The sequence below is a fragment of the Dipteris shenzhenensis genome, chromosome 11 (assembly GCF_047967505.1).
Source record: "Dipteris shenzhenensis isolate YYH24624 ecotype China chromosome 11, Dip_SZ_1.0, whole genome shotgun sequence".
Taxonomy (NCBI): Eukaryota; Viridiplantae; Streptophyta; class Polypodiopsida; order Gleicheniales; family Dipteridaceae; genus Dipteris; species Dipteris shenzhenensis.
Genome location: NC_141606.1, coordinates 51637544 through 51770165, shown reverse-complemented (window position 1 = coordinate 51770165; position 132622 = coordinate 51637544). Strand labels below are relative to the sequence as shown.

General features: G+C 44.7%; 1 protein-coding gene and 1 pseudogene across 1 annotated transcript; both read right to left on the bottom strand.

Annotated features, from left to right (window-relative positions):
- Positions 1 to 12372: 12372 nt before the first annotated feature.
- Positions 12373 to 125860, bottom strand: LOC147897146 (elongation factor G, mitochondrial-like). The gene is made up of 20 exons (XM_087381024.1): positions 125428 to 125860; positions 124990 to 125211; positions 118776 to 118897; positions 118445 to 118595; positions 118201 to 118272; positions 99175 to 99270; positions 85513 to 85601; positions 85357 to 85423; positions 84288 to 84326; positions 84063 to 84123; positions 83772 to 83881; positions 62848 to 62922; positions 62701 to 62769; positions 62490 to 62611; positions 46811 to 46936; positions 46594 to 46714; positions 46366 to 46466; positions 43899 to 43959; positions 23748 to 23801; positions 12373 to 12829 (listed from the first exon to the last, which is right to left on the bottom strand). The coding sequence occupies exons 1-20, from the start codon at positions 125803 to 125805 to the stop codon at positions 12731 to 12733; spliced, it is 2235 nt and encodes a 744-aa protein (XP_087237150.1). The 5' UTR covers positions 125806 to 125860; the 3' UTR covers positions 12373 to 12730.
- LOC147897147 (uncharacterized) lies at positions 79738 to 80609 on the bottom strand (annotated as a pseudogene).
- Positions 125861 to 132622: the final 6762 nt, after the last annotated feature.

Genomic DNA, 132622 nt, shown 5'->3' with positions numbered 1-132622 from the left:
TTCAATAAGTAATTGATTGTGCCTTGGCCCTTGTCCATTCTAATTTTATTATTGGTGTTAAGTTTTCTTACTTATTGATTGTGTCTTGTCCATTCTAATTTTATTATTTGTGTTAAGTTTTATTACTTATTCAACATGGCTTTTGGTAATTTCATGTCAAAAATAAATACTGCTCTCATACTTCATAGAAACATTAATTCTATTAAATATAACAAAAGGGAATACAATGAGATTGTCTTCTAGAAATCATAATCTATTCCAACCTCAGCTCCTAGATTGATGTCCTTTGTGGCTGTGATCCATAGTCATCTATGATTATATTGTGTTCATCCTCCACGATGGGGTTAACTCACGAACATGTGTTCATTCTATTTTATCATATTTTGAGTTATTTATGTAGCTACCACATTATCACTTCTCGGATGACCTACCATCATTCTTTACTCTATCTCTGATGCACATTGTGATCCTCACATAACGTATATAACTTCATTTTCTTAAATTGTGTTATAATTTTCTCCATGTATTATATCCATATCTTGGACCACAATATATCCATATCTTGGACCACAATAACGAAACAAAATTGCACCTTGTGGCACTTTAGACTATAGAAAGGAATTAATTGACTCCATTTTTCAAATTATATGTTTTTTATAGCTCTATTATGTTTCTTACCTTGCATCCTCTTAACTACAAATCATCAAGAAATATAATGACTAATATGAAAAACATATTTCAAACTCAATCCGATATAATACTATGATATACAAAAAAGATTACCAAGCTTATTAGTGCAGTGACATATCATATAATTTGTATTACTTCTAAAGAGAAGACCAAGCATGCACCACTACATTAATGAGGAAATTCAAAATTTTGTGCCACTACATTTATAAGGAAATAAAAGAATATAAAAATTTCACCACCAAATTCATATTCTAAATATCAAGATATAATTGATTTTCTTGTGTCAACTTTATGATGCATTAGACAAGGAAGTGCATAATGCTGTCTTTTCCACTCTTGCAAAGGTCAAAGATAGGCCTTTTTCCTCTCTACAATAATGGGAGGCAAGTTGCAATTTCAAAATTATTTCTATTCAAGTTGTTTTATCTATTAGCTGTATCTTTTGTATTTTCTATAATTATCTCTCATTCAACTTTATTGGGGGCCCCTCCTTTCTTCTCCTTGGTTGATGTTGGCCTTTGTGGCTGTGATCCATAGTCATCTATGATTATATTGTGTTCATCCTCCACCATGGGGTTAACTCACGAACATGTGTTCATTCTAGTTTATCATATTTTGAGCTATTTATGTAGCTACCACATTATCACTTTTCGGATGACCTGCCATCATTCTTTACTCTATCTTTGATGCACATTGTGATCCTCACATAATGTATATAACTTCATTTTCTTAAATTGTGTTATAATTTTCTCCATGTATCATATCCATATCTTGGACCACAATATTGCACATGCTCCAAAAAGGAAAAGTCATCGTCTTTTTGAGTTCTACGTGCTTATTAAATCAAAATCATTGTTAGCAATTAGACACTGCCAGATTTGAAAGTGTCTTCAACTGGTAAGACCTTTGCAATGGCAATACGCACCCCAACTGTTGAGAAGTTCACTGGGGAAGGATTCCACACGTGGTCTACACAAATGAGGTATCTCCTGATGCATCAAAAGCTTTGGAAGACTGTAAAAGAAGAAATACCCACTGCACAAAATGATGCCTGGAAGGAAAAAGATGAAGCAGCACTATCACTCATTGGATTGCACTTGGGTCCAAACATAATTCATCATATAGACTCCAAGGATCATGCCAAGGATGCATGGGATGAGTTGAACACAGTGTTTGGTGCAAAAGCCAAAAACCAAGAAATCCATCTTAAGATTGAATTCTATGGTATGCACATGGGCTTCAATGAATCCATGGCACAATTTGTCAACAAAATCAAAAGCATTATGACTCAACTAGAGGGCATAAATGCAAAAGTAGGAGAGAAAGATGCACTTGCAATTCTCCTTAAAAGCATGCCTGCAGAGTATAGTGCATTGACAACCACTTTGAAGAATTTGCCAGATCCAAAGTTTGAAGAATGTGTATCATCTCTTCTCGAAAAAGAAAGAGAGTTGAAGGCATCGACATCGACATCGACATCTACACACAACAGCTATAATGAAGAACAAGCATTATTCAGTAAAACATCAACAAAGTGCTACCATTGCGGAAGGATGGGTCACTATCAAAGTGACTGTAGACTGAAGAACAAACCAAAGTGTCACCATTGCAAGAAACTGGGACACAAGGAAGAAGATTGCAGATTGAAGAACCAACAAGTCAACTACGTGGAGTCATCATCAAGCCATGAGCCAAAAGGTGACATCAATGGAATGTATTGAGAAACCAAAACCTTGCCAACCTTGCCTATGTTTTGTAAATCAAGCCTGACCACCTGAGAGTAGCTATGAAAGCACCCAGGGGAGGTATTGACATATAAAAGCCACACTTTACCACCTTAAGTAGCAATGCATGCACTAAGGGGAGGTGATGGAATGTAACTCACATCTGACCACCTTGCAGTAGCCAAAGCATAATGGCACCAAGGGGAGGTGTTGAGATATGGTGCCATGAGCACATAGATTAAAGGGCTAAGGTATGGTATAGGAAAGAATTAAAGTAGCCACCCTAGGATGTGGACTACATGATGTGGAGATGTGGATTGAGGATATCCACAAGGAGAGATGTGGATGAGAGGATCCCACATGGTTTGACTATTCTAAAGGCTCTCTCTATATAAGAAGCCTATCATGTATTGTTGAGTACACGTTTTGCAATAGATTGAGTGTTTGCTATCCTATGTCTCTCTTGTGGTGCTTTGATCCCCCTTGATCCCTCACTTTGAGACATGGGTCCTTCCATCGTCAAATAAGACACTATGTTCTTTTTCGTGCAATAGTGCAGTCATATATAACAAAGAAGTACGAAAAATAAGATGCAATTTTACCTGAATAATACTTACCTAAAGGGGTGTAGTCGGCATCTTCAGTTTCATTGTCCTCATCCTCGCCCTCTTGCTTGAAAGATTTATCATGGGATCCATCATCAATGTAGTTGATCCATGTGGAGTTGTTGCGCTGACTATTACCGTTGGTACATTTATTGGTTCTCCCTCGATTGCCTCCATTGTTGTTGGTAGCATTCTCTGCTTGGGTACCTGTCTTGTGTGTAGCAAGTGGATTCTTTAGATATTCATAAGAGTAGTGTCCCTTCTCTTTGCATTCGTAACATGTGACAAGTTCTTTGGTTCTTCGATTAATACATGACTTAGCAGGTTTCCAATTAGACTTACCATCATATCTACCAACTTTACCTCTTACACCCTCTTGCTTGAAGTATGAAGTATGCTTCTTTGCTCGAGGGGTGCGAGTATCAAAGCTTCTTCCCTGCTTTCTTTCCAAGTCAGAGCATGAATAGTAGGATGCAATCTCTCAACAACGGTATGACATTGCTCCTTTCGGGACACTTTCTCAATAGTTTGCAATTGAAGTAGAGAAAAAAGATATTTCTTGGTGTATGCGTCCACACTCTCATTATCCAACTACCTCAATCTTCACCATTGCCTACAAGTATCCTCTTCAAACTGTGTAGGTAGGAAGTGCTTCTTGATTTTATCTTTGAATTCTTCCCATGTCTTTGGAACATGAGTGCTTTTGGCAACCACACTCCACCATAATTGTGCACTGCTTGTCATGTGACTCGCAACAAGTTTTTCCTTCTCAATCTCTTTGTACCGTTCTCCCAAAAAGTATTGATTGAAAGAACTAATCCATGCAAGTAAAGCTTGTCCATCTCTTTTACCATCATATTTTGGAAAAGAAGAAGTTTTGCCATTAATCTTACTAGACCTCTTCTTATCATGAAGCTTGAGTGCTTTCAAGATGGCCTTTCCCATGTTGTCTTTATCATTGGACTCATGTGAAGGAGTAGTGTAATGATGTCGTCGTAGTGAAGCCTTCACATGTCGCTTCTTCTTCCTTTGATGTCTCGTCTTGCTTCTTCCACGCTCACTATCACTGGTGTCTAATGATTTGCTACTTTCACTTTTTTCATCATCTCTGTCCTTCATACGCTTCTTTGTGACTTCAGTCATCTCTTTTAACTCTCGATTTGTGCATTCTTCGTTGGCTTTATGCATGTCGCACATGTTGCGCATGTCCTCAAGTTCCTGCTCAAGGTCCCATGCATGATGTTTCCATGCATCCAGGGAACCTGATGCATGCATAGGTTCCTCATCCTCAATCAATATAGGTGGCTTCCAGTTGTCATCACTTGGCATAGAGCATCTTCAATTTCTTGATGTTGTTGCTTCTCATGCTGATAGCATTCTCGCCATTCTTCCTCAGTAAGTTTCATCAGTATTGAACTTCTTCTTGATCGATGGTGATCGTTTTCCACATCCTCATCATGATGTAGATCTTTAGGATAACCTATCTCTGATGGAATACGGCTTCCAGACATAGTTAAGTATGTGCACGGTGCGAAGAAGAAATCACTATGAAAGGAAATACACACAAACAAAAGACTTATCTTGACTATTAGTGAGCGTAGTGGGTACGAAACCCCATGATGATTTGCCATCAATCTTCTATGCCATACACACTCAACTAATGTTATGAAGGCTACCCTATACTCAGCCTCACATGAAGAGTTATGATGGCTGATGGTGGATGTAGCTCAAAGTCTACTGGTGAACGTTAGGGTTCACGAAAGTCCATGGACACAAGCAACAATACATTCCAGAAGGGTCTCTTCACTTCGTTTGTTTTCATTTCTTTGCAATTTTGATGTTTTCGATTATTCTCACTATAGCAAATGCATCTACGTTCTGTACAATTGTTTTTGTTTGACGTATGGTGTTCTTTCTTGCTCTTCTTCCAACAATGGGGGAAATGTGACAAGTTCATTATCATACCTCACTCCCCTTTCGCTATAGTGGGTGCTTCTTGCTCAACCCAGATATGCTTGGGTTGTTAAGAAAAAAATAATTTCTACTAATGAACTATTTACCTTTATGTCACTAATATAGTTTGAATCATTGAATGCATGGAACTTAGAGTCACCCCCTAACATATAAGAGACATATAATAATTTGGGATGTTGATTGCCTTGCAAGTTTTGAAAATGCACTTTACTGCATTCCACGGATTGGCCTTTGGGTTGTGCACATATTTGCTCACCTATGAAAATCTATACTTAATTTCTAGATGTGTGTTGCATAGATAAATAAGGTAACCAATAGCCTAGCTATATCTATTAGAGATAGAGATAGAGTGGCATCATATGGTTCACTATTATCATACATGGATAGCTTGAGCCCAAGTTCAATTGGATTTGAAATTGTCTTATGATTTTTCATTCTAAACCTATGTCATAAAACATGTATGTACTACGTGGGTTGTTTCATCACAATGCTCTCTTTGATGCATGAATTGAATTTCCAAGTAGTAATATAATGACCCCAAATATGAGATCTCAAATGTGCTTGTGAGCAGCATATCATTCACATAGAGGATGAGTATACAACCAATCCCCTCTATCTTTCTTCATAGATAGGGTGCAGATAGGGTACTTTTAGTCTCCTTTCAATTGGACTTGGCTCATCGAGTAAGTGTGTATCTTCTCATACCATGCCCATGTAGCTTATTTCATCCCATATAGGGCCTTATGTAGTTTACAACACTATATTAGGGAATTTGGGACTTCCCAATATGGTTAAGATTTGGCCACATGGTCAAATCTGAACTCATTACCTAAAAGTATAACCCATCCTATACACCATATTAGGGAACCCTCCCAAGTCCCACTTTCAAATAAGGGTTCAAGTTTTGGCCACATGGTAAAATCTTAACTCTTTACTTGAAAGTGGGACTTGGGAGATTCCAAAATTTTCCAAGATTGTGTTTTACACATTTCACTTTCCTATCCAAGTATCACAAATCCAATGGGTCAACTTACATTCCCCCTATGAGTTCCCATTCAACAAGCTATTTTAATGTCCAACAAATATACTTTCTAGCCATAATGAGTAGCCAATGAGACAACACAACTAATACTAGGAATCCTAGAAGTGGGGAAAAGGTTTCACCATGGTAAGATATTCCCTTCTATTGAGAATAATCTTTGGTAACTAACCTTGCCTTGTACTTGTTGATGGTATACATTTTTTCTTCACCTTGTAAACCTACTTGGTTCGAATATAATTCTTGCCTATGGGAAACTCCACTTATTCCCATGTGTCATTCTTATAAATTGAATTCAATTCATCTTGCGTGGCTTTCATCTGATGCCCTCTCTCTTGAGCATTCTCAAAGCTGTCATCTATATCACTAAGTTTCATGAACCAAGCTATGTAAACACATTATGCTCTTCTAAACTCTTAAATTTCCTGAGGGGGATCCTATGTTAGAACTCCATATAGCACATGCAATCAAGGGGTATTAAAAATCTCCCCTACCTATGTATTTTTATAAACTATGTACACCCCTTCTGTGGATTTTGAGATGATTAAAGTATCCCTTATGTACGAAAACTTTTAGTTTTTGAATTAAGAAACCCATTATGTATGTTTATTTTTTGTAACTCCATAAAAATATCAAACCCTTCCATTGATCCCACGTGCTATCTTACGTATTTCTTACTAAACCCCTTATTCCCAAGGGCCATTACCACATAGTATCTCCTCAATGTATACATTTTAGGTCTTAGCTCTAATTGCCCATCAGCCCAAATCTTTTTTGGTTCTAACACCCTCTTTCAATTTAAGTGTGAGGGAGGTTCACAAGTTTTGTCAAGTGTCATTATCTAGCAATGAGACCAAATCCACCAGTTGACATCACTCCACGTGACGTGCATTAATTATGGATTGTGCAAGGTTGATTTGTGGGATCAGAGCCTCTATCACTTATCAGTGTTTGTTAGTAGCCATGTGCAAAAATGGTCCATGTCTATTAGTACCACAATAGCCATTGCAAATCATGCACATGATCGATTTGCCTACTCGAGGGTCTATGCCCTAGAGTGAGCTAGGAAGGGGTATGTGCCCCATTGTCATCCATATGTACACCAACCAATTCATCATATCCTAGTCGATGTGTATCTATTGGAGCCTTAGTGCCTTAATCTCTGCCTTTTTACTACCATGTGGAGGATGCATGGCCACATCACGCATGCACATGGGCAGTTATTGCACTACCTTTGATACCATCTTAAGTAATTTGTGTGGCCACCAATCAAGTGGTGCCATGTGGTAGGGTCATGTGCCAGAGGCTTAGCCACCCTTTTGCCTCAATTCAAAAGGTCCACCTTGGGAAATTTGGGAGAGAAGGGCTAACCAATATATACTTGTGCGCTATGTGCACACTATTACATGTGGGATTATTCCTAAGGGCCACTACCACATGGTAACTTCTCAAATGTGTACATTTTAGAACTGAGCTTGGATTTCCCATCAACCCATAGCTTTTTGGGTTCTAATAGATAGTTGAGTTTAATCACCTCTAAACATGTGCTAGTCTCAATTAGACTTCATGTCAATGCAAGAAACACAATTAAAGTTTCCTTTTCTTTGTTTATTTTAATTACTAGCCTAAAGAGCTTGCAATGGATTATAAATGGCTTTTATCATGAGGCTTAATGACTCTAATTAAGCCAGATCTCATATGTGAGGTGACAAATTATTGTCAATGTTTGCATGCTAGTGCTAAGGCTACTTTGGTGCTACTATCTTGCATTAGTCATTATTGTGTAAGTGCTTTGTGCATTATTTTTCTTGATACATCGCTTTTTGCTTATTGGTTGCATGAGTCATTGTTGTCACTATTGTGTTGCTCTTGTGTTTTGCTTCTGTTTATTTTTGCTACTACTGCCTTGCTTGTTATTTTCTATGTCGGTCTTTTGTTAGTGTCGTGTGTCTAGCAATTGCGTCGGTAATGTGTTCTATTATTGCCAGCTTTCATTTATTTTTTTTTGCTACTTGTGATGTTGTGTTATTGCTACTTGCATTGTTGTGCTACTCATACTTAGTTCTTGTTGTTGTGTAGTTATTGATATTGCACTCCTCGGTGGCCAATGATTGTGAAACATAAAGCAATGTGCTAGATCTAAAACAGATCTATGATTATAAAGAACGAAGCAAAAGGCATTTTAGTTATAGGAAATCAATACTTCGCAAAACGTACATGTTAGAGTTTTCTTCTATCATGGCTCCAAGAAAGTTTGAACTTTCCACTGGTGCATCGATTCAAACTTAACCATAAATCCATTGTATTAGGTGGTTGTGGGTAGCAAGTCAATATGAGAAGAGATAAAGCTATTTTCACAGATGTTATGGGTGGGAATTTGTGATTTTCACATTTGCAAGCATGTGTAGTAAGTCAATACGAGAAGAGATAAATCTTTTCTATGTGTTGTGGGTGAAAAATTTGTGACTTTCACATTTTCAATCACATTAACACATCTTAAACAAGGGAAGATAATTCAACTTAAGGCTCCAATCAGTAGGAGATATTTTTTTGTCTATTTCCTCAAAGAGAAATTTGAAGTTTTTGCTAGACTTCAAGAATTCAAAGTCATGGTGGAGAACAAATTAGGGAAGAAGATTAAAGTTGTTAGATCATATCAAGGAGCTGAATATATGTCTTCCAAATTCATGAGCATTTATAAGAGTTATGTAATTCAAAGATAGTTCACATGTAATATTCAATATAATTCAATACCTAAATGGAAGAACAAGACTTTATCACATACTACTGGAAAAATCCTTAGTGAGAAGTATCTTCCAAATTAATATTGGGTAGAAGTAACCAACATTTCCATTTACTTTATTTTCTTTTAATTGAGCCCATTCAATGTATGACACCATAAAAGGCATTCACTAGATACAAACCAAAAATTGGCCATCTCTTCCTTTTCGAATGTATTGCATATGCTCACATGCATGATGACCACTGTAGAAAATGGATGTGAAGTCACACACATACATCATGGTTGGATATATAGAAGAGAGAAAGGAATAAAAAGTTTATGATCTAATCAACCAAAATGTCATGATCTCTAGAGATGTAATGTTTGATTAAGAATAAGAATGGAACTCATTAAATACACAAGAGATAATCACACCAACAACTTAGTCACATCCAGAGAAGGTTCATGAATAATAGGTAGCATTATTACTATATTCTTAGTATGCGCATCATGCGTGACCGGAGGGGGAAACTCCTTTGGCTTTCACAGAACAAGTATGTTACAAAAGTGTTGCATCATTTCAATATGGAGGGGGGGAAGGCAATAAGTACTCCATTGCCTCCATATGTGAAATAGAGTCAGGCAGATAGTCCCAAATCAAATGAGGAGAGGGCCACGATAGCCAAGGTTCCTTATGCATCAGTAGTTGGGAGTCTTATCTATGCTATGATAGCCACTAGATCAAACATTGCATTTGGAGTGGGAGTTGCTAGCAAGTATATGGCTAATCTAGGAAAGAGGCATTATGAGGCAGTTAAGTGTATCATGAGGTACATGAAGGGTACCAAGGAGATGTCTGCGTTGGCAGAGGAGAGATTCCTATACTTTTGCACACAGATTTAAACTCTCCAGGGCATGTGGATAGTAAGAGATCCACTTCTGGTTATGTGTTTTTCCCTTTGCAGGTGGTGCAGTGTCGTGGATGTCTCCAAGACTCAAAACCAATAAACTTAGAACTTGAAATCAGGTGTGCTAAAGTTTGATAATCCATGAGGACTCCTACTTATAACTTATCATTATAATTCTTGCCAAAACCATTGTGGACAAAACCTACAGATTTCTACTCCAAATCACTTAAAATTTACAACTTATAGCAGCATTGCATATCATTATCTTAATTTGTCATCAACTTATAAGTGAACTCATATACATCATTCGAAAAATATCTACTCTAGGAAAATAATATCATTTTTTAGGGGGGTTTTCACAAATACCATGTAGACCTGCATAAGGAATCTTATATCAAATAAAAGTGAAAAAGGTCACGAGATAAAGCCAAGGCTATAAATTAGTAGACCCTTGTATAATCGTCCTTTTCAGTCATTATCAAGATATTGAAGTCACCTACCACCATCTAACAAGGAAGCTAAGCCTTTTGATGGTATCTTGGGTAAGACAAGCTTCAACGCATGTCCATAATTACTATCCATTTCATCGACATTTCAATGATTACTTCAATGTATTGACAAACTACTAAGAAAAATAGTAAGCTGCATCTTGTAAGTTCTACTAAATATCTTAGCAACTATAACATAAGTTATTCTCAAGTCATTTTTCAATTGGATCATGGACACAACATATACATATATAATTACTTATTAAACATATTTATATCAATATGACGGACTTCCTAGTATTTTACACTAAGTCTTAACTTAGGCTTATATATTACTCTCGCAAAATATATGTAATATTCAATACTATATACGCAAGATTTTTCAAAATATAACTTTCTAGAGATGCTCAAATAGTATTTTTCGACCATTTTGAGTAGCTGAATGACTATATTTGGACATTAGATGTGAAAGTTATGCCACTTTTAAAAGTGTTGAAAGGGTTTTCAATGTCACCCCCTATTAAGTAAAAGTTGTAAGAAGGATCATAAGTTTCATAGAGAAGTCTACTCTATATGTGTGTTTCTTCAAAAGCACTCACCATTCCCAAAGATTCATATAAAGATTTATATATAAAATAGGCATTGCTATATTACTTTGAATAATTCTAAGTGAAACTATGTTTTGTTCTGATTTATTTTTACATTGTTTTTACATAGTTGAAAGCTTCTTTTTTCCTTCGCTCGAACGCTCGAAAGATTTCACTCGAAAAATGCTCGTCCCCCACAACCTCATAGCTTAAGCTAATTGGATAATTACTTAGACCTAGATATGTGTTTGATTCATAGGACATCAAAGACTTAGAAACATGGTAAATATGATGGTGTAGATGTATTGTTCAAGATTTAATTTGCATCCAATTTCACAATGTGGCTTTGCATATGGACAATTCTTTGCTTTCCATGTGATGTCTAGAAAATGTTGGTACTTACATGAATGCGTTGTATAAGTGTGGCATGATTTTGATATCCATTGGACCAATTATCAACCATTAGGCATACATAAAAATGAATGCTCAGAGTTGTTTGCAAGTATGTGCCAAAACTCTAAAAATGTGCATGGAAAATACAATTTGTCATCAAGAACAAGTTGGCAAAGACAACATTGAAATTTGATAAATTTTTAGCAAGAATGGGCTCAAATTTCCTCAAGTGTGGATACATGGCACTTATACTGACCATAATAATGACCTCAAAACCATCAAAAGATCGTGAAAAATAAGCCCCAAAAAATTTCTTTTCATGTGCTTGATATCTAATCGAAATAGCACTCAAAAGGAAGGGCAGACGACCAAGATACAATAGCCTAAATTTGGGTGTTATCAAGCTTTGAAAGAAGACGCTAACTCTACAACTTTATATACCTAGATGAATGTGGAAAGATGCCCAAAACGATCACATTATAAAACAGCTTATAACCTCATAGTAGTCATCCAAGAGATTGTAAACCATCAACTCCATTACGCATAGTAGGGACTAACTACTATGACATCCCCAGTAGTGTCATCAACGTCCAATACTGGACGTAGACCTTTGTATCAATGTATGCTCTCACACCCACCACACTCAAGCATACATTTGCACAAAGTTCAACATAAGCTCGGGAGATGTAGGGAAAACTCAGCCATAATGAAGGCTAGCACTTAGGGAGAAGTCTAATCAAACCATAGTCCAAAGACTCTTTGTCCAAGCTGCAAACTCCTGACTGATGTATGCAAGAGCCCTTCATACATAAAGGGCTTTTCTTTTGAGAGAAAAAGTATCAAGCCAGCACACTGCAGACGAGTATAGTCTAGTAACGGCAATTCCCTGGAAGTACTTTCTTGTGATCTTGATAATTTTGTTGTGCCTTCAAGTATTTGACTCTTAAAAAAAAAGTCTACACAAATCATATGACTTAATTTGTTGAAGCCAGTGTAATATGATGTACTAGACAATAGAGCATTCCAAAGTTTTTAAATAAAAGGATGACATGATCTTTAGCTTTTTTATTTTATCAATGGTGGGTTCTATTAGATTTAAAGCAGGATACTAAGACATATTACAATGGTTGATTTTGAGAGCACAGACAAAAACTCGTTATTTTAGATGATCTTATAAGGTTCCACAATATCTAATTATTCAACATTTATAGAGAGAAACTCTTTCAATAAATTAAGCTATGAAAAATATATACATCCCCTGAATTTCTCAGATATTTATGGTCATGGTGATTGATCAACAGAAATGCACTACTTCAAGTGATCTGAAAGTAAAACTGATACAGTCAAGCAACCTCAGACATAAATCTGGTGAAAATGCTATACAGAATTGTAGGAATAATGCCAGACTACATGTCTTGAGTTGTCTTTGAATGCTCTAAGCCGCATGCCAATCTAAACTGGCATTCCTATAAGAATGCTTCCTTCTAAAAAATGGTAGACAAAACTGTTGCAACTCTCCTGACCTTAATATACAGGCAGAAAAGTTACTCGAAATTTCAAAGCCCCAGAAGCAACTGCTATCAAGCTTGATTTTCAGGCTCTAACTCTTTGTTTTCTTCAGTTCCAGTACTAGCTTCTGCTGTGTGTCTTTGGCCACGGGGGCATGCTGCAAGTATTCCATTGAGAACTCTCCTTTACCCTGAACACAGATTCATTAAAAAACCTGAATGTCTTTCTCATGCAATGATGAACAGACTTTTACTAGCTATAAGACTCACACAGGAGTTCAACCCATCTAGAACAAATTGTAACTTCTTCTCCAATACATTAAGGTAGATTACAGGAGTAATTATGTATCATAGAGCCAATGGACATACAAACAAAGGGTTGCGCCGCACTATCAAAGGCATGGAAAGTACCAATTTTTCTTTTAAAAAAAGTCGTGTAGAAAATTTGTTGAAGCTATTTAGATGAGCCATAAATACATGGCACATTGCTACAAATTTCCCACATGTCTAGGATTATTAACCAAGCACCATCATACACCATAAATATTACGCAGGCGTCATTACATATGACACAAACTCAGGGACACAAGCATACATCGTCCTCCAACATACATGGTCCATTCATAGATGGCTACGAATAAACTAAGAACCTCAAAGAATTAAAACAGGCATGTAACGCAACCTAATGGTGCCCAACCACCCAAGGTACAGCATAATTTGTGGGAAGGGATATCTCTATATGTCTCTGAAAAATAATAGAATTTGGTTCTCCCTTGGTGATCCTTGGCATTACATGAGTAGCATTGATAGCGCCCAAGAATTTCTTTGACTACTACTCCTATTACCTTTGCATTGTTGTGTGTACTATGAGAGTATGCTTGCGCTCCTATTTTATTATGGGCAACACCCTTTGTTGAGAGATCACACTCAATAGCATGTGATCATATGTGCATAGCACTAACACATATAGAGTGCTATAAAGGAAAGGATTAGATGCCCTAACCGTAACCCTAAATGGGTTTGTATATATTCTACATTTTCAACTAAATCTAGTGTATAGTTAGTCATTTGTGGTGTGCTCTCTAGCTGTGCCCTCTCTCCTCATCTCCACTCTTCTCCTCTCCCCTCTTCATATTTTTTCATGGTATCAGAGCATGGTTCTGCCTTCCGCTATGAGGCACCATCCTTCTTGTGAGAGCGAGTGAGAGATTGAGTGTTCTCTTCTCTGCATTGAAAGAAATTTCCATCATACAATTCCATCCATAGGATTTATGTTCATCTCTTTCGAGAGTTCGTGAGAGATCTATTGAAAGAAAGAGAAATTTCACACATTCCGTTCATTATTTGAGATCCTTGTGTGAGAGAGATTCATTGTTCTTTGATACCTCTCTCGTCATCCAACAATCAATGCTTCTAAGATACTCGGAACAGTCAAATACCATCTAGTCAACACATAACACATGACAAGAGCAGGAGATCACAGATATAATCCAAAGACAAGGAGAGGCCACTCCTCCCCACTTAGTCCAAAAATCTTATAATCTACGTTTGACCATGTGCATCATAAAGTTATCGACTCTCCTAGGTTGACTTGGTGAGGAGGTTCATTTGAAAGGGAACCTGTCTACATCAATGAAAGAATCCAAAGGAAGGCCTCAGGAAGGTAATGGAAGCCAGGGCCCATGGAAAGTGGGCTGTTCGCATAGATGATGAGTTAATCCAGAATTAGAAGCCCCCTTCTCCAAATTATAAGTTTGAGACCTGTGGAACCATCCTTGCTCTGACCAAGGCCTCTATTCTGCACAAGTAACCTACGACAACTTCCAGGGGACATACCTTTTGCAAATGCGGACACCATTCAGAGTCCACAGAGAGAATTACTCATTGTACATGGATAGAGGTGGATGTAAGTGCACACAACAGAGAAGCAATGATGGCAGGGTATGGGATCGACTGGAGTGGAAATCTTATCCTGCAGCCAACAGAACCGTTCTGGACAGATAAGCACACCTGCTACCTATGGATGTGCATCAGCAGGCATTTTGCCACAAACATTTATATCATAACATGCTATTTAACACCAGAGTCATCAGGCTATGCCAGAGCTTATAAAGAAACAGAGCACAAATATCATCTTTTTTGGCACTCTATGATGACATACAAAGGTATGGATAACAAGGAGAGATCATCGTAGACGCCTAGTGCTGGCAATGTAGGTTGAGTGTCACTATTTGTAGTCCTTTTTACGGTATTTGATTGCCATACAAAGGACACTCACAAAGGTGGGGACCCCGCCCGTAGGCTATTTTATTCAACATAATCTACCTTCACGTTTTGACTTGAACAAGACTGCACAAGGACTGACAATGTGAGTGCAAGGAACTTGTTGAGCGGGCTCAACATGGGTGAGCCATGAGAGCAAATCAACTGACCACTGTAAATGTCAATTTCCCATCTCGTTCTAAACAGAGGCGATCGGTGATAAGGGACAACCCTGTTTGACCCCTATGGTACTTAGAATCTCATCTGTCCAACCTCCGCCTATCCAAACTCGGCATGAGACTCTCTCATACAATGCCATGACTGCCCAGATGATCTCCTAATCAATCCCTGTGTCTGTAGGGTGTGATGAGACGAGCTCGAGGTATTGTGTCAAAGGCTTTGCGAAAATCAACAAAGAAACAAAATACCCTCTCCTTCCATGATCTAGCCTCCTCAATGACACTCCTGAGTGTGAGTATGTGATCCATAGTCCCATGGTCTCGCCTGAAATCGGCCTAACCCTCTCCTCTGAGCCCTCTCATCTCTGCGAACAGGCTCACCGATGAATCCAATACAGCTGCATAGATCTTGGACATCACATGTCCAATCATGATAGTCCTGTAGTTACTCGGATCCATGGGATCCCCTGCCTTGTGGATGGGGGTGATGGTGTTGAGTGTCCAGGTGCGAGGGAAGCCAAGGCAAACAGCGTCATTGAATAGCTTTGCTAGGATCGGGGCTAACGTGTCGCTCCCATATGCCATGAACTCAGTGCATAGCCCCTCGTGATCCTTCGCTCGACTATTGCACACTTTCAATGTCGCGTCCTTGACTCCCCCTCTCGTGAAACACGTGCAAGTGGTGGGACGAGGTGTGTGTATGAGATTTGGAGTGGGCTGGTGTGGGACATCATAAAGATGGTGTGCATACGTGTGCCAGACTCTCGTGTCAGTGAGGGGTGATGGGGACCTACGCTCAAGGAATCTCTGCCAAAAAATTTTACAGTTGCTACTGTACAAGATGTGCAGCAGCTCCTCCTTATTTCAACGAAGAAATGCCTGCTTCTTCCGACGTACGAGATGTCGGTACTTGCGCACCATGTCTAGTGTGTTCTAGAGGTGACATCTGGTTTCAAATCAGAGCTGTCGGCGATAAGCCTTGCACTCCGCATCATACCAATTGTTGCAAGGTACAAAACCAAGAGGTGGTGGTCTAGTGGACCGTGTGGTGTGGGGAAAGATTTGGAGGGCACCCTCGTGTAGTGTGCGACTAATCAGGGCAGCACGGTCCTCTATGAGTGGTATGTGATCGATGTAAGTTAGGAGTCTGTTTAGGCGTCCAAAGAAGGCCGGTGAGAGGCTGTGATCATAGTGTATGTCGTGGTAGGTGTCATACTTCCTATGTGGTGTGTGTGGTGTGGCTAAGCGTGGGGTGGCGATAGTGAAGAATAGGTATGTGTGATCAACTCCTAGAGGGAGTGGTGCTACGATGAAGTCGGTGATACATGAAGTGAAGGTAGGGGATCCCATGATGTAATCTACTACACTAGTGCCCCCCCCCCCCGTGTGGAAAGCAAGTAAAACCACCTGAGGAGGGCTATAGGTTGAGCCCGTTGTAGATGATGGGATCATGCACCCTGCCCAGATCAAGGAGCACGTGTCCATATAATGTAACAGGCCCGTGTCGGTCCGAAGAGGTCCTGGTCATACCTGCTCCATCTAGGTCCATGTCTAGTAGCATGATAGAGTCGTCTCGGAAGTCCAGGAGTGGTGCCTGGCGCGTGCTCGTCTTGGCGTTGAAGTCCCCAACGAGGAGAACTTCCCCACGAGCTGAAAGGTCTGGGATATCCTGATGTAAGGGTGCATATGGCGATGTCTCACCCTCCTCTTGTGCCACTCTGGTGAAGTGGGATGTGTCTGGCGGGAAGTAGCATATTGCTATGAAAAGGTCATGGGTGTCTGTGCGTCGAATCCGGATCCACATGAATCGGGAGTGTGCGTCCTTCCTCTCAATGGAGATGGCTCCAACGAGGAAAGACCTGTACAATACTGCGACCCCGCCTAATCCTCAGACTCCTCCTGTATCCCTCGTCTCATCCCTGAAGGCTGACTCCCATGTGTAGCCACTGACTATCAGTAGTGGACGCTCTGGGCTTTGGTGTGTCTCCGTGTAAAAGTGTCTCTCCGTGTAAAAGACTATGTCTCGTCCTGTATAAGACTCCGAGAAGTTCCATGGGTCTGATCATAAGGTACCATTACAATTCCAAATGGTGCAGTCTAGGGTCTCGGGAACCGAGTCTCATAGACAAGTGGGAGCCCGACGGGTGCCGGTCAGCAACCTACCATCTCGGACCACGGCCCATTTTTCCTCCTTGCGGGCAACATCCCGCTGCTGCAAAAGAACTCGTCGCTCCTCAATCTGTAGTGGTGTCAAATCCTTGTCCATGGACAAGGTGGGATGCTCTCGTAGAGAGGCTGAGCATCAGAGTCGAAGTGTCGCTAGTCGAGCATGTGAATCTTTGAAGCGAATGACTAGGGGCTGCTCTCGATTGGGATCTCTCCCAACATGCCATGCTCCCTCTATGCCATGGTCGGGGACTCCCATGGTGGTGGTCACAAAGGTGATCGCCTCCTCCCTGGGCGTCGTAGTGGTGCTGGTGTTGTCTTGCGTGATCCCTAGTACCCGGATGTTGAGGGCCTTCAAAGCCCTCTATTGTTGCTCGTGTATGGCGGCTGAAACGGTTGCCTTTGCGAGCTCCCGTTTCGCCACGTCCACCCATCTAGTCATCTCTGCTATAGCCGACTGTATCGTGGCTATCTGTGCCTCCATCTCTATGACTGGGGTCCCTCCAAGCGCTGCTCTGAGGGTCCCGAGCTCGTCTCGAAGCTGTGTGATGTCGTCTCTGAGTCCCTTGATAAGGGTGCCCTGCTCCTGTATAATGCAGGCCTGCTCCTGGGTGTATTGGGCCTGCTCCTGGGTGTAATGTGTCAGCTCTACCTAACGGGCCCGGATGCTGTGTATCTCAGCCAATAGGGAGTCCCAAGCATCTGGCAGGGGCCTAGATGTCTTGGTTCGAGGGGAACTGGATCTCGAGAGGGGTTGGAATGAAGGTGGGCTGCTGAGGTTGTACTCTGGGTTGGGGCAGCATGATCTGGGTAGGGGAGTGATATGTAGGAGTAGCAAGTGGCGTAGATGATGAGGCGGATGATGGTGGTGAAATAGTGGTCGTAACCATAGAGGTCGAGCATGTGGTGAGCGGCATGGGCTTTGGGTGGGCCCCTTTCTTTTGGGCCGCGGTGCTGTCCACTGTCAACCCGCTCCGGTTGCTGCGTTTGTTGAAGTCCTCCAAACTGAGTTGCTTTTGTGTTTTCGCCTTGTCACCGTTCCCCTCCCCATCTCCACGCGTATGCAGATTTGGATCGAAGGGTCTCCCGCCTAGTCTCCTGTCCTCATCCCCCTGTTCCCTTCATCATGGGAGAAACAGCAATGGGCAAAGAAGGGAGTGCGGGAGGTCGAAGCTGCTTCTCTTTTTTTCCTTTTTTTTTTCTTTTTTTTTTAAAAAATAAAGTCGAAGCTGAGAGCGGGGTTTTTTTTTTCTTTTTGGGCCCCCAAAAAAAAAAAAAATTTGGAGGGGGGGGGGGGGGGGGGGGTTAGCGGAGGGGGTAGCGGGGGGGTAGAAGAAGAAGAAGAAGAAGAAGAATATATTATCGTCCTCTGAAGACCCAAAATCGGCCTATGGGACCTGAGCAATACAAAATCCTCGTACACAAAGACTCCTCCCTTGGAGGGGAGGGTATTAAGAGAAACTACCTTTATGTCTTAGGTGAGTTCTTGTGCTTGAAAAGCTTATAGACAAACATTCCTAAAGCTGGGGGTGACCCGCTATGTAGCGTATCAGCCAGCCTGTTATGTCCCTCGAGAAGAGAGCTAAATGCTTTCCGGATGTGAGTATAGTAAGGGCATATCATTACCACATCCAGTAGAGGGGGGTAGCGGGGGGGTAGAGAGGGGTAGCGGGGGGGGTTAGCGAGGGGGTAGCAAAGGTAGCGGGGGTAGCAGAGGGGTAGCGGAGGGGGTAGCAGAGTTAGCGGGAGGGGGTAGCAGAGTTAGAGAGAGAGAGAGAGAGAGAGAGAGAGAGAGAGAGAGGTATGGGCTTGCACTAGATGCTGTAGAACAAGAGATTCATTGCAGAGAGACTGTCAGGTAATTACTTCTCAGCAGGGTTTCGTTGTAGAGGTTCTATCAACAGAGTTTCTGTAATAGAGGCTTTGTCGGGGGATAACCAACAGCAGAGACAAGGCTGGAGGACACCTCTGTGGGCAGCAGATAAGCAGAAAAGGGGAATGGCAGGAGCAGACAGGCGGGCAGCAGCGTAAGATTGCTGTAGGAGGGAAATATTATGCACGCACACTCTACAACATTCTATTATTGACAGTAGGAGGGAAGCAGAAAAGGGGGATGGCAAGACCAAACAGTGTAGGTGCACTCACTAGCAGAGGTAGATGCAAAGGAGCACTTCCTATGCATTTGCCCATAACAAATAAGATCTGAGGACGGTGCCACTGTCTCTATCAGGAGGTGTGTTGGCCTCTCCTTAATGGAGATGCGGTGACACAGACTGTATTGCAGCAGATCAGGCAGCAGGAGGTGGCATTGCCAAAGGAGGCTAACAATGTGCAACGATATGTTGCAGACTTTTATGCTTTCAAATAAGCCCTAGGATATAGTGGAGGAGAGGAGTAGTTACCCGACATGAGGACAGCATGGATCAACGAAAGAGACAACATGGAGCTAGGGACACTGAGGCCACACATGATGCAGAGGTTCACCAGGGCACGGACGATGGAGGTCCAGCCCATCCCAGCTCTACTCAGAGGGGAACATCCAAGCCGAAGGCATCACTCTTGCTATGGCCCACCAGATACAGAGATCCCGAAAACCACACCCTTACCCCGCAGCAAGAGACGACCAGACAAACAAAGATATGAGACATCTTCGCAGCCCACAAGAGAGCCACCATGGCAGCTGGCTATTTGTTCCAAGTACTAGTTTTGAGTACTAGCTCTGGGTACTAGTTTGAAGTTTTGAGTTTGCATAGCATAGCACTCAGCAAGGACCTTAGCAAGCCCTTTGCTTCAGCCCACAGTGGCTTGTATGACTCAGCCTCGTCTCATAGGCCCGCGAGGCCTCCCGAAGAGGGTAATACATCTCTCTTTCTCTCCATCTCTCTCTCTCTCTCTCTCTCTCTCTCTCACACACACACACACACAAGCAAGCCAGAGATACGAACAAGACAGTTAGTGATGAAACTCCTGACTGCAATGGACAGGTCTACCCTCATGAGCATGAGGGAAACTTTGAAAGGGACCAGATTATCTTTGGATAGCGCACTCACTCCTTTTGCTCCTGTGGTACCTGTAATGGCAGCAAGAGAAGTAGGAAAATGGGGGTGGGGGGATGGTAAAGTGATTACCTGGGAGAGAGTACACAAGTAGGAAAGAAAGATGGGAAATTATGACGGTGTTGGGCAAATGGGATGCGTGCACAAAGTGGACTGAAAATGGCAATGTGGAATTGCAATGGTACCCTTTGGTCCGATCCACACGGTTTCTTGGAGACATACAATGACAGAGACATGGCAACAACATTCTGTACCACTGAGTCAGGTGTCCGATGCACGGGTGAGATCTGCATCATTCCAAGTAGATCCAGGAGCCGATGAGCTCACGTAGACTAGGTCAAGAGCATGGTCAAAATGGATCTAGACACGGGTGGGTGTGGGAGGGGCTCTTGTGGCTAGTATGGTAGCTGAGATGCTAAAAGCCAGGTATGAGTGGTCATTGCCGAGGGGGGGGGTCGTGTATCCCAGGTACAAAGGCCGGGGGACCAATTAGATAATCCACTGTACTTGTCTCTCCACCATGTGGAAAACAAGTGAGCCCGCTAGATGACGGCCATCTTTGGAGGCCATTATATATAATCAAGTCATGGACAGCTCCCAGCTCAAGTAGATGTCGCCAATATCTTGTCACATGTGGTGCATCTGCTGAGTGTCTCACTATCTTGAGCTCTGTTGGATCCTTTTCGAGTACTATGAGGGAGTCAGATTTAAAGTCTAGCAAGCCCACGTGTCTATGTGCTGTGCGTGCATTGAAGTCACCAAGGAGAAGGATATCTCCCTATCTGTAGAGTGATGTCATCATATATCGTCTCATATGGGCTGTGTCCCTTTGCAGTGACCTCATGTGCATAGGATGATGTATCTCAGGGGAAGTAGCACAGCACAATGAAAGATCAGTTGTGCCTCCAGTAGCCAGACTCGCTCCCCAATTGGGACGATACCTCAAAATCCTTGGTATGATGACAAGTGCAGAGAGATGAGATGTCACCTTACGCACGAGCGAGCCTTGGGTGGGCCATCTGACAACACATGAGGCGCAACAGATTTCACGACGACTAAGACATCATAAGAGGCGTGCTTTCCCAACACATAGGATTGGCCACACTCATTGAGAGAGAGAGACCCTACCATTGGGCTTCCATCTGAGGGGAAGCCACCTATTCCATCATAGATCGAGGGGTCTGGCACACTTATGCGAGCTCACTCTATGACGTCCCGATGCAGACATCACCTGATACGTCCTCCATGCCCAGGCCCACCACATGTCATTTATTCACTGCACAGAATGTACAGGGAGCACTTGGCCGGCTCCATAACCGGAGAGATTAGGATCATGAGGGACTACAGACTGAGTATTTCGCACATGGACAAGAGGTCCTAGCTCTGACTTTGGCGCATATTTTCAATCACATTGTATGCCACGGCTTCTCATCTACTTGGAGCACTACCATCATTATGCCCATACACAAAGCAAGGGACTTTATGGACATTGGGAATTACCGCACTCTTAGGATTGGCCACACTCAGGCCAAGATTTATGGATCGGTACTAGAGAGGGAGATCAACAATCACACAGAGGCACAGGGGTAGCGGCCTGTAGGACAGGTAGGTTTTCGATGACAACACTCCAACCTTGACCACATCTTCGCCTTGAGGGCCATCATTGAGCAGGCAAGATCAAGGCGCCAAAAAGTCTATGCTTGCATTATAGACTTCCAGAAGTCCTTCGACACTATTCCATACTCCCGGATGATAAGGAGGTTTTAGGAGATGCAGATTCCAGATGTTTTGATTTCGGGGGTCCATCAGAGGGAGAGTTCGTGCCCTCGAAAGGCCTATCAGATTCAGTTGAGAGCACCATCGATGTGAAGCAGGGATGCCCTCTTTCACCGACTCTTTTCGGGCTCTACATTGATGATCACATCCTTTATTGATTGCCTAGGAGGCAAGGGATCACTGCTAGCCGATTGATGATACACATATTGCTATATGCGGATGACATAGTCCTTATATCGTCTTTGGCAGAGGGATTGTAGGGGCATTTGGAGGCCTTAGAGCTGTTTTGCAAGGGAGAGGGACCTAATAGTCAACCTTGTGAAGACCAAGGTCATGATCTTCACCACCTCGCGAGCTATGCTGCACTGACATAGTTTCACTTACCGCGGTGAGCCAGTGGAGATAGTGAAGTCTTACACATACTTGGGGGTAGTTTTCACAAGGTCAGTTTTCAAGATGGTTCATGCAGCCAAAGCACGACTCACACAGGGAGCTTTGGCCCGACAAGGCATTGGTTTTAGGAGCATTTTCAAGACCCACCAACGAAGGGCTGGCTTTTCCACACACTAGTGAGATTGATTGCCGTGTATGCAACACCTTTTTGGGGAGCGACCTCTCCACAACAAAGTGGAGAAGATTTGAGCTGTTATAGGTGCAGCCCTGAGTCCCCCATCAAATAGTACACGGAGCATTCACTCTCCAAGTCGATGCCATTTTCTAGATAGTGACATTCCCCCATAGAGGTTGGGCGTTACCTAGCTAGAGACTACCAAGGCTGGCACTAGAGTCATCTATACGAGTAGCAGAGAGTGGGGTTGACACAATATGGTACGCACCTGTATCCACATGGTTTGCAAGTCATGCTATCCAGATGTAACGGCTTCTACCCTTCCAGTACATGGATGCACTGCCCGAGTCAATCCCTCGAGATGAGATTACCATATAATATGGTCAGATCCCCTCCAACAACATACATCTCAAGCGTTTGGGGCATGGTGGGACCAAGAGTTTCCCACCAAGATCCAGTTCTACCAATTCTTGAGAGTATATGAGGATGGACTCTTCATCAGTCCCTAGTGAAACACGAGAAATATCTAGTGTGAAAAATCTAATGCCAAGTATTTCCACAATGAAGCAAACACGAGAAATATCTAGTGTGAAGGAGCAAATCATGATGAACATGATGCAGGCATTGCTAGCAAGGTCGCTGCTAAAGACATAGACGACATTGAGTTCTCATACACCATAGTGCTTACAACTGCTCTAACAACTGCTCTGACACATAAAGTAACTCGCCCTGGTGTAAGCCGAGCATGAGTTATGCTCTTTTGATAAGGACAATCAACATGACATTGGAAATTTCAACACCCAATGCCTAGTGTCATTGCATTTTTCCATAAACATACCCATTACTTCCTTCCTATGCTACACAGCAACTTGAAAACTCGCATTTTTATGAAAATCAACCACCATTCCCAACACCACTAACATATTCTTTAATACACAAGAATAAAACCTTATACTCCTTAATACTACTCAGCCGTTAACAAAGGCAAACAATTGCAAATGCTTGAAACCCGTCAAAAGGCATGCTCTCAAAAACACATGTAAAAATGTATCTTTTGCACATGACATGTCACATTATCAAAGCATAGGTTAATGGAAGAAACCTGTGTCATTGATCGCAGCCCTGTGGAATAACCAAACATATTGTTCAAAGGAACCTGCCATAAAAATAAAAGCTTGAACTCTCTCTCTCTCTCTCTCTCTCTCTCTCTCTCTCTCTCTCTCTCTCTCTCTCTCTCTCTGCACGCGCGCTTGACTTCACAGATGACAGATATCCCCACATAGCCCCGGAGCTAGACGCAGCTGAGCTAGGGATAATGAGACACTCTGCAGATGCTCCACAGGTGACAAGATATGGGCGACGTCTACTTGATTTGGGGGCAGTCCATGACGTGATCATCTATAATGGTCTTCAGAGATGGCCATTGTCTTGTGGACTCACCTGTTTTCCACATGGCGGTGGGGCAAGTACAATGGACTACCTACTAGGCCCACTAGCCCTTGTATCACGAATACACGATTTCATTGTCTGCCCCCACCACTCATACCTGGCCTTCCATGTCTGCCACTATGCCACCCACAGGGAGAACCCCCATCACGCCTACACATGTCCAGATCCACTTTGACCATGCCCTCGACCCAACGTACATAAGTCCCTTAGCCAAAGCACTCCCAGCCCTACTTGAAGATGACATAGACCTCGCACACGCCTCACACTCCCTTGTCCAAGTGGTAGAGGGCACTACCACCAAATCCTTTCCCACGACCTGATCCACGTGAGTCCGAGATGGGAAGACACCTCAAAACCCTTGGTTTGATACTAACTGCAGAGAGGCGAGAGCCTACCTCATACGAGAGCAGACTTTAGGGCATCTGACGTCATCTGAGGCACAGAGGAGTTTTCAACGACTGACACGCCGCAAGAGGTGGACCTTTCTCACACACAGGATGGATGAGATTGTCAAAACTTTCCGAGGAAGAGACCCGACCATTGGATGGGGTTTCCTAACGGAGGGGAAGTCACCTATCCCCATCACTAACCCAAATGTCTGGTACACGTATGCATTTTCCCTCTATGATGTCCAAATGCACACACCACCAGACATGTCCTCAATGCCTAGGCCCACCGCTTGTCACTTGTTTACCACACAGAATTTGCAGGCTGCAGTTCGTCGGCTACACAACCGGACACAGGATCACGAGGGTCTACTCACTGAGCACTTTGCACATGGGCAGGAGGTCCTAGCTCCGGTCCTAACACACATGTTCAACCAGGTTGTTTGTCATGGCGACCACCCACCTGGAGCAACCACTATTGTACCGATACACAAAGCCGGTGACCCTATGGAGACTGGGAATTACCTCACCCTCATGATTGGTCATACCCTGGCCACAATTTATGGATCGGTTCTATAGAGGGAGCTCAGTAGTCATACAGAGGCTCGAGGGCGGCAAGCACTAAGACAAGCAAGATTCCGGAGACACACATTCACTTTGAGAGCTCTCATTGAGGAGGCGAGATCCAAACACTAGAAAGTCTACACATGCTTTGTAGACTTTCGGAAGGCTTTTGACTATTTAGTGACCTCATGATACAAATATTGCTAAACGCTGATGACATAGTCCTCATATCATCCTCAGCGAAAGGGCTGTAGAGACATCTAGAGGCACTAGAGGTGTTTTGCAGAGAGAGAGACTTGACAGTCAACCTTGGTAAGACAAGGTTATGGTCTTCAACACCTCACATACAATGACTCATCGACTCAGCTTCACCTATCGTGATTGATGAGCTAATGGAGAAAGTGCAGTCTTACACATATCTGGGAGCAGTCGGATCCCTTTTCATGATGACCCACGCAGCCCAGGCTCGACTCACACGAGGACGGGGTGCTTTGGCCGGAATAGAGAGATAGTGCTTCCAAGCACACTTTTAGAATCCACCAATGAAGAGCTAGCTCTTTGAGACACTTGTGCGACCAACAGCCATGTATGCAGCACCCTTCTAGGAATGTCACTTACTAAAGACTGAGTGGAGGAAATTTGAGCGGCTACAGGTGACTATGTGGTCCAAGACAATGTCACAAGAAACGTTTCTTGAAACACGTTTCGAGAAATGTTTTTGATTTTGCCAAGCGTTTCATCTAGAAATAGGTTTAAAAATTGTATTGTATATTAACTATATATCAAACATAAATAATTATCTCCAGATTCTCTCTCTCTCTGTGAAAAAAGCTCTTAGATACACACATACACACTGAGCACACTCAAAAGAGTAAAAGATAGTAACACTCTGGCACCAGGGCGTTTCGCCTATTTCGGTGAAACATTTCGTCTAGAAACGTTTCTACATGTTTCGCCTGGGCGAAACGCGTTGTCTAGTTACAATGGGACTCCAAGATGATTCGGAGTAAGCCCTCAGTTCCACACGAGATAGTACAGGCTTGCCTCCCTCCCTCCACCGTATCCCTCCGCTCAACCTCTCCGCCTCAGCCTCCCCTCACCCGCTCCGCCCCCCCTCCACTCAGCCTCTCCGCCCCCCTCACCAAGGCCCTTCCTAAGTACTAAAATGCTATACTAGTATAAAATAGCAAAAAAAGTAGCAAAAAAGGCACGAGAGTGGCATGAAGATATTAAGTGCCTAGAGCTAGAGCCCTTTGCCCCAGCCCACAATGGTCTGTATGAGCTACTTGATTCCATACTTTGTCCCATAGGCCCGCGAGGCCTCCTGCGGACGTTAATATATCTTTCTTCTCTCCCTCCCTCCCTCCCCGGCCCTCCCCCCCCCCCTTCTCTCTCTCTCTCTCTCTCTCTCTCTCTCTCTCTCTCTCTCTTCCGTACTTCTCTGTCCGTACAGCACGTCGCCCGTCAACAACCCACCACCCGTCAGCCCTTTGCCTTAGCCAGCAGTTACCTCAACCAACAGCAAACACACTAACCCTAACCTTGAGTTGGGCTAAACCCCCAACCCAACCCGAGGGTTAGGTTCAGCTAGAAGGTTCAACAGACATCAAATTATGGACTGACCTATCCTCTCCTTCAAGGCCTCCTCAACTCCTTCAACCTCCATCAAGACCCGGTACTCTACAGTTGAAGCCATGACACCCTCTCCTTATGCACGGAATTACCAACAAGAAGGCTCAAAACGACCCATCCTTGGGCAACACGATCAGATTTTTTCTCTGTTGCAGGTAGGCAGTAATTGATGAGCCTGTGAATTCTTGCAAGGATTCCCCCCCTACCCCGCAGCTAGTCTCTACAGTCAAAGATCTTGTTCACATTGAAGTACAACTGCTAAGAAGGAAGTGATTGTGGAAGTGGACACCAAAGCAAGTCAATCTGATATTCAAGCAGAGATTAAAGAACACGAAGCTAGAAGTGATAATGCGCTGAAGATTAGAATAGGGGGACTCCCAGAAGAATGGTACAAAGAGGAGGACACATATAGTGAAATATTGGCAAAGATCAAAGCAAGCTTGCCCAACATTGAATCGGTGGATGATGATGAGCAGGATGATGACGACTCCATGCCAACTTCTATTATGCATTGTAAAGGTCATGCAATCCTTACACTGAAGTCAAAAGATATGCCGATTCAGCTCCTTCAGTAATCTTACAAGCTGAAGGGTACCAAAGTATGGATAGCAGAGAAGCTTACATAGGCTCAACTCAAGAATAAGGCAACTAAATTTAACTAAAGTCAAGGCAGCCAAAAAGGATGGAAAATGGGCAGTTTACTATGAAGGCGTACCTCTAATCAGAGAGTTTAAATCAAAACCAAAAGACTCTCAGACTTAAATTGATGTATGGCTGTTTACACTTTCAGAATATTATGTAGGTACTCTAAAATAATGTGGGTTGCTTTTACACTCCTTGGGAGATGCCATGTGCCCTTCCTAAAGCAGATGTACTAGAGGGTTTCTTGCTGCCCCATAGACCTTTTGGTCTCCAGTGGACGCTAATAAACTCTCTCTCTCTCTCTCTCTCTCTCTCTCTCTCTCTCTCTCACACACACACAATGAGATTAACCGCATCATACGGTTAGATCTACTCCAGCTCCACACATCTCACACTTGGAGGGGGGACCAAGAGTTCCCCACCAAGACCCAGCTCTACTATGACCATTTTCTGAGAGTAGCAGAGGATGGGCTCATCATCAGACCTCACTATCTCAAGGACAGAGGAGTCTCACACGCGCTGAGGATTGCCATTGGACAGATGCAAGTATCGTCCCATCAGCTGAGGATCGAGGCACGGAGAGCTACATGCATACCCAAAGAGCAGCGGACTTGCAGTTGTGCACGATGGGGGTGGTCGAGACAAAGGAGCAGTTCCTATGTGTCTGCCCAAATTACTATGAAATCCGATGGCGCTACCACTGCCTTTTTCAAGAGGGGCACGGCTTTGACCCACTCTCACGACTGATCCACTTCCAAGAACAAATCTGTATTGGGCTCTACCTGATGGAGATGCGACGATACAGAGAGACACTACTACCACATGTCAGAGAGCAGCAGGATGGGACCACCGCACCACAAGGTACTGAGGTAGACCGAGCACAGAGACAGGTCACGGATACCTATGCATTTGACTCAGCTCCAGGGCACTCTGGGGTAGAGGAGGAGGAGCTCGCCGACATGAGAGATATATGGATTGGTGGAGAGAGCCGAGACAGCACTGTTGGACGAGGACACAGAGACCGTACACGATGCGATAAGCGACCAGAGCACACACGATCGAGGTTCGACCTATTTCAACTTTCGTAAAAGGAGATCGACCAAGCAAGGCATCACCATTGACATAGCCCATCGGATCTAGAGATGAGGAGACCACACCTTCCACCACCACGGGAGACAGCCCGACAGATGCAGATACGTGAGCTCTTTGCATCTCATCAGAGAGCCACCATGGAGCCTGGATACGTGGAGCCGATTCATGCACTTGGGACTCTAGCTCTAAGCACTTGATATTTTCATGCCACCCTCATGCTATTTTGCTACTTTTTTGCTATTTTGTACTAGACTTTTAGTACTTAGCAAGGGCCTTAGTGAGCCCTTTGCCCCGGCCCACAATGGTTTGTATGAGTTACTTGATTCCGTACCTTGTCCCATAGGCCCGCGAGGCCTCCTGCACACGTTACTCTCTCTCTCTCTCTCTCTCTCTCTCTCTCGCGTTCAGATCCATTTTGACCGCGTTCTTGACCCAGTGTAAGTAAGCCACCTGGCTTCTGAGCTTCCAGTACTACTTGGAGAGGGAATCGACCTCGCACATGCATCAAACACCCTTTATCTCAGTGATACAGGATGTTGCCACCAGATCCTTTCCCACGACACGATCCAAAACCCCTGGTTCGATGATGAGTGCAGAGAGATAAGAGCCCACCTTACAAGTGAGCGAGCACTGGGACACTTGACTTCACCAAAGGCAAAACGGATCTCACGCCACATGACATGGTGTAAGAAGCGGGCTTTCCTTATCCACACAATGGAAAAGGTGATCAGCTCCTTTCGAGGAGTAGACCCTACTACGAGATGGGGGCTCTTGTCAGAGGGGAAGTCGCCCATCCCCGTTACAAATCCAGTAGTATGGCACACATATGCATGCTCCCTATATGATGTCCCAAGTCAGATACCACCTAATGTGTCATCCACGCCTAGACCCACTACATGTCATCTATTCACTGCACACAATGTACGAGCTGCCCTTGTCCAACTTCATAACCGAAGATCACTAGATCATGAGGGACTACGCACTGAGCATTTTGCACATGGGTTGGAGATCTTGACCCCGATCCTAGCACAATTGTTCAACCATGCCGTATGCCATGGCTTCCCATCTACCTGGAGCACCACCATCATAGTACCGATACACAAGGCAGGAGATCCCATGGACACTAGGAACTACCGCACTCTTATGATTAGCCACACTTTGGCTAAGATATACGGATCGGTACTAGAGAGGGAGATCGGCAGCCACACAAAGGATCACGAGTAGCGTGCACTTGGGCAAGCGGCTTTCGAAGACAACACTCCACCCTGGACCACATAGGGCGATTATTGAGGAGGCGAAGTCGAGGCATGAGAAAGTCTACACGTGTTTCGTAGACTTTTGTAAGGCATTTGATATTGTCCCACGCTCTCACCTAATCAGGAGGTTACAGGAGTTGCAGCTCCCAGAGATCATGATTTGGTGGGTCATGAGTTTGTTTGAGTCCGCCAGACGGAGAGTACGTAACCCAAGAGGCATGTCAAACTGGGTTGAGAGCACTATCGAAGTAAAATCAGGCTGCAACCTATCGCCTGTCCTTTTCGGGCTCTATATTGATGAGATCACTTCTTTTGCCGATCGCCTGGGTGGAGAGAGCTCGCTTCTGGCTAACGTGATGGTGCACACGCTGAGGACATAGTCCTCATAGCTTCCTCAGCAGAGGGACTGCAGAAACATCTAGAGGCTCTGAAGATGTTTTGCAGAGAGAGAGATTTGACTATTAACCTTGGGAAGACCAAGGTTATGATCTTCAACACCTCGGGAGCAGTGTCCCATCAACATAGCTTCACATACCATGATGAGCCAATGGAGATACTGCAATCTTACACATATTTGGGGGTAGTGTTCACCGGGCTAGGTTTCCCGATGATCCATGCAGGCACGGCACGACTCACACGAGGGCAGGGTGCTCTAGTCCGACTAGAGAGGTGATGTTTCCAAGCACACTTCCAGGACCCTTCGATGAAGGGTTGGCTTTTTGACACACTAGTGAGACCGACTGCCATGTATGCACAACCCTTCTGGGGGAGTGATATCTCAGCAACAGAGTAGAGGAGATTTGAGAGGCTACAGGTGACTATGGGATCCAAGATCATTCAGAGTAAACTCTCAATCCCCCACCAGATTGTACACGTAGAGTTCGCCATGAGCCCTCTCCAGGTTGATGCCATCTTTCAAACAGCGACGTTCCTCCACAGAGTCTAGGCCTTACCCCAGCGGAGATTACCGAGGCTAGTATTAGAGTCCTCTAGGCGACTAGCAGAGGCCATCTTGATACGGCATGGTATGCACGGATATCCACGTGGTTTGGTAGCCACAGCATTCGGATGGACAAACTCTTTCCTTTTCGATACAGTCTAGATGCACCACCTGAGATGATCCCACAAGATGAGATCAACCGTATCATACGGTTGGACCTACTCCAGCACCATACATCTAGGTCTTTGGGGGCAGAGGACTTTCCCACCAAGATCCAGTTCTACCATGACCACTTCCTGCGGGATGCACCACCTGAGATGATCCCACAAGATGAGATCAACCGTATCATACGGTTGGACCTACTCCAGCACCATACATCTAGGTCTTTGGGGGCAGAGGACTTTCCCACCAAGATCCAGTTCTACCATGACCACTTCCTGCGGGTCTCAGAGCACGGTCTTGTCATTAGACCTCAGTATCTCGAGGACAGGAGAGTCTCACATGCACTGAGGGTAGCCATCGGTCAGTTGCGAGTTTCATCACATCAGCTGCGGATTGAGGCAAGGAGAGCCACAGGCATACCCAGAGAGCAGAGGACTTGCACACTATGCCAGATGGAAGAGATCGAGACCGAGGAGCACTTTCTATGTGTCTACCCAGTCTATTATGAGATACAAGGACGATACCACTACCTCTTTCAGGAGGAGCATGGCTTTGGTCCACTTACACGGCCGATCAATTTTCACAATCAGGTCTGTGTTGGGCTCTACCTGATTGAGATGCGTCGATGGAGAGACACATTGATGCGACAAATCAGAGAGCAGCAGAGACTAATGCCACAGGTCATCGATATCGACACGTGACAGACTTTTGTTACAAGTTCGGTCTATCTTAGCCCTTCTTAGAGGCAAGGCATCACCCTTGATGTAGCCCACCGGCCACGCCCTCCCCCACGCCGTGAGACAGCTCGACAGACACAAATACGAGAACTCCTCACATCTCATCAGAAAGCCACTTGATATACGCAACCTAAGCATGTACTAGGAGTGCTAGCTCTGAGCACCTGACACCCCTTTGTTATTTGGCTTTCACTACTCTAGCGTTTCGACACTTGATTCATTAGTTTTAGCACTTCAGCTTTTTAGCTTTCAGCAAGGATCTTAGTGGACCCTTTGCTTCAGCCCTCATAGGCTTGTATGAGTTACATTTTGGCATGTACTTTGTCTCATAGCCCCGCGAGGCCTCTCGCAGACATTAATATATCTATCTTTCTTTCTTTTCTCGTAGACACCCTCCTTCTAGGGGATTTCAATGCAAGGACGAGGGATAGGCAAGTGGGCTTACTTCACTTCACATATGAGAGAGACCCCCACATGATGCCAAAGTTAAATGCAGCAAAGCTTGGGATTCAGAGACTTTCTACAAATACTTCACATGTGACAACATACAAGCGACACCTGCTTGAGCTGGGAGCTGTCCACAACCTCATCATCTACAATGGCCTTCAGAGATGGCCACATTATGGGGGATTCACATGCTTCCCACATGGAGGCGGGACTAGCACAGTGGACTACCTACTGGGTCCATTGGCTTTTGTCTCACGAATACATGACCTCACTATAGCCCCCCCCCCCCCCCTTCCCCCCCTCGGAGCCGACCACTCATATCTAGCCTTCGGTGTTCTTGCTACTACGCCAGTCACAGGGAGACTTCCTACCATAGCTCGTACCCAGATCCACTTTGATTGTGCCCTTGATCGAGTGTATGTGTGTCACTTAGCCAGAGAGCTTCCGTCCCTATTGGAGGGTGATTTAGACCTCGCCCACGCTTCAGCCACCCTTGTCATAGTGATACAGGAAGCTGCCACCAGATCCTTTCCTACGGCCTGATCTTCACGGGTACGAGATGGGAAGATGCCTCAAAACCCCTAGTTTGATGATGAGTGCAAAGAGATGCGAGTCCACCTCACATGAGAGCGAGCCTTGGGTCAGTTGCGTCACATGAGGCACACAGGATCTTTCACCGATTGACACGCCGCAAGAGACGAGCCTTCCTCACACACAGGATGGATAAGATCATTAGATCATTTCGTGGAGAAGACCCGACCACTAGATGGGGACTTCTTTCGAAGAGGAAGCCACCCATCCCCTTCACTAATCCGGGTGTGTGGACAGAAGCAGACACCGCCTCTATGCCCAGGCTCGCTACCTGTCATCTATTCACTACGCAGAATGTGTGGCTGCACTTCGCTGGCTCCACAACCTGAAAGCACATGATCATGAGGGCCTTCAGAGAGAGCATTGCACACATGGGCAGGAGGTTCTAGCACTGATTCTTGCACATTTGTTTAACCTTGCAATTTGTCACAGATTCCCACCACCATGGAGCACCACCACTATCGTACCGATACACAAAGCAAGAGACCTGATGGACACCAAGAACTGTCAAACCCTCATGATTGGCCACACATTGGCCAAGATCTATGGATTAGTACTAGAGAGGGAGATCGGCAGCAGTCATACAGAGGCACGAGGGCAGCGAGCACTAGGGCACGCAAGATTCCCGAGGCAACACTCTAGTCTAGACTACATTTTCACTATGAGGGTTGTCATTGAGGAGGCGAGATTCATACATTAGAAAGTCTACACATGTTTCGTAGACTTTCATAAGGCTTTCAACACTGTCCCACGACCCGCATGGTCCGGAGACTAGAGGAGATGGAGATTGCAAAGACGCTAATCTCGGGGGTGATGAGCCTATATGAGTCAGTCAGAGGTAGGATTGGTGCTCAAGGCGGTCTATCAGATTGGCTCAAGAGCACCATTGGGGTGAACCAGGGCTGTCCTCTCTCACCGACTTTCTTTGGACTCTACCTCAATGAGATCACATCTTTCATAGATCGCCTAGGGGGCGAGGGTTCATTAGTAGGTCCTCATACAAATATTGTCATATGCTGTGATAATATGGTCCTTATATCCTCTTCAGCAGAGGGGCTGAGGAGAGATCTGGAGGCATTAGAGGTGATTTGCAGAGAGAAAGCATTGACGGTCAACCTTGGGAAAACTAAGGTTATGATCTTCAACACCTCACGAGCAGTGATTCGCCAACTTAGATTCACCTATCGTGCCGAGCCAGTGGAGATAGTGCAGTCATACACATACTTGGGAGCAGTCTTCACACGACCCATCTTCACGATGACCAAGCACGGCTCACATGAGGGCATAGTGTTTTGGCTAGACTAGAGCAACAGTGCTTCCAAGTGCACTTCAGGATCCCCCGACGAACGGCTGGGCTTTTGACACACTGGTGCGGCGGACTGCCATGTATGCAGCACCGTTTTGGAGATGCGATCTTCCGAGGACAGACTACAGGAGCTCCGGGCGACTACAGGTGACGATGGGGTTCAAGATGATCTGATTTAAGCCCTCAGTCCCACATGAGATAGTACAGGGAGAGTTCGCCATGACACCTCTCCAGGACTTATTCCACTAGAGACTTCCGAGGTTGGCCCTACAGTCATCCGGACGACTAGCAGAGAGCGGCGCAGACACATGGTATGCACGCATATTAACTTCGTTTGCCATGCACGGTATCCATATGGACATGCTTGCCCCCTTTCAGTACAGCATGGTTGCACCTCCTGAGTCGATCCCGCAAGATGAGATCAACCGTATTATATGGTTAAACCTCCTCTAGCTTCATACATCCCAGTCTAGGGGGAGGACCAAGAGCTCCCCACCAAGACCCAGTTTTATTGCGACTCCTTGAGAGTAACAGAGGAGGGATTCATCATCAGGCCCCAGTATCTCAAGGACAGAGGAGTCTCCCATGCATTGAGGATTGCTATTGGTCAGATGCGGGTTTCATCCCATCAGCTGAGGATCGAAGCAGGGAGAGCAGGAGGTATACCCAGAGAGCAACGGTCTGCACGCTATGTACGCTGGGGGCGGTTGAGACAGAGGAGCAATTTCTTTGTGTTTGCCCAACCTACTACGAGATCGGCGGGCGCTTCAGTTTCTCATTCAGTGGGTAGTTCAGATGCTACAGCCACTATTAAGGATGACCCATATGCTTTCTTCACTTGCAGTTATGATCCTTCAAAGGATGCATGCTCTCTCAGTGTCAATGAGACACTTCATACTTGGTATTTTGATAGTGGTGCTTCTAAGCACATCACTTCTAAGAAGAGTCTTTTTGCGTCTCTGCATCCTCACCTAATAAACAGACGATGACTTGTGCAAATAATTCTTCTTATTCAGTGTGGAGTGGGGGACATTATTCTCACATCCACTGATGGCATAGATTTCAGAATTTCAGATGTTCTCTATTTGCCAGGTTAAAGAAGAATTTGCTTTCAGTGTCCTCTCTTAATAGAGGAGGATTTCAGGTTGTATTTGATGATGCTAAGTGTGCACTCAAAGACAAAGAGAATGATTATGCTTTGATGTTGTCTGGCACTTTGTATCGGAGTCTTTTTCAGGTTGATATATATGAAAAAAGATCCGATCTTGCACTTTCAGTGAGCACTCCCACTGCTACAATGCAGAATGCGGAGTTATGGCATGCCAGGTATGGGCACATGAGCTATGGCAGCTTAATGACACTTCAGAAGCATGCTATGGTTGATGCATTGCCTCCTTTAGAGTCACCTCCTCCTCATGCATGTGAGGGTTCCATCCTTGGCAAGATGCATAGATTTCCTTTCAAGAAGGATGGTACAATGAGAGCAACACACAAATTACAGATCATTCACAATGATATCTACGGTCCCATGAGGACATCTGCTTTTGGGGGTTATCTCTATTATGTTACATTCATAGATGACTTCACCAACTACACTTGGGTCTATGGTCTTTAGGCAAAATCAGAAGTGTTTACGCATTTCAAACACTTTGTGGCTATGGTTGAGAATGAGACCGGACTCAAGGTGCAGACACTTCGCACAGCTAGAGGAGGGAGTATATGTCTCATGAGTTTAAGGCATTTATGAAGGAAAAAGGCATCATGAATCAGCTTACAATGAGGCTTACATCTCAGCAAAATGGTAAAGCTGAGCGCAAGAATCGCACTCTTATAGAGAAGGATAGATGCATGCTTACCAATAAAAAGTTGCCTCACAAGTTTTGGCTTGAAGGCCTCATGTGTGCAAACTATGTTTTGAATCGGGCTTCTTTAGATGATGTTTTTGAGGGGATGCTTCGTATAGTATTTGGTTCCCCACCTATGAAGGTCATGCTGAAAATCAGAATTTACAGCAACCTCCTCCTGGATCCACATGCCCCAATTCAGCCACATGCTGATTTTGTACCTCTGCAGGGTGTGGATGAAGTTGTCAAGCAAGAGATTCAAGAGATACACGCAGCCAAAACAATCCTGAATTGGTTGCTACAAACTCTCAGAGAGAGTAGGCTTGAGGCCCCATTGCCTGGCAGGACTCGTAGTGCAATAAGGCAAGTAGGGGGGGGCTCTTTGAGTTGAGACAGCTTATGCAGGTACTCTTCTTGATGAAAAAGAACCTGACTCTTTTGAAGGAAGCCAGATGGGTCCATTGATAGGTACAAGGTAAGGTTGGTTGCCAAAGGCTATGCACAGAAGAAGGGCATAGATTATGAGGAGACTTTTGCTCCTACATCCCGGATGACCACCATCAGGTCGGTTATTGCTATGGTTGCAAATTTTGTTTGGAATGTCCGTCAGTTGGACATAAAAACAGCTTTCCTTAATGGGAACTTGCAGGAAGAGGTTTATGTCATTTTGGCAATGCACTTCAGGTTTGCAAGCTTAACAAAGCTTTATATGGGCTGAAACAAGCCCCACATGCATGGTATGCCAAAATTGATGCATTCCTCGCAAGTAAAGGGTTACATAATAGTTCCACGAAAAGCACCCTCTACACCATCATTCTTTATGTAGATGACATGCTGCTCACAGGGTCAAATGAGGAAATAATTGCAGATTTTAAAGCTAAGTTGAAGCTGAATTTGACATGACAGATTTGGGCAAGTTAAATTTTTATTTGGGGATCCAGTTTATACAAGACAAGTGTGGCATTGTTATGTCTCAATCCAAGTATGTGCAGAAGCTCTTGGGTAGGTTCAACATGCATGATTGTAAGCCTATAACCACTCCCATGGAGCAGGGGCTGAAGCTTACTATGTATGATGCAGGTGAATCAGTGGATGTCACACTTTACAGCCAGGCCGCTGGATGCCTCATCTATTTGTTCAATACATGGCCCGATATTCAATATGCAGTATCTCAAGTGGGCAGATATATGCATAGCCCAAAGACAACACATTGGCAAGCTGTAAAACGCATCTTCCGTTATTTGCAAGGCACAAAGTCTTATGGCTTGATGTTTCCAAGGGGAGTGACTTCCAGATGCATGCTTACAGTGATTCAGATTGGTGGGCTGGAGACTATGATACCAGGCAGTCTACTAGTGGGTAATTGTTTCTTTTTGGGCAAAGCTTGCATTTCTTGGCTGAGCAAGAAGCAATCTACAGTGGCTACTTCCTCATGTGAAACTTAATACAGGGCAGCCTTCACAGCAACAAATGAATGTGTTTGGCTGCAACGTTTGTTCACTGATCTTTGTCTCTTATTAGAGGGTCCTTCTCCAATTCTCACTGATAGTCAGAGTGCTATAGCAGTGCAAAGAATCCTGTGTTTCAAGCTCGCACGAAGCACATTGAGGTTCATTACATTATCATTATGTCAGAGAGAAGTTGCTTGTAGAGGAGATCAGTATGATCTGTGTCAATGTTGCAGACATCTTCACCAAAGCACTTCCACGTGAGAAGTTTGCTGCCCCTCCTCACCGACCCTATTTGGGCTATATATTTATGAGATCACGACATGCATTGACCGCCTGGGACGTGAGGGATCACAATTGACCGTTCTAATGATACAGATACTATTGTATGCAGACATAGTCTTTCTATCCTCCTCATCAGCAGTCTTACAGAGACAACTAGATGCCCTAGAGGTGTTTTGTAGAGAGAGAGACACAAAGAGAGACTTGACAGTTAACCTTATTAAGATGAAGGTTATGATTTTTAACATCTCACCGCAAACACTTCCTCGCCATAGCTTCACCTACCAAGGAGAGCCCGTGGAAATCTTACAGTCCCACACCTACTTAGAGGCAATCTTTGCGAGGCCAATCTTCATGATGGCCTACACAACCATGCCACAGCTTATATGAGGGCACGGATCTCTAGCTCAACTGGAGCGACAGTGCTTTTCAGCACATTTTCAAGACCCTAGACAAATCATTGGTTATTCGACATGTTGGTCAAGCTAGCCATGTACGCAACACCCTTCTAAGGGTGTGACCTGACAGCGATCGAGTGGCAACGTTTCGAGAGGCTACAGGTGACTATGGGATCCACGATGATTCGGGGTAAGCCTTCAATCCTCCACCAAATCATACAGGCAAAGTTTGCCATGACACCGCTCGAGATTGATACCATTTTCCAGACGGTTACTTATCTTCACAAGGTCTGGGCCTTACCTAGAGGGAGGCTACCGAAGGTGTCACTTGAGTCATCTATATGACTAGCTAAGAGTGGCACTCGCATGGCCTGGTATGCACGCATTACTGTTGGAGATGTCATAGTCAAAGAGTGTGTTGGTGTGAAGTGTTGGTGTGTAGTACTAGGTGATCTAGTACTAGTCTATGTATGAGAGTCGTGTGTGAGTGCCACGTGTCATCATGGGACTTATCCCATATGCACTAGGTACTAGTGTGTGAGTGAGTAGCCTATATAAGGCTTGTACTTCATTTGTCTTGTCATACTTGATGAATGAATGAAAGCCTTTTGTCATGTCATCATTTGAGCGTCATTTCCTCACACTCTAACCTTCTCTTTTCTCTCTCTCTCTCTCCACCATGTTTCTAACAATTACCAAATGGTTTGACAGACAGGGCATTCAGAGGGATCCTCTCCCCCCCTTTTAGTACAGCTTGCATGCTCCTGATTCCTTGGACCCACGGGATGAGATCAACCGCATTATACGTTTGGACCTACTCCAGCTCTATACATGACCACGCATAGAGGGGGGGGGGGACAAGTTCTGCACCAACACCCGATTCTACTACAACCATTTACTGAGAGTGCCGGAGGATGGAGTGATCATTAGACCCCAGTATCTGGAGGGCAAGCGAGTGTCACATGCCCTCAAGATTGCCATCGGACAAATGCGGGCCAACTGAAGATCGAGGCTGGGAGAGCCACAATTAGCAGCGGATTTGCATATTATGCACTTTAGGAGGGGTAGAGACGAAGGAGCATTTCCTAAGTACCTGTCCAGTTTACAATGAGGTCTGAGGATGTTATCACTTCCTCTTCCAAAAAGGACATGGTTTCGGGCCTCTCTCCCGGTTGATTCATCTTCAGAACCAAGTCTATGTTGACCTCTATTTGATGGAGATGAGACGACCTACAAAGATTCTTATGTGTCAAATTAGAGGGCAATGCCGCAAGAAACAAGAGTAGACCGGCTCAGTGACACGTCACATATTTCTATGCATTCGAGTCTGCTTCTAGGCATTTCGGGGTAGTGGAGGAGCAGATCGATGAATGAGGGCAATATGGATTAGTGCAATGAGATGACGATGAGGAGGGATGCAGTCACAGATGCAGGAGCCACAAACGATGTAGCGATGGACCAGAGCATGCACAATGGAGGCCTCACAACTTTACTCAATGGAGACCGTCCGATGAGAGGCGTCACTATCCATATGGCCCAACACAGCATTGGCAAGCAGTGAAGCGGGTCTTCCATAACTTGAAGACCACACAAATTTTGGGATTGTTCTATGGTGATGAGTCTCCACTGGTCTTGCATGTTCTCACGAACAGTGGCTGGGCATGTTGTTATGACACGAGAGTGTCCCACAGTGGCAACTATTTCATGCTTTGATCTTGATGCATTTCATGGTTCAGCAAAAAGCAGCCTACAGTTGCTACTTCTAGTTATGAAGCTGAATATAGGGCAGCCTTCACAGCTACAGTAGTGTGTGTCTGGCTCTGTAAGCTACTCGCAGATCTTGGCATTAGCTAGCCAGCTCCTACTACCATCTACACTGACAGCCAAAATGCTTTGTCTATAGCGAGAAACCCCTGTTTCATGCGCACACAAAGCACATTGAGGTTCATTATCATTATGTTCGAGAGTGACTATCAACTGGAGACTTCCTATGTTCCCACGGAGGACTACTTAGCAGATCTCTTCACAAAGGCTCTATCACAGCCTAAGCTTGAGGCTTTTCGATATGCCTTACACTTGGCACCATTTGTTACGTGATGTTGATCTCCTTGTACTGTCATAGATTGCTATATCCCAGCCTAAGCTTGAGGCTTTTCGATATGCCTTACACTTGGCACCATTTGTTACGTGATGTTGATCTCCCTGTACTGTCATAGATTGCTATATCCATCTTAGACGTATATGTACAACCATGATATAGTTTCCAAGTACACCTGAGATGTATCCAGGATACTTCAACAATACCATGGAGGGGGGGTTGTTAGCACTCAGCCTCGTATGGCCTTGTAAGCATAGTTACCGCGGAACGGCGTTCCGCCTTCCTGGAACGCCGGAATGCCGGTCCGGAGCTGCAGGCGTGCCCGGAACGGGCGAAACGGCAACGGAACGTGTCTATCAAGCGGAACGTTCCGGAACGTGCCGGAACGTAGGGCGGAACGTGCCGGAACGTCCAGAAGGCAAATGACCTTGTATTTGTTAATGCGAACTTGCGTTTGCTTAACAAGTTCAGGGCTGAGTATACTCCAGAGCCATTTATTGGATTTTCCCTTGATCTTGGTGACAATGATGGTAAGGATTAGCCAAAGGGAGAGGATGATGTGGAGCAGCATGAGGATGAGCAGATTGAGGGACGGCCTGGACAGGAGGATGAGATCCCACTTGCTGATGACTAGTCTTTGACTCACCAGTTACCTTGGCCCTTGAGGCTAGTTTTGTACTTGTCATACTTGATACTTTTGTCATATGTACATTGTACTCAGCAGCCAGCTTTTTGTATTTTCAGCTATTATATATCCTCATGCAATGTACTTTCTTTTCAGTTTCCATTTGGAGTCTAGACTCTGGAGTCTTTAAATTTTTAATGTTTAAGACTTTAAAGTTTAATCTTGAATATTTTAAATGTTTTGTCATTTTATGTCATATGCTGACATGTCATATGATGTGGCGTTCCCCGACGTTCCCAATCCGCTCCCGTACCCGTTCCCGTTCCTGCTCCCGTTCTAGCATCCGACCTTCCCGGAACGTTCCCGTTCCGCGGTAACTATGCTTGTAAGTTAGTCTTAGGACTCAATGAATCCTTAGGTTGACTTTACTGGTCAACCATATGGTTCGCTTCGAGGCATATATGCCACCCCTTTGTACTTTCTCATTATCCATTTGCAAGTACTTCGTGTTCCTTCATTTGGTTGTTTGCTCCCTTGCACTTCACTCCCATTCCATTGCTTGCCGCACCCTGTTAACACGTAGTTCGATACACTATTGAGGCTGACAACCATTTACTTTTTCTTGTTAGTTTTTATTGTATTTCTTTTTTTTAATCTCATAGGTCCTTTGGTCTTTCATAGACGTTTACTAAACGTTATTTCTCAACGGTAGACTAGGCTTGGGTGGAGAGGCTCTATTGTAACGGATGAAATGTTGTAAGCCATCAGTCCCACTTTGGCTGAGTTTGGGGCATCCCCCATGCAAACGCAACGTTCCAGGTGATCACCTACCTTTACCGAGTCACAAGACACAACTTCACACGGACACAAATTACCATGGTTGGCTGACATTAGCAACCGAGGGTGATCAGAGATGTTGGTATGCCCATACACACAAATGGACCCCATAGGGACAGATTGCCCTCCTTTCAGCATAGCCTTGAGGCCCTCTCTGTTCTATATCTAGATCAATTCTAGGAACATCCCCAAACTCATGCTTGATGTAGCTTGATGCATGATGCTTTGTTCTGCATGTGTCTTTAATGCTTTACGTGTAGATGCCATGTTCTGTGATATGGTCATCTCAAGCACTTGTGCTTTCAGCATACTTATGATAGTGATGTGTCCATTCATGCTTTAATTTGTCATTTGTTGCAAAGGTCTTACCAATTGATTTCTTTCAATATGGGCAATGTCTAATTGCATACAATGATTCTAACTTGACAGGCGCGTAGAGCTCAAAAAGGCCATTACTTTTCCTTTTTGGAGCATGTGCAAATTCCTTCTGGATTGGAAGTTGCGGCTTGTCGAAGTTTCTATGAAGAAGAGGCCTTTGATGATGTGGCACAAGGATTCACATGCTGCACTCACACTGTGCTTAGTAAGAAGCTGTGCGCTTAGGTGGCACTTGGTGATGTGGCACTTTTAACTAACCCCATAACCTAACCATGGCTATGTTCGACCTTACTAGAGTCAGGTCTTATCTACCACGTGGCAAACATGACCAAGTGGACCAACCTATGTTTGACTCTTCACCTAACCCAACCTTATCTTGCCGCGTGTCCTAAGGTCTAACCTTAGGAGAGAAACCTTTGCCTACTGCTGCAGAGGTCTTGCGCGATGACGACGGCATGGGCATCAGGCTTTGAAGAGGCATGGAATGCAGGCTATGTATCTTCGATGGCATCGAGGCGACGGTCGAGTGCAAGTTGTGGGAAGCCCGTAATTGCAGATGAAGGCTATGGAGCTCGGCTTGACAAAGAGTCTTGGGCAGGCGATTGCAATTTGGGACGTGCTCATGCGTTGCCGCTAAGCCCTTGTAGGTGTTGTAGAAGAGCCGCCTTGCTGTAGAAGAGCTGTAGTTTCTCTACTTTCTCGGAGCCAGCTTTCTGCGTTGCATCCCCAATTGAGCTGCCTCGTGCCCGAGGAGCGACGAGGGCTTTAGTTCCTCATTGCCTCACAAGCTCCAGCGAAACAAGGCTTTCGTCCATGGAATGGGCAGAACAAAGCGCACAAGTGGAGAGCGAAGCTTGCTCCCATTGGAAATCTCCTTATCTCAATGGCTGTTGACTCCGCAGCTCCGACTTTCTCTCATGGGTGCTTGTTTGGATCGCACCTGACGTTTTGAACCAATTGTTGTGGGCTGGTCGTTTGAGCGTAGGTGCTGGCTGTCAGGGCTAGCAGTTGTTGAGAGACTTCGCTCGTAGGTAGCCGTGGGCGCTTGTTCGTTGTAGAGGCTTGCCTTGCATGCAACTGCAGGTTGAAAGATTAAGTCGTTGCTTTGCAAATGCTCAGTCGGCGGAGCATAGAGAGTCTTTGGCTATAGATAGTGTCGATAGAGTCGGCAGCCACACTCAGAGAAGGGAGAGCCAAGCTCTCTGATAACTCACAACACTCACAACGGAATACTCAAGAACCACTCACATTCTCTCATACTTCACCAAAATTAAACAAGGATAATCTCTCTCTCTCAAACACACAATGGACCCAATTCTTTCACAAGAAGAATGAATCTAGATCTCTCTTACAACTCAAGAAACACTCTAAAGAACTCTTTAGATCTAAAACTAATCTTACATTCTAAAACTAATCTAGGAATGGGAGCAATCCTCGTGAACTACTAATGAGCTAAACTAGGAGAGCTAAACCTATGCTCTGATACCATGAGAAAGTGTGGATCGTGCTCTCCTAGTGCAATGTGGAATTAGCGAAAGATCAAGGGGGATCAACCATAGAAGAAACTCCATGAGAGAGACATACAGTAGGCAATTCCTCTTTCTACTTTGCAATCAAATTAATCAATCTTCAAATGTTATGCCTCACACCCCGCCCAGGTGGGAAGTGTTATCATTGGCACTATCTATATTTCTCTCATGAGCAAACATGTTTATGATGATCTCTTTTTTCCCAATTTTCTAGATACTAGATACCTCCCTTTCGCTCTCCTTGGTACATATGAATACTACCTTGCTTACAGCCTCTACCTGTTTCTTTTTATTTACAATTCGATGACCATACAAAGTCGCATTTGTTATATCCACTTGGAGTACTAGTGTAGTTTTATTAGTTCTTTCATTCCTTATATGAGATACATCTATATGGCATCAGCTGTACCAAGACACATTTTATGCACATCACATACTTCTCCTTATAGGATTTAGTAGCAAAGTTTGGAAGCATTTTTTAAAAACCACAATCTCTCATGCAGCAGTGTTTCTTCTATAAGCTTTATGGCCACGTTCAATTTATAAATCATCTCACACCCCCTCCTTATATTACAAACCCAAGTCACAATGCAAAAGAGTATTGTATTACATGAGCTGTTATAACGCAGTCATCTCCTTCTTGTCCACTTCCAACAATGATGCCTTTCCGCCTGCAATCAAAATGACAAGCACACACTTCATCAATCTCACAATGTCACTCACCATACCACATTATTTATCGAATCGGTCTATTGCATTTGTTGTGCATGTAAGATATAATACGAGTGTTAATGTATATAACAAAGAGTGCACATGCTAGTGCACCACAAAAGTCATTGAGGGCACATTGATATAAGCATGCATTGTCCCTGAATAGATGTATACAACTCACCATTCAAGTACCTTCACCCTTTGTAATAATTAGCTAATTATCTCATTCAATACAATTTGCATGTAAACCTTATTACCACATATGATGTATAAAGTGATATCCACAAACCAAATTTCTTAACAATAACTTCACAGCTTTCGCTAATCCATGTAGAGAACAGCAAAAATTTACACATGCTTGGGTCTTGGATGAGACAAGATGGTCTCGTTTGCACCAAGTTCTTCCAGAATTCCTTGCAATCACCATTATAAACAATGCTGAAGAGTTCATGTTCGTGTCTTAGAGGCAATTGTTGTTTTGACAAATCTACCAACCTGTAAAAGTCTTGCTTTAACGAAAAGCATGATTCCATATTTTTATCCGAATAACACTTTGAAATTAGTAACCACGAACTCGATAACTTTCACCCTGTATCAGAGCTAAGCCTTGACATATTTTTGTATTCCAATAATGTTGTTTTTTAATAAAATATTATTCAAGAACTCTGGACAGAACCAAATAGCAAAGCTAGGAGAAAACTACATGACTGTCACTATAAAGTAGGAGGAAATAGCAGTAATATATAAAAGAACCCAACCAGAATTTCCTGGGAAACTAAGGAGCAAGTAGAACCATCAATAGCAGATGTATGATGACAAGAGTCAGCCAATGAATTGGCTGAAAGTATAGAGCTCAAGGTTCTAGCATTACTATTATATGAAGGCAATGTCACAGTCACTATTCACATTAATACTATCAATATCTCAATTTCCAAAATCAAGGTCTAGCTGATCACCACTATATAGGAGTCTCAAACGATTCCCAAACTCAAGCAATATGCTCAGTCTATCACTCAATCAGCCTCAAACCAACAAATTTTTTTGCAGAAAATCCTAGAACATGTAGAATTCTCCAAAGCATTGTCAAAATGATGCCTTTAGGCAAATCGCAATTGCAGGTACATTCTCTTGCTCAAATCCGTTCACACCAAGTGCTGAACTACGGCAAGCATCAAGTCTAGATGAGATCCGAATGCACTCCCAAACAATAAAAATTATTTTCCTTCACTCAACGTTGGCAAGAACATGCAATAGAACTAATGTTGTGGCTGTGGGTAGGCTAGAACCATGCAAGAAAGGCCTAGAATAGCAAGCTGTAACGGAAATTGCTGATTTAGTTCCTGAAAGATTGAAATTTTGATGTAGAGGGCTTGTGCATTGCAGGAGTAACACAATGGCTCAGATCAATCCAAAGACAGAGTCCGAATAAGGAAGATTCGTCCGGAATAGTTGCTACATCTCCTTAATCAGTGTGTCAAAACGAGGATCAAATTTTATGTAGGATGATAGTGGGTTCTTAGGTGAAAACAATCAAGTAAAAAGCCTTCGCTGCATCAGCTCCCATTCACAACACATCTCTCTCAACTCCCATTCACAGCACCTCTCTCTCACATCGTATGCACATATATCCACATGGTTTGCCAGACACGGGATTCAGATGGACATGCTCCCTCTCTTTCAGTACAGTAGATAGAAGTATGCACTACACTCAACCATCAACAATGCCCATCGCCTGTTCATTCTAGACCCTTCCAAATGGAAAGCTCTTATCAATGGGCTAGGTACCCGGCATATGGAAAGGCTTACTCAGTTCATCCTCAACTATGACTGCCAAATAGTCCAACTGTAGGTGCCCTACAGGGACATTTCAAAAAATTTGGGGGTCTCTTTCATTTCATGGGATTAATATTAGAGGCATTGTACTCAAGCATGGAGACAACAGCAACCAGAAGAATAAAAAGGGAACTAGGAATGAAATTGTTTTTTAAAGCATTCAAAGAATTGAGGCAATCGTTAGAGGGCTTCAAAGAAATGCCGTCATAGACTAAAGAGTAGGCCAGGTGAATAGCCTCAATTTCAAAAAATAACGCAGCATGACCAGTGTGGGGAGCAAGTGCACACACGCACACTTTTCTTTTTTGTAAAAAAACTCTTCATCAAGAAGAATGTACATACATAGCTGTCCCAGAGTGGAATGGCTATAAATCTGTGCGCGTGCACACACACACACATAGAGATTTGGGAAAACAATCGTCCTGACACTTTACATCAGAAACCAAATTCCTGACTTCTAAGCAGAAAATCAGAAAAGCCTGCACGTCACAAAAAATAAGCTGGAAAAGAAAATAAATTGGAGCAAAACATACTTGTTAAGATCGCCAGTTATACTCCCTTGAAACTCCACAGGAGCTTTCAATTCCACATTCATTATTGGTTCTAGAATGGTTGGTTTGGCTGCTTCATAACACTGTTTAATAAACAAGAGGTTTCAGGGTAGGACAAAATATAACAGTTCAACTGGACTAAACCTCATAGAAATATTTGGCATTGCCCGTGAATCAGTGAGAGTGTGTGGGCATACCGACGTAATTCACCTGACGGAAAGCATAAAGAGATGCCAATTTGAAAGCAAGTTCGCTTGAATCGACTGTATGTGCTGCTCCATCAAGTAGGACCGCCCGTACTCTCTCTACAGGAAAGCCTATAAGCGAGCCTCTGAAATGTGACAGAAAAAATCAATATTGCTCAAATTCAAATGAAGCCGATTTACCATGCTATATAAAATAGCACAGGCCGACTAAAGTTGCTTACGAATTGATAGCCTCCAGAAATCCTTTCTCAATTGCAGGAATGTAGTTTGATGGAATGGCCTGGCCTATCATCTCATTCACGAACTCAAATTTCTTTTCATAGTCTTCAGGTAATGGCTCAATGTATCTGCAATCAGCATACCAGCTTATAAGGTACTTGGCATTTTAAAGACAATCATAAAATGAACAGAAGCCTCGCGCAGCTGAGGTCTGAGACACAGGAAGAAAAAAAACCTTAGCAGGCAATGATTGCAAGTCCAACAAGAACAACTCTCTTTTTTTTAAAATAAAGAGTACACTCATGGTCATCCTTTTGCAAAATTAATATCATTACCATGTCGTCTAGTCATGCCGTCTAGTCATGCTTTAATCCACTTATGGAAATATACCCTATACCCTTTCACCATTGTTCTCCCCAAAAAATCACACATCCACACACACACACACACGGCCTGGTTGTACTAAAGATAAATTTAACCTATCGCAACCAGAATCCATCAATTTAAAAAGATAAGCATTGGCAATCACAAACTCTACCACAAATCTGCTTGCTTCAATCCGGTAGACATTTCTAGTGGGCAAACATTTAAACAAAAATTTAAACACAGATTCAGAAGAAGAAGTAAGCAAAGGAGAGGAGAGGAGAAGAGGACGGTGGGGCTTCTAGTTTTGGGGGGCGACAAAGCTGCAGGAAACTGCCAGAGGGGATTTGGTGGGGGGGGGGGGGGGTATGTTCGTTGCAGACAACAAGAACATAATATTGTACTTCTACATCTTCTACCTAGCAATGGATAACGCAAGTAGAATGACCTGTCTATGACGAGTTAGGAACCCGCCTCTGTCACGTCTCAAGATTGGGATCCTAGATTTCTTTATTTTCAAGCAATAAAATTATAGGTTTCAGTCATAAACCTCTATATTTAAATGCTTTTCAGGGAACTTTCAAATGATAACGATAAGTCTTAATTGCTTTTAGTTGCAAAAGACATTTTTAGTAGCCCAAGGGAAAAGGGAAAAGGGAAAAGGGCAGCAAAAGCAACATGCCAATCAGCCCACACATCAGCATAAAGCTGATTCAGGACAGCCCTCTTGTAAAGCTAAGGGTGATGCAGAGATAAACATAAAAAGAAGGATCATAACTACAAGTCAAGAAACCAAGTCATTATATTGGTGAATGCAAGAAGCGCATGGCTAAAGAAAAGAAAAGGGATTCAAGTATGGCTGTGTCAGATACATCAGCTCCTCATTCACATGATGGGGGAGATGTTACAGCCAACTTTGTGCAAGAGCACTATGCCTTTCTGTCTTACACTTCAGATTTTTCAATGGGTAGTTCAGATGCTACAGCCACTAATGATGATGACCCTTATGCTTTCTTGACTTGCAATTATGATCCTTCAAAGGATGCATGATCTCTCAATATCAATGAGACACTGAATACTCCGTATTTTGATAGTGGTGCTTCTAAGCACATCCTTTTTAAGAAGAGCCTTTTTGCATCTCTGCATCATCCACCTACTAAAAAGAAGATGACTTGTGCATATAATTCTTCTTATTCAGTGTGTGGAGTGGGGATATTATTCTCACATCCACTAATGGCATAGATTTCAGAATTTCAGATATTTTCTATGTGCCAGGCATAAAAAAGAATTTGCTTTCAGTGTCCTCTCTTAATAGAGGAGGATTGTAGGTTGTATTCGATGATGCTAAGTGTGCACTCAAAATGGAATGACTTTACTTTGATGTTGTCAAGCACTTTGTATCGGGGTCTTTTTCAGCTTGATATATATGAGAAAAGATCCGATCTTGCATTATCAGTGAGCACTCCCACTGCTGCGATGCGAAAAACGGAATTATGGCATGCCAGGTATGGGCACATGCGCTATGGCAGCTTAATGATACTTCAGAGGCATGATATGGTTGATGCATTGCCTCCTTTGGAGTCGCATCGTCCACATGCATGTGAAGGTTGCATCCTTGGCAAGATGCATAGACTTCCCTTCAAGAAGGATGGTGCAGTGAAAGCTACATGAAAATTACAGCTTATTCACAGTGATGTTTGTGGTCCCATGAGGACACCTGCTTGTGGGAGTTATCTCTATTTTGTTACATTCATAGATAACTTCACCAACTACACTTGGGTGTATGGTCTCAAGGCAAAATCAGAAGTGTTTATGCATTTCAAACACTTTGTGACTATGGTTGAGAATGAGACAGGACTCAAGGTGCAGACACTTCGCACAGATAGAGCGGGGGAGTATATGTCTCATAAATTTGAGACATTTTTGAAGGAGAAAGGCATCATGCATCAGCTTACAGTGAGTGAGGCTTACACCTCAACAGAATGGCAAAGCTGAGCGGAAGAATCGCACTGCCATGGAGATGGATAGATGCATGCTCACAAGTAAGAAGTTGCCTCATAGGTTTTGGCTTGAAGGCCTTATGTGTGCCAACTATATTTTGAATCGGGCTCCTACAAAGGCTTTGAAGACAATCACTCCCTATGAGGCATGGCATCTTCAGTGGACCATTTCAGAGTTTTTGGTTGTGTTGCATATGCCCACATGCCTGTGGAGTTTAGACACAAGTTGTCAAATAAGGCACTCAAATGCATTTTTATGGGGTATAGTTCACAAAGCAAAGGCTATCGTCTCTACAATCCTTCTTCACACAAGGTTTCTGTGAGTAGAGATGTTATATTCTCTAAAAATTCAGCGCATACACATGCTGAATTTCAGATTCCAGCCTCTTCATATGATGTTTTTGAGGAGATGCTTCCAATAGCATTTGGTTCCCCAGCTGAGGTTCATGCTGAAAATCAGAATTTACAGCATCCTCCTCCTGATCCATATGCTCGAATTCAACCACAAGTTGATTTTCTACCCCCACAAGGTGTGGATGAAGTTGTCAGGCAAGAAATTCAAGAGATACACGCAGCCAAAACAGTCCTGAATTGGTTGCTTCAGACTCTCATTGCCTGTGAGGACTCGTAGTGCAGTAAGGCATGCAGGGGGGGCTCTTTCAGTTGAGACAGCTTATGGAGGGACTCTTCTTGATGAAGAGGAACCTGACTCTTTTGAAGAAGCAAAGAATAATGTGCATTGGATGCATGCCACGCGCAATGAATTGCAGTCCATTGAGAAAAATCAGACTTCAAATGTTGTGGATTTGCCACTAGGTAAGCATGCCATTGGTACCAAGTGGGTTTTCAAGGTGAAACGGAAGCCGGATGGGTCCATTGACAGGTACGAGGCAAGGCTGGTTACCAAAGGCTATGCACAGAAGAAGGGTATAGATTATGAGGAGACTTTTGCTCCTACATCCCGGATGCCCACCATACGGTCAGTTATTGCAATGGCTGCAAATTTTGTTTGGAATGTCCATCAGTTGGACATAAAAACAGCTTTCCTTAATGAGGACTTGCAGGAAGAGGTTTATGTCAAACAACCTCACTGATCCCGGAGTGTGGCGCACTATGCATGCTCCCTATATGATGTCCCGAGGCAAACACAACCAAACATGTCCTCTATGCTTAGGCCCACCACCTGTCATCTATTGACTACACAAAATGTGCACGCTGCACTTCGCCGGCTCCACAACCAGAAAGCACAAGATCATGAGGGCCTTAGAACAGAGCACTTCACAAATGGGCGGGAGCTTTTAGCACCGATTCTTGCACATATGCTTAACATTGCAGTTTGTCACGGCTTCCCACCAACATGGAGCACCACCAGTATCGTACCGATACACATAGCAGGAGACCTCATGGACATCGGGAACTATCGCACCCTCATGATTGGCCACACATTGGCCAAGATCTATAGATCGGTACTAGAGAGGGAGATCAACACTCACACAGAGGCACGAGGGCAGTGAGCATTAGGGCAGCCAGGATTCAAGAGGCAGCACTCTAGTCTAGACCACATTCTCACTCTCAGGGATGTCATTGAGGAGGCGAGGTTCATACATTACAAAGTCTACACATGTTTCGTAGACTTTCGTAAGGCTTTCCACACTAAACAACGATCCCGCATGATCACGAGACTACAGGAGATGCAGATTCTAGAGACGTTGATCTGGGGTGTAATGAGCCTATATGAGTCACTTAGAGGTAGGGTCAGTGCTCCTGGCGGTCTATCGGATTGGGTCGAGAGCACCAATTGGGTTACGCAGGGCTGCGCTCTCTCACCGACTCTCTTTCATCGATGAGATGACATCTTTCATAGATCGCCTAGGGGGTGAGGGTTCATTACTAGGTGATCTCCTCATACAAATATTCCTATATGTTGATGATGTATTCTTCATATCCTCTTCGGTGGAGGGGCTGCAAAGAGACCTAGACGCAATAGAGGTGTTTTGCAGAGAGAGAGAGAGAGAGACCTAACGGTCAACCTTGAGAAAACTAAGGTTATGATCACGACAAGTGATTTGTCGACTTAGTTTCACCTATTGTGGCGAGCCAGTGGAGATAGTACAGCTGTACACATATTTGGGAGCAATCTTCAAAAGACCCATCTTCACGATGACCCATGTAGCCCAGGCACGGCTCACATGAGGGCATAGTGCTTTGGCTAGACTAGAATGACAGTGCTTCCAAGTGTACTTTCAAGATCCATCGACGAAGGGCTGGCTTTTTGACTGACTGCCATGAATGCAGCACCATTTTGGGGATGTGATCTTCCGAGGACAGACTGGAGGGGCTTCGAGAGACTACATGTGATGATGGGGTCTAGGATGATCCGATGTAAGCCCTCAATCCCACATGAGATAGTACAGGCAGAGTTCACCATGATACCTCTCCAGGTTGATGCATCTTTGAGACAGTGACTTTCATCCATAGAGTCTCGGACTTACCCCACTGGAGACTTCCGAGGTTGGCCATACAATCATCCAGACGACAGGCAGAGAGCAAGGTAGACACATGGTTTGCATGCATATCCACTTGGTTTGCTAGGCACGGTATCCAGATGGACAGGCTTCCCCCCTTTCAGTACAACATGGATGTGCCTTCTGAGTCGATCCCGCGAGATGAGATCAACCGTATCATACGGTTAAACCTCCTCCGACTTCATATGTCCCGGACTTGCGGGGAGGACCAGGAGCTCCCCACCAAGACCCAGTTTTATCACGACCACTTCTTGAGAGTATCAAAGGAGGGATTCATCATAAGACCCTAGTATCTCGAGGACAGAGGAGTCTCCCATGCACTGAGGATTGCCATTGATAAGATACGGGTTTTGTCCCATCAACTGAGGATCGAGGCAAGGAGAGCAACAAATATACCCAAAGAGCAACAGGTCTGCACGCTACGTACGTTGGGGGCGGTTGAGACAGAGGAGCATTTTCTCCGCGGGCGCTACCACTGTCTCTACTGGGAGGGGAGTGGTTTCGGCCCGTTGTCACGACTAATCCATTTCGATGACCAGGTCTATCTCAGGCTTTATCTGTTGGAGATGCGTCAGCACATGGAGACACTTCGACGACAGATCAAAGAGCAGCAGGGGATGGCTAGACCACCACAGGATATAGAGGATGACCGGGCACAGCAACGCGTCACAGACTTCTATTCGTTTGGGTCAGCCCCAAGACACAGTGGAGTGGAGGAGGAGCTAGCCGGCATGAGAGCATTCTACATGAGCAGCCGGCACAAAACCAACGAGAGAGGGATGCAAAGACCACATGTGCAACAAAGAGTCCCCACAGTACACTGTATTGAGGTCCAACCTATCACAGTTTTCCTCAAGGGAGACCGACAAAGACGATGGGACACTCTGGACGTAGCTCAGAGTCTAGAGAGAGAGTGGACCGCGTCCCCCACCGCAACGCGAGACAAATCGATAGACACAAATACGAGACATCTTCGCATCCCACCAGAGAGCCATCACTGTACCAGGCTTCGGTTGATGAGTCCCAGTGCCGATACTCACTTATTTTTCAGTTTGTTCCTAATATTGGATAGATTGATCTGGCCCACTGAGCAAGTGCAGTTGACTATTTCTATTCATGATTATGACTTTGTTAGCATAGTTTAGTACTCAGCAAGCATCCTAGCGTGCCCTTTGTTTCAGCCCACTAACGCTTGTAAGAGTTTGATTTTCTATGTACTTTGTCCCATAGGCCCGCGAAGCCTCCCGTGGACGTTAATAAACTTTCTTTCTTTCTTTCTCTCATGCCGCCAAAGCACAACCCACACGAGGGAAGGGAGCCCTAGCTCGACTAGAGAGAGAATGTTTCCAAGCGCATTTCCAAGATCCACCGACGAAGGGCTGGCTTTTTGACACTCTCATGAGACCAACTGCCATGTATGCAGCACCTTTTTGGGGGAGTGACCTTTCAGCTACTGACTAGAAGGGATTTGATAGGCTACATGTGATCATGGGGTCTAGGATGATTCAAAGTAAGCCTTCAGTCCCCCATCAAATTATGTAGGCAAACTTCGCCATGACACGTTTCTCCACAGAGTTTAGGCCCTACCTCAGAGGAGATTACCGAGATTGGCATTAGAGTCATCCCGACGCTTGGCAGAGAGAGGCTTTGATACAGCATGGTATGCGCTGGTGTCCACTTGGTTTGATAGCCAGGGTATCCAAATGGATAGGCTCCCCCCCTTTCACTACAGTGGATGCACCACGAGAGCTCCTTCCACATGACGAGATTAACTGTATCATACGGGATTGAGGCTGGGAGAGCAACCGGCATATCTAGAGAGCAGTGAGTCTGCAAACTATGCACGATGGGGGAGGTCGAGACAGAGGAGCATTTTCTATGTGTTTGTCTGGCCTACTATGAGATTCGAGGGCGATACCACTATCTCTTTCAGGAGGGGCTCGGGTTCAGACCACTCACTCGACTCATACATTTCCCCGACCAGGTTTGCATTGGGCTCTATCTGATTGAGATGCCGAGACACAAAGATTCCCTCGTGCAGCAGGCGAGAGATCAGCTACAGTCGATGCCTCAAGACATGGAGCTAGACCGAGCACAGACACGCGTCATTGATTTTTGCGCATCCGAGTCAGCACCAGACAACACCAGGGCCCAAGTTGCTTGGCCGACTGTGATCATGCCGCAAACTCGAGGAGGCATGGGCATCATCGACCCGGAGAAACAGAACAAAGCCCTTTTAGAAAAGTTAGTGACTTGTGGTTTTACCCTAGGTGCAGAGCCTTGGAAGCTCCTCTTACAAAGAGGGCTTCTCAAGCACACCCCATGCACAGTAAGTCAATGGGAGTAGTCTCACTGATGGCTCTTTTCGGAGGCGTCCCTCACGAGGGAGGGATCCCCACTGATGACGAGCATATGTGGGAGACAGTGGCCAGCATCACGACATGGAACATTTGGGTTGCGGGCTGCAACCTAGTGATGGGAGGGCTACACAAATTATATTTGGGTCTATGGCTTAAAGAATATTCTTTATATAGATGGCATGCTGCTCACAGGGTCAAATGAGGAAATAATTGCAGATTTCAAGAAGCTGAAATTGACATGACATATTTGGGCATGTAAAATTTCTATTTGGGGATCCAGTTCGTACAAGACAAGCATGGCATTGTTATGTCTCAATCCAAGTATGTGCAAAAGCTCTTGGATAGGTTCAACATGTAAGATTGTAAGCCTACAGCCACTCCCATGGAGCCAAGGTGTAGGCCATCTTTTGGTGGTTCTAGTGATTCCCTATAGACCATGGTATGTGCCTTGTAGGCATAAGTGTAGGCACTTATAGTGTTAGTGCCTTCTATGCCACATAGGACACTTAGTCCTATGTGACACCTAGGACACTTAGTCCTAGGCCTAGATACAAGTACTTTGTACTTGTGTTTAGGCACCTTATCCATCAATCTAAGTTTGACGTGATTTCTCTTCGACTCGTCTTGTACTTGCACTCTCTCTCTCTCTCTTCACTTCGCACCTACAGCGGTATCAGAGCAGGCTTTGCTCTGGCCTTCCAACTCTTCTCAGCCCCGAGCCTCCATTGCTCATTGGAGATTTTTCTGCCCTACTGGTCGACAAGCAAACGTCGTACAGTCCGTACCTTCCGTACAGTTTCTGCGTCGTGCAATCCTTACGTGACCAGATTTGCATCATCGCCGTACATCTGCATCGAAGGACGCCGTACACCCGTCGACGCCGTACTCTGTTCCGTACTTCGTGCCGTACATCCGTACCTGCAGTTTGCCGTACGTACGGTGTAGTGATAGATCCGTCGTACTTCCGTACTGTACGCCGTTTCATACCTTCACCGTACAAGGTACCTACGCCGTACGACTGTACCTGTGTAGGAGTACAAGGTTCTTTCACCGTACCTTCAGTCGTCCGCAGTCTGTACCAACTTCCCGTACTACGTACCTTCAGTGGTATTCCGTACAGCTTCATCTGGGTATTCCGTACAGATTCACCACAGGTTCTGTACCTTTTTTAGCATTGGCTGGAAACAGGTCCTTGGTCTCACTGCAGTCATCTACAGACATTTGCAGATTTGGGGCTATTGCAGGACATTGGAAAATTTGGGGTTTTCATTTCCTTTCACCTCTTTTAATTGCAATTTCTTGCAAGAAATTGGAGTTTTGGGATTTGTTCTGCAATTTCTTGTTTAGATTGCAGTACATTGGGTCATATTGCAAGACATTCAGTTACATTTGCAGGACATTGAGTCAGATTTGCAAACATTGGGTCACATTTGCAAAATTTCAGCAAAATTTGGGGCTTTTCTGAATTTGCCCTCTTTTTGGCCTATTTGCCCTCAATAAATTTGGGGCTTTTGCCAAATTTGCTGTTTTTTGCACTGAACATTGCCTGTCACAGTCACATTTGGGTCAGATCTGCATTTGCCCTTTGATTTGGGTCAGAAAATTGCAGATATTTGCTGTCTTTTTTAGGACAGCCAGCTTTTTGCAGTGATAGCCTTGAGGCTTTTGGGTTTTCAGGTCTTTTACAGGTTATCACAGTTGCTATGGCTGGGAACAATCAAGATTTATTTGGAGTTCTTCGTGAAGATGATAAGTTGGATGGCACCAACTATCCGATGTGGTCTTATCTCATGAAACATATTCTTGTTGCAAAGCATTTGTGGAATATTGTTTCTGGGGCTGCTCTGAGGCCAGCCAATGCTACAGTGGTTGTTTCTACTGCTGGTCCTTCTGCAGGTGGTACTCCTCCTGATACCTCTTCCTCTAGCACTCCTACTGCTGCTCTTCCAACTCAAGAACAATCCAGATGGGATGCAAGAGATGCAAATGCACATTCATGCATTGCTTTATCATGCAAGAGAATCATTATTCCACGCATCCGTTCTTGCAGGACAGCAAAGGATGCTTGGGATAAATTGGCTTCTCTATATCAAATTCGCAATGAAGCTCGTGTTGTATATTTGAGAAGGCAATTACAGAAGTGAATATAAATGAAGGTGAGTCAATGGATGCATATTTGACAAAGGTCAAGGACCTCATGGAACAGCTTGCCAACATTGATGAGGTGGTGCCAAATTCACAGCTTGTCAGTACTACATTGAATGGACTACCAGATACATATCAAGGGTTTGCTACAACCCTTCGATTAGTGGCCATGGGTAATCCAGACCACTATTCTTTTGATCAGCTAGTTACTTTGCTTTTGCAGGAAGAGCAAAGTAGAGCTAACAGACAAGCCATTATTCCTCATCATGCATTTGCTTCACACCAGACAGGAAGAGGCAAGGCTTCCAAGCCTATGGGCAAGCCAAAATCTGCGCACAGCAGCTGCAATTCCTCTACGCACAGCAGTTGCAATTCCTCCCATGCATCTAAAAATACAGCAGACAAGGGAAAGAAGAAAAGATGCAACTATTGTCGCAAGCCTGGACATGACATTTCAGAATGCAGGAAGCGCATTGCTTCGGAGAAAAAGAAAGCAGGATTGACAGTTAATCCCTCACATGCCATTGAATCCCATGAGCCAGCAGATGCTTCACATCCACATGCTCTTCAAGATGATTGGGCATGGGCTGTCCATTGCTCATTTGATCCCTCCAAAGCTGCTGCACTTTTTACTGCTAATGATGCTCAGTCCTGGTACTTTGATAGTGGTGCTTCCAAGCATGTCACATCTTGCAGACAGTTGTTTCATTCTTTAGCTGATGCACCTCGAGGGGGGACTGTTACATGTGCCAATAATGCTTCATATGCTGTAAAAGGAGTTGGAGATGTGCAGCTCACATCCATTTCCAGCCATCCTGTCACTCTGACAAATGTTCTTTTTGTGCCTGGAATTGAAGTCAACTTGATTTCAATTTCAACAATTGCTACTTCAGGTTTCAGAGTAATTTTTGATGGCTACAGATGCCTAGTATATGATCTTCGTGATGACAATGCCATAGTTCTCACTGGCACCTTGCAAAAAGGGCCTTATCACCTTGATCATCATTCAACTGCACTTTCTACTGAAGCATTAGCTATTTCAGATTCACAGCTTGCTGAAACTCATCTTTGGCATGAGAGAATGGGCCATCTCAATTATAGAGCTCTTGCAAAGCTACATTCACAGCAGATGGCAAATGATGTACCTCAGACTCACACAGTTTCTAACATGTGTGTGAGGGTTGTCTTTTAGGTAAGATGCATCGATTTCCTTTTCAAAAGAATTGTCCAAAACTCTCACAAAGGAAATTGCAGCTAGTACACAGCGATGTCTGTGGCCCAATGAGGACAAATGCCATTGGAGGATACAAGTATTTCATGACTCTCATTGATGATTTCACAAGGTATTGCTGGGTATATCCTTTAAAGGCCAAATCTGAAGTTTTCTTATGCTTTCACAGATGGCTGAATATGGTTGAGAATGAATCACGATGCAAGCTTGTCACCCTCAACACAGATGGGGGGAGTGAGTATATGTCAAAGGAGTTTGATGCATTTCTATCCTCACGGGGCATTATTCACTCATGCACTACTCCTTACACTCCTCGGCAGAATCCTGTTTCTGAAAGGAAAAACAGGTCCACAATGGAGATGGCCAAATGCATGCTTAAGGCCAAGTCTTTGCCCAATAAATTTTGGCTTGATGCAGTAATGCGTGCCAACTATGTGCTGAATAGATCACCTACACGGGCATTAAAGACTATTACACCTTATGAAGCATGGAAAGGCACGAAGCCTTCACTTTCACACATGAAAGTTTTTGGGTCTCTTGCATATGTTCATATACCATCTCAGCTGAGACATAAGCTTGATGACAAGGCAATCAAATGCATATTCATTAATTACAGCCAGGAGAGCAGAGGGTATCGGTTATATCAACCAAATACTGGGAAGATTATTGTCAATAGAGATGTGATCTTTGCTGAACATTCAGCTTCTCCTCTTGTGGACTGCAAAGCAAAGCCAGATATTGACATGTTTGATGCCTTTGAATCTTGGTTACCTCTACCATCATCAGAAGAGGATTTTGAGCAGCAACATGCGCCTCCTGCAGGCCCTCCACAAAGCAATAATCAGCCTCAACCTCATGCTGATTTGCAGGTTTCTCATCCGGCACAAAATGATCCCATCACTCATGATGCAGTCATTGAAGAAAGAGCTGTTAATAGACAGCAAAGGCAAGTTCCCAGATGGCTTCTGGATACATTGAGGGACAGCAAACAAGATCAGCCTTTTGCTGCCCGGACAAGGTCAGGGAATAGACGGCATGGTCACTTTCTTGAGTTTGCACTCCTTGCTACAGCTTGCAATGAAAAGCCTTTGTGCCATAAAGATGCTTTTGACAGCAAAGAGTGGATGGATGCAATGAAAGTTGAGTTACAATCTATTGCCAAAAATGACACTTGGAAATTAGTAGATCTCCCACCTGGCAAGCATGCCATTGGGACGCGGTGGGTCTACAAATTAAAAAGGAAATCTGATGGCAGCATAGATCGATACAAAGCCCATCTTGTTGCAAAAGGATATGCCCAACAACAAGGCATTGACTTTGAGGAGACATTTGCTCCCACATCGAGGATTACTACCATTCGATGTGTCATTGCCATTGCAGGCCATCATCATTGGCAAGTGCACCAACTTGACATCAAGACTGCCTTTCTTCATGGGGATCTGCAGGAAGAAGTCTATGTCGCACAACCTCCTGGCTTTGAGGTTGTTAATTCTGAAAATAAGGTATGCCGGCTTAGAAAAGCCCTTTATGGTTTGAAGCAGGCACCCAGGGCATGGTATGCCAAAATTCATGCACACTTACTATCCCTTAGTTTTCAGAATAGTCCCACAGAACCCACTCTTTATTTCCGTGGGAGTGGATCTTATTTTTTAGTGTTGATTTTATATGTGGATGATATGCTTATCACGGGCCCAGCTACTCAGCAAATTGCAGCTTTCAAGGCTGACTTGCAGCAGATTTTGGACAGCGTTTTCAGTTTGAGGATTGCAAGCCAATCTCTACTCCAGTGGACCCTAGCTTCAAATTCTCAGCTCATGATGGGAGCCCACCATGTGATATCACTCTTTATCAGCAGGCTGTTGGATGCCTTATTTATTTATGTCACACCAGACCTGACTTGCAATATGCAGTATCTCAGCTCAGCAGATTCATGCACATGCCCAATTCACAGCATTGGCAGGCAGTGAAGAGAGTCTTCAGATATCTCAAAGGCACTCAGGATTTAGCCCTCTTCTATGGTGATCAGGGTTCACTTACCATGCATGCTTACACGAATAGTGACTAGGCAAGATGTTCCTACACCAGAGTGTCACATACTAGCAATTGTTTTTTGCTTGGCAATTCATGTATTTCTTGGCTTAGCAAGAAGCAACCGACAGTTGCCGCGTCTAGTTGTGAGGCTGAATACAGGGCAGCTTTCACCGCTACAGTAGAGTGTGTTTGGCTTTGACAGTTACTTACAGATCTTGGTATTTGCCAGACATCCTCCACTATTGTCTACACTGACAGCCAGAGTGCTTTGGCCATTGCGCGTAACCCAGTGTTTCATGCGCATACCAAGCATATTGAAGTTCACTATCATTATGTTCGGGAGCGGTTGTCAGCAGGAGACATAGAGTTGTCCTATCTTCCCACAGAGGACAACATCGCAGATATCTTTACAAAGGCACTTCCTCGTCCCAAGTTCGAAGTCTTCCGACAGTCTTTACACTTGGTTCCCTTTGTTACATGATTTGACATTCCTTGTACATTCATAGGTGGCTATATCCTTTTGGATGAACATGTGCCACCATGACCAGAAACTACCAGGTATTCTGAGACGTTTCCAGAGAACTTCAGCCCATCCCATGGAGGGGGGTTTGTAGGCCATCTTTTGGTGGTTCTAGTGATGCCCTATAGGCCATGGTATGTGCCTTGTAGGCATAAGTGTAGGCACTTATAGTGTTAATGCCTTCTATGCCACATAGGACACTTAGTCCTATGTGACACCTAGGACACTTAGTCCTAGGCCTAGATACAAGTACTTTGTACTTGTGTTTAGGCACCTTATCCATCAATCTAAGTTTGACGTGATTTCTCTTCGACTCGTCCTGTAACTGCAGTCTCACTCTCTCTCTTCACTTCGCACCTACACAAGGCTGAAGCTTACTATGTATGATGCAGGTGAATCAGTGGATGCCACACTTTATGGCCAAGCTGTTGGATGCCTCATTTATTTGTGCAATACACGGCCCAATATTCAGTATGCAGTATCTCAAGTGAGCAAGTATTTGCACAGGCCGTAAAACACATCTTCCCTTACTTGCAAGGCACAAAGTCGTATGGCTTGATGTTTCCCAAGGGGGGTGACTTGCAGATGCATGCTTACAATGACTCATATTAGGTTGGAGACTATGACACTAGGCAGTCCACAAGTAGTAATTGTTTCTCGGGCAAAGCTTGCATTTCTTGACTGAGCAAACAACAAACTACCATGGCTACTTCTTCATGTGAAGCTGAGTACAGGGCAGCTTTCACAACGATAGTTGAATGTGTTTGGCTGCGTCATTTGTTTCCTGATCTTTTCATCTGTTATTGGAGGGTCCTTCTCCAATTCTCACTGATAGTCAGAGTGCTATAGTTGTAGCGAAGAATCCTGTGTTTCATGCTCGCACGAAGCACATTGAGGTTCATTATCATTATGTCAGAGAGAAGTTGCAAGCAGGGGAGACTAGTATGATCTATGTGTCAACACATGACAATGTTGCAGACATCTTCACCAAAGCACTTCCACGTGAGAAGTTTGAGGCATTTCGCAATGCCTTGAACTTATCTCCTTTTGGTGATTGATCACTTCCTTGTACATCATCACATTGGCACTGCAGGGGGGTGTTAGAATTATTGGCATATTCTAGGCACTGACCAATGTAATCCATAAGTCAGTTAGGGGCACTTTTCCCTCACTAGAGGTTTTTTTCCCTAACCACAGTTAGTGGGTTAGTGAGGTTTTGTCACTTAGACAAAATCACCTCCACACTTGTAGTTCTCTTATCTATTCCACTACGTTTAACGAATAAGACCAAATAGTATATGGTGGCAGGTGCGCTAACAAATTCACTGCGACTTTTAATATGCCAAAGAACCCCATGTAGACATGTAACCAATGTAGATTTGCAATCACTAGACCAATAATTGGAATTTGCTTCTCAACAAAGCCCTAAATGCAATAGAAGAATAGGTTTCGTAAGATCAGAAAACATTCCACGTATATGATGCATTTAGACTATAGGAATAGATAGGCAGACCTCCTTGTCGAAAATAGGAGAAGAAAAGGAGCCTTTCATAAAAGACCATGAGGACAGCAAGGTCCTACTCCGCTACTATCACAAGATTCAAGAAATGCTCCACACGTCTTCTCTAGACATGATCAAAACCTGGTCTCTATTTATTTATGCCATATTTTCTCTTGATATCTAGCTATGGTATGTACTTATATATGGATTTTCCCTAAATCTCTCTTTAGGAGATGATGCCTTTCTTGGCTAGAGTCCAGCTTTACCAAGATTCTCCTCTGGCAACTCTTATGCCAATTTCTTCTAAACTATGGAGGTTTCATCCTCTTGTTGCACATCTGACTATAAAGGTGTTTGCAGCTCTAGGAAGGAGCATTCTTCTGCCTTTAGTTGGCCACCCTCATAGGGCCTTCAATTGGACACCACATTAAGGAGATTCTCTTTATAAAAGAAAACCTAGAGCACTAGTTAAGGAAACCAAGTGGAACATTCATGCATCTTCTCTTGCTCTCATTTCAACAAGGAGCAGGTGGACAATCCCAAGAGATAAAGAATCTGCAAAATCTGTCCCACAGGGTAGGGTATGTAGAAACTGAACAGCACATGCTCCTAAGATGTCAAGTCTATGCACACAACAGAGAAAAATACAATGGCAGCAGGCACAACCTGAAAGATCTGTTGGAACAACCAGCCAAAAAGATAGGAAGCTACCTAAAGGAAGTATTGAAACAGTGCAGCAAAGTACTTGGACTAGTGCACGAGCTAGCTAAGCAGGTAGTCACAGCAAAGCAAGCTTTGTAAAGTTTTATTTCACTAGATATAAAAGACCATATCAATTAATAGTGGTCACCGGTCCCATAGATCCTGAAGGGTCTAAAACGGACTTTAATACAAGCATATCATACATATATTACATTTCACGTATCCTTTCACCCTTGTGATCCCCTAAATCAAGTGTTAATATTAGCATGCATATTAATCGAACAGCGAGAAAAGCACACATACCCTACAACTCTTCCATATTGACCTTGCCCACCAGTTTGCTTTTTATGGAGATAGTCATACTCAGCCCGTTGTGTGATTGTCTCTCTAAAGTTTACTTGTGGCTTCCCCACAGTTGATTCCACCTGAGGAAACAAAGCATATTAAATATGATTTATTTCTAAAGCACCAACCTTGGATTTGATACTGCTTTTTATAAAGCTCAGAGTCATACCCGATACTCACGTCGCATGCGCTCAACATAAATGTCCAAGTGTAATTCACCCATGCCAGAGATGATGGTCTGAACAAATTCTCACACAATAAGCAATATACTAAAGCATGCGTTAAAATCATTTGCTTAAATCAAAGTAGAGTGCACCTGTCCACTTTCTGGATCTAAGCTCACACGAAATGTTGGGTCCTCCCTTTGGAACCTATTCAAAGCCTTAGAGAACTGCTCAACACCAAACTAGCTTCAAAACATGTCCCTCCAATTCTTTTTCCAAGACATGCAGAAATGGAGCCAAACTTTCGCTTTCCTAAATATTCAATCCTTGCATTACAAAAACACAATTATAGAACATCAAAACAAGCAATTAAGAAAAAAGGATTGTTTATAACTGCTCAAAACAAATGCAATAAGCAATAACATGTATTCGCTCTAATCCTGAAATGCCAAAAAAAAAACACATGTATATTCTACATCAAGAGGATGTTGAATCTGCCTTTTGATATCTGCCACACCATAAGGACTTTACTTACTACATCCATACATCCATTCACAGGTGCAAGCACGCATGGCATACACACACACTGTTTTTTTTGGGTGAAATCCATTTGTCATTATATTACAAAGATAACCACACACACACACACACATAGATAGAGAGACAGAGACAGAGACATGGAGAGAGAAAGAGAGAAAGTTTATTCAAAGCCTTCGAAAGACCAAAGGTTCTATGAGACTAAAAATCCTGGTACAATGATCTAAGGGGTGGAGCCAATAAATGGGCATCAACACCCATGATCAATACAAAAAGTAAAGTCCACACGAGAGAGAGAGAGAGAGAGAGAGAGAGAGAGAGAGAGAGAGAGAAACAAAGAAAGAAAGGTGTATTAACGTCTTTGAGAGGCCTCGCGGGCCTATGAGACAAAGTACATGATCAAAAGTGACACACATTGTACAAGCCACAAAGGGCTGAGGCAAAGGGCACACTAAGACCCTTTGCTAGTACTATACTAAAATCAGAGATACAACACACATACATACATATAGAAAGAAAGAAAGAAAGAAAGTTTATTAAAGTCTTCGGGAGACCGTGAAGGTCTATGAGACTAAAGATAACTGATACAATGAGCATAACGGTGGTGGTCTCAAAACGGGCCAGCCAACCGTTTCTACAAAAAAGAGGTTATGAAGGACTATGTGTCTAGTCCTGATACAAAAAATATATGTGTCTACCTCCAGATGATACAAAGAAGAAGAAGGGGGGGGCACAAAAAAGTGGGGCAGAGGGGGGAGATACAGTATACATGTGCAGGTGGTGATCGTCAGAGACTAATCATAGAGGGGCCATCAAATGGGAAGTCGGAAAAAACCCTGCGATAGATGATTGGCCTATGACGTCACGCGGCCTAGTCGAGCTCGGTCGTCGGGGGCAGCGGGTGGCCCTGTGGATGAGGGCAACGGTAACCCTAGTGGGGCGGGCCGAGAGCAGAGACGAGATGTCATGGACCTGGATGTGTGAATCTGTCCGTTGACGCTGCTGTCGTGACTCTAGCTCTCGCTCACGTCCGCGTCGTCGGCTAGACTGAGAAGAGGTATCCTGTGGCTGAAAGAAGTCAGTGATAGGCCGCTGGATATCCTCACGCTGTGTGTGCTGCTCGTGTCGCCGTGCACGGAGAGAAGTATCTCGGTGGCGGGTCATCTCATGTAAGAAAGCGGCAAGGCACCGCTGATCCGGGAATTGTAGCATGTGTGAGAGGGAGCCGAATCCGTTGCGGAAGAGGCAGTGGTATCGGCCTCGAATGGCATAATAGATAGGACATCTGAAAGCAAAATGCTCCTCCGACTCGATCTCTTGTAAGTCGCAAAGTGGGCAAAGGCGGTCCTCTCGTGAGATACCCTCTGCGCGTCCACTCTCGATCCGTAATCGGTGTGACGAGACCCTAAACTGACCGAGGGAGATCCGAAGCGCATGTGGTAGATGAAGTTGTGTGTAACCCAGAGGTGTGATGAAGCCCTCCTGTGAGATCTGGAGGCAGTGTCGGCGGTAGAAGTCGAGCTTCACAGGAAGCTCGGAGTGAAGAAACCATGTCCGCCAGGTGTGGAGCTGGAGCAGATCCGCCCGAATGAGCCGGTTGACCTCCTGGTCAGTGGGGGAGAGGGGAGATGGTGGAGCGTCGAGGCTGTACTTAAAAGGAGGCAACCGGTCTAAGTCGAGGCCCAGTCGGGTGAACCAACTGGAAAGACGACTATACAAGCATCGCTGGTCCCCATCAACGGATAAGGCCATAGAGGAGGATAGGGCTAACCAAGGTAGGCGGAGGCGACCGTCAGCGGAGGAGCCAAAATCCCTGACTCTGTGAAGGTAGGTGATAGCCTAAAAAGCCGCATCAAGCTGTAGGGGTGAGGCGCCGAACTCTGCTAAAATGATCTAGTGTGGTACCGATGGTTTGCTACGGATCATCCGAGCAAACATCAGTATCTGCAGGCTCAACTCGAGCCCACTCTGTGTCTGAAAGGTCGACTCCCCACCAAGGGCTACCATACATGCCTGCTGGGCGGACCAAAGAATCAAAAAGGAGAGACTTGGTCCGCGGGTCCTGGAAGTGGGAGTGGTAGCACTGTCGCTCCAGCCTGGCAAGAGCGGCGTATCCCCGGTTGATCCTGGCCTGCATGGCTGGGCGCATCGTGAAGATCGGCCCTGAGAAGACAACGCCCAAGTATGTGTAGGAGTCAACTATCTCAACAGGGTCGCCGGCGAAGAGGAACTGCTCTCGGTGCATAGCGGGTCTGGAAGTGTTGAAGATCATCACCTTGGTTTTCCCAAGGTTGACCTTCAAGTCATGTGTATCACAGAAGGCCTGAAGTCCATCCAAGTGTCGCTGAAGACCAGTAGCAGAAGAGGATAGTAGTACTACATCGTCTGCGTATAGGAGAATCTGGATGGCAGTCCCCGCAAGAGAGCAGCCTACACCTCCGAGTGTCCTGATGGTGGTCTCGAGCTCGTCGATGTAGAGGCCAAATAGAGTCGGTGACAAGGGACATCCTTGTTTGACTCCGATAGTGCTCGTGATCTCTGGGGTCCAGCTGGTGCCAATCCTAACCTGCCCCGTCACCCGCTCATAGAGAGCTACTACTGCCCAGATAATCGCCGAGTCGTAGCCTAACTCCTGCAGACGTCTGATGAGTCGGGCGCGGGGAACGGTGTCGAATGCCTTGCGGAAATCCACAAAGCAACAATATACTCTCTGTCTCCTGTGTCTGGCCTCCTCAATAATCCCTCCAAGTGTAAAAATGTGATCGTAAGTCGAGTGATCCATCCTGAAGCCGGCCTGTCCGGATGCCCTGAGCCCCTGTATCTCTGCGCGAGCACTGACCTCGCCATCTAACACTGATGCATAGATCTTGGACATAACATGTCCAACCATGATGGTCCTGTAATTCCCTGGATCCATGGGATCTCTTGCTTTGTGGATGGGTGTGATAGTGTTCAGGGTCCAGGCTCTGGGGAACCCGTGACAGACAGCTTCATTGAATAGCGTTGCCAGGATGAGGGCTAGAGTTTTGATGCCGTAGGCAACAAACTCTGTGCAAAGGCCCTCATGATCCTTAGCTCGATCGTTATGAAGCTTATGTGCTGCGTGGGTGACTCCCTGGGTTGTGAAGAGGATACAAGAAGCGGGGCGGGGGGTGGCTGAGAGGTCGGGGGGGACTGATCAGGGATATCATAGAGTGTGCGTGCGTAGGTGTGCCAGAGGGAAGTGTCCGTGAGGGGGGAGGGGGATCGGCGTTCTAGGAATTTCCTCCAGAAATCCTTGGAGTTGCTACTAAACAGAATGTTCAGTAGCGTATCCTCATTCTGGCGCAGGAAGGCTAGCTTCTTGCGACGGACTAGTCGACGATAATCCCTGGTGAGACGTGGGTTGGCCCTAGCGTTTCGCTGGGTTGTGAGTCGGAGTGTGCGGCGTAATGCTTTGCACTCGTCATCATACCATCTGTTGCAAGGGGTAGAGCCAGCGGGTGGAGGGCGGGTGAACCGGGCAGTGGAAGGAAAGATGTGGCGGGCTGCATTGTGAAGGGAGTGGGTGATAAGGGTGGCTCGGTGATCTAGAGAGGGTGTGGTGCCTATGTGTCTGAGGAGGGAGGCTAGGTGGGCTGAGTAATCAAGTGAGAGGTTATGATCGAAGTGTATATCATGATAGGTAGTATAGTGCGGGGTGTGGCTGGGGGGGCTCGGGACGCAAGTATATGAAAGAAAAGGTAAGTGTGATCGGCTCCTGGGGGTAAGGGTGCAGTGCGGAAGTCAGTGATCTGTGGGGCTAAAGCAGGAGATCCCAGAATATAGTCGACGACACTGGCTCCTCCGCCATGTGGGAAACATGTGAAACCAGAGGAGGCAGGCCACCGATCTAGTCCATTGTAGATGACCAAATCCTGTATACGTCCAAGGTCCAAAAGAGCCTGCCCATACCCAGTAACGGGAGCGCGACTGTCGGCCGAGGAGCGAGGGAAGCCCGAGTCCTCTGTGTCCATCTCAGGTAATAGGACCGGATCTGAGTGGAAATCCAGGAGTGATGTCTGACGTGCACCTGTCCTTGCGTTGAAATCCCCAACTAGGAGGACCTCTCCGCGTCTGGAGAACTCCACAATGTCTCAGTAGAGATCTAGATAGGGGGATACCCCCGTGTCCTCGCGAAGCATCCGTGCAAAATGTGACGTCTCTAGAGGAAAATAGCAGACTGCAATAAAGAGGTCGCGTGTGGAGGGGCGTCGGAATCGGAGCCATAGGTAACGGGCATGGGCATCCGTGAACGCTGAGCGAAGGAGTACTGCAACTCCGCCTGACCCTCGGACCCCCCCAGTATATCTGGTCTCCTCACGGAATACTGACTCCCAGGTATAGCCACTGACCAAGGGGAGAGGGCGCTCGGGGCTCTCATGTGTCTCTGTATAGAAAGCGATGTCGCGTCCAGTGTATGACTCTGAGAAGTTCCCAGGGTCGGACCAGAGGGTACCATTACAGTTCCATACGGTGCATGCCAAGGGTACTGTGTGCTGAGTCTGAGTCTCATAGACCATGTCTCCCTATTTGGGGGGGGAGTCTGCTACCATGTCTGGAGTACCTGGTGGGGCTCGGCGGCGGGAGCCAACTAACAGGCGGCCATCTCGGACGACAGCCCACTTCCCCTCCTGACGGGCTACATCTCGCTGCTGAAGCAGGGTGCGCCGCTCTTCCACCTGCATAGGTGTGAGATCCTCATCCATGAAGATAGTAGGGTGGTCCCGTAGTGTAGCACGCTGCCTGAGTGCTGCAAGTCGAGCCTGAGTATCCTTGAATCGGATGATGAGTGGCTGTGGGTGCATGGGATCCCGTCCTGTGCACCATGCATGCTCGATCCCATGCTCGACGAGGCCGAGGGTAGAGGTCACAAAAGCAGTCGCGTCCGCTAAGGGGGTGAGTGAATCTGCGCGGGGGATACCTCGTACTCGAATGTTGAGAGCCTTACTGGCCCTCTGTTCCTGCTCGGCGATGGTGGCTGAAACTGCTGCTTTGGGTGCCCGTCTCGCAACGTCCACCCATCTAGTGGTCTCCGCAATAGCAGTCTGGATAGTAGCGATCCGCTCCTCTACCTCTGGTATAGTGCGCGGAGCCGCTGTGACTGTAGCAGTGAGAGAGACAACCTCCTGACGGAGGTGAGTGATCTCCTGGCGCATGCTCTGAATAAGCTGGTCTTGTGCTACGGTGTGATCCCGTAGTCGATGTAGCTCCGCAAAGATGTAATCTATCGTCTCAGGTGGGACCCGGGGGGGTGCGAACTGGGACATGGCGTATGGCTGTGGAGGCGTGGGCGATAGGCTAGCTGTATATGGCAGAGGAGTGGAGAAAGGTTGCTGGGTGAGGGGAAGGGGGGACATAAGAGTGGTGGAGACAGAAGGAAGCTGTGTGGGGGGTGAGGGACTGTGACCCTCTCCTGTGGGGGGCAGGCTGAGTGATACAGTGGTGGGGGGGGCAATGATTGGAGTAGAGATGATGGCTACGGGAGAAAGAACTGCATTGGTGTCCATTGCACCCGATGTTTTCAGGGCTGGTTGGCTGTCAATTGCTAATCCACTCCTGGAGATGCGCTTTGTGATCTCTCCCACAATTGGCTTCGGAGACTGTTTGGGTTTGTGGGCCATTGTAGGACTTGTTCAAGTGCACGATTTCCAGGGGAGGCAAATCTTGTGCAGCATTGCTCTAGGGGTGCGCAGGCCTGCGCAAGGCCAGTGGCAAGCCAAGGCTTGCAGCAGACAAGGGCCCTCAGACCACGGGAAGGCTGCGGGAGGGTGTGGGGCAGAGGCTACGGGAGGGGGGGGGGGCGAGAGGGGCAGCGGGGGGGGCGCCGAGGGCAGCGAGAGGGGCAGCGGGGGGCGTCGAGGGGCAACGAGGGCGTGCGGGGAGGGCGTCGAGGGCAGCGGGGAGGGCGTTGAGGGGCAGCGAGAGGGCAGCGAGAGGGGGCAGCGGGGGGGGCGTCGAGGGCAACAGAGGGGCAGCAGGGGGGGCGTCGAGGGGCAGCGAGGGCGTGCGGGAGGGGTAGCGAGGGCGTGCGGGAGGGGCAGCGAGGGCGTGCGGGAGGGGCAGCGAGGGCGTCGTGAGGGCGGCGGCGAGGGCGTCGAGGGGCAGCGAGGGCGTCGTGAGGGCAGCGAGGGCGTCGTGAGGGCGTCGTGGGGGGCAGCGAGGGCGTCGAGGGCGTCGAGGGTGTCGTGAGGGCGTCGCGAGGGCGTCGTGAGGGGCAGCGAGGGCGTCGTGAGGGCAGCGTCGTGAGCGTCGAGGGCATCGTCGAGGGCGTCGTGAGGGCGTCGTGAGAGAGGGAGGGCGTCGCGAGGGCGTCGTGAGGGCGTCGCGAGGGCGTGCGAGGGCAGCGAGGGCGTGCGGGAGGGGCAGCGAGGGCGTCGTGAGGGGCAGCGAGGGGCAGATGGAGGGGGGGTGGTGGAGGAGGGAGATGGAGGGGGGGGTTTGGAGATGGAGGGGGGGGTTGGGTTAGAGAGACAGAGACAGAGAGAGAGAGAGAGAGAGAGAGAGAGAGAGAGAGGAAGATTTATTAACATTTGCGGGAGGCCAACAAAACTATGAGACCATGGAACATAGTAGCCATGGCTTGTATAACACCAGAATGCCATTCCCATTGTCAAGCATTCTCGGAACACATAAAACAAAACATTCCACGTTTCCAGTCAAGGAACATTCCCAAACTCGCGTTCTCGACCATCTCGGACGTTTCGGAAGTCCACCATTCCGCTTGGGCAGCAAGGGAACGTTCCTTGGAAAATGTTCCCAACTTTCCAGAACATCATTTACTGGTTGTTCCAGAGTTGACCTGTAACACAATAGATCCTGCCGCGCCACCTTTCTTTCTTTCATGTTTTCTTAGCTCCACACCTCTTCCCCCAGCATCCACGCATAGTCTATCACGGGCATCCACAGCCCCTTGCATACTTCCTACAGGCTGCAGCACCATCAAATATCGCCAGGCAGCCTCGGAACTAATAAGAGAATTGACTTTTTGGTCAACGTTGTTTTTTCGACCGACCAGGTCAACAGTCAGCGTTAATCAGCCAACCAAGGTCAGTCAGTCTGCCCTAAAAGCCTAAATAAGGGTGCCCCTTTGACCTCATTCTTCATCCAACTCTTCAGTACTCTAGCCTTCAGCCAGCAGTAGTTCTAGGGATCTGGATCAAGGAAAAAGAGTCAGCAGCAGTCCAGCAGTCTCTTCAAGCCCGGTTCAGTCCAGTACAGCAGATCAGGGACTGCGCTCCAGCAGCCCTCAATTCTAGCTCTACAGTGAGGGATCGCCCTCTCTACAGTATTATTTTTCCTCTTTTGGAGGTGAGGGTTCTTCCCTCCATATAGTACTTATTTTTCCAGCCCTATTGGGCAATTGGTTATTCAGTTATTATTTTCGCTCTTTGAAGGCCCATTATATTTCTCCCTCTGATTCTCCCACTAACTCCACAGTTCTACTTGTCTTTTGAGTGCATTATTCCATCAGTTCTGATAGTAGTGAGTAGGAAAGAGAGTGAGTTAGGCTATCTCCATGTTACATTGGTATCAGAGCTTCAGATTTTCTTTCCTAAGATAGGGACGGTCATTTTAGGGACAGCCCCAATGTTTTATGGTGGTAAAGACAAGATCAAGAAAGGACGCCATGAGTACTAGTGGCACATCCAACATAGGTGGAGAGGCAAGATCCACTTCCCAAGCCTCAACACAATAAAACACCGCCGCAGAGGCCCCAATGTCATCATGATGGCCATGATGCAAACCATGATGCAAATGCAACAACAGTCCGAGAGTCTCTTTAACCGCATAATTCAACTCGAGTAGATGGGGGATAATTGTGAGCAGGCTGCCAGAGAACGCACGAGAGTAGCTCGAGAGGTAAAGGAAGAAAGATTCCGAGACCTGAGAGACCAAGGAAGCCAAGAAACTTTGGGATCGGAAGCAAGCTGTCACAGAGAGTGAGGCTCAAAAAGCCAAGGAGCTCCGACTACTTGAGGCCCAAGAAGCCACGGAACGTCAACATTGGGAAAGGCAGCCAAAGACCACGAGGCTCACGAGGCCAAAGAGCTCAGAGAGCCTATTGCTTCAGAGGAGAAGGAAGAACCGGAGCATATTGCTCAGGAGGAGAATGAAGAACTAACCGGCAACTCCTCATTTCTCTACTCCGACCACATGGAGACAAGGCATGGAGAGAGACCAATAGCCCATCAAAAAATTCTTTTCTTGGGAAGCTCAACTTCATTCAGTACGACGGTAAGCAAGAACCTCTAGTGTTGACTTCGTGGCTCAATCACTTTAAAAGTTACTTTTCAGTTGTGTCTACGAACAATACCGAGCGGTCCACCCTAGCATCAATGCAACTCACACGAAAGGCAGTCACCTGGTAGCTCAAGTGGCAAAAAGGACCACTATGATGCCCTCTAAGGAGCTGTGGTTGCCCACAGAATCCACCACCAATTACCACTTCGATTGTGCATCTATCTTTCCTTGGACTTTGACGATGAGCCATAGTGAGCCCTCACAACCATAATTCTTGGCTCTCCTTAGAGATGAGACAACATGGGAGGTCTTTATAGGTAAAAGGAGTTTGTAAAAGATATCACATCACGGTTCTTACCACCTCAGTACCTGAACACGCTTCAAAGTCATTTCTATGAGCTACACCAAGGGGACACCGGGACGGTGAATCATGATGCTAACAAGTTCAATTAGGTGTCCATACAATTGCAGCTGGAGGAAAATCAGAAGCTACGCAAGTTTCTCCATGGGGTGCGTTTAGACATCCAGTGGTATGTTTGTAGTTTCAAGCCACGGGATTATAAGAGTGCATACAAGCTTGCTCAGAAGATTAAGAATGTTCAAACCCCTGTGCAAGCTGGGCGAGCGAACATAATTGCATTTGAGAAGGTGAAGTGCCTTACAATCATGCTTGGTGCACCAAATGCATATGTTTTTAATATCCCGAGAAGACCAAGCAATAAGGGGCAAATAAAACTTGCCATCAGTATAGACTGCACAATCCGAAGACGAACATGCAATGGTCAAGTAGATGACTTCCAATAATCTAACTTGAGGAATAGCTTTTGCAGCACCCAAAGTCTCTTATGTGGCAAAGAAATATGCCATCCAATAGGATAGCCCAAATGACGCACCACCTCATCAGAAGAGAACACAAGTCCAATCCAAGAGATACTATACCAATCACACTCACAGAGAGGCAAAAAGTTTTGATTTACTGAAATTAACTTTCAGTCCAACTACAAGGCCAAATAAACAAAGTGCATGCATAATGTGCCTGATATCAACCTCTTAATTTCTAGAAAGATAAAAGAATTGTCAGCAGAAGCCTTCACAAAAGGCGCGCCTCTTGGAAACTCAATGCCATGCAAATCCCGCTGAGAAACCAAGGCATCTATATACATCAACAGAGGATGAGTAGCAATTGCAAAGAGGAGAGCACTAAGAGGACATCGAACTGAGTGGCCTAAGGACCAAGGAGACGAGAGGGCATCAGATAAAAGGCAACTTGTTGTGCCCTCATCATATAGCCATCAAACCACATTTTGCATCTTTGGCCCAAAGCCCAACTGTCACATAACTGCAGCAACAAAATCCCATCAAATAGTGTCAAATGCTTTTTCAATGTCTACCTGCATGATGAGAACATCCTGATGAGTGTATTTGGCATATTCTATGCCAATATAAGCATTTGTAATATTGTCCATGATCTGCCTGTGAAGCAAACCATACTGTGCAAGGTGCAATCCCATGTACAAAAAATGTGATTTACACAAAACCAACATTTTAGAAATCAACCTGTACACAATAGGCATCAATGTGATTGGACGCTAATCAGTCAAAGATTGACAGAGGGGCTCCTTGGGAATCAGACACAGCAAGCCCTTTTTCCAAGATGAACGCAGATGACCAGAGAGACAAGCCCTATTAATCATGAACAACAGAACAGGGCATAGCTGATCCCAAAATTCAGCAAAAAATTCAATTGTTAAGCCATCCCATCCCGTACTTGGACAGTGCCGCTTTCAATTCTAAATCTGTAAAAGGCAATTCCAGCTTATGTGCATCCCCATAAGAGAGAACTAGTCAAACGTTTTACAGAAAACCCTCCGGGCATCAGCCTCCACAGGTAGGGGACGAGGTTGGGTTGCAAACATATCAGAAAAAGCTTCTGCATATTCATTGTCCATGAGCCATCCTGGCACAGCACAGGATGCAAGGAATGCATGCAGTGCAGGGCATGAAGGCTTTTGAAAAGGCCATGTATCTTGCATAGCTTTCTGACGAGAGTGAAGCTGCAATTTTCTTAGCTTGTGTTGATCGTTTCCAGACAAGCAATGAAAGGCATCCCTAAAAGTAGATTGGTCCTCTATGAACAATTGGCTCTACTGCACTATAGAAGTGATGCGCTGAACCAAAGCTTTTGCGTCTGCTACTTTGTGCCGCAAATTGCGAAGATAGCATTTGCCATAATGTTTAATGAGATCCTGCATTACAAAGGATAGACGGTCCCATGCCCAGTCCCCATCAATAGAAGCATGCAAAACAAGTCGACAAATGAGAGCCTTGGCCGTAATCTGAAAGGCATTAAGCTTCAGATAAGAATTTATCACTAGTACAAGCCTTTTGCATGGCAACCGCACATCATGTACTGGTAAACCAATGTGTAAAGTCATAGAGACCGGGAAAATGATCAGATAAGCGCAAGGCATTATTGAAATGCATGTCACAAGTAAAATTGTCAAACTGAACTGCATGAAGCATGTACCATCGATCCAAACATGTACAATACTGAGTGCATGTATTATGATGGAAAGTATATCAAATATCATCAGGCTTGAGGTGCTGCCATAAATCACAGGCCTGCAAAGTATCAAGTGTGAGTGTCCAGTCATTCCTTTCTCTTCCCATCAGATGTGAACGATGCGTACTGCTATCCTCATTGCCCGTGGAATTATTAAAATCCCAACATACAAATGCATTATCACTCCAAGGATATTCAGCCAAGCAATGCCATATTTCAGCCCAAAGAGCTGTATTATTGTAAGCAAACTCTATCAATGGTAGGTACTTTTCCCAGTCTGAACCTTGGTCACCCACGTAGCATTTCAGCATATCCAATGCTGTAGAATTTGCTACTTCACTTTGACCATCTGTCTGGGGATGGAAAGAATAAGAAAAATTCAGATTCGTCCCCATGTTATCAAATAAAGCTCTCCAGAATAGACTGGTCATTCTGGGATCTCGATCACTAACAATGGACTTAGGCATACCATGATGCTTAAAGATCTGTGCCATGAAAAGCTTAGCCATATGATCTGCCTTTATGGTTTTGCGAACCGGAATGAAATGAGCTTGCTTGCTGAATCTATCAATGATAGTCCAAATCCCATCATTCCCTAACTTTGATCTTGGCAAATCAAAAATAAAGTCCATTGTAATACTTTCCCATGGTGCCTGAGGCACAGGAAGAGGTATAAGTAGGCCAGGTGCCTTCCGTCTATCATACTTCACTTTCTGACACGTAAGGCATTCAGTAACAAACTGATGTATATCTTTCCGCATCCCTGGCCAAAAGAAATACTTCTCTAGTGCTAGAGTAGTTGATGTAATTCCTCTGTGTCCAGCATAAGGAGGTGCATGGCATTCCTCCAAAATCTTTTTCCTCATCTCCTAGGTGATGCATAGGCAATCATCTTTCATTAGATACCCATCTTTCAGGGAATAGTGACTGGTGGATTGCCCCTCTTGCATTTGCTGTAAAATCTCACCAAAATCTGCATCACTAGCATACTGCTCCCTCATGCCTTCTAGGTCCTGGTGATAAGCAATAGTCACATTATTGACATGGGGTCGTCGGGACAAGGCATCTGCCACTCTGTTCCGAATTCCTGGAGATGGACAATCTAAAAATGATACATTGACAGCATGTTTGCCCATTTCATATGCTTCTCGGAAAGCTTGGTCTGAGTCAAAAAGTATCTCAGACTTTGATGATCTGTTTTAACAGTAAAATCTGCACCCAAAAGATAGTGCTTCCATGTATGGATGGCATGAATTACAGCCAATAACTCTTTCTCATAGATTCCCAGATATCTTTCAGCATCACACAATCTTCGGCTCTCATAGGCTACTACATGTGCATTCTGATGTAATGCAGCCCCAACACACTCTCCATATGCATCGCAATCAACATCAAAAGGTTGATAAAGATCCGGGACTACAAGAATAGGCTCTGTAGTCAACTTCTCCTTGAGTGTATTGAATGCTTTCTTCTGTGATATTCCCCATGTGAAGGCTGCATTTTTCTTAGTAAGGTCATGTAATGGATCTGCGATATTAGCAAAATGCCTGATAAACCTTCTGTAATAAGAACACAGGCCTAGGAAACTTCGAATTTCATGCACAGTTTTCAGCTCTGGCCATTCTTGAATGGCACGGATCTTTGCTGGATCCATCTGTATCCCATTCTTGGATATTATATGCCCCAGATAATGGATTTCTTCCAAGAAGAATTCACTTTTCTTGCTGTTTGCATGGAGCTGATGATTTCTCAGCTCTTGAAACACTATAGCAAGATGTTTCTTGTGTAAACACTATAGCAAGATGTTTCTTGTGCTCTTCTTCTGTCTTTGAAAAGACTAGGATATCATCGAAGAAAGTACCCGTGAAATGCATGTACTTTCGGAAGATGCGATCCATCATTCTATTGAATATGGCTGGAGCATTTGTCAACCCAAACGGCATCACTAAGTATTCATACAACCCGAATGTAGTACGGAACGTTATCTTGTGCACATCCTGAGGCTGTATCCTCACTTGGTGATAGCCACTCTCTAAGTCTATCCTGCTGAAAATTGAAGCTCCATTTAACTGATCCAGCACATCAGCAATGTGCGGAATAGGGAATCTATTCTTGATGGTCATTTTGTTCAGTGTGCGGTAATCGACGCACACACGGAATGAACCATCTTTCTTCTGTCCTAGCAGTACAGGGGAACAAAAAGGAGACGAGCTGCGCTGAATCAACCCTTTGGACAGCAAGTCCTGTACCTGAGCCATAATCTCATCTCTCTGAGTCGCACTGACTCTATAAGGTGGTCTGTTTGGTGGCTCACTACCAGGCATTAACTCTATCTGATGATCTTCTCGTCTCTCTGGGGGTAACTCCCCTGGCAAAGCATCGGAAAAGCAATCTTTAAAGTTTACAAGAAACTGAAACTTATCTTTGTCTGCATCATTCATTTCAGCATGCATATCATTCTCTTTTTCTTTTACAAAAACCATGTACACGGAAATTGCAGACTTTATTGCTTTACCACATGTAACATCAAATACAATGGGGATAGTCTCCCCTTTATTCCTGGCAACTAAACGCTGGTTTTTCCCCCTATGCACAAACTCCACCACTCTTTCAGGAAGAGTCAACTTCACTACCTTGCGATGAAACCAAGGCATTCTCAAGACTACATCATGATGTTTCAGTGGAGAAATGAAGAAGTCTTCCTGATCCACATAACTCTATACATGAAGACGGAGCTTCCCTATCAAGGGAGTAACTGGCACACCATTCCCACAGAACATGTGATCGGCATCTGAAGCCCTGCCCAACTCCTCCGTCTTTATTCCCAGCCTCAGAGCTAGGTCCTCTGATATGAAATTATCAGTAGCCCCTTGATCAAATAAAATTTGCGCTTGCTGGTCTCTCACTTTGCCCCATGATAGCAGCAATTCTCGTTCTTCTGGGTTTGAAACATGACCCAGTATGTCAGGAATTCCTCCTGCCATTGGCTTTTGCAGTCCCCATCGCTTCTCTGCCTCTTTTCCCTTCGAAGTTGAAGGCTTTTCTGGGCACTGGGCAGCCACATGCCCCTCTTTGCCGCACTTGAAGCATTTCCCATCTCTACGGAATTCAGCTATCTGTTCAGCGGTGAATGGAGATTTCCCTTTATAAGTCTTTGAAAACTGAGTACCCCTCGGCTTCTAAGGCTGAAACCCTTTCTTTTCAACCTTGGGGTACTCTTTCTTTTCTGATTTTGAAAAACCAGTTTTCTTTCTTTCAACACGTCCTGCATGCAAGGATAGTACTATAGATGGATCTTGTAACGGCACAAGACTAGCTACTGAAGCTGAATGCATAAGGTCTTGAATGTTCTTTGCCCCCAAAGCATTCACTACTGCCTGAATTCTTTGACTGAGACATGCTCTGTACTTTCTCATTTGGGTTCCTTTGGAGATCTTTTTGAAAGGTGCAACCTGCAAATAAGCATCCCAAAACTTTTAGTTGTACACATCCGCTGTATCTCCTGCATCCATATGCAAACTGTCCCAATCTTTAAGAACATGGTCTCTAAACTATTTAGGCATAAACTGCTCGTAGAAGGCTTTCTTGAAGTCCTTCCACTTCTTTGGGGCTGACCCATCTGTGGTCTGTGCACTCCACCATGCACTAGCTGTCGCTGTCAAGTGCAAACTGACCATTCTTAACTTGGAGAATTCTGAAAACTTTTCTGTACCGAATGCAGCATCAAACTGCCTGATGAACTGCAACGCTTTGTCTGTATGACCATACTGTCCATTGTAGGTCATAAACTTGACACATTTACCTCCCTCTTTGAATTCCTTGGTCTCTCTGGAAGACTTTCTCTTCCTAGACTTCTTGTGTTTCCTTCTTTTCCTTGATGGTTTATCTGATAAAGAAGAAGATACAGAAGTCGAACTCGAGGTAGACGGTGATGGACTAGGAGATCGGTGATGATGCCTCGATCTCTTCCTGCTATGAGACCGTCCCCTATGAGATCTCTCTTTCTCTGGCTGTACACGAGAGTGTGCCTCTGGCATTGGCACATCACATGCTACATTAGGCATAGCTTCTCTTTGAAACAAATGATGAGCCCTTGGATCCTTTCTAAGATTTTCCATCTCTTGTATACGAGTGCGTACCATCTGCTCAAATTCTTGCTGAGTTTGTTGCACACTTCTCTATCTTGGATGTACATCCCTATCTTGTGAATCCCACTAGATAGGCGATTGAGCCATTTTCTTACAACTTGTCTGAGATCTGCAAGTTTCTCACACACACACTATGTATGCAACTGATGCACGCTGCCTTTGCTTTTCAAAAAGAAAATTTACCTCAACAATAGGTGTCTTGCATTCACAATCTATGCCAGTACTGGGCTGTCAGCTCAAGGCATAAACTTAAAGCTGTGTGCCTCTTTTCTCGCTACTGCAAATGGCTTCAAAAAGCATCTGTTTTTCCCTCTTTTCACTTCTCAAAGGCATGCATACTCTTTTTCTGCAAATCTCTGATTTTTCTGCTTTTCTGCTGCTTTTCTGACAGTAAAAGTCTGACAGGTAGGTGAAATCTGCTAGCAGAAACAGTCTCTGCAACTTTTTTTTTTTTTTTTGGGGGGGGAGAAACAGTAACCAGATGGAGTAACTAGCTGGTTACTCTAATCAAACTGACTGGTTCTGGTCTGGTTAGTCTGCAACTGGACTAACTGGACTGGTCACAGTCTGGTTACAGTGACCAGACTAGTTTGGTTGGGTCAAGTTAACTAGACCTCTGACCAGAGTTAACTAACCAAAGTTAATTTAACCACTGGTTTGCCACATCAGCCTACTGCGTGTCTTGCCACGTCATCTACTGCACTGTCTGCCACATGTCAGTGCCACGTCATCTACTGCACAAGCATGCCACCTAGCTGCCACGTCAGCTCGCACGTGCAGACGCCATGTCATATGTGTGCCACGTGTCTGCTGACCTCGCAAGTCTGCCTCTGCCACGTGTGCCACGTCAACTGGTGCCTTGCCTGCCACGTCACGCTGGCTGCCACATCAGCCTAAGGTTCTAGACCTTGGCTGCTGATCAACGTCGGGCGTCTCGCGTCACGTAAGAATCTCCGTCAAACACGAACCTGTGCGTGAAGGCATCGCTACGCTTGAAGGCGTCGTCACCACACGGAGAGCGTGACGGAATACTCGCCCAACTAATTTACATTCACGTCTCCCATCGAATGATTGTAGACGGAAGTATTTGGAACTCTGTCCGGTTGCCTTCGCCAATCATCTACAGCCAACGATCCCTTGTAGCAGAGAGGACAATAGCTTGACAAAGCAGCACTTGCTATCGCTTCTCCTCAGCACCAGCTAATTAAGCACACGGGTGTCCTACCGCAACCACAATCTCCTGATTGGAATTGATACCCGTCAATAATCTCCCGTAAGATTACATGAATCCCGTCGATAGCCGAACTAAGGAAATCATTTCTGGTCACTCTTTGACCATAATTAACACATATAAAACTCTTTAATTATGATCAAATACATGGTCAACTGTACTTTGACTCAGGATATTTACATTGTGGTGACACTTTCCTTTTCTCACGTGACAGTGAATTAGAACCTCGCCTATCACGCTTCTTCCCTTTGTTGAAAGGAGGCTTGGGAGCCATCCCTGGCTTCCCTACTTTCTTGAAACTCTAAGACTTATTGCTTTTATACCCGCTGGTTTTTCCTAACAATAATGTATCAGCTGTGGTAGCATTCTCAGTAAGTTGAGACATGTTGGTAACCCTTGTTTTAGTACAATAATCTATGATTTCCTTTGGCAGCCCACAACAGTATTTTTCAATCTGTTCTGACAAAGGCACATGCCTATAAGAGCTGAACGGCAAGAGAGCTTCCCAAAAAATTTTGTTGTACTCTTCCAAGTTCTGACAGTGAGCTGCATCCAACTTGTTCCATGCTGTCATAACATCTACCTCAAAGTTAGTGATCAACCACGTACTTGAAAACACCTGCTTAAACTGAACCCAACTCGTGCGTGCTCTATTTTGAAGCAGCAAATTTGTCCACCACTGTAGAGCATTCCCCTTCAAAAAGGTGGCTGCCTTTCGCATTTTAGATGACTCAGTAAAGTTCCCTCCTGAGAAGGCTGCATCAAACTACTGCACAAAAGTTAAAGCTTTCAGCTTGTCCTGAGCCCCATTAAAGGTCTCAAACTTCACTGCTGCACCACCCTCTTCCCTTTGGATGCCAGATTATCATACACAGGTGGCTGCAAAAATGGAGGTTGAATTGCATTCCCTCCAGCCTGTCCTGCGTTACCACGACCCATTAGAGGGTTTGTCAAACCTGCCCCAAGAATACCAAACATACCTGTAGGAGCTCCAAAGGTTCTTGTCCTTCCACATTGCATTCCTGGCTGCATACCAATATTGTCATACATCATGTTGGGCATTGCGGGCTGCATTTCCCCAAATACATTGCCTTGCATCCCTTGCATCCCAGGCTGTAAACCAACAGGGTAATTTCCAAGCATTCCTTGACCATCATTAACTTGACCAGCCATTGCTTGAAATACTGAACCCCCACCAAAATACCATGGATACATAAAGGGTTGGGTAAAAGCTTCCTGCCCTTAATTTAAATTCTGAAAATCAGCCCCTTGGCCATGCATAACCATACCAGGACCTTGAAAGGGCTGTTGCCCTGCAACTCCCTATACATTTGGCATTAATGGAGGCTGTTTTTGAACCCCACTAAGCTCCGCTGAATGAGAATGCTTCTTTCTCTCCTTAAACATCAAAGGAGTATGGATGAACTCAAGGAACCTCGGGTCCTGCATGAGCTGCGTGAGTGCTCCCACAGCGCTCACTAACTGTGTCCTAAAAATAGCATCGGCTTCCTCTGCATCCTCACCCTCTTTTGACTGAGAGACACTCAAACCAGAAGCATTTACCACTTGCTATGCCTCAACATTTTGGTCATCGTTCAAGGCTCCCTCATGCATAGGTTGCTCTTCTTGCTCATCCTAGGAGGACTGCCCCTCCATATCCTAATCATTATCTGTCAAAGACATATTTGCTGATTTTCTTCCCGCTGTAATCGAATTACAGCAAACAACACTTCACCATAGACAATCACAGGCTTACCTCCTTAAGAAAGATGGTGATGTCCCAGCAACGGAACCAAGAAACCAGCCTAAAGGCTACCAAGAGGGTGATAGAACACTAACCAAACAAAAACCGTCACAATTGAATACTCAGCAAACACTCCACAGACAGCAAAGACACAGGCTGGCCCCAAAGCCTTGGCACCCCTTTCGGTATTTCTTTATTAGTAGAAGAGTGCCACTTAGAGATTACATCGTGAGTACCAACTCACACGCATTCAATGCTCTTCCCTCACTTAGAGGCATCACAATGCTCTTCCCTCACTTAGAGGCATCAGTATCACAACAAATTAACCCTGCGGGACTCTGCTAGCACACCCATGTGACCATAGGCATCCATACTCAGTGCAAACACCCACATTTAACATGGGAGTCTTTATTTACAGCCCCAAGCAAGGCCACACACTCCCCACTAGGATACCCAAACAATGGGTGAAAGCATAAATTGAGCTGCCCGCGGTGATCAAAAGCACGAACAATCTCTGCAGGCATTCATTGTAACCATCCTGCCAAGCAAGTCTCTTCAAAAACACAGCCCACTGCTCATTGGCCAGCAAGACCCCCAAGCATAACCTCTGTATGCATTCTTCTTACCCAGCATGCACTATGCTGATCATTGCTTTGCTCACTCCCAAGTAGTTGGCATTTAACACTCCCCAACCATGAGTACACAACTTGAGGCAACGGCCAACCTATCACCCTCGTGCCCGCAAGCTGCCCAAAAGAAGAACTAGCGGTACAATCATCCCGTACACCTGCAAGTATGTTCACCATACAACCACCCGTACATTCACGTACACTCGCCCGTACAACCATGTACGGCTGCCCATACAGCCATTAGTGTGAGCAGTCAATTATCCGTACATACGCAGCAGCTGCCATTAATGTTCCGTACAGAACTGCCAGGTCCCTTCAAGGCTTTCACATGCTCACAGCTGCACCCTGCTCTCAGAATCCTTTCGTACGATCGTACGGCCACCAGCTCGCTCTCTTTTGTCGGCGCCTATCTGTGTGAGGACTCTGTCTTCGTAATCTGCCCCCCCGCGCCATTCTTCTCCATCAACCCCTTTTCTCTAGGCCTTCCTTTCCAAAAAGGAACCTGCATGGGCTTGCCACGTAGCAGCCCATGCCTTGAGTTGCCCCTAGGCCCCCTCTAGTGGGGCCTCTTTAAAGGCCTACCAATGACCAACTTGAAAGGCCTAAGGTTGTTGGGGCCCTTTTTGGCCCTAAACCTTTTAGTTGCCCCAAAGGCAAAATTGCCTAGGGGAAACTTGCACACCCACATCCTGTGACCTCGCCATTTGATTACCGGGGTCAAGGCCACATGTGAGCATCAAAACCCATGCCCTCGTGGCAGTTAGCAGCACATCACCAACACAAAACCCCATCAAAAAGCCGTCTATAAGCCATCATCGAAGAGAGCAAAAACTAGATGATATGTGCCTCATGAGACTAAACCTTGTCGCAGACATGTATAAAGAAAATCGATAAAGCAAACAAGGCTATAAGATGATGTGGAATTAGCCCAGCACTTACCAGCACCTTGTCTCATGCGTGTAGATAACCATTAAACAACCAAGGCTACAACGGTTTCAATGCTTAATACATAAATTTGTTTACAATAGAGTACAGTGTGGACCTCCTCTATCGACTAAGAGCCAGAAAATAGACTTCTCGAAGTAAGGTACAAGGCTCTCTAGAAGATAAGATGAGACACAATGCTAAACATTCATAGACTACATTTCATGTGACATTTCATGTGAACTATGTAAATACAGAAATTCCAACAATCCAATCTAAAATAAATATTTTTCCTGCCACATCTTGAAAAGCAAACAATCGAAATAACCTAGTTTTTCCAGTAAGAGGTATATCCAGTTGTGAGCTGAACACAATTTCCCAGTATCATCTACTCCATTCCTTAAGCGTGTCCAGCCCAACACACCTCTTCCGGCCGTCTCTCTTCAAAGGTTCATGAGGTTATGACTGGAGTTGAACATACACACGCCCATTTGCTCTTAGGTCTCACTAATGCCCAGCTGCCAAGATAGACATAACAATGCCCATATATACTAATTAACTTCTTTAAAGCAGGCGTGACCCTTCAAATGTCTTTTGAAACTGAAACATGTGATGGAGATATATGTCACTACCATTAGAAAAGGGAAAACCACACGACAATAGGGCATAACAGGACATACACCTAGATGAGTCCAGGAACATGCCCGAACTCATCCTCTTAAGACAACATACTGCAGTTTCAACCTCATGATAGTCACTCATAAGGTTGAAAACAATAAACTCCATCATGCATAGCAGGGACTAGCTAATACGACATCCCCACTGACGGCATCAGGGCATAACAGGACAGTCTCACTTTAAACCACAAAGCCTACCAAATGCTCTACCACCAAAGGCCTACAGCTTGACAAAATGAGTTTCATTTTTTATGCTTCGAAAATAGATGAACAGTTAACACTAATAATGAACGGAGACTTCAATGCTCACAATCAGATGATTAGCATATAGCTGAAAGTAAGCATTTATGTTCCTGCTTACATTTGCGGTAGAGTCTCTATTAGAAGGAGTTATAGCCAACGACATCACAGGTTCTGGTACATTCATTGACGTCATAGTATATTTCACTGAACCATCTGTGAATGTGTCACCTGAAAGAAGCAATAATCCTATTTTCAGACAGTACCGAGTGCAAAATCTGATGCAAGGTGAGTAGAGAATGCATTCCAAATCCCCATTACAAATAGATCTAAAAGCTTCTCCTCACATCAAAACCATTTATTTTAAAACAGAGGTTCTCAAATCTGGTCTTGATAAGGACTTGAACAAAACCTGATGCACAGTCTACACCAAAAACAGCCACAATTTCACCAGCATGAGACTCTTGGATATCCTGAAGCCAATAAGCACAAAATAAAGTAAAGACTCATACACATACAGGATATGTAATAGCCTCAAAAAATATTACAGAAATTGAGATTTTCCATAGTACAGCACTGAAAAGTATCATAAGTCAGGTGAACAATGCAGCCACTGATAATAGAACAGCATGCATACTTCCATATCATCTGCATGCATCCGCACAAGCCGTGGAACCTGAATGTTTTTAAAAGGGAAAAAATATTAGAAATTGTAACTAAGCCTGGCCAGACTGATTAAGATGCAAAAGGTTTCTTGAACCACAACATTCAATATACTATCAACGTCGTTATGCAAAAAATATTCATCCAAGGGGAATCATTACTTAAAACAGATGAAAAAGTAAGCCTCCCAAGAGGAAAATTGGCTAACAGTCACAGACAACTGCTGATCCCAAGGCCCAGGGAAACAGTACACCACATGTCGAACATCGAATTTCTCATGTTACAGGAAAACAATAGTCATGGGCTTTCCAAAACAACTCTGCAATATCCAAAATTGATGGTCGTCTTCTGAATATTCATGCTCTTCCAAAAGTGAGGTAGATACCAAAAACACCCTGAAGTTTATTTTTTCTTTTTTTAATTCATCTACAAGATGATAGGCACCCAAAGGTTACAAACTATAAACTTCAGTATTCCAGCCAAACAAGTTCAAAAGTGTCTAACAGAGGGCAGACATTCCTATACAAGCATACGCTCCCACAGATGGGAGCAAATCAAAAGGTCATGCACACAATACGCCATATAGAGGGGCTTTCGCCCCACCTACTCTTTCCCGGCTGAAACGACATTGCAGTGAAGGACGTACATTTAGGCATCCACACTGTAAATGCAGCTACAGGGGCACGTACCTGCACCTGTGTGCACGGGTGCCACACCATGCAGAAAGGTCCATGAAAATGTGAGCTTGGAAGCATGCCATGCAATGCTAACATCTGAGCATTTAGCAGGAGATTTTGGGTTCAAATCCCTGGTGCACACCTTCTGTGCATTGCTGGCTGCACTTTTGCACAAAGGGGTACGTAGGTGCAAGTGCAGCTTCAAGGCACCCCGATTTTCTCTAAGGCATTCATCAGTGCAGGATGCTTCCGGATTAAAAAACTGGTGGAAGAACCCCAGGGAATATTGGGGTACCACATAATCGCTACACACATTTGTACAAGAGAAGTCCTACAGCTGCGACAGTACAAATGAACCCAACATACCTTGACCTTCTTCCCCGTGTTGGAGTTCACAATCATCTCACCTCGACGTATAACACCCTCATATATACTGCATCAAAAAATTTCTTTCAAAAACAAGTATTACAAAAGAATCTGGAAAAAGTGAAAGCAAACTGCAAATGCTTTGCTAAAGCTTACCGTAAATATGTTAGCTGTCCAAAGCGCCCTTCCTCAAGCTTAAAAGCAAGTGCAACAAGTGGTCCATCGGGTGAACCAGATAAGGAAACCTGTTAGAAACAATAAGAATGAGTACATGCAGAAACCACCATTTTAGCATTAAATTTATTTTAATCATTTGAGCAAGCACTTGGAATATTTTGGATAGCAATGGACATCCCTACTGAGGGAACAAAAACCTAGGGGAATGCCGAAGCTAGTGAATATTGGAAAAAGGCATCCATCCTGTCAACCATCTATTTACTAGAATATATCCAATCCTACAAAGTAAATTTTTTTATAGAACAAGCGAAAGAACAAGAGTTTGTAAGCAACTTTAGACAAAATTATGAATACATGAAGAAAACAAAAATAAGCTTAGTAAGCAAAGCTATGCTTATGTCCCATCAGTACAAAAGCATAAGCTGCCATCTGAGTTTCAACAGATTCCAAAATCCCAAGAAAAATGTTTAGCAAAGAGAACCAATTATGCAAGAGAACAATTTTGGTGAGAAGATGTGGGAAAGAAATTCAGGCATAGGTTGGAACAATCACAAGTGGATTCTGAATCTTAGTGCTGGAGATATGATTGAAATTGCGGTGGGATTTTTGACTGTCCAAAGGGACTGCAAGAGATGCTAGAGCATGCAACGCTCAGACTCCTTCCGATAGGAGGAAAGATTGATTGCGTTGAGGAATGCCTTTGTGCCACACTGATGACATCTGCAGTGAAAATGTGACTTAGCGACAGAAAAGCTCTAAACACTACCCAATTACTCCACACAATTCAGAATCATCAAATTCTTAAAGTGAAATCGGAAGACCAATACATTGAAACTGGGAGCAATATTGGCGTCGCGTTCGTTGGTAGTGCAAGAGGCCTGGAAGACGAGGAAGCGAGGATGGGAAAAAGACGAAAGAAGAAAGAAGGAAACATAATGGAAAGGAGAAGGGAGCAAAAGTGAGAGTGAGAGTGAGAGTGAGACGTAGACAGAAAGAAAGAAAGAAAGAAATTTTATTAGAGTCTTCAGAAGACCGATGGATCTATGAGACTGAAAGAAAACCTGATACAAATCACAGTAAGGGTGGAGCTACTGAAATGAGCATCATCACCCGTGCTGAATCCTAAGTCTGATCATACATAATCAAATACATCTGAATGTAACAATGAAAAGAAAAGGACTAGAGCAGAGCGGAGTCCTCCGTATGTCATGTCACCCTGGCTAGTGCATAGCCGGTGATGGGACGTTGGTGCCCGTCAAGGGGTGCCGTGCATCTCGGTCTCCTGGACGAGGCTCGACGCAAGACCAGAGCCACGGTGACTCCCATGGGACGTATCCCGGGTCTAAACAATAATGGGAGGTCCCCCAGAGTGATCTGTGTCCCCTCGATGTCTAGTGTGTCGTGCTGCGGCCGTCGGATCGGAGTCTTTGTCACATCTGCGGCTAGAGACTGGACGATCGATGTCACTCGATGAAAAGAACTCTGTGATCCTGCTCTGAGAGGTGTCAGATGATGTGGCCAAGCCCCGTCGCCTGAGTAAGTACTCTCTGTGTCGGACCCCCTCGTGAATGAAGGCCACAAGGCATCTCTGATCTGGGTAGGCGAGGAATCTGGAAAGGAGCCCGGCGCCGTCTCAAAAGAGGCAGTGGTAGCGACCTCGGATCTCGTAGTACATTGAAAAGAAAAGGACTAGAGCAGAGCGGAGTCCTCCGTATGTCATGTCACCCTGGCTAGTGCATAGCCGGTGATGGGACGTTGGTGCCCGTCAAGGGGTGCCGTGCATCTCGGTCTCCTGGACGAGGCTCGACGCAAGACCAGAGCCACGGTGACTCCCATGGGACGTATCCCGGGTCTAAACAATAATGGGAGGTCCCCCAGAGTGATCTGTGTCCCCTCGATGTCTCGTGTGTCGTGCTGCGGCCGTCGGATCGGAGTCTTTGTCACATCTGCGGCTAGAGACTGGACGATCGATGTCACTCGATGAAAAGAACTCTGTGATCCTGCTCTGAGAGGTGTCAGATGATGTGGCCAAGCCCCGTCGCCTGAGTAAGTACTCTCTGTGTCGGACCCCCTCGTGAATGAAGGCCACAAGGCATCTCTGATCTGGGTAGGCGAGGAATCTGGAAAGGAGCCCGGCGCCGTCTCAAAAGAGGCAGTGGTAGCGACCTCGGATCTCGTAGTACATTGGGCACCTAAAAATAAAATGCTCCTCCGACTCAACCTCATGACAGTCACACAATATGCATAAGCGATGCTCCCTAGGAATCCCCTTTGCTCTGCCGCTCTATGCGGAGGCGGTGTGATGATACCCAAAACTGTCCGATGGAGATCCGTAGTGAGTGAGGCATATGAAGCTCAGTGTACCCGAATCCCTCCTCCGAAATACGAAGACAGTAATCTATGTAGAAACTCAACTTCATTGGAAGCTCCCTCCGTTCCAACCAGGTCCTAAAGATCCTCTCGAATGACCTGGTTGGTGTGTGGCCCGATCGGGATGGTGGGTGGGAGTACCGGAGGGGCATCTAAACTGTACTGAAAAGGAGGTATCCTATCGATGTGGAACCCTAGTCTCACAAACCATCTGTAAGTCCGTGCATACCAGCATTGCTCGTCTCCCTCTGCTGCCAACCTCATGGAGGAATCGAGAGCCAACCATGGCAACCTCTGTCTCCCTGATGTGCAGTCCCTATATGATCTAACCTAGTGTAGATATGTGATGGTCTGAAAGGCTGCATCTAGCTGGAGTGGAGAAGCACCAAAGTCGGCCTAAATGATGTGATGTGGTACAGACGGTTTTCCCCCGATCATCCGTGAGAGCATGAGGATCTGCAGGCGCTCCAACCGTGTCCGCTCTATCTCTAACATGTCAGGCCCTCAACAAGGGCTGCCATACATACCGGCTGGTCCGACCAAGGAGTCCAAGAAAAAAAGCCTTGGTTCGAGGGTCCTGGAAGTGGGACTGGAAGCATTGTCTCTCTAGCCGAGCCAGTGAGGCGTATCCCCTGCTGAGTCTGGCTTGCATCACTGGTCTCATCGTGAAGATTGGGCCGGAGAAGATGACTCCCAAGTAAGTGTATGAGAATACGATCTCAACTGGTGACCCACCGAAAGTAAAAGTAAACTACTTCCGTTGCATGTTTGCTCGAAAGGTGTTAAAGATCATGACCTTGGTCTAGCCAAGGTTGACCTCCAAATCATCGGATAAACAAAAAGCATGCACTGCATCCAGGTGTTGCTGGAGCTCCTCGGGTGTGGACAACAAGAGTACCATGTCATCTGCATAAAGAAGAATCTTGATGATGATCCCGGCAAGAGAGCAACCCGTCGAATGCCCCCATGAAAGTCTCAAGCTCATCGATGTGGTGATAAGGGACAACCCTATTTGACCCCTATGGTACTCAATATCTCATTTGTCCAACCTGCACCTGTCCGAACTCGACGTGAGACTCTCTCATACGGTGCCATGGCTACCCAGATGATCTGATCAAACCCAAGAGTCTGTAGGCGTGTGATGAGACGAGCTCAAGGTACTGTGTCAAAGGCTTTGCGAAAATCCACAAAGGAGCAATATACCCTCTTCTTCCGTGATGTTACGAAAATTATATACTTTGCTTTGGACATTATTATTTTAGTCAAGTGTGACTATGGCAAAGTACTCCATAGGAGCGCACCGGACGCGACGAGAGTCCTCGTTGATACTTTGTGTGGTTAGTTGGGGACGCCCGACTAGCTGTGTTTTGCCATGCTAGATGGTCGGTATTATGGGTGATTCCATGTTAATGCTGATGTCACTAGTGTTATTGGTGTTGTGGTTGATTATTGTGCTTTGAGCGCGGTTATGTTTGGATCGGTTGATTCAGTGATTCCTTCAATCGATTGTTAATAACTAATGTAATTGGCAGCTTGAGTACAGGTGATGGAACTCATAGCGAGGATTGGAGTTAGTGCAAGGGTACCGATCGAGGTGTTGCACAGTGCATTATATATGGCCATGGGCCAATTTTGTATTTGTTTTATTATTGCAAGTTTGAGCAATATATTTTGTAGTGGACATAATTCATTTTTGGGCCCTAAGATGGCTATGTAAAGTAAATCCCTCATTTTTGGATGAGAGGGATAATGTTGGCTCTTTGATGTTTTTATGAAATATCATAAATACTCTAGATGAGGAAGCGTGAGCCACTCATCTAGGGGGGGGAGATTGTACCCAGTCTGATGTCATACTCGTGGTGTAATTGTGTTCTTCTTCTCCAATTGATTAAGTGGTGAATTTGTGTGTTGAAAAGAATTACCTTTTGGTTTCAATGGTATCAGAGCCGAGGTCACACCCTTGTGAAAGAAAAGAAAGTCTGAAGCTTCCTCGTGTGGATTCAAGAAGAAAAAGACAACTTGGAAAGAGAAGTCCTGTGGAAGATTTAAGAGGACGTGTACATAATCGGAGCTCGTGAATCGTGGGAAAAGAATATGAAAGGAAGATTGGCCGCGCATTTATTTTAAAGGCCAACAAAGCCTCGTCAAACATGTCTTTAATTCCTCTCTATCTAGCCTTGGAGCAAGCTTTGGAGCAGCTGTCGTGAAAACGTGACTTATCCTTGCATTAAATTGCAGCCATTTCTAGACTCCAGAGTTTTCTTTGTCTTCATCGCGCCACGCGCCCATCTTCGCAGGGTCCAGACGCCCATCATAGACATGCACTAAAGCTGCCTTGGTGGTCGAGCTTTCCGCTAAGCCTAGTCTTTAATAGCCGCCATTGGGGAGACAAACTATACCCATCACCTCCGGCCCTCTGTGACCCGCGCGCAGTCCCACAGTCTTGCAGTCTTTAATAGCGCCGCCACCCTCGGGAGAACCAGTCGTGCAACGCAGAATCCTTTAGAGACCTTAGTAGTCTCTCTTCTGTTGTGCGACCCCGTCTGCGGATCTGCAGTCGTCTGCAATATTTCCATCAGTGCGCCATCTTGGATTCCGAAGCCTCTAGCCCTCTGACTTCGTGAGCAATGCAGCCCTATAGTTTCAATGCAAAGTGGCCACCTCCATTGCCTCTGCACAACTACAGTTGCCGACAACAGCAACCTCTGACTCTCGGGCCTGTCAACGCAGACAGCGACTGATTTCGTACTGCCGCCCTTGGGAAAATAACCCCTCCAAAGGTCCTTTAAAGGATTTTTTTTTTTATTTTTTTTTTAAGAGAGCGCTCTAAGGTTCTCAAAAAGAAGACATTTTTCCTCTCTTTGGTGATTTGCAACACGAAGTACGAGGCCATTTCACCGACCATCAAAGGCGTTTTAAAAAAAGAGAGAGAAGAAGAAAAAGGCAAAGCAAAATCTGAGAAGCTCGAATCAAGAAGGCAATTAGAACCACGAATCACCGAGCAATTAATTTGAGATCAGTCGAGCGCAAAGACGACTACGAGCGACATCTTCGGTCACATATCTCCCACTCTAGTCCTTTCCACCTCCGATCAAAGAGGGAGATAAATGATTTCTTTTGCTTTATATTTCACACACTTAGTATCTTCCGCCATCCATTTCTTACCATACACTCGAATTACACTTTTCATCCGTTTAATTCTCATACACTTAGTATCCTTTTTTTTCCCCCCGCTCCGCTCTATTTGTATTTATCACATTATCATGGCGCATCAACCACAACCACCCACACTCCAAGAGCAGTTAGACGCACTTCAGGCACAGTTGGCCGATGAGCGTAAGCATAGGGAGAGATTGGAAAAGAGACTCAATGGTAAGAAAAGGAAGAGACACTCATTTCACGATGAGTCATCCGACGATGATACTATTATCAGGACAGTCAAAGCTACACTAAGAGCACAAAATTCGAGGAAGGAGAGCAAGATAAGTAGAAAAGCTTTCTCATTTCAAAATTTCGATGGAAAGAAAGAAGCACGCACTGTCTTGTCTTAGATCAGTCAGCTAGACGATTATTTTTCAGGGGAGAAATTCTCTGAAAAAGACAAGATTAAATGTGCTGCAAATTATTTAGTAGAGAGTGCTGCACTTTGGTGGAACATCACTAAGCATAGTAAAAGGCGACCAGAATCTTGGAAGTCTTTTCAAAAGCTCATCAAGAAAGATTTTCTTCCCTCACATTTCAAAGCAAAAGCTAGACAACAATGGGATACTTTCAGACAATTTGATAAGGAAACGATCTCCACATATACTGATAGATTTTGGCAAACGTTGATCCAATTACAATCCTTAGAGAAAGTTAATGAGCGAGATCAACGCAGGAAGTAGGTGGCAGGTCTAAAGTCTAAGATGAGAGCCGAAATTAACATGTTTCATCCTCGCTCACTGAGTTCTGTAATTTCTCTTGCAATGAATTGTGAAAGAAAGAATGGGATCCCAAAAGAAGGAAAAGATTTAGAACGGCATGTACCTTTCCATAAGAATAAGGATTTGATAAAAATCCCTTCTTTAAATCTAAAAATGGTTTTGTTCCACAAAAGACAGATTCTTCTTCGAAGCCAAACGGTGGGAATTTTCCGAAGAAAGAAATAAAATGTTTCAAGTGCAACAAGGTGGGACACATAGCCACTGAGTGTCCTAAATGAAAGAAGACCCCGATGGCGAAAGTGCACATGATTGACGATGAAGCAGCCAAGCAAGAGGGAGGTAAGTATAATTGTCATGCTCTTCTAAAAATGAAAGATTTCATTAATGGCAAAGAGGTTGTTATTCTGCATGACGATGGTAGTACACATGATTTCATTTCGCAAAGAACATTAGCAAAGCTAAACCTAGAGTCTTTCCCATCTAACTATAAGGTCAAAGCTACTTTTACCAAAACAAAGTACAATTGCACTGTACAATTGCACTGTACAATTGCACTAGAGAAGTCAAGAATCTTGAAATCTCAATCAAACCCTAGAAGGATACACGAGACTTTCTAGTGGCACCCTTACAGGAGTGGACATCATCTTAGGAATGCCATAGAGGCATCAATACAATCCTAAGATAGACTACGATTCACATCAGATGTGGATTGAGAAGGATAAACAAGAAATATGTCTAAAAATCTCAATGAAACCTGAGATCAGTCCTTTACTCAACCACACACAAGCCAAAAGAGCAATTAGAAAACGTGAGAAGACATATCTGATTTTGGTGAATACGGTAACGGCTACTCAGTCAATTACTAAGCCTACACACCAAAAGTTTCTCTCTTAATTTTCTAATTGTTTCTTAGAGGATTTACCGCCTGGACTACCAAATTTTCAAATTGAAGATCATAGCATAGAAATCCTACTGTGCAATACTCCACCTTGCAAAGCTCCTTATAGAGTCAATCAGCTAGAACAAAAGAAAATCAAAAGCAAGTGGAGGAACTGATAGAGAGGATTGATAAGACCCAGCAGTTCTCCTTATGGAGCACATGCCTTATTAGTCAAAAAGAAAAATGGAACCTATAGAATGTGCATAGACTATCGTGCACTAAAGAAAATCACAGTGAAGAACAAATATCCAATCCCTAGGATTGATGATCTTTTGGACAAATTGAAAGGGGCCAAGATCTTCAGTAAGATAGATCTCAAATCTGGCTATCATCAAGTTCGTATGGTAGAAGAGGATATACACAAGACTGCCTTTAGAACTCAAACGGGACATTATGAGTTTCTAGTTATGCCTTTTGGGCTGACTAATGCTCCAGCCACTTCTAGTAGAATGATGAACCGAATCTTTCTTAAACACCAAGATTGTGTGGTAGTATTCTTCGATGATATTTTGGTGTTTAGCAAAGACATTGAGGAGCATAAGGAACGTCTGAAGCTAGTCTTTTCACTCTTGAAAGAAAATCAATTGTACATAAATCCTGAAAAGAGCAGTTTCTTTCGAGATCAGATAGAATATTTGGGTCACATTGTATTTGCCGATGGGATTCGAGTAGATCCAAAGAAGATTGAGTGCATAGTCACATGGCCTAAACCCTGAGATATACATGAATTAAGATCATTCTTAGGATTGTGTAGCTTTTATAGAAAGTTTGTCAAGAATTTCGCATACATTGCACACCCATTGACAGACCTTCTTAGAAAAGCCAAGCATTTCTTATGGACTGAGCGTCAAGATAAATCTTTTACAGCTTTGAAAAAAGCTCTTACCCAAGCTCCTATGTTGCAATTACCCGATTTCTCTAGACCATTCTTTGTAGTTGTAACCGATGCTAGTGGATATGGAATTAGAGCCGTGCTTATGCAAGATGGTCATCCAATAGCATATGAGAGCCAAAAATTAAAACCAGCGGAATGCAATTATAGTACATATAATAAAAAATTAACCGCTGTTGTGCATGCCTTACGAATGTGGAAAAATTATTTGATGGGATCTGAGTTTCTTATCAAAACCGATCAGCAAAGTATCAAGCATTTGTTGACTCGGCCACTTATATCCGATAGGCATATCAAGTGGGCATCATTTATACAGAGTTTTCAGCCCATGATTCACTATCAACCTAGAAAAGAGAATGTAGTTGCTGATGCTCTTAGCAGAAAGCTAAGTATTAATCACATCACTGCTGTAGAGACCCAGCCTTTCAAAGGTATTAAGAATTCTTATCAAGGGGATCCAGACTTTTCCGATATATGGAACAAATTAGAGAATAATAATTGGAATCCTATGTTGGACTATTCATGCGATGATGGATACCTCTTTTATCAAAAGAAATTATGCATCACTCGACTCTTTAGACAAATTGTAATGGAGGAAATGCACCAACCACCATATATGGGACATAGGGGAGTGACTGCCACTTTACAAGTGATAGCAAGAGAATTTCATTGGCCTACTATAAGAAAATATGTGGCTAAGTTTGTAGCCAAATGCATCACTTGTCAGAAGATCAAGAGTTACAAAGGAAAGACCCCAGGATTGCTAATGCCTTTGCCTATTCCTACGCAACCTTGGGAACAAATATCCATGGATTTCATAACAGGTTTTCCTACTACAGCGAATCAAAATGATATGATTTAGACGATTGTAGATCGCTTTAGTAAGCAAGCTTATTTCATCCCATGTAAGAAAACTTTAACAGCTCACCAAGCTGCACATTTATTCATCAAGCATATCTTTGTTCACCATGGCTTGCCAAAGATTATAGTGTCTAATCGAGATTCGAAGTTTTGCAGTAATTTCTAGACTGCATTATTTCATAATCTAGGCACTACGTTAGATTTCTCATCAGCTTTTCATCCAGAATGGAATGGACAAACTGAAGTTACAAACAGTACTATTCTAGACATGATAAGAGCTTATGCGGGAAATCAACCAAAGACTTGGGACAAATACATTCATCTCTTACAGTTTGCTTATAATAACACTCCTCATTCTGCAACTGGAAGAGCATCCTTTGAGATTATCTATGGGAAGGTTTTACCTATTCCTATCACACAATTGGCCCATAGAGTGGAGGCAGCACATGCATTTACCCATGACTATCAAAATATTCTCAAAGAGGTTCAAGAAGCCATTGCAATAGCCCAAGAAATACACAAAACAAGCAAATAAGAAACGGAAACACATGCTTTTTAAAGAAGGTGATTATGTACTTCTTCGGATTGAGAAAAGAAGATTGAAGAGTGTTGAGAAATGGCCAGTAATCAAGATGTCCCCACGTTTTTATGGACCATTCAAGGTAATTAAGAAAATCAATGATCTAGCTTATAGGCTTGAATTACCTAATAATTGAAAAATACATAAAGCTTTCCATATCAACCTCTTAAAGCCCTTCAAAGGACCTTTACCTATTCATCCTGTCTATGAAGAGGCCCCATTGATTGTTATCAACACACTTCGACCCGAAAAAGGAAATGTCTATACTAAATACTTGCTCAAATTTAAGAATCATCCGAGAGATGATGCTCAGTGGATGCCTGAGCGGTTCTTTCGAACTTTTCCAAACCTCCTTAGTTCCTATAATCAAACACGCAACTGAGGTCAGTTGCAATCCAAGCAAGAGGGATGTTACGAAAATTATATTTCCGATATATACTTTGCTTTGGACATTATTATTTTAGTCAAGTGTGACTATGGCAAAGTACTCCATAGGAGCGCACCGGACACGGGGGGGTCCTAGTGGATACTTTGTGTGGTTAGTTGGGGACGCCCGTCCGACTAGCTGTGTTTTGCCATGCTAAATGGTCGGTATTGTGGGTGATTCCATGTCAATACTAATGTCACTAGTGTTATTGGTGTTGTGGTTGATTATTGTGCTTTGAGCGCAGTTATGTTCGGATCGGTTGATTCGGTGATTCGTTCAATCGATTGTTAATAACTAATGTAATTGGCAGCTTAAGTATAGGTGATGGAACTCATAGCGAGGATTGGAGTTAGTGCGAGGGTACCGATCGAGGTGTTGCATAGTGCATTATATATGGCCATGGGCCAATTTTGTATTTGTTTTATTATTGCAAGTTTGAGCAATATATTTTGTAGTGGATATAATTCATTTTTGGGCCCTAAGATGGCTATGTAAAGCAAATCCTTCATTTTTGGATGAGAGGGATAATTTTGGCTCTTTGGTGTTTTTATGAAATATCATAAATACTCTAGATGAGGAAGCGTGAGCCGCTCATCTAGGGGGGGAGATTGTATACAGTCTACTATCGTACTCGTGGTGTGATTGTGTTCTTCTTCTCCAATTGATTAAGTGGTGAATTTGTGTATTGAAAAGAATTACCTTTTGGTTTCACATGATCTGGCCTCCTCAATGACACTCCTGAGTGTGAGTATGTGATCCATAGTCCAATGGCCTCGCCTGAAACCGGCCTGACCCTCTGCTCTGAGCCCTCTCATCTCTGCGAACAAGCTGACCGATGCATCCAATACAGCTGCATAGATCTTGGATATCACATGTTCAATCATGATAGTCCTGTAGTTACTCGGGTCCATGGGATCCCCTGCCTTGTGGATGGGGGTGATGGTGTTGAGTGTCCAAGTGCGAGGGAAGCCAAGGCAAACAGCGTCATTGAATAGCTTTGCTAGGATCGGGGCTAACGTGTCGATCCCATATGTGATAAACTCAGTGCATAGCCCCTCGTGATCCTTAGCTCGACCATTGTGCAGTTTCAATGTCGCGTCCTTGACTCCCCCTCTCGTGAACAACGTGCAAGTGGTGGGACGAGGTGTGTGTATGAGATCTACAATAGGCTGGTGTGGGACATCATAAAGATGGTGTGCATACGTGTGTCACACTCTCATGTCGGTGAGGGGTGATGGAGACCTACGCTCAAGGAATCTCCACCAAAAATCCTTAGATTTGCTGCTGTACAAGATGTGCAATAGCTCCTCCTCATTTCGACAAAGAAATGCCTACTTCTGCTGACGTACGAGACGTCGATACTTGTGTACCATGTCTGGTGTGTTTGGGAGGTGACATCTGGTTTTAAGTCGAAGGTGTCAGCCATAAGCCTTACACTCCGCATCGTACCAAATGTTGCAAGGTACAGAACCAAGAGCTGGTGGTCTAGTGGACCATGTAGTGTGGGAAACGTTTTGGAGGACAACCTCGTGGAGTGTGCCACTAATCAAGGCAACACGGTCCTCTATGAGTGGTATGTGATTGATGTAGGTTAGGAGTCTGTTTAGGCGTCTAGAGTAGGCGGGTGAGAGGCTGTGATCAAAGTAATGTCGTGATCGTTGTCTTGCTTCCTATGTGGTGTGTGTGGTGTGGCTAAGCGTGGGGTGGTGATAGTGAAGAATAGGTATGTGTGATCAGCTCCTAGAGGGAGTGGTGCTACGATGAAGTCGGTGATACATGAAGTGAAGGTAGGGGATCCCATGATGTAATCTACTACACTAGTGCCCCCCCGTGTGGGAAGCAAGTAAAACCACCTGAGGAGAGCCATAGGTCAAGCCCGTTGTAGATGATGAGATCATGCATCCTGCCCAAATCAAGGAGCGCATGTCCATATGGTGTAACAGGCCCATGTCGGTCCGATGAGGTCCTAGTCATACCTGCTCCATCTAGCTCCATGTCTGGTAGCATGATAGAGTCGTCTCGAAAGTCCAGGAGTGGTGCCTAGCGCGTGCTCGTCCTGGCGTTGAAGTTCCCAACAAGAAGAACTTCCCCGCAGGCTGAAAGATTTGGGATATCCTGATGTAAGGGTGCATATGGCGATGTCTCACCCTCCTCTCGTGCCACTCCGGCAAAGTGGGATGTGTCTGGCAGGAAGTAGCATATTGCTATGAAAAGGTCACGGGTGTCTGTGCATCGGATCCGGATCCACATGAATCGGAAGTGTGCGTCCTTCCTCTCAATGGAGATGGCTCCATGAGAGAAAACCTGTACAATGCGGCAACCCCGCTTGATCCTCGAACTCCTCCTGTATCCCTCGTCTCATCCCTGAAGGCTAACTCCCATGTGTAGCCACTGACTATCGGTAGTGGACGCTCTGGGCTCTGATGTGGCTCCGTGTCTCCGTGTAGAAGACTCTGATGATGAAGCAGGAGAGGGGGAGGAGAGAGGTGGCGTAGATGATGAGGCGGATGATGGTGGTGAAATAGTGGTGGTAACCATAGAGGTCGAGGATGTGGTGAGCGGCATGGGCTTTGGGTGGGCCTCTTTCTTCTGGGCCGCAGTGCTGTCCACTGTCAAACCGCTCCATCTGCTGTGTTTGTTAAAGTCCTCCAGACTGAGTTGCTTTTGTGTTTTCGCCTTGTCACTGTTCCCCTTCCCCATCTCCACGCGTATGCAAATTTGGACCGAAGGGTCTCCCGCCTAGTCTCCTGCCCTCATCCCCCTGTTCCCTTCATTATGGGGGAGGCAGCAGCAGGCAAAGAAGGGATTGCAGGAGGTCGGAGCTGTTGAAGAAGAAGAAGGTTATTTTAAAAAAATAAAAAAGGGTCAAAGCTGCGAGCGGGGGTTTAAAAAAGAAAAAATAATAAGAAACAAACAAAAGATCAGAACCCAACCGCCCACCAGCATATGATTGCACCTCCACTTGGATCAATCTGCTTCGAGTAACTGATTGCTTTGGTTGCAAATTGGTTCGATAATGTTTCTTCTAAAGGCATGAGGAAACCAGATACCACTTCATTGCAAAGAGCTGTGTTGAAATTGTAACTATCTCTGATTTATGAAGTGAAGATTCTGGTTGGAGGTCTGATATGTTCAGAAAATCAGTTTTAAACCTCCAAAGCCTACTGACAGTGGTGGTGGCCTTAACATATAAACAGTTTCTATTACACGGGTGGCTGTGTTTTTCACTTATTCTCTCTCACGGCAGCTCTGATCTTGTGTCAAGCCTCGTCCAAGAGACCGAGACGCACGGCACACCTTGACGGGCGGCAGCGTCCCATCACCGGCTATGCACCAGCCAGGGCGACATGACATACGAAGGATTCCGCTCCGCTCCAGTCCTTTTCTTTTCTTTTCATTGTTACATCCAGATGTATTTGATAATGTATGATCAGACTTAGGGTTCAGCACAGGTGATGATGCTCGTTTCAGTAGCTACCCTTATTGTGATTTGTATCAGGTTTTCTTTCCGTCTCATAGACCCATCGGTCTTCCGAAGTCTCTAATAAAATTTCTTTCTTTCTTTCTTTCTCAAAATATTACAAACAAAACAAAATAATGATAGCTGCCTATTATCCCGCATCCAAGGTACAAATCTAGGAAACAAACCTTTTCTTCTTTCTTCCTCTGATCAAGAGCATGGTTGTTAACATCAGTAGGACATGGAAGAAAATCCACGACTCCATCAAGCAACAGCTGAACACCCTGTTTTACATACATGCAAGCAACTCAGAATGTAGACCATCACCGACAACGTACATCATGGCTTGAGAACCCACACAAAACAAAATCCAATAGATACATACTTCAAAAGACTAGAAAATATTTCGCTGATGCAAATTGAGATTTGTTTTAACAGAACTAAGAAATGAAGAAACCAAAACAGTCATAAGGTTTTGCAAATATATCTTGAATCTGTATCTGTCGAGTAGTATCCCATTGTGGTGAGGGGCATGGTCTCCGTGATCTCTTTATTTGGTGAGCCATATCAAGAGTCACACCTCAGCTCTAACATGTCCCATTGAGCAGAGCTGGCTGGACCTCCATCATGCATGCTCTGGTCAGCATGCTCTGGACCTCCATCATGCATGCTCTAGTCAGCCTCTGCATCGCAAGTGGTCTGTCTCTGTAGCTCCGCGTCATCCTCTTCCGCTACTCCCCTCTGTCCTCATGTTGGCTAGCTCCTCCTTCACTCCACCGTGTCCTCGGGCTCACTCAAACACAGAGAAATCGGTGACATGTCATCGTGCTCAGCCTATCCGTATCTCCTATAGCACTATCACCTCCTATTGCATGATCTCCCTCAGTAGGGTCTCTCTTTGATGCCGCATTTGATCTAAGCTAGCATCTCATAATTGTCTATACAAGTAATCTATCTTTCAAAAAATGAAAAGATAGTAGTGTGTCATAGGCGCAAAGTCCTAAATAAACTTGGATACTCTTGTGATGGATCATGGCATCCCATACCACCATGATACACCACACACCCACATGTTATGATTACTACAACACTAGTTTGTGGATCTATCACGAACTATCATAAATAGTAAATGCCAATGGCTAACTAAAAACCACAAACTAAAAGAAACACTCGAAAAGTATGACTCAATTTGAGACTGGGAACCAAAATGTGGTCCAGGAAATAGACAACATCTGTGTGCATATGAACTTCCTGCCTAGAGTCCTAGTCGAAGCATCTGTCTATACCCATCAAATCTTGGAAACGAAACGTGTTTCTCAAAACTTTGCACTCTTCGAATCACATAAGAGAAGATTCTCATTAAACAATTAGCTGTGTGACTGTAGACATGGAAGACAACCACAAATAGGTCAAATCCTATTTTGGTAATCAAAGCTGCTTATGTGTACAGGCAACAAATCAAATTAATCATGAGAAATCTCACACTCACATTCTCAGGCAAGTGAGTCAAAATCTTAATAGGCAACCTTATGGCAACCATAAGAATTATTTAAATCAGCCCAAAAATGATAAAATCTGATATACCTAGAGATCAAGTTCAAAATCTCTTGTGCTTACAAAGAACATGAAGTTGCCGCAATGCTTCTAAGTTATAATCTCACCCGCCACATACTTCTGAAACTGTGTAGTCTTATAATATTTAAGAGATTCTCAAAGCTCGTCTTGCAAAGATTCCATATGCTGAAGTACAGCTTCCAGTCTTTGTGGAATTAGTTTTGACGTAATTTCATCCTCCAATTCCACAAAGCAGTAATCCAACGAAGGAGTCTTGTTACTATGATGGCCTTCCATTGCCAAATATTAGCGACTAAGAGAATATAACAAAAGATTGAGCTGCAAGCTGCCAATTTTGCCCACCACCGATGCAAGGGAAAGCATCCACAGGAATATGATAATTGTAAGGAATCGGAGAGGGGATGGAGGAGAGCACGGGAACTAGCAATCGCATAAGGGGAAAAAGGGCTAATTAGCGAGCAAGGCGGTAAAGGAAAGAGGACAAGGGTAGGGACAAGGATGGCAATGGAGAAGAGTCTTATAGGGTGAATGGGCGCTTGAAAGCTGTCTATGCTTTTGACCTCCAAAGGAAAGGGCTACCATTTTAAAAAAAAGCATGCTTTTTGTGTGTTTTTTTAAAAACAGTCTTGCTACGCCCTCATCGCCCAAGTCAACCTCCATCATTCTCTCTCTGCAGCCCCCCCTTACGCAGATGGTTACATCAAGAGCGAGTTGGCCTCCTGAACCAATGCGCTAGTTATTTCTCAAATCTCATAGTACATTGGACATCTAAAAGCAAATTGCTCCTCTGACTCAACCTCTTGTAGATCGCATAGGGTGCAAATGCGTCCCTCCTTAGGTCTGCACTCAATCCATCAAGTGTCAATGTGTAATTGGTGAAAAGAACGCACGAAACAGTCGGATCGAGATCCTCAAGGAGTGGGGGAGGTGGATCCGTGTGTGTCTAGACCCATGGTCGATGAAGCCCTCCTCTAATATATGTAGGTAGTGCTCTCAGTACAAGCTGAGATTTATAGGAAGCTCGCTAGGTGCTAACCAGATCCTGCATGTATACAAGATCCTCTCGAATGACATAATTAGCTGTGATAAGTGAGCAGAATAGAGGGAGGCCCAAGGCTATATTGAAAAGGGGATAGTCTATCCATGTTAAGTCCAAGACTCACAAGCATCTACATGTGCAGGCATAACAACACCTCTAATCACCCTCAATTGCTAATATCATGGGCACAAATAAGGCCATCCATGGTAATGGGGTCATTGAACCAAAATCCTTGATTCGGTAAGGTATATACCTCGACTACTACATCAAGCTAGAGTCTGGAGCGGCCCCGAACTGATCCAAGATGATCTAGTGTGGAACTGATGGCTTAGTGCGAATCATACGTGCCAAAAATAGAAACCAAGAGCCTCTCCATGTGAGCCCAATCAACCTCTCATAGATCGGGACCCCAACATGGGCTGCCCCTACATAATAGTTGGACAGACCAGAGACTTCGTCCAAGAACCCTAGAAATGAGATTGAAAGCACTTATGTTCAAGCCTGAGCAGGCATGACATACCCCCTCCTCAATATGGCTTGCATCACTAATCTCATCATGAAGATCAAGCCAGAGAAGAGCACTCCCAGGTATGTGTAAGATACAACGATCTCTACTGGCAACCCATCAAAAGTGAAGTGCTCTCTATGTGTGACTGCATAGATGTGTTAAATATCATAATCTTGATTCTACCACGATTGACCTTCGAATCATGTCTCACAAAAGGTGTGAAGTGCATCCACATGTCCTTGAAGAGGAGATTACCCACGTCGACCTGCATAGAGGAAAATCTAAATCAGGTAGCCAATGAGAGATGAGCCTGAACCTCCTAGCATCTTGATAAAAGTCTCAAGCTCATCAATGTAGAGGTCAAACAGAGTTAGTAACAATGGACAACCTTGTTTGACCCTGATCGTGCTCCTGATCTACTCCGTCCATCATGTAGCCATCCGGACCCTAGTTGAAACCCTCTCATAAAGTGCCAAGACTACACAAATGTAGCATGCAACAGTTAATGATCGTGTAATCGCAACCAGACCACCTTTGAGGCATATGTGTATGCGCCATAGAGAGGAAGAGAGAGAGCCTTTTAGGGTTAGAGAGAATGTAGACGCCATCAGATATATCCACTGAGGGCCCCCTTCCCCAAATAGGGAAGGATTTTGCTTTATACTTGGAGAACTACAAAAATCCAAATAACACTCCTTCATAGAGGACAGAATGCAACTCTGAGGATGACCCTTCAACACTGAGAGCTGACCCATGAATGCTTGAGAAACATATACCTAGATGAATCCAAGAACATTCCCAAACTCATCCTCTAAAAACACAACATAGTGGAGTTTCAATCTCATGATAGTCACTCATAAGGTTGAAAACCATAAACTCCATCACGTATAGCAAGGACTAGCTACAATGACATCCCCACTGACATCATCAGCGCCCAACAGTGGGTGTAGACGATAGTATAAAAATATTCTCTCACATTTAAAACACCCACACATACTTGAGCATCCATTTCTACAAAGTCTTCGTACTGACTTTCTGTCGGCACTCCAGAGAAATAACCTAATCTCAACCAAGGCCAATGCTACCCACACCGTCGATGTAGACCATTGTGAAAGGCTATAGAACAGGCTGGCATACAGCAGAGCTGTGTGAGTGAGAGAGGTGAAGGGATGACGAAAAACTGAGAGATATGGAGGTTGAGAATACTGTGTGAAAGCTGACAGATGTGGAGCTTAAGAGAGCTGAGAACGAGCCGCACCCGTGAGCAGCCGACGGTACTCTATCGCCGATTTCATGCCTCCATCGCCTCATCCAGCCTGATGTCTTGATGACGATAATGATGATGAGGATGATGACATTGATATGTAGTCGACCACTGACATCACTATGTTGTACTTAGTACTATCATTTTGCATTTTTGCATTTTTGCATTCTGCATTGGTGTGGATGCTCGTTCAGTAGCTACACCCTCACAGCTCGTTTGTACCAGGTTTTTCACAGTCTCATAGACCCATCGGTCTTCTGAAGACTTTAATAATCTTTCTGTCTTTCTTTCTTTCTATCTTTCTACTCCAAGCCCGGGCTATGGTGCTGCATCAGCACCCTCCTAGAATCGCCAAAGGCTGCTGAGTTTGCTGCTGTCCTGCAGGGAATTTTTGGAGGGGCTAGAGGCTGCTCTAGGGCTGGTGTAGGAGGCTGAACTGAGGGGGTGCTGCCCCCATTTATATAGGGGCTTGAGGGGGTTGGTTGGCTGGCCGAACCAGCCAAAAATAGCCTTGCAGTCGGTCGGCTGGTTGGCTGGCTGGTTGGTGAGTGCTGGGCCAATATACGGCTTTAACCACGTGACGTGAAAGAGGTTATACAGTGTTCAACTACCTGGTAACTACAACTTCATAAAGACATCATCAATCATCTTAATGATGGGGAGCGGTCCAAAACTTCCGAAGGATAACTTGGGACGTCGCTTACCCACCTGCTTTAACTTTTGCTTAATAATCCTTAGATAAACCCAATCACCCTCTTCATTGGTCTACGCTCACACGATAAGGTGTCCAATTCGGGGGCTCACTTCCTGGATGACATGATCTTCTGGCCGCTCAGGGGGAAACTCTCCTAGTAGAGAATCTAAGAAACAATCTTTGAGAGATTCCAAAAACTGAAATTTTTCTTTTTCTTGAGAACTCACTTCCACTTGAGGTTCACCCATAAAAACCATGTGCAAAAATGGTCAATTCTATTGATTTAGCAATAGAAATATTAGATACCATGGGATTGTCTCACCTCTTCCTTTGGCCAAAATCTTATGTCCCTTGTTCCTGTGCATGAAACTGAAAGTTCTTGCCTTTATGTCCATGTGTAACTCCTTTCTGTGGAACCAAGGCAAGCCCAAAATTGCATCATAATGCTCAAGGGGTGAAACATAAAACTCTTTATGATCCACATAATCTTGTACATGAATTCTAAGCTTTCCAATCAAAGGAGTGACTTTAATTGGATCCCCTACGAAAACACGCTCTGCATCTAGGGATGGTCCCAATTCTTCAATCTAGCCTCAACACTAGGCCTTCTCACATATAGTTAACTGGATCGAATAGAATCAAAGCATTTTGCATGGACATGGGTGGGCTGCTACACCAGCCGTGAGACCTTGCTCACGGAGATACATAGTTTCCGTGAGCGTGAGATGGAGCTGACTCGCTTCACACAGGAGCAAGACCGCTTCAACTAGGAGCAGAGCCGCATCATACAAGAGCAGGCTAGGGCCATTCGGGAGCAGGCGGGTCTTATTCAGAGACTCAAACAGGATATCATGCAGCTTCGACAGGAGGTCACAGCCATACACACTGTCCCAGGGAGTACCCAGGTGGTCGAGGCACAGATTGCGAGCGTGCAATTTGCTATTGAGGAGACTTCCAGATGGGTTGACGTGGCCAAATGGAAACCCGCAAGGGTAACCGTTTCGGCTACCCTCATGGAGCAGCAGCAGAGAGCCAGTAAGGCTCTCAACATTAGAGTACGCGGGATCCCACGCACTGAGGCTACATCGATGGTAGATGCGACTGCCTTCGTGGCCACTACCCTGGGTGTGGCTGAGCACAAGATAGAGAGGGCATGGCGGGTGGGGAGAGATCCCAACCGAGAGCAACCCCTGATCATACGGTTCCATTACACTCAAGCACGACTTTCAGCTCTACGACGTAGGTCAATGCTTCGAGATCAGCCAACGATCTCTATGGATGAGGACCTCACACCTCTACAGGTTGAGGAGAGGCGCTCTTTGCTGCAGCCTGCCCCCTCCCCTACATAGGGAAGCGGGGTCTATGAGACTCAGATATCCGAGACCCTGTCCTGCACCATTTGGAGCTATAATGGTACCTTATGGTCAGAACCAGGGAACTTCTCGGAAACCTATACAGGCCACGACATAGTCTTCTATATAGAGACACATCAGAGTCCAAAGCGCCCTCTTCCAATAGTCAGCGGATATACATGGGAGTTTGCCTACAGAGATGAGACGAGAGGTACAGGAGGAGTTCGAGGTTTAGGTGGAGTTGCATTCTTTTTCAGATCCACACTTCAGGGGATCATTTCAGTACACATTCCAAATTTCTTTGGATCCGGATACGACACATGGACAACCAGGATCTGTTTGTCGCAATTTGCTACTTTCCCCCGGAGACCTCCCACTTTGCCAGAGATATTCGAGGTGATGATGAGGCATCCCCATTTGCTACCCTTTATCAGTCCGTCGTCGACTTTTCTAGCCGCGGAGAAGTCCTTCTAGTGGGGGACTTCAACGCAAGGACCAGGGCCCGTCAGGTACCACTTCTTGACTTCAGAGATGATTCCACTCTACTGCCAGATGTTGACCTTGAGGAGGCACGTATGCTATGGGTTTCGGCTGACAGGCGAGGTCCATTCTCATCTTATGGGCAGGCCCTATTAGACCTCGACAGGATACATGATCTCATTATCTATAATGGTCTTAACACATGGCCCGCTTCAGGTGGTTTCACATGCTTTCCACATGAGGGGGGCTCCAGTGTTGTTGATTACATCATGGGATCCCCTCCCTTCACATCTCGCATTACTGACTTCACTGTAGCACCTCTCCCCCAAAGGGCTGATCATACATACCTTTTCTTTCGCATCTCCACCTCCCTTCGCACAGCACCTTCCACCCCACTCAGTTCTTACTCCACCTACCACGATATACGCTTTGATTGAGATCACTCACCTTCTTACTATGGCCGCCTCTACATACTTCTCGCTTATATTGACTTCATATCCCTTTTAGAGGATCGTGCTGCCCTTGTCACCCGCTCACTACACGAGGCTGCCATTCACGCTTTTCCCCACACCACCCGCTCCACCCGCCCACCACCCCCTGGAACCGTACCCTATAATAGTTGGTACGATGATGAGTGTAAGGCCTTACGCCATCAACTCAAATTCGAAACCAAAAACACTCTTCCAAGCGCACCAGATACGCTACGTGAATACCGTAGACTGATACGGAGGAAGAAACTAGACTTCGTTCATCGGAACGAGGAGGAGCTACTAAACATTTTGTTTAGTAACAACTCTAAGGACTTCTGGCGGAGATTTCTAGAAGAGCGGTCTCCTCCGCCACTCACTGACACCCAGATCTGGTTTGATTATGCACGGACACTTTATGACATCCCAAATCAGCCAGTCCCTAACCTCTCACACATCGCTCGTCCCACATCCTGCACCATCTTCACTAGAGGAGGGATAAAGGATGTCGTAATGAAACTTCATAATGGCCAAGCGAAGGATCATGAGGGGCTACGCACTGAGTTCATTGCATATGGGATTAACCTCCTAGCCCCGATCTTAGCAAAGCTTTTTAATGAAGCGGTTTGTTTGGGATTTCCACACACTTGGACCATTAACACTATCTCACCCATCCACAAGGCAGGGGATCCCATGAGCCCGAAGAACTACAGGACCATTATGATTGGACATGTCATGTCCAAGATTTATGCATCAGTACTTGACTCCGAGGTTAGCAGATTTGCAGAGTGTCGAGGACTTACAGCAGCAGGACAGGCCGGATTCCAGCGTGATCATAGAACCATGGACCACATTCTGACGCTCAGATGAATCATCGAGGAGGCGCGGTCACGGAAGCAGAGGGTTTACTGTTGCTTTTTCACAAAGCATTTGACACGGTCCCGAGAGCCCGCCTCATATGGCGCCTACAGGACTTGGGTTATGACCATGAGATCATTTGGGCTGTCATGGCAAGAGTGTCCTTTGTCGCCTACCTTGTTTAGCCTCTACATTGACGAGCTTGAGACAGTGATGCAGACACAGGGGGATGTACGTTGCTCTCTTGCGGGCACGTTCTATGCAGATGACGTGGCTCTCTGATGGAAATAAGTGCACACTAGGTGTACTATTTCTCTAATCTACATTTTTGTCTAGTCTTAGTCTTGAGTCTTGAGTGTGTGCCATGTGGCACCTCCACATTTATCCCATAAGCACTCTTGCTCATGGTCTTGTACTTGGCCCTATATATTCAGGGGTCACATCTATGGAAATATCACACATCTTTCAGTGTTTGCTTCATTGCTCTTGCAGTCTTCCTCATGTTGTAGTTTAGTATGATACCATGCTAGATTTCTAACATGGTATCAGAGCATGTAGATCCCCTCTCCTCTCCTCTCACTCTGCTGCAGCCATAGCTTCGTCTTCTCCTTTCAGTTTACCTCTCCCTCCGGCATCTCTCTCTTCAACCTCTCGTGGCACCTCTACCTCTGCACCGCCCTCTTCTACGCTTCTGCTGGCCGCCAGCTGCACCCCCTCTGCCTCAGCCCTTGGCCGCCTCTTCTCCGACATCTGCCCCAAAAAAACCTGCACGCCATTTTTCTGTCTCTGCCCGCCTGCTGCCCCTGTTGGCCGCTACATCTGGACCGCGCCCCCTTCTACACATCTGCCTCTTCATCTCAGCCTCAGGCCGCTGTCAATGCTGCACCTGTCTGCCCCGCCAATGCTGCGCGCACCTCTCCATTTTCTGCGCCTTTTTGCTGGAGCTGCTCCTGTTTGCTCCAGATCTGCGCCCCCCCGTCTACGCCTCTTCTCTGACAGCCCCGCCAACATCAGGCCGCCTCTGCCTGCCCCGTTTTTTCTTTTCTTGCTGCTGCGGAGGATATCGATGGTGCTGCTCGTGTCTACCTCTCCAATTCTTGTGTGCCACCTCTTCAACAGGCCGCACTTCTTCAGGAGCTGCCCATGAGCTCTCCCCCAAAATTCTGCACCAAAGTTCTGCGTCTCTGCCTCTTCTATCCAGCAAGGCCTCTACTCTCTCCAGTCTTTCTGGGTATCGTGGCTTTGCACTCCATCTCTTTCTATCTGCAGAAATCTCTATTTGCATCTCTCTCTGTCTCTCTCTTGGGTTACCCCTGAAAGGGTGGAAGACCTGAGGAACAAAAACAAAATGGATATCTCTCTGTCTATCTACAATCAGTCAGTCTCTCTGTCTAGGTGTCTACAGTCATATGTCTCTGACACTTTGTCTATCAGTCTATATGCCTCTCTTTTGTGGATTAGCTACCCACATTCTCTTGGCATTTTCTGTCTATGTCCCCATTTATCTTCTATTTGTCAGACTCTCTCATGTCTATCTGACAGTCTCTCTCTCTATGGGACCACTCTACTGGCTGATTGTCTCTCTCTTTGTCTGTCTATGATCCACTTTTTGTACCTACCCTTGTATCACTTGAGGAGGGGTGTCTCAGGATCTTGTCTGTCATGTCTTCTGTCTTGTCTCTCAGTCTATCGGTCTTTATGTCAGTCTTCTAGTCTTGTCTTTTGTCTTCCTCCTAGTGCCCACTTAAGGAGGGTGTTGGAAATAAGTGCACACTAGGTGCACTATTTCTCTAATCTACATTTTTGTCTAGTCTTAGTCTTGAGTCTTGAGTGTGTGCCATGTGGCACCTCCACATTTATCCCATAAGCACTCTTGCTCATGGTCTTGTACTTGGCCCTATATATTCAGGGGTCACATCTATGGAAATATCACACATCTTTCAGTGTTTGCTTCATTGCTCTTGCAGTCTTCCTCATGTTGTAGTTTAGTATGATACCATGCTAGATTTCTAACACTCTCTTGTCTTCCTCAGCAGAGGGCTTCAGAGACACCTAGACGCACTACAGTCCTTTTGTGAGTCTCATGATTTGAAGGTGAACCTACCAAGGTCATGATCTTCAATACATCTCGAGCCATCATGCGTTAGGAGCAGTTCACATTTGCGGGGTCATCTGTTGAGATAGTTTCATCATATACTTATCTTGGGGTTATCTTCTCTAGACCGAGCTTCACTATGAGACCCGCGATGCAGGCACGCTTGAGTAGAGGGTATGCCTCATTAGCCAGACTAGAGAGGCAATGCTTCCGCTTGCACTTACGCACCAAGGGGTGCTTTTTGACTCCTTGGCTCGCCCAGCGGGGATGTTCGGCGGCCCTTGTTGGGGGCCAGACTTGTCGGATACAGAGTGGGCCCGTGTGGAGCGACTACAAGTTCTCATGTTATCACGGATGATTCGTGGTAAGTCATCCGTTCCTCGCCAGATCATTCAGGCTGAGTTTGGGTCACCCCCTTTACAGCTAGATGCTGCATTTCAGGTCATCACATATATGTACCGACTTAGGGAATATGGGGATTATACCTCAGGGCGTGGTAGGCTACCATGGATAGCTTTATCCTCTTCTATGGCACTTGCAGCAGGAGGAGATCAGAGGTGTTGGTATGCACGTACAGAGAGATGGTTTGAGCAAGTGAGGCTCCACATGGATAGACTACCTCCCTTCCAGTATAGCATGGATGCTCCGTTTTCTCCCCTCTTATCACACGAGGTCAACCAGGTTATCCATGAGGATCTACTACAGCTACACACTTTTTGGACCTGGTTGGAACCGAGTGAACTCCCAGTGAAGCTTAGCTTCTACAGAGATCACTTCTTGCATATCACAGCGGAGGGTTTCATTGACCCACCAAGATACACACAAATTCACCTACCCCACTCGTTGAGGATCTCTCTTGGGCAATTCCGGGTCTCTTCACACAGACTTCGCATGGAGAGCGCCAGAGCAGAGCAACTACCCAGGGAGCGACGCATATGCACACTGTGTGACATACAGGAGGTTGGGAATTGGTGCATTCTTCATGTCTTCTATCATTGATGGTTGAGTGGGCACCTGCGGCTCCACTGGCACTCTATTTTGCCTAGCAAATGGGTTTTTAACATATGTGCTAGTTCAAACAATCCAAACCCTCCCATCATATTGGAGAAAGTCTCCCATATTAGAGATGTTGTGGTGGAAGGAGTGGGGGACTAGGGCCAAACCAAGATAGAGCTAGGAGCCGTTGAGGTTTCAACATTTGGATTCTCACCATCTCTCCATGAAAACTCATGGGGTCTTTGGAGCTTGATCTATCAACATGAGATGGTCCAAGTACTGTTAGAATTGAGTTCTTGGATTGCATTGATGCAAATCTAGGCAAGATTTGGATAGGATATTGTTAGAAGCACTATCTTTAGGTTCAGACTCATCAGTTGCTAACATCCTGACAGACCTCAAGTGCATGTATGAATGAGCACCTTAGATAGGCACTAATAGTCAAAGTATGAGTCAATTGAAGTCAATAGTCTAATTTAGCACAACATTGCACTAATTATCCCTCTTATCACACGAGGTCAACCAGGTTATCCGTGAGGATCTACTACAACTACACTTTTTGGACCTGGTTGGAACCGAGTGAACTCCCAGTGAAGCTTAGCTTCTACAGAGATCACTTCTTGCATATCACAGCGGAGGGTTTCATTGACCCACCAAGATACACACAGATTCACCTACCCCACTCGCTGAGGATCTCTCTTGGGCAGTTCCGGGTCTCTTCACACAGACTTTGCATCGAGAGCGCCAGAGCAGAGCGACTACCCAAGGAGCGGCGCATATGCACACTGTGTGACATACAAGAGGTTGAGACAGAGGAGCATTTCATCTTCATGTGTCCTATGTACTATGAGATCCGAGGACGTTTCCACTGCCTCTTCAGGGATAGTTATGGGATTTTAGCCCGTTTCGTCTCCTACCCAAACCAACAGTGTTTGGCAGGTTTCATTCATGAGGCACTTAGACACCGAGAGAGGATACTCCGAGCACGGAGACACGAACAGACTTCTTTCTCAATTGATCCCTCTCAAAGCTCTATCACGGAGTTCTTTCAGCTAGATCACATGGACCCCAACGAGACGAGGCCTCGACATGACTGTCACAGACACCCGTGACCTTTTCATAGCAATATGCTACTTTCCGCCAAACACATCCCACTTCGCCAGAGTGGCACGAGAAGAGGGTGAGACATCGCCATATGCACCCTTACATCAGGATATCCCAAACATTTCAGCCCGCGGGGAAGTTCTCCTTGTTGGGGACTTCAACGCCAGGACAAGCACGCACCAGGCACCACTCCTGGACTTCCGAGACGACTCTATCATGCTACCAGACATTGACCTAGACGGAGCAGGTATGACCAAGACCTCATCAGAACGACACAAGCCTGTTGCACCATATGGACACGCGCTCCTTGATCTGGGCAAGATGCATGATCTCATCATCTACAACGGGCTTGACCTATGGCCCTCCTCAAGTGGCTTTACTTGCTTCCCACACGGGGGAGGCACTAGTGTAGTAGATTACATCATGGGATCCCCTACCTTCACTTCATGTATCACCCACTTCACCGTAGTACCACTCCCTCCAGGAGCTGATCACACATACCTATTCTTCACTATCGCCACCCCACGCTTAGCCACACCACACACACCACATAGGAAGCACGACACCTACCACGACATGATCACAACCTCTCACCGGCCTACTCTGGACACCTAAACAGACTCCTAACCTACATCGATCACATACCACTCATAGAGGACCGTGCTGCCCTAATTAGTCGCACACTCCACGAGGCTGCCCTCCAAATCTTTCCCCACACCACACGGTCCACTAGACCACCACCGCTTGGTTCTATACCCTGCAACAATTGGTACGATGTGGAGTGCAAGGCTTATCGCCGACAGCTCCGACTTGAAACCAAATGTCACCTCCCCAACACACCAGACACGGTACGCAAGTACCGACGTCTCGTACGTCGAAAGAAACAGGCATTTCTTCGTCGAAATGAGGAGCTACTGCACATCTTGTACAGCAGCAACTCTAAGGATTTTTTGCGGAGATTCCTTGACAGTAAGTCTCCATCACCCCTCACCAACACAAGAGTCTGGCACACATATGCACACCATCTTTATGATGTCCCACACCAGCCCACTCCAGATCTCATACACACACGTTGCCCCACCCCTTGCTCATTGTTCACCAGAGGGGGAGTCAAGGACGCGACATTGAAACTGCACAAAGGCCGAGCTAAGGATCACGAGGGGCTATGCACTGAGTTTATCGCATATGGGATCGACACATTAGCCCCAATCCTAGCAAAGCTACTCAATGACGTTGTTTGCCTTGGCCTCCCCCGCACTTGGACACTCAACACCATCACCCCCATCCACAAGGCAGGGGATCCCATGGGCCCGAGTAACTACCGGATTATCATGATTGGACATGTGATGTCCAAGATCTATGCAACTGTATTGGATGCGTCGGTCAGCCTGTTCGCAGAGACTCTGCTGCTATGACCTGCGACCTGCCATGTTGGCATAATTCAATATAAATTTTGGGAGAAGTAAAACAAGCAAGTAAACTGCAATCTATAGACTAATTGTGTTGAGAAATGCACATGCAAAGCAAGCTACAATAGAAGCTCCAAGGCTCAAGCATTAAGCGGTAACAAGTCTCATGCATAAGGCATAAGCAATGCTAGTATGGTGCTATGCAACCCCAAGGAGGCCAAGTTAATTAGGGCTGTCAGCCCATACTTTGCCCCCTTTAAATTTACTGTTATACTAGCAGGCTCTTATCTGAAACAAGCCCAGAAGGGGGCCAACTTTCTTAGGGCTTTCAGCCCATAATTACCCCAATTTTTTGGGGAAGGAGAAAGCAAGATGCAGAGTGGAGCCTTCAAGGCCTTCAAAAACAGCGCTGTATAACGAGATAAAAGAAGCAAACGATGCACGACGTGAACCTGAAGGCAAGCTGAGCTCCAACGTTGATGCTCGTCACCCAAACCAGCAGCAAGATTGAACGTACAGTAAATCCGTACAGGGTACGGCAGGTCTGTACAATGTACGGCGAATCCATACAGGGTACGGCAATTCTGTACAGTAGGTCCGTACAATGTACGGCGAATCTTTAGCAGCCGTACGGGAGAGGCAAAAAAGCGTATGGGGGAGTATGGACGGGGCACCCTGGTACGGACGGCATGTACGGAGTCCAGACGACGAGTCACGAAACGAAAATGCTATTTGCAAAGTCTAAGGTTCCAAAACGTTGAAATTTTAGGGCTTTTAGATTTTATAAAAAATTTAGAGCGTGTCTAAACGTGTCTTAAGGTAAGACACATATCTTAAGTGTCTTAAGTGTCTTACCATAAGACACGAGTGTCTTAACAACCCTAACAAAGGTAAGGCAAGGTTTCAAATGGAAAACCCTCTCATTCTCATGCTAATCATTCACATGGTGCCTCTTCTTCAAGGGATGACAAAAAGAAGAAGAGATGTAATTATTGCAAGAAACCTGGGCGTGATATTTTTGGATGCAGGAAGCGCATTGCATCTGGAAGAAGAAAGAGTCTCGTCTTGCAGTATCTAGTTCTTCTAGTACAGAAGATCGACATGAGTCCGCTAATTTCGCACAAGACCAGCATTGGGCTTTCTTGGCTACAAGTCAAGATAATCCTGATGGTCATGATGCTTGTATGGCAGTTTCAGATGATGATGATGGCTGGTTCTTTGATAGTGGTGCTGGCACGCACATCACTTCATGCCGGAAGTTATTCAGCTCATTAGAGCATACATATCAGCGGGGCAATGTCACATGTGTCAATAATGCATCATATACCGTGAAAGATATTAGGCAAGTTGCTCTTAGTTCTGTCTCTGGTGGTATTGTTACTCTAGAGCATGTACGCACTACATTATGTTCCAGGCATTCATAACAACCTCATTTCTATTTCAGCCATTGCTACATGTGGCTTTCACGTTTTTTTTATTGGTGTTAGGTCTGCAAAGTATGATGCTATACATGCCTTTACCATGGTCTTGACTAGCACATTGTCTAGGTCTTTATAGACTTGATGCTTATCACAGATGTTTGGATGATGATGCTGCACTTGGAGATGCACATGTCTTTGCTCTTGATTCTACCATGGCAGATACCCATTTGTGGCATGAGAGGTTTGGACATCTCAATTTTAGAGCCTTGGTGAAGTTATATAAGGATAGTATGGTTGTTGATCTTCCCAAAATGCATATGCCTACAAAGCATGTTTGTGAACCATCCTTCTTGGTAAGATGCACCATGCTGCGTTTCCCAAGGATGGGAGAGTTGGTGCTTCCCGCAAGCTTTATCTGGTTCATAGTGATGTTTGTGGACCCATGAGGGTTGCAGCTCTTGGGGGCTTCGATTATTTTGTCACTTTTATTTGACACATTAAAAGAAAGCAAACAAGATACTCCTCTCCCAACCCGTACGAGAGCAGCTTTCTGGAAAGAGCATGCTAGTTTTGTTGCTTATGCTTTGGTTGCTATTATGTCATCAAGATGCCTTTTTGAATGATTGTTGGTGGATGAAGGCCATGCAAGCTGAATTGGATTCCGTCCATCATAATGACACTTGGGAGTTGTGTGATTTGCCTCCTGGCAACAATGCCATTGCAACTAAGTGGGTTTATAAAATCAAACAGAGAGCTGATGGTTCAATGGACCGTTACAAAGCCCGTCTTGTTGCTAAGTACTATGCTCAGCAGCATGGCATTGACTTTGAGGAGACATTTGCTCCAACGTCCAGGATCACTACTATTCGCATTGTTATTGCCTTTGCTGCCCACTTTCATTGGGAGATACATCCGCTTGATATCAAGACAGCTTTGCTTCATGGGCATTTGCACGAAGAGGTCTATCTTTCCCAACCTCCTGGCTTTGAGGTTGAAAGTTCTGAAAGCAAGGTATGCCACTTGAAAAAAGCCCTCTATGGATTGAAGCAAGCACCTCGAGCTTGGTATTCCAGGATTCATACTCATTTGCTCACACCTGGCTTTAAGAAAGCCTTACAGAGGTTACCCTTTACATCCGCAAGCGTGGGACTGGCTTTCAGAAAGCCTTACAGAGGTTACCCTTTACATCCGCAAGCGTGGGACAGATTTGCTGATTTTAGTCCTTTATGTGGATTACATGCTTGTGACTGGGACACATGCTCAGCAAATTGCAGATTTTATAGTTGATTTGCAGCAGACATTTGCTATGGCCTTTTGCAGTACTATTTGGGCATCCAATTTGCTATCACTGAGGGGGGCTTTTTCATGTCACAATCCAAGTATATTGGACAGCTTTCACAACGTTTCCACACCATTAGAACTTGGTTTTCACTTCTCTTCTGAGGATGGCAGCAGTACATGTGATGTTATTCTCTATCAGCAGGAAGTCGGTTCTTTGATTTACCTATGCCATACGAGACCTGATCTACTGTATGCTGTCTCACAGTTGAGCAGATATACGCACAGCCCATCTATGCACCATTGGCATGCCATGAAGCATGTTTTCAGATATCTTAAAGGCACTCAGCATTTAGGCCTTCTTTATGGGGCTGATACTTCACTTGTCATGCATGGGTTCACTGATAGTGATTGGGCTGGTTGTTCTGACATAGTGGCAACTGTTTTATGCTTGGTACTTCATGTGTTTCTTGGTTCAGCAAGAAGCAGAGTCCAATTGCTACTTCTAGCTGTGAAGCTGAGTATAGAGCAGCTTTTACAGCGACAATGGAGTGTGTTTGGCTTTGGAAGTTACTTGCAGAGCTTTGTGCATGGCAAACTGCTCCTACCATCATCTTCATTGATAGTCAGAGTGCTTTGGCTGTTGCACGAAATGCTATTTTCCATGCTCGCACAAAGCATATTGAGGTTCACTATCACTAGATGTGTCGGTGAGAGGGGGTGTTGGAAAGGTCACCTCCCCATCTGTAAGCTGCCAAATGAGGAGATCATCTGGGAGGGAACTCTTGACCTTCCCCACTGACAGGGGGGGGTGAGTACTTGTTCCGAGAATTTTCTACTTTTTCAGACTGCTCCTACCGTCATCTTCACTGATAGTCAGAGTGCTTTCGCTGTTGCATGGAATCCTATTTTCCATACTCGCACAAAGCATATTGAGGTTCACTATCACTATGTCAAAGAACGATTATCAACAGGTGATATTGAGTTGTCTTATGTTCCCACTAAAGACAACTTGGTAGATCTTTTTACGAAGGCTCTACCTCGACGTAAGTTTGAGGCTTTTCGGCAAGCTTTAAACTTAGTACCTTTTGTAGCTTGATCTGTTATACTCTGTAAAGTCATAGGTTGCTATATCCCTACAGGACGAACATGTGCAACCATGACATTAGTTATCTAGGTCTCCTGAGCCATGTCTAGGATACTTCAACCCATACCATGGAGGGGGGGTTGTAGGCCATTCTATGGGCTATCTGTAAGTGCCACTTATTCCTTGGTATGTGCCTTGTAGGCCTAGTTATAGTCAGTTAGGACTATTGGTACAGTTAGTTCATGTACCACCTAGGCCAGTTAGGACACTTAGTCCAGTTAGGGTAGTTAGTCCTAGGGTTTTGTTATGTTGGCTCACCCTTGAGCCTCCACACTCGTACTCGCAGCATTTTCATTACAGCAGCTCGGTTTTTGCCTTCTTGCACTCATTTATGAGCTCCCATAGCTTCCTACACCCAACATAAAGCCTTGCTGAGTACCTCTTCTCTAGAATATTTCCTCTATTCCAGCTCCGTTGGGGAGAGTGATGCATCTTTCCAAGCGGGATTTCTGGCCTTGACCAAGAACATCCAAATCAGTATTCTATGGGATATGGAGCAGCCCATACCTTTGTGTTTAGATACTGATTATGGTTTGCCGCATCCCTTTCGCATTCCCTTACAATTTGCTTCCTTCCCGAATGCGTGTTACAAGTGCAAGCAAATTGGTCACTTTGCTCGAAGCTGCCCCTCACCCTCACATCAATCTAATGATTTGAAGGGCACTTTGCTATATCCCTCAAGCTCCTACTTCTCTCATATCTAACAAGCTGGAGCAGCCAAAGCATAGAAAAGAATGGAGATGGGTGCACCCTCAAAGAAAAGCTTCGGTCACAACATCTACTTCGGTTCCCTTGTCAAATCTGTTCTAGGCTCTCTCACTCCGGGATACCCTTATGCCTAAACCTCAGCCGCTGGTGTCCCACAACGGCTCCTCTTGATGTTCTTTCTTCCTCACTGCTTCCACGCCTTGCGTTGTTGTTGCTTCTAACTCTCAAGATCCCTCTTCACTTCAGCGGTCTTTTTTTGTCAGAGTTAGTCTCAGCCCCCTCCGGTCATTGAACCACGGTTTTTTGAACTACAGGTGGATCTACCTCCTTCGGATATAGTTAATGATGGTAATGAGAAACAGAAAGTGGATTTGAGAGAGCAAGATACACAGGTAGCTTCTCATGGACCTTAACGTTCATTAATATGGTTATTTTGGTATATACCATCTAAATTGTCTACATAAGCAGCCATACAATGCCTATGGTGTACATCTACATATACATGGTCTATACAAGAAAACATACAAAATAAATAATACTAGACTAGAGTTGACATCAACTATAAGACAATACTGATGATGGAAGATGTACAACAGTCAGTCCAATCAGAACTATGGATTAACTGCCCATACATGTCCAAGTTGGAACCACCAAAGTTCAAGCGTGCATGTGCAAGTGCATACACACTCAACTTCGCAACCAAAACTCCAAATGATATCCTTTGCAGCAAGTATGATCACAACAGAAGGATGCAATGATATAATGCATCTAGCTTTAGCAAATGTAATTGCAAATAAAACCAAGATAGCTCAAACCTACCTTGTTCTTGTATGCACTGCCCATAAAAACAGGAAAGAACTTTCGTGATATCACAGCCCGCCGGATAGATCTCTACAAGATACAAAACCACATTGGAAAGGAAAGAATTGAGCTTCTTATTTAGAGATTTAAGATCATTTCTCAAACTTAAGCTATTAAATACATGGGGTATCAACCTATTAAAGTTCCATGATAAAACTGACACCCCTGCCCAAAACCGACAAAAAACACAATTTTACAACACCTTCAACTCATCTGCTGCAATAGGCTCATCATTCAAAAACTTCTCTGCTAATTCATCATCTGCCTCTGAAATTGCTTCGATAAGCTCACGTCTTTTTTCTGCAGCAAATGAGATAAGATCTGCTGGAATTTCTTCTTCTGTGATAACTTCTCTGCATTTGCAAAAATTTCCATCATATGCAAACCCCCGCACCCCCTGCCCCTCCCAAAATAAAGTCTCAAAGACTTTTTGGAAATGCTTAGAATCATGTAACAATAAAAAATGAAGCTGCTTGCACAAAAAATAAAGAATAACACAAACAACAATGCACACAATGTTTGGAGGAACCAACCCATATGTCCCTGTGAAGTAAAAGGCTTTGTTTTGTATGAGGTCAACAAGACCCCGGAATTCATTCTCCAACCCAATAGGAATCTGGAGAGCAGCACAGTTATGCCGGAGCTTTTTCCTCAACTGCAAAACCAATTTTAAAATAGCTAAAATCACATATTTCACTTTCAAAGCGGCCAAACTTGGTAGCATACACAACGTCAATTTGAGAGGAAAATTTGCTGCCGACTTTCTTCTTCTCACACTTTTAAAACTCCCTAAGATCACATGAAGACCTTAAATCCTTGGACCACCTTACATCCCAACACATAACAAAAATATTACACACAAAGCACAATGAATCCCATCATGAAACATCAGAATTATCATGTTCCATATGCACCCTCCCTAGCCGTTACACTTTTTGTAATGCAGAATATCTTTACAATTTTAATTTATTTTATGTATGTATTTTACTTGTTATGCACAATATGCTTACATAAGCAAAGATCTATTGATCTTAAGTGAGATTCTTGGCTCTTTTTGAAAGTCTACATACAATAAGATGGGCATACTTTCCGTGATTAAATTATCTGTTTTAGTTCTTTAGCACATACTTTACGTGATTAAATTATTTAATCACATAAAGTATGCCCCTCTTATTGTACTTAGACTTTCAAGAAGAGACAAGATATCTCAGTTAAGATCAAAAGATCCCTAGGACAAAAAATATTAGTCCCCCACCCCCTGAGAAATTAGCTCACGAATTCATAAAATAACTCATCTAAAAAGACCAAGGAATTCACACCTTAGTTGGAAAGCTATAGTTAGTTCATTATTTAGTTTGTTAGCTAGATAGTGAGTTCTACCTAGAGAAAGTCACACTACACTTTTGGTTCTTGTTTCTAAGGTTGGTTCTCCTTCTCCTTTTGTTAATATGCTTCTTCATCAGAAATCACGTGCTATGAGCCCTTGGTATCATGGTAGAAGCATCCCCTTCTGTGTCATGACGACGAAAATGGCTACTTTGTCTCCTTCAAACAGCACCAAATTTGGACAAGTAACACTTATTTTATCAATGAAATAAAAAGAGTCATGCATTAGGCACCTAGGTGGGGGTAGACAAACGTAAAGTGCGACTTTTATAAGATCCAAGACCTTAAAGGGCGAACCTTAGTCATTTAACACTTATCCCAATTGAGTAAATGGGGTGGTATGAAGAGATGTGAGTCTCTTCATGTCTTCTTGTTCACATTCACTCACCTCACCCACGTCCACTTCGTACACGCATTGCATGTACTGTGCGCTTGGCAAGAGTCACCACAATACCATTCCGGGATGGGCCATATCCAACATTCTTTTCTCTATCCCTACACTCTTGTTGTTGCGGAACTTAAGAAAAACGGACAGTAATCTGAAGCATTCACAAAAGAGAGAGTACATTGCATTGTATTCTGCCCCTTTCATCTACATATCCCAAGTCCCTACCGAACCTCCTAACCGTTTCTCAATCTGTACTTATTTACCGAAGAGAATATGAAGACAATTGGACATGATAATCCAGTATTTCCTTCATCAAGTAAGGATTATTGCTATTGGGTATCGGAAGCAATGGAAGCTCAAAAATGGAAGCACAATGGATAAAAACGAGATGCTGTAATAGATTGCTGCAAAAATGAAGTGTGGAGGCTCAAGGGAGAGCCAACATAAAAAACCCTAGGGCTAATTGTCCTAACTGACCTAGATAGTACATAAACTAACTGTACCAATAGTCCTAACTAGTTATTACTAGGCCTACAAGGCTCATATCAAGGTAAAAGTGGCATCTATGGATAGCCCACGAGATAGCCTACAAACCCCCCTCCATGGTATGGGCTGAAGTATCCTGGACATGGCTCAGGATACATAAATATCTAGTGTCATGGTTGCACATGTTCGTCCTGTAGGGATATAGCAACCTATGACTGTACAGAGTACAACAGATCAAGTTACAAAAGATACTAAGTTTAAAGCTTGCCGAAAAGCCTCAAACTTAGGTCGAGGTAGAGCCTTCGTAAAAAGATCTACCAAGTTGTCTTCAGTGGGAACATAAGACAACTCAATATCTCTTGCTGATAATCGCTCTCTAACATAGTGATAGTGAACCTCAATGTGCTTTGCGCAAGCATGAAAAACTAGATTCCATGCGACAACCAAAGCACTCTCACTATCAGTGAAGATGACGGTAGGAGCAGTCTGACATGCACAAAGATCTGCAAGTAGCTTCCGAAGCCAAACACACTCCACTGTAGCTGTAAAAGCCACTCTGTACTCAGCTTCACAGCTAGAAGTAGCAACTGTACTCTGCTTCTTGCTGAACCAAGAAACACATGAAGTACCAAGCATAAAACAGTCGCCACTATGTGACGCACGAGTGTCAGAACAACTAGCCCAATTACTATCAATGAATCCATGCATGACAAGTGAAGTATCAGCCCCATAAAGAAGGCCTAAATGGTAAGTGTCTTTAAGATATATGAAAACACGCTTCACGGCATGCCAATGGTCCATAGATGGGCTGTGCATATATCTGCTCAGCGGTGAGACAACATACTGTAGATCAGGTCACGTATGGCATAGGTAAATCAAACAATCAACTGCCTACTGATAGAGAGTGACATCACCTGTACTGCTGCCATCCTCATAAGAGAAGTGAAAACCACTTTGTGAATACTGGCTTGCAATCCTCAAACTGAAAACGCTGCAAAAGCTGTCCAATGTACTTGGATTGTGACATCAAAATGCCCCCCTCACTGCTAGCAAATGGAATGCCCAGATAGTAGTGCAAAAGACCAAGATCAAACATAGCAAATATCTGCTGCAAATCAACTTTAAAATCTACAATTTGCTGAGCATGTGTCCCAATTACAAGCATGTCATCCACATAAAGGACTAAAATCAGCAAATCTGTCCCACGCTTGCGGATGTAAAGGGTAACCTCTATAGGGCTGTTTTGAAAGCCAAGTGTGAGCAAATGAGTATGAATCCTAGAATAGCAAGCCCGAGGTACCTCCTTCAATCCATATAGGGCCTTTTTCAAGAGGCATATCTTGCTTTCAAAACCTTCAACCTCAAAGTCGGGAGGTTGGAAAAGATAGACCTCTTCCTGCAAATACCCATGAAGGAAAGCTGTCTTAATATCAAGCTGATGTATCTACCAATGAAAGTGGGCAGCAAAGGCAATAACAATGCAAATAGTAGTGATCCTGGAAGTGGGAGCGAAAGTCTCCTCAAAGTCAATGCCATGCTACTGAGTATAGCCCTTAGTAAGAAGACAGGCTTTGTAAAGGTCCACTGAACCTTAGCAAGAAGAAGGGCTTTGTAACGGTCCACTCAACCATCAGCTTTCTGTTTGATTTTGTAAATCCACTTAGTTCCAATGGCATTCTTGCCATGAGGCAAATCACACAACTCCCAAGTGTTATTCTAATGGATAGAATCAAATTCAGCTTGCATGGCCTTCATCTAACAATGATTCTAAATGGCATCTTGATGACATAATGGCTCTTCATTGCATGCTGTAGCAACCAAAGCATAAGCAACAAAACTAGCATGCTCTTTTCGAATAGCTGCTCTCATACTGGCTAGCAAAGGAGTAGCCTCTGTAGGGCTGTTCTGAAACTCAAGTGTGAGCAAATGAGAATGAATTTTCAAATACCAAGCCCGAGGTGACTGCTTCAATCCATAGAGGGCCTTTTTCAAGCGGCATACTTTGCTTTCAAAACCTTCAACATCAAAGGCAGGAGGTTGGGGGACATAGACCTCTTCCTGCAAATGGCCAAGAAGGAAAGCTGTCTTAATATCAAGCAGATGTATCTACCAATGAAAGTGGGCAGCAAAGGCAATTACAATGCGAATGGTAGTGATCCTGGAAGTGGGAGCAAAAGTCTCCTTAAAGTCAATGCCATGCTGCTAAGCATAGCCCTTAGCAACAAGGCGAGCTTTCTAACGTTCCACTGAACCATCAGCTTTCCGTTTGATCTGGTAAACCCACTTAGTTCCAATGACATTCTTGCCATAAGGCAAATCACACAACTCCCAAGTGTCACTCTGATGGATAGAATCCAATTCAGTTTGCATGGCCTTCATCCAACAATCATTTTGAAAGGCGTCTTGATGACATGATGGCTCTTCATTCAATGCTGTAGCAACCAAAGCATAAGCAACAAAACTAGCATGCTCTTTCCGGACAGCTGCTCTCGTACGGGCTGGCAGAGGAGTGTCTTGTTTGCTGTCTTTTAATGTGTCAAGGAGCCAACGGGGTACCTTTTTAGGCTCCTAAATTTCTGCTCTTTCTTGGTCAAGAGCCCTATGCAAATGATCATGATCAATGATACGCATCAGGCTGAATTTCAGCATGCACATGTGGCTGTAAATGACCAACAGATGGAGGAGGGACAACCTCAGATGGAACATCATCCCGAGCATCGGATGGAAACAAAGGCATCAACCTGTCAAATATGTCTGGCATCAACAACGGGCTGTTTTTGACAGTCCAGCAAAGGCATAGTGGAAGATTCATCAAACACAACATCCCAACTCACAAAACACTTGCCCGTGCGGGGCTGATATAGCTTATAAACCCTGCTCTCTGAAGTATACCCAAGAAAAATGCATTTAACAACTTTATCATCCAACTTAGTGCGTCTATGTGAAGGCACATGAGCATAAGCTAAGCATCCAAAAGTCCTCACGTGGGAAACGCGAGGCTTACGACCCATCCAACCTGCATAAGGTGTGATAGTCTGCAATGCCTGTAGGACATCTATTCAAGATGTAATTTGCACACATGACCGCATCCAACCACAACTTATTTGGCAAATGTTTGCCTTTCAACATGCATCTGGCCATTTCCATCGTCGATCTATTCTTCCACTCAACCACGGGATTCTGTTAAGGAGTATAAGGGACCGTGCATCGATGATTAATGCCACGGGAAGCCAAAAAAACAGCATACTCCTTCGACATGTATTCACCCCCAGTGTCTGTATTAATGTGAGCAAGGTGCAGCCCACTCTCATTCTGAGCCAAGGCAATAAAGTGCTTGAAGCATGAAGGAGCATCAGACTTGGATTTCAATGCGAAAATCCAAGTGTGCCTCGTGAAATCATCAATAAAAGTAACAAAATAGTAGAGCCCCCCAAGAGCGGCAACCCTCATGGGTCCACAACCTCCCCATCTGTAAGCCCCCATATGAGGAGAGCATGGGGGAGGTAGACCAGGGGATATTGGGGCTGCCACATGGGCAGCACACAGTCTGCCATGTAGGCAGCTGTCAAAGCAGGAAACCATGGGCCTGCAAAAGAGGTGCACAGGTGGCGGCATAGGTAGGCTAGAGGCGCCTACGTGGTGGACTGTCTAGCAGAGGAGATGGCGCAGAAGGGCGGGGCAGACCAGCAGATTGGGTCGGCCACATGGAGGCCAGGTGGAGCAGCAAATGGGGCTGCTAGTGAGCAGTGGCATGCCTTATATAGGGCTGGGCCCTTGCCTTGATTGGAGGGCCAAAGTCCCTAGAAGTGTGCGCCAAAGGGCCCCGGTTTTAGAGCCCTTAAAGGGCTGGACCAGCAGCATACTTGCTGGCCAGCCCGGTCGGCCAGTATGAAGCTGACTGGTTGGTTTTTATGACAGGCCTCTGGGCCTATAAAAGGAGAGCCTCCAGCCGTCATAAATGATCACTTGGAGCAGCAATTCAGGGAGCAGGAAGAGCAGCAGAACAGCCACTTGTGGGCCTCTATCCAAAAGGATTCAAGTGGGGTGTAGAGCTGCAGTCCTCGCTCAGAGTGCTGCCCACCTAGGGCAGGCTCAAGTCTGGAGATAACCAGCAGATAGGAGAAGTACCTTGTGGTAAGATCAGAGGACCACACCATTGGTGGGACTCTAGATCTATCTTTTCTGTATTGTGTCCATAGCTTTGGACTGAAATATATTATTTTGGTGGTTTCTCTATCTGACACACTATGTGAGCTCCTGGGCTATCTATCAGTCTTCTGCTGTGCGTACCCTCTGTTGGGTCATTTCTAACATGCCCTGTTTACATGAATTGGACAGTGCTTCTTTAATTTTCTGATCTACTAATTCAATAATTTTGACACCACGTCATTGGCGCAAGGTGGGCCTTTGTTTGTCAATTACAAATCAAACAATTTATAGTTTCAAATCACTCATAGAAAATACCTTAATCAGTTAGAAGAATCCACCTGATCAGTCACTCTCCAAGGGTCCGCTCCAGTTCGATCAAGCTTATTTATAAAGGCAAGGCGAGGCACTTCGTAGCGTCTCATTTGGCGATCTACTGTAATAGACTGGCTTTGTACTCCCCCGACGCCGCAAAGAACAAGAATGGCCCCATCGAGCACCCTCAAAGCACGTTCTACTTCGATGGTAAAATCTACGTGTCCAGGCGTGTCAATAATATTGACCTGTAATCAAAAACAAGAGGAATAGAGTGACACCACGCAAAATGAGGCAAAAGCGCAAGCAAATTTTCCCAGAAAACTGTATCATTCTTGTGAAGCAAAGATTTACGACACGAAGCCTCGCATTTCCCAAGCTGTTCGAATCAAACAGGCAATTCATTGATAATGATATATATTAGATTGAGGAAATTTTGTTAGGCCCGCCTAACAATGCGAAACCTGGTAATCGCCCCAAGTACAATGCGTCGCAGCAGACTGAATTGTAATCCCCCGTTCTCTTTCGAGGTCCATGGAATCCATCTTAGCCCCCACGCCATCTTTCCCTCGAACTTCATGGATCTCGTGAATCCGCCCGGTGTAAAAGAGTACGCGCTCGGTGAGGGTGGTTTTGCCGGAGTCGATATGAGCGGAGATACCGATGTTGCGAATTTTCTCCATGCGGTCACGCCAGGCTTCGGGATCCTCTTTAGGGCGGGCGAAGCCAGCGAGGTGGCGAGACAGGCTTTGAGGAAGCCACCATTGGAGATGAGGAGCGTACCTGGGAGAAGCAAGAGCTCGCGCAGGGGCCAAAAGACGGGCAGCAATTGCCCTACCCATGGTCTTCCTTCCTACCCTGTGGAGCTTGCGCTCCTCGCCTTTGAATCAAGAACGAGTCAAGTGTTGAAGCAAGGGAAAAAACCAATAAAGTGATGACTGGCTTATATACCCCGCCCCCCCGTGGGCTTAGGGTTTAGTTTGCTTGGGCCCAGGAGGGAAGGGCTTAGAGGACCTCCCTGCATGCTCGGGAGCCTAGCACCTGCCCATTGGTGGGTAGGGAAGGCTTCAAATGACATTTGTGTCCCCTCGTGTCCATGCTGAAATCTGGTCCCTGTTCCACCGGATACAACCTGCAAAGCAAGTCTCCCAACTTGCAGGAGACCACTTTTGATTGGCAGGAGATAGCTCGTTGGAATGCTAGGCTAGAATCCTAGCTTCAGCTCATGTTGTGCTAGCATTTGACTGCCAAAGCTCACAACTGAGCCAACATCCTTTTATCATGGGGCCTCAGTTGTTTGAGCCTGCTCGTGGCGCTTCCTCAAAGCCACTAGCCGCGACACAAGTGATGGAACAACAGCAAGGAATCAATGAGATGAAGCAAAGTAGAGTTGTTTATTCAAGAGTGGAGAGGCCAATATATAGGCACCAAGATACATCCAGTGAACATCATAGATGATGTCATAGTAGAACCCACCAAGATGCTATAATCATGCCACCATCTACATGAATCTCTCAATCACACCTAATAGAACCTTCTACAACCAAACCTGGTCACACTAACACACAACCCTTGTACCCCTTGGTACACCCCATTACGTCAATTTGTCCTTCATACCCCCCCACAAATTGATGACCTCATCCCTCAGTAGTAGTACATGGGATGCTCCATGGCTTGCCCACCATCATGTGGCAACACACATGGCCCCAACCTATGACTCACTCCTAGGACTCTTGGTTTACAACTGGAGGATTGGACAATGACTGTATGGAAATCCCCATGGATCCAACAAGGTAAAACCTCAAACAAAGGACTAACAATCACTTTAAGGGGGACATCCCAGGGCAGAGAACCCTTATTGACCACACATACAAATAACTTAGAAAATAAGTGAACACATTCAAGAGGCCTGCCCTGGCAAATTGAAAGCTGAGAGAGAGAGAGAGAAGAAGAAGAAGAAGCTTAGAGAGAGAGAAGAAGAAGAAGAGAGAGAGAGAGAGAAAGGGGGAGAAAATGATGGCCAAATTTTCAAAGTTACTATAATGGGATTCGCTTCTTACAGAAATCACCATCGCTTAAGGCCTAGCCTAGGCGCAGGCCAACACATGGGTCATCACCCTCATCGAGATTGACTTGGGTGTCAAAAGCAGTGAGAGCTTTAAACTCCTCTGGTTCTTCTTCTTCTTCTTTCTCTACTTCTTCAGCAAGGTTTGCTGAGCATTTCTTCTTTGTATAGCACTCTTTCTCAAAATGTTTAGGCTTTCCACAAAAATTGCACTTCAACTTGGTTTTGCTGGTGGATCCCTTGAAGTTGCTTTTGACAAAAATATGCCCCATGTGCCTTTTCATCCTTGGGTAACCATGATGCCTCTCCTTCCCTAGTATTGGGTTTCTTCTCTTTTCCATCAGCAATATTCTAGATTCCCTTTTTCATTGAGAATAAATTTCAGTTTGGTTTGCCATGTATGGAAACCTTCACCCTCAAATTTGTCAATCTTCGTTTTAGTGGCCATTTGGGAAGGTCTTACCAATTAATGGTATCGTCTAATCCCTTTACAAACAATCAGTCTTTCTAAACACAGAAATCACCTTCACCATAGAAATGCAAATTGCTAGATAAAAATTCAGAAAAGCCTAGTTGCTTAGCATATGCATAACCAGTTGGCTTCTCCCAAAACCTCTTAACTGGGGTCTTCTTCACCTTGTACTTCAACCTCCTAGTAGTCTTCACCTTGTTTGAATTCTTTGTTGGGCTTTCACTTGTGCTACCATAAGAACTTGGCATGTTGACTTTCAAATAGACACAATGTATATAAGACAAAGATGAAGAACATAATGAAAACAAGCTCACTAGTCAATTACAAACTTCCATCAGCAGACTAAGAATGGAGGATGAAATTCGACCAAATGAGAGCAACTCTTTGAGGGCTTTTGCTGCGCAATGAAAGGTATATTACTAGAGAAGATCCAGTACCAAGCTTGAGCGAAATGGCACGTCACATCACCAAGGGTAGCAGCACAATCATCAACTGAGAAAACAACGTTTTCTCCTAAACTAATTGATTTTTCTGCGTTTTCTCCTTGCTTAGTGGACCATATCAGCTTAGATTTAAACTATGGATAGTTCTTGGTGTCGCCTAGCCCCTCTAAGAGGAATTACAAAATCTTGACTCTAGTAGGTCGCATTTCTCGAAATGGCATGGACTGTAGATAGTGTCGGCACGAGTTGTAGGAGGACTAGCTTCAGAATTCCTCCAGGGTGGACATGCACCGGTGGACATGCACCCTAGTGAGGGGAAGCTACAACAGAAAGGGCTCGGGCAATGGTCGCTTAGAGCTCGAGAATTTGCGCCTCCAAGATCTAGACCAGAAAGGGAAAAAATGGAAGCATGAGGAAGAAGATGAAGAATCTAAGAGAATCTAGGAGAATCAAAGAGGACTCATGGAATCAAGGAGGGTGGATGTGGCTCTGATACTACATGATGGAACAATAGCAAGGAATCAATGAGATAAAGCAAAGTAGAGTTGTTTATTCAAGAGTGGAGAGGCCAATATGTAGGCACCAAGATACATCTAGTGAACATTATATATAGATGATGTCGTAGAAGAAGCCACCAAGATCCTACAATCATGCCACCATCTACATGAATCTCTCAATCACACCTCATAGAACCTTCTATAACCAAACCTGGTCACACTAACACACAACCCTTGTACCCCTTCGTACACCCCATTACATCAATTTGTCCTTCAACGGGAAGCTTTCTTAGTTATGCCTCATTCATGGAATTCACACAAATCTACCAGCACTACCTCTACTAAGGGTTTGCTCACACGGAAAGGGGCGATTGCAAATCAAGTCAGCGCAGGGTTCCAATTTGAGCTCACATGTGCATGTTTTGGAGGGAAAACTTGATTTTTCCTTGAGCCCTTGGTTTAGAGTAGGGGCTTAAGAAAAAACCAGTTTCATGTCAACCTTAACAAGGACAAGTGGTTTGCAATTCCACCTGTCCCACGTGAACAAGCTCTAAGGAGGCTCTAAGTAATACATGTTTTGACGACATGTAGTATGTCTGAAGACACTTTGATTTTGCACCTGCCATACATAAGAAATTACCCTACCATGCAACAGATTCACTAAATTGATATGGGTTCAATTAGTACACACGGGCGCGGACAAGAGAGGTTCTACAAAAGCATGTCTGCCCATTGAAAAATGAAAAACACATTCTTCTGCCCTTTTCATTCACCAATGGGTGGACGAGTTTAAAATATGTAATAAATGCTCTTAGCAGAGCGTCACAACTATGACTCTCATGTCAGGAGTCTGAATCCTAACTGGAACGATTTTTCTAGTCCTTTTGTAGGCGGACAGGTGGAACTGTTTGTTGATTGCACCATAAGCATTCACCTTCCCCATCTACGTCGTGTGTGAAACGTAGAAAACCCAGCTCTCAAATCGCATTGGTGGAAATCCTTATGTGCTTCATGTCCACTGACATGTGTGAACCTCGCCTTAGTGGTGATGTTCTCCTTGAAAGGTAATTGCATCTATTGGTCCATGTGGTTCCATGTGAGGGCCTTGCTATAATAGGGTGCTATTTAACGTCCCATGCAATCCATAGTGCCAATGTGAGTTAGTTGCATCATTTCAAATTCATTTCTCTTGTACACCCCCCACTGGCCTACTGAAACTTCTCCACTCCAGACAACACCTATCATCCCCATGCTTCATGTAGAGAGCTACATAAAAGCCAAAGACGCAATGTATTTGATGAGTTCAATAATCAAGAGGGTCGATGATGTTTCAACCACACATTGCATTAATCGTTGTGCCTCACTTTGTACATTTTTACCTCTGTGTGTCATCGCTGTTGTAGACAAGCATTCACCTTGTTCTCAACATATCACAAAACTTGGGATTTCCAATTTTTGAAGGTTTTTCTTAAGAATCTGCACATGTTTTAGCTAAAATTTAAATTGGCTGAAATTTTTCTCAATGTATCACAATTTTTTTTGAAGATTTTCCTTGAGAATTTGTAGATTCTCTAGCTAAAATTTAACTAAATTGCCAAAAATCTTGTAGATCTTACAAAGTTAAGAATATATTTTTTACAGGTGAAAATGAAAATGTTGCAAGTTCATTGTATATAGTTTGTAGCTTTTCTGTGAACGTTGGGTTGCATTTGCAAGTTATGGTGACTCATGCTGGAGACTATGGAAATCCAATATCTTACAACTTTGGTGTGGTGAGCATGGATCTTTTGCTAATGAAGCCTCGACTCGATTGGTATTTTACAAGGAGGTTCTCAACATTCTATGCTAAGGGACAGCATTGGTCGCTAATGAACCGCGTCCATCCCATGTGTGGATGGTAGCACTACCTTGAGGAATTTGAGCAACTAGGAACAGGATAAGCGTAGGTTACAGATGAGTCTACGAGCTTTTCATTGGGTGGCGAGAGAAGAATCTTCTATTGGGCATTGCATTGTATCACTGGGCCAACAAGTCCATTTTCTTCAACTTTGGACCGGAATTACAATGCTCCAACTTTCGTCGAGTGAAGGCGTCAACAACTTGCAAGCATGCTTCTTCACCTGTGGACCTCCTCTAAGCTCCCACCTACTTGGGAAACCTTCAACCCTAAGGCTAGGCTTATCCTAGAGACTCAAGGAATTTATATCATTTGAGCCCTTGGTAGATTTTATGAAGCTTAAAACTAGGTAGCAAATTTAAGGCCTCTGGCACCACCCAAAACCACTAAGAGCATGCTTGGAAGTCCCTTAGCTAGTTGAGATGCTATGTATGCTACATGGTGGAGGGTAAGGATTTATGTGAGTTCACATGAAAAAATGTTTTGACCCTTAAAGGTTTGGATGGGCAAAGCCAACTTCATAACCCACCAATATAGAAACAAGGTGCTTCGAGATGCTAAGAGCACTGCTCTTTGTTTAATTATCATAGCAAGTAATTTCTTGTACATGTGTGAGAGCAAGCTTTTTAGGATCAATCCTTGATTGATTGTTGTGATGATATGTGATTCTAATACTAATTTTAATAGAGTTGTTCATTCAAGAAAGAAAATTATTGTTGTGACATTCCCTGAGTAATAGAATTTTATTATCATTATTCTCCTCTTTTTTGTTTCCTAACATTTTCATGACAACAAAAGAGTTGACAAAAAAATTCAAGTGAACCTATTTTAAATGTCGAAAATTTTTGTGAAGGTGACAGCAGGTTAAAATCTCAAAGATGTAGAATACAACTACATTATCTCATATTTTTGTGTCACTTTTAGCCACTATTGTCAACTATAATTTTGAGGTGTATCTTTCAAAGGCTATCATGCAATTGCTATGATGTTGCAACCCTCTCTACATTTTCACTTGTATTGGTCATTTTGATCATTATTATACTTTAGTATGCGCTAAATAGCAAGAAGATAAAAGAGTATTGGTTGCATACATCCTTCACTAGTAGAAGATATTGTGCCACTATTAGAAGGACAGCATGGGAGACCTTAACATGCTGGAGGTGAATTGGACAAATGGCCAGCTAAAGGAAGAGTCATTAGAGTAGCATAACTACATGCTTGGGAAAACTTCAAATATACCCCGCAGTTAGTGGAGTCCAGAAATCTTGGTTCTTTCACATAGAGTAATAGACAGATAAGAGAGCACAAGAGAGAGGCCAAGCTTGAGAGGTCTTATCTATCTCAAGGCCTTTGAAGTGAAACAGTTATCCTCTTTGCTTAGATACACTCTTTTCTCACTTTGTAAAATCACAAATTGTTGTACATGGTTTGTGATTTAGGTATGGGAAAGAGAGCTCCTTCTTGATTCAAGGCAAACATCGATTTGCTTCATTTAAAGATTGTTCAAAAATAGATAACTATTGTGTGGAATGCAACATTTGCACCTCTGAGACTTGTGTTTGTTGCATGGCAAGCAACAATGGAAAGCACTTACGAACTACTAAACAATGCCAAGAGGAATAGTGCTAAAATTAGAGTAAGAAGAATGGGTCACGCATGAAGCACCATAGAGATATAGAACAAAGTAGCAAGGCAAGGAGACATCAGGTCAGAGGAGAACATCATTTTTGGCAAAGAGAGAGTTTAGGAGACAACAACAAATCAAGTTAAAATGAAACCAAATTCTACTACAAGGACTGGTGGGCACAAAGGATTGATAGACCCACTAAAGGAACTTCCAAGCACATTCGGAGATCTCCCCTTCTAAACAAGAGTGTTGCAACTCAAGCTTCCTCATCATACAGAAATATACATATTAATTATTAACATTTCCAAAGCTTACTCTCTATGCCTAATGCTGAAGTCAGAAGCATAAGGATGAAATGTCAGAACGTTAGGCTATTGATGTAATGGCAGATGGTAAAACCACAGTTAGTTCTAAAAGGTTTTTTGGAGCCTAGTCGGACCCTTTCCTGCTTCTAGTTCGGTAACAGAGTGTTCAAAATCAAGAACTACCTTGTCAAATTAATGGAGGAGTCATTAATCTCATTCAAAAAGAGGGTAGAAGGCAAAAGCTGAAAATTTGGAGGCCTCTTACATGTTGAATTATAGCTACAAGATTTTAGCCAAAGCCCTTGCACTAAGGGAACAAAAAAGGGTGGACGCATGGATTCTTCAAGAATTAA

What these genes read in the sequence shown, in the direction of transcription:
- LOC147897146 (XM_087381024.1), bottom strand. Translation starts at nt 125,805, where the DNA reads ATGGGTAGGGCAATTGCTGCCCGTCTTTTGGCCCCTGCGCGAGCTCTT. An exon ending in TTGCAGCAGATGAGTTGAAG is followed by an intron (nt 118,273 to 118,444) that starts GTGTTGTAAAAT and finishes TGTATCTTGTAG; the next exon opens with AGATCTATCCGGCGGGCTGT. An exon ending in TGGTGTAGACTGTGCATCAG is followed by an intron (nt 83,882 to 84,062) that starts GTTTTGTTCAAG and finishes TGCTTCTTTCAG; the next exon opens with GTGACACATTCACAGATGGT.